Here is a 143,426-nt window from a genome sequence, read left to right as displayed (position 1 = left end):
GGCAAAGACAGAGCCAGGGAAAGGGATAGACAGATAGAAATAAAAAGATATGGTGTGGGCATATTTTGTTGGAAGGTTTTGGGTCAGCCGTGGCTCAGTGGTCGCACTCACGCCCGAGTCAGGAGATTGTGAGTTCAAATCCCACTGCAGAGACTTGAGCACATAATCCAGGCTGACACGCCCCAGTACAGCACTGAGGGAGCGCTGCACTGTCGGAGGTGACGTTAAATCGAGGCGCTGTCTGCCCTCTCAGGTGCACGGAAAAGATCCAGGGCCACTATTTCAAAGAACAGCAGGGGAGTTCTCCCCTATGCCCTGGCCAATAGTCATCCCCTCAACCAACATCACTAAAACACGGTTTATCTGATCATTTATCTCATTGCTGTTTGTGGGATCTTGCTGTGCGCAAATTGGCTGCCGCGTTTCCTACATCACAACAGCGATCACAGTTCAAAAGTGCTTCATTGGCTGTAAAGCGCTTTAGGACGTCCTGAGGTTGTGAAAGCCGCTGTAGAAATGCAAGTTCTTTCTTTCTTTATCTCTCGCACTGCTCAACTTTCCCCCCTCCCAAAATACACACGCGTCACGCTCGCACCTGAATATACTGCGTGATGGGGTTCGAAGATGCTTGACCTGTAATCATTCCCGACTGAGCGGGCTTCGTCTGAACCAGAGAGACCATTTACCCAGGCTGGAGATCTGGATGAGCAAAGAACGGGAGGGAGGGAGAAGCAGGAGGAGAAAAAACACACACAAGGGACGTTATAAAAAGGACATCGGAGAACAACAACTTGCATTTATATAGCGCCTTTAAGAGGAGTAAACGTCCCAAGGCGCTTCACAGGAGCGCAAATCAGACAAAAATTGACACCATTAAGGAGATGTTAGGACAGGTGGCCAAGAGCTTGGTCAAAGAGGGAGGTTTTAAGGAGGGTCTTAAAGGAGGAGAGAGAGAGGCGGAGAGGTTTAGGGAGGAAATTCCAGAGTTTGGGGCCGAGGCGGCTGAAGGCACGGCCGCCAATGGCGGAGCGATTAAAATCAAGGATGCGCAAGAGGCCAGAATTGGAGGAGCGCAGAGATCTCGGAGGGTTGTAGGGCTGCAGGAGGTTACGGAGGTAGGACGGGATGAGGGCCATGGAGGGATTTGAAAACGAGGTTGAGAGTTTTAAAATCGAGGCGTTGCCGGACTGGAAGTCGGTGAGCACAGGGGGTGATGGGTGAACAGCACTTGGTACACTGGGTTCCACACCTCAGTCAAGAAAGTGCCCTCACGAAGAACTCACTAAAACTTCAGCAGTGGGCATGTGATGAACTGTGACCAAGCAGTACAATTCTAGTATACAGCACAGAAACAGGCCATTCGGCCCAACTAGTCTATGCCGGTGTTTATGCTCCACACAAATCTCCTCCCACCCTGCCAGCATATCCTTCTATTCCTTTCTCCCTCATGTGTTTATCCAGCTTCCCCTTAAATGCATCTGTGTTATTCACCTCCTCAACCACTCCCTGTGGGAGCGAGTTCCACATTCTCACCACTCTCTAGGTAAAGAAGTTTCTCCTGAATTCCCTATTGGATTTATTGGTGACTATCTTATATTTAAGGCCTGTAGTTTAGGTCTCCCCCACAAGTGGAGACATCTTCTCTACGTCTCCCCTATCGAACCCCTTCATAATTTTAAATGCCTCGATCGGGCCACCCCCTCAGCCTCCTCTTTTCTAGAGAAAATAACTCCCAAAAAAAAGGGTCTTTTATGTGGGGGGGGAAAAAAAAATCTCAAACCTTGACAGAAGTAATCTCTAACTGGTAAGATGCTCGATGGAGTGGAGGAACAGAGAGACCTTGGGATGCGGAAAGTGGGACTCTTCCAAAATTGGCTTGTGCCTGGAGAGTGCGTTTTGAACTAGGGGCGGGGTGGAGGGAGTTACTCGTGTTGGCAGCGATGGGATGGATTAATATCAAGAAACACAGACACCAAGTCGGCTGGTGGAACTCTCCTCAGTTGTGATGAAAAGCACATATCTGAAACGTCTTAACCCGCCTTGCCTCTTTATCGATGCTGACAGACTTGCCCTGCATTTGAAGTTTGGCAGAAAAGACTCGAGGAGGCCTGAATGGCCTACTCCTGGTCCCGTGTCCCTTTTTTTTTTAAAGATAGCACTCTCACCTCAGGCTCAGAAGGTCGAGGGTTCGAGCCCCACTCCCGGCCACGAGCACACTCCCAGTGCCAGTACTGCGCGAGTGCTGCACGGTCGGAGGTGCCGCCTTCGGGATGAGATGTTAACCGAGGCCCCGTCTGCCTTCTCAGGCGGACATAAAAGATCCCACGGTCACTATTTCGAAGAAGAGCAGGGGAGTTCTCCCCGGTGTCCCGTCCAATTTTTATTCTTCAACCGCACCGCCAAAATAAAAAAAAAACTGGTCAACTGCCGATGTTTCAACAGTCACTCCAATTCGAAGCAATTCGTTGCATGTGAAGTGCTACAGGACGCTTATGAGAGACATGACTTGTACATGTCTTAATAACAAATCACTCACCCGACCAATACCAAAACAGAAGAGAGAGAGAGAGAGAGAAGAAACAAGATGGTGAAAGTTACCAGTGCGCTCCCACCAGCCATGGAGACGGGGCTTTTCACCAGCGTGATGGTTTTAGTCACCCCTCCCACCACCGTGGTCACCACCTGCGCCTGTTGTGCAACAGTCACCGTGCCGGACTTGTGAACAGTGATGATGGGCCGCATGGGTGTTCCCGGCGTGCTGGAGGTCCCTACCTGAGCCGCTGCCGTCTTCAGCATGCGTGTGGCTGGATTGCTCACCTGGGGAAGGGAACAGACGGCGGTGAGATAGGGAAATACAGGCAGGCAGACAGAGCAAGACACAGACGGGCGGGCGTACACATACATAGACCGGAACACACACAGGCACACGCATGGCTGCCGAGACCCGCGGGCACACACACGCCGCCCGAGAGGCACGCACACCACCAGAGAGAGAGAGAGAGAGACACACGCACGCCGCCAGAGAGAGAGAGACAGAGAGACACACACGCCGCCAGAGAGAGAGACAGACAGAGAGACACACACGCCGCCAGAGAGAGAGACAGACAGAGAGACACACACGCCGCCAGAGAGAGAGAGAGAGAGAGACAGACAGACAGACAGATGCACGCCGCCCGAGAGGCACGTACACCACCAGAGAGAGAGAGAGAGAGAGACACACGCCGCCAGAGAGAGAGAGAGAGAGAGATGCACGCCGCCCGAGAGACACACACGCCCGCCGCCCGGGAGAGAGAGAGAGAGAGAGAGAGACACACACGCCCGCCGCCCGAGAGAGACACACACAAGCCCGCCGCCCGAGAGAGACACACACGCCCGCCGCCCGAGAGAGACACACACGCCCGCCGCCCGAGAGAGAGAGAGAGAGAGACACACACGCACGCCGCCAGAGAGAGACACACACACACCCGCCGCCCGAGAGAGAGAGAGACACACACACGCCCACCGCCCGAGAGAGAGAGACACACGCCCGCCGCCCGAGAGAGAGACACACGCACGCCGCCCGAGAGAGAGAGACAGAGACACACACACGCCGCCAGAGAGAGAGAGAGACAGACAGACAGACAGACAGACACACGCCGCCCGAGACACACACACGCACGCCGCCCGGGAGAGAGAGAGAGAGACAGACAGACAGACAGACGCACGCCGTCCGAGACACACACACGCACGCCGCCCGGGAGAGAGAGAGACACGCACATGCACGCCGCCCGAGAGAGAGACACACACACCCGCCGCCCGAGAGAGAGAGAGACACGCACGCCGCCCGAGAGACGGAGAGAGACACACACGCACGCCGCCTGAGAGACGGAGAGAGACACGCACGCCGCCCGAGAGAGAGAGACACACACGCACGCCGCCCGAGAGAGAGAGAGAGAGAGAGAGAGAGAGACGGGCACACGCACGCCGCCCGAGAGAGAGAGACGGGCACACGCACGCCGCCCGAGAGAGAGAGACGGGCACACGCACGCCGCCCGAGAGAGAGAGACGGGCACACGCACGCCGCCCGAGAGAGACGGGCACACGCACGCCGCCCGAGAGAGACGGGCACACGCACGCCGCCCGAGAGAGACGGGCACACGCACGCCGCCCGAGAGAGACGGGCACACGCACGCCGCCCGAGAGAGACGGGCACACGCACGCCGCCCGAGAGAGACGGGCACACGCACGCCGCCCGAGAGAGACGGGCACACGCACGCCGCCCGAGAGAGAGGGGCACACGCACGCCGCCCGAGAGAGAGGGGCACACGCACGCCGCCCGAGAGAGAGGGGCACACGCACGCCGCCCGAGAGAGAGGGGCACACGCACGCCGCCCGAGAGAGAGGGGCACACGCACGCCGCCCGAGAGAGAGGGGCACACGCACGCCGCCCGAGAGAGAGGGGCACACGCACGCCGCCCGAGAGAGACGGGCACACGCACGCCGCCCGAGAGAGACGGGCACACGCACGCCGCCCGAGAGAGACGGGCACACGCACGCCGCCCGAGAGAGACGGGCACACGCACGCCGCCCGAGAGAGACGGGCACACGCACGCCGCCCGAGAGAGACGGGCACACGCACGCCGCCCGAGAGAGACGGGCACACGCACGCCGCCCGAGAGAGACGGGCACACGCACGCCGCCCGAGAGAGACGGGCACACGCACGCCGCCCGAGAGAGACGGGCACACGCACGCCGCCCGAGAGAGACGGGCACACGCACGCCGCCCGAGAGAGACGGGCACACGCACGCCGCCCGAGAGAGACGGGCACACGCAGACAGGCAAGGTCCACCTACCATTATGGGAGAGGAGGTCACTTTGACGGTGGCAGGCAGGGTGGATCCAGGGGTGACGGCCACGGTTTTGATCATGGTGGATCCCGGGACACCGAGCACGGTGGAGATGGTGGTCGGTGAGATCTTCTGCGTGGCGGCTGCTGCTGCTGCCAGCGCTGCCATGCCGCTCATCTGCGTGTTGCTGCCAATCGCCTGCAAGGGGTTCAAAAAAAAAACAAATGATTAATACCGCTTGAGCTAAGGCCGGCGAGAGAGGGGGGAGGTCAACACCCGCAAACGTGTTCATGAAGACTGTATGGAACATACATCCCACGCCTGAAACGCGGACTCCGCCGGTCACCCTCCTTCACGCGCCAGTTTGGACAGCGAGTGTTGGGAGGACATTCAACCGTAGGAGGAATCACAGGGTGAAGCCCAATCCCTTCCCTGACCCAAAATTCACACATCAAGGGTCACCAGGTAGCGATCAGGAGCAGAAACCCTGGCTGATTGCTCTCCCCCCCACCCCCTCCACCATTTAGCCTGGGGCGCTGAGGCCAACTATAGCATCTCTTGCTGATGCCCCAGCTGACTCTCGCCGGGGCGGGGTGATGTCTGACACCCGGGACCCACCTGAGATTGGACCACAAAATCCAGGCTGACACACCCAGTGCGGCGTCCGAGGGTCGGCGCCGAGGGGGCTCTGCACTGGGTGGGGCGGAGGTGGAGAAGAGATCTCCCCCGTGACCTATTTATCCCTCAACCAACATCACTAAAACAGATGATCTGGTCATTATCATACTGCTGTTTGTGGGATCTTGCTGTGCACAAATTGGCTGCCGCGTTTCCCTACATTACTCAGTGACTACACTTAAAAGAAAAAAGTACTTCATTGGCTGTAAAGCGCTTTGGGACGTCCTGAGGCGGTGAAAGGCGCTGGAGAAATGCAAGTCACGGCAACACTGCCTGAGTGCCAGACGCACAGCAAGAACTTACCATGCCTTGGGCGCTCTGTGCTGGCATCACCATGCGGACCCCGGTGGGCAGTGGGGCCACAGTAGCCGGCACCTTCCCCTGCTGCCCCGGTTGCCGCACGGAGAGGAGGGACGTCCCGGTCGGCAACACTGTGGGCGCCTGAGGCGACGTCACCCGCAGGACGGCCGCGGTGCCTGCAACGCAAAAAAACAAAAGGGGACAAGTGAGGGGCCCGCTCACTCCGGGGGGGGGGGGGGGGGGGGGGAGGAGGAGTAGGCGGAGCTGGGGGGGGGGAGGGAGGAGTAGGCGGAGCTGGGGGGGGGAGGGAGGAGTAGGCGGAGCTGGGGGGGGGGGAGGAGTAGGCGGAGCTGGGGGGGGGGGGAGGAGGGGAGGAGGAGGCGGAGCTGGGGGAGGAGGAGGCGGTGGGGGGGGAGGAGGCGGCGGAGGGGGGGGGGAGGAGGCGGTGGGGGGGAGGAGGAGGCGGTGGGGGGGGAGGAGGAGGCGGTGGGGGGGGAGGAGGAGGCGGTGGGGGGGGGAGGAGGAGGCGGTGGGGGGGGGAGGAGGAGGCGGTGGGGGGGGAGGAGGCGGCGGAGGGGGGGGGAGGAGGCGGCGGAGGGGGGGGAGGAGGCGGCGGAGGGGGGGGAGGAGGCGGCGGAGGGGGGGAGGAGGCGGCGGAGGGGGGGAGGAGGCGGCGGAGGGGGGGAGGAGGCGGCGGAGGGGGGGAGGAGGCGGCGGAGGGGGGGAGGAGGCGGCGGAGGGGGGGAGGAGGCGGCGGAGGGGGGGAGGAGGCGGCGGAGGGGGGGAGGAGGCGGCGGAGGGGGGGAGGAGGCGGCGGAGGGGGGGAGGAGGCGGCGGAGGGGGGGGAGGAGGCGGCGGAGGGGGGGAGGAGGCGGCGGAGGGGGGGAGGAGGCGGCGGAGGGGGGGAGGAGGCGGCGGAGGGGGGGAGGAGGCGGCGGAGGGGGGGAGGAGGCGGCGGAGGGGGGGAGGAGGCGGCGGAGGGGGGGAGGAGGCGGCGGAGGGGGGGAGGAGGCGGCGGAGGTGGGGAGGAGGCGGCGGAGGGGGGGAGGAGGCGGCGGAGGGGGGGAGGAGGCGGCGGAGGGGGGGAGGAGGCGGCGGAGGGGGGGAGGAGGCGGCGGAGGGGGGGAGGAGGCGGCGGAGGGGGGGAGGAGGCGGCGGAGGGGGGGAGGAGGCGGCGGAGGGGGGGAGGAGGCGGCGGAGGGGGGGAGGAGGCGGCGGAGGGGGGGAGGAGGCGGCGGAGGGGGGGGGGGGGGAGGAGGCGGAGGTGGGGGGGGAGGAGGAGGCGGAGGGGGGGAGGAGGAGGCGGAGGGGGGGAGGAGGAGGCGGAGGGGGGGAGGAGGAGGCGGAGGGGGGGAGGAGGCGGCGGAGGTGGGGGGGGGGGAGGAGACTATACAACAGTAATGACGGCTGATTTACATTACACCCCCGTACCCTGGATTACCGGTCCATTACATCCCCGTACCCTGGATTACCGGTCCATTACGCCCCCGTACCCTGGATTACCGGTCCATTACATCCCCGTACCCTGGATTACCGGTCCATTACGCCCCCGTACCCTGGATTACCGGTCCATTACACCCCCGTACCCTGGATTACCGGTCCATTACACCCCCGTACCCTGGATTACCGGTCCATTACACCCCCGTACCCTGGATTACCGGTCCATTACACCCCCGTACCCTGGATTACCGGTCCATTACACCCCCGTACCCTGGATTACCGGTCCATTACACCCCCGTACCCTGGATTACCGGTCCATTACATCCCTGTACCCTGGATTACCGGTCCATTACATCCCCGTACCCTGGATTACCAATCCATTACATCCCCGTACCCTGGATTACCGGTCCATTACATCCCCGTACCCTGGATTACCAATCCATTACATCCCAGTACCCTGGATTACCGGTCCATTACATCCCCGTACCCTGGATTACCAATCCATTACATCCTCGTACCCTGGATTACCGGTCCATTACATCCCCGTACCCTGGATTACCGGTCCATTACACCCCCGTACCCTGGATTACCGGTCCATTACACCCCCGTACCCTGGATTACCGGTCCATTACACCCCCGTACTCTGGATTACCGGTCCATTACACCCCCGTACCCTGGATTACCGGTCCATTACACCCCCGTACCCTGGATTACCGGTCCATTACACCCCCCTACCCTGGATTACCGGTCCATTACACCCGTTACCGGTCCATTACACCCCCGTACCCTGGATTACCGGTCCATTACACCCCCGTACCCTGGATTACCGATCCATTACACCCCCGTACCCTGGATTACCGTTCCATTACACCCCCGTACCCTGGATTACTGGTCCATTACGCCCCCGTACCCTGGATTACCGGTCCATTACACCCCCGTACCCTGGATTACCGGTCCATTACACCCCCGTACCCTGGATTACCGGTCCATTACACCCCCGTACCCTGGATTACCGGTCCATTACACCCCCGCGCCCTTAGATGGCAAGAGGAAGTGGACACTCACCTGGGCCTCGGGCTCCCGTGGCGCTGCCCAGCAGGGACTGCGGAGACGCCAGCGCCGCCGCGACGGGGGAGGAGCAGGAGGAGACGGCCGTGCCGGCGGCGGAGCCCGCCTGCGGCAGGGTGGGGGCGCCGACCTGCTGGGGGGAGGGCGCGGCCGAGGCCGGGCTCGGGCTCTTGGGCTGGCCGGTGGGCAGCGGGTTACCGGCGGGCGAGGTGGCGGCGGGGATGTCGTACTTCTGCAGCTGGAGGAGGTAGGAGTCGGCGGTGGGCACGGCGCCCCAGCTCACCTCCAGCGAGTTGGTGTTGGCTCGAACCAGCTGCACCCTCGAAGGAGCCGGCGGCCTCTCTGCAAAGGGTGGGAAAGAACGGATTAGGCTGGCCGGCAACAGGGGTTTGCCGGCAAATCACCGGCGGCGAACCTTGCCAAGGTTTTGGTCGCTTGCCACTTTAATTCTCTATCCCACTCCCACCCCTCGGCCTCCTGTGCTGTTCCAAATGAAGTTCAAGGCAAGCTCGAGGAACAGCGCACCAAATCTTAGGAACAGGAGGAGGCCATTCAGCCCCCTCGAGCCTGTTACATTAGGAACAGGAGGAGGCCATTCAGCCCCCTCGAGCCTGTTACATTAGGAACAGGAGGAGGCCATTCAGCCCCCTCGAGCCTGTTACATTAGGAACAGGAGGAGGCCATTCAGCCCCCTCGAGCCTGTTACATTAGGAACAGGAGGAGGCCATTCAGCCCCCTCGAGCCTGTTACATTAGGAACAGGAGGAGGCCATTCAGCCCCTCAAGCCTGTTACATTTAGAACAGGAGGAGGCCATTCAGCCCATCGAACCTGTTCCGCCATTCAATTAGATCACGGCCATCTGTATATTAACTCCGTATCCCTTGGAACCCATACCCGACAAAAACCTATCGATCTTAGTCTTGAAAGATCCAACTGACCCCAATCGTACAGCCTTTTTTTTTGGGGGGGGGGGGGGGGGGGGGGGGGAGGGAAAGAAAGAGTTCCAGATTTTTGTGTGAAGAAATGCTTTCTGATTGTGTTAATTGTATCCATGTGATTTATATCAATTAGAATTGATTGAATTCAGGGGGTGCGTATCAATTGGGGACTCTCTTGCATCCATTTATAAGAGAGCTGATCTAGGGTGTGGGGTGGGTGTAATGTGGAGCTCTGTGAATAAAGGCTGGGAAGCAACTGAAGACCAGGGTCTAGGATTCCATCCTTCCCCACCGGGCTATCCAGCTTGTAACACTGACTGCGCTCCTGAACGGTCTAACTGTAATTTTAACCTTATGCCCCTTTGCTCTGGACTCCGCCACCAGAGAAAATAGTTCCCATCTACCCTTTAAGCATCTTAAACACCTCAATTGTGACAACACTTCAAAAGTACTTCATTGGCTGTAAAGCGCTTTGGGACGTCCCGAGGTCATGAAAGGCGCTGTAGAAATGCGAGTCTTTCTTTCTTTAACCCTGGGTGGGATCGGCTGACTTCGGCACAGACTGGGCCTCAGAATCTGACCAGGCAGTGCATTTACCCAGATACAAGAGACAATTGGCCTTCCACTTGTTTTTGCGCTCGCCTCCAGTGTGGGGTACTGCCACCCTCTGGACGGCTCTAACCCTCCCCCAGGCTCCTTGCAATACCGAGGGGAGGTGATACAACTAAACACATAAGGTACAAATACGAACACAACGATCCCACCCACCGCTCCTCCCCGGCTTGTGCTGAGTTAACTGATCTCACCCTGGCGTGAGACCGAGCCCCCACGCACACGCAGGAGAGGAGCCTGCCACCCGCACCTGGTCTGGCCTGCGCGGGACTCCAGTCACGCACCGAGTGCTTGAACTGGTGATGCCCTCTGACGGGCCCAGGTTCCAGCCCGTGGTCTGTGCGGAATCAGCTGTAGGTCACCAGCAAAGGGGGGGGGGTGGAGGGGAAAAAAAAGGGTAGAATAAAAATCAGCCACGATTTCCTCTCCTGATCACCAGCCAGCATGTCCACCCACCCCCCACCCCAAGAGGACGGAATCGGCGATGCCTCCCAAAGTCGAATTGCAAAAACGTACCATCCAAGGCTCACAAACTGCCCACTCTGGGCCGGGTACCAGGCCCTGGAACCACAACTTGGCCAGAGCTGACATGCCCACGAGGTGGGTGGGGGGTGGGAAAGAGGGAGAACTTTTCTCTTTAGAGAGCAAGAACGAGCAGAAACGGACACTGCTCCTGCCTACCTGTTTCCAGGTACCAGAGGTCCTTGCAGCACACCTGATTATTCCAGGCTTTGCGGTATCCGTCCCGCCCGCTCCAGATGTAGAGCCTGGAGTTCACAGCGACCGAACAGTGGCCCGCTCGAGCCCTGGGGATGTTGTCCTCTTGTGCCTCCATGACGATGGGCTCCCAGGTCATCGTGTCTGTCGAGGAAAGCACAACGTTTTATATATTTATTTATTTTAAATTCCCGGATGCAGTCGCACTCCAGAGATCGTGGGCTCAAGCCCCACTTCAGAGACTTGAGCACAAAATCTAGGCTGACACTCCCCATTGCGGCACTGAGGGAGGGCCGCGCCGTGCAGTCGGAGGAGCGGCACCGAGGGAGGGCCGCACTGTGCCGTCGGAGGAGCGGCACCGAGGGAGGGCCGCACTGTGCCGTCGGAGGAGCGGCACCGAGGGAGGGCCGCGCCGTGCAGTCGGAGGAGCGGCACCGAGGGAGGGCCGCACTGTGCCGTCGGAGGAGCGGCACCGAGGGAGGGCCGCACTGTGCTGTCGGAGGAGCGGCACTGAGGGAGGGCCGCGCCGCACCGTCGGAGGGGCGGCACCGAGGGAGGGCCGCACTGTGCCGTCGGAGGGGCGGCACTGAGGGAGGGCCGCACTGTGCTGTCGGAGGAGCGGCACTGAGGGAGGGCCGCGCCGCACCGTCGGAGGAGCGGCACTGAGGGAGGGCCGCACTGTGCTGTCGGAGGAGCGGCACCGAGGGAGGGCCGCACTGTGCTGTCGGAGGAGCGGCACCGAGGGAGGGCCGCACTGTGCTGTCGGAGGAGCGGCACTGAGGGAGGGCCGCACTGTGCTGTCGGAGGAGCGGCACTGAGGGAGGGCCGCACCGTGCTGTCGGAGGAGCGGCACTGAGGGAGGGCCGCACTGTGCTGTCGGAGGAGCGGCACTGAGGGAGCGCCGCACTGTGCTGTCGGAGGAGCGGCACTGAGGGAGGGCCGCGCCGCACCGTCGGAGGAGCGGCACTGAGGGAGCGCCGCACTGTGCTGTCGGAGGAGCGGCACTGAGGGAGGGCCGCACTGTGCTGTCGGAGGAGCGGCACTGAGGGAGCGCCGCACTGTGCTGTCGGAGGAGCGGCACTATCCGAACGATGGCACCTCCGACGGTGCGGCGCTCCCTCAGGCCAATATTTATCCCTCAAACAACATCACTAAAAAACAGATTATCTGGTCATTTATCACATTGCTGTTTGTGGGATCTTGCTGTGCGCAAATTGGCTGCTGCGTTTCCTACATTACAACACTTCAGGGAAAAAAAAAAGTGCTTCATTGGCTGTGACTTCAGGCGGTCGCTAACGAAAGGCAATTTCTTTCTATTTCTTTTAAATCCACAGCCCAACAAAAAGCTGCTGGGGGAAGGAACGGTGGGAATTAATAGGGAGAGAGGGGCAGCCCTACATACCCAGGTTGAGACTGGCCAGCGTGTTGGTGCACTTCCACTCCTTCTCGTGCGTTGCCACCTTAACGTCATCCATGACCAGCGGGACCCAGCCACCAAAAACGTACATTCTGGGAGAGAGAAACGAGGGTGACATCGAACGTACAGCACAGAAACAGGCCATTCGGCCCAACTGGTCTATCCCGGCGTTTACGCTCCGCACGAGCCTCCTCCCTCCCGACTTCACCTCACCCTATCACCAATATCCTTCTGTTCCTTTCTCCCTCGTGTGTTTATCGAGCTTCCCCTTAAAGGCAGCTACACTATTCGCCTCAGCCGCTCCCTGTGGTGGTGAGTTCCACATTCCCACCGCTCTGCGGGTAAAGAAGTTTCCCCTCAGTCACTCCGAGTATTGATGGGAATCCCGCTGATCGGAAAGAGATCTCCTTTGCTTGTGGGGCAGTTTATCGTCATACAATCTTGCAGCACCGGAAGGAGGCCATTCGGCCCATCGTACCTGTGCCGGCTCTTTGAAAGAGTCACCCAATTAGTCGCACTCCCCCGTAGCTCTGCAAACTCTTCCTTTTCAAGTATTTCTCCAATTCCCCTTTTGAAAGTTATTACTGAATCTGCTTCCACCGCCCTTTCAGGCAGCGCATTCCAGATCGTCATAACTCACTGCTTAAAATTTTCTCCTCAGCTCCGCCCTGGTTTATTTTTAATCTGTGTGCTCTGGTTACCGACCCTCCTGCCAGTGGAAACAGTTTCTCCTTATCTACTCGATCGAAACCCTTCACGCTTAAACCTCCCCTTAACCTTCTCAGTCTAATTTTGGGAATTCCGGGAGAGAGAGAGAAAGGCCAGGACACCGCGGGATCCAAAATAGGCCACAGAGGGGGCGGCGTGGAGAGACAGGGTGGGGGGGGGACACTCACTGCTTGGAAAATACCCCCCCCCCCGCGCCGGCCCTTTCCTCCCTACAGCTTGGGTTGGTCTAATCGAGCAAGTCTAGCGGCGAGTCACTGGTCACCGCCGACTCCTGGAGGTGGCTTCGCTGCCCTCGGGAGATCGGAGCACAATTTCCCAGAGGGCGGTCGCAAACTTCTTTCTGCCCTCCCCACGAGTAGGCACGACCAGGCGGGCGTACAAGGGCGCCCTGTCGAAGCGCGGGGGCCCGCACGGCAGACCGAAACGAGGCAGCGGCCCAGCTTCCCTGCGCGAAGAGGGGAGAGCGACCGGTTGGCAAACTACCACGTGGCAGTCGGTTCTTACGCTACCCACCACCCGTCGACCAGTTCGGAAAACGACATCTGGGAACGGGCTTGCATGCCCGTCCAGCACCGAAGAAGAGGGCGGCCACTGGGACTGGGGGAGGCTGGGGACGGAGCAACGAAAAGAGACAGGGTGAAAAAAAAAAAGGACGACAGACACACAGACACTCACTCTAAAACCAAAGCTCTTCGCTTCTAGACATGTGTGGGCAGTCGGTCGGTCGGTCACTTACTTGTTGCCGACGGTCGTGGCTGAATGCAGACTGCGTGGGAGCGGGGAGACGCCATTCACGTTAGGCTTGTTCCACGTGAGCGTATCTGCAAGACGGAAATTACATCGTTCCGTTTGTGGCTGCCATCCTGCAATGTTTCTCAGCCCCCCCCCCCCCCACCCCCCACCATCAGGCTAATTTCCCTGCACTCACGAACGTGTCGCCTCCTTGACGGAGCATCACCCTCGTTACGGAACTGTACGGCACAGGAGGTGGCTATTCGGCCCATCGTGCCCCGTGCCGGCTCTTTGAAAAGAGCTGTCCAATTAGTCGCTCACCCGCTCTTTCCCCGTAGTCTGCAATTCTTTCCTCGTTTCGAGTATTTACCCAATTCCCCTTTCAGGCAGCGAATTCCAGATCAGAACAACTCGCTGCGTAAAAAAAATTCTCATCTCCCCCTCTGGTTTTTTGCCAATAACCTTAAATCTGTGAACTCCGGTTGCCGACCCTACTGCCAGTGGAAACAGTTTTTCCTTATTTACTCTCCACAAAACAGAAGAGCCTCATCCTTGATGCCATTCTGGTCAATCTCCCTTTAAACTTCTCCGCTCCGAGCAGAACCCCAACTTCTCCAGTCTCTCCACATAACTGAAGTCCCTCGTCGTTATAGGCTGCAGGTGGAACACTTGTCCTCCTCTGGGAGTTTTCTTTCAGAAATAAGCTGCTTTTTTGTCATGCAAATTTTGTGCTCAAGGCAATGGGAGGTCAGTGAGGGAAACAAAATAACGTTGGCATCCTACTGTCTGTGTGAGGCAGTCCCAGGGCAGGTACAGCCCGGGTTAGATACAGAGTGAAGCTCCCTCTACACTGTCCCATCAAACACTCCCAGGGCAGGTACAGGGTTCGATACAGAGTAAAGCTCCCTCTGCACTCTCCCATCAAACACTCCCAGGGCAGGTACAGGGTTAGATACAGAGTAAAGCTCCCTCTACACTGTCCCATCAAACACTCCCAGGGCAGGTACAGGGTTAGATACAGAGTAAAGCTCCCTCTACACTGTCCCATCAAACACTCCCAGGGCAGGTACAGGGTTAGATACAGAGTAAAGCTCCCTCTACACTGTCCCCGTCAAACACTCCCAGGGCAGGTACAGGGTTAGATACAGAGTAAAGCTCCCTCTACACTGTCCCATCAAACACTCCCAGGGCAGGTACAGGGTTAGATACAGAGTAAAGCTCCCTCTACACTGTCCCATCAAACACTCCCAGGGCAGGTACAGGGTTAGATACAGAGTAAAGCTCCCTCTACACTGTCCCATCAAACACTCCCAGGGCAGGTACAGGATTAGATACAGAGTAAAGCTCCCTCTACACTGTCCCATCAAACACTCCCAGGGCAGGTACAGGGTGAGATACAGAGTAAAGCTCCCTCTACACTGTCCCATCAAACACTCCCAGGGCAGGTACAGGGTGAGATACAGAGTAAAGCTCCCTCTACACTGTCGCGTCAAACACTCCCAGGGCAGGTACAGGGTTAGATACAGAGTAAAGCTCCCTCTACACTGTCCCATCAAACACTCCCAGGGCAGGTACAGGGTTAGATACAGAGTAAAGCTCCCTCTACACTGTCCCATCAAACACTCCCAGGGCAGGTACAGGGTTAGATACAGAGTAAAGCTCCCTCTACACTGTCCCAAGCGAAAAAGTAATGAAAGCAACAACTTCCGAACTGAACTGCTCCTCGTGCATGACATAGCTGAGGATTACTTACACTGATGCAGCTGAACACAGGATTAAATCCCCTTCTCCTTACCGATGTCCAACGTCCAGAGGTCCCCGAGGCGGCAGCCACTCATCCCTCCGTAGATGACCAGCTTAGATTTCTTGCTGTCCTTGTCAGTGTAGATGACGGCAGTGTGGGATTCCCGCGGAGGGGGCAGCACCCCGTACGTTATGGGATTGTCCCAGCTCAGCACCCCCGAACCCGGCCTCAGTTCTAAAATGTAAATATCATTCAAATACCTGGAGGAGAGGAGAGGGGAATGAGAGAGAGAGAGAGAGAGAGCGAGAGAGAGACACACACACACGCACGCACACGCAAACAATTCTGCAATGTCTGGGAATAGATCAAATATACAAACCTCGGCCAGAAAACAGACACTGTAAAGTCAGTAGGACCCCATGAAGTAAATTCAAATGATTCCCAAGAAGACAGGAAGGTCTCAGGTCCCAGCCCTGCTCAGTGCGGGCTCAATTGTTAACGCCACTCCTTAGACTATACCAATGCTCTTCTGGCCACTCCCATCCATCACCCTCTGTAAACCTCAGCACATCTAAAACTCTGCTGCCCCATATCCTAACTCACACCAAGTTCACCCATCATCCCACCCTGTGCTCGCTGACCTACACTGGCTCCCAGTCTGGCAACGTCTCAATTTAAAAATTCTCATCCTCGTGTTCAAATCGCTCCATGGCCTTGCACCCCCCCACCCCCCCCTATTCCTGCAACGTCCTCCAGCTCTACAACCCTCCGAGATCTCTGCGCTCCTCCAATTCTGGCCTCCTGCACATCCCCCGATTTCCATCGCTCCACCATTGGCGGCCGTGCCTTCAGCCGCCTCGGCCCAAAGCTCTGGAATTCCCTCCCTAAACCTCTCCCCCTCTCTCTCTCCTCCTTTAAGACGCTCCTTAAAACCTACCGTTTTCACCCAGCTTTTGGTCACCAGTCCTAGTATCTCTGTATGTGGCTTGGTGTCAGGTTTTTTTTGTTTGATAGCGCTCCTGTGAAGGGTCTCGGGGACGTTTTTACTACGTTAAAGGCGTATAAAAATGCAAATTGTTGGACAGTCCCTGCACATTCAGCCACCTCCTCGCACGTCCCCCCGTTCCGACTTCACGCTCCTTACCGTGGAATGTTGTTCTTGGGATCCTCGCTGTCGTTGGCCAGGCCCCCAAATAGGTAGCACTTGTTTCCGACCAGGGAAAAGCTGTGCCCCAGACGTGGGCACGGCAACGACCCGTTCTTGGGCGGTTTGGGTTTCAGTTTCTTCCACTCCCACCGGCTCGCCTGTGCAACGAAGAGGGGAAATCGGTTACTCCCAAGCCGGGCCGCTCACGCCATTGCGATTTCCTCCCTGGCCGTTTGTGTGCGCGCGGGTCTGTCCGTTTTATCTCTATTTTATCTCCATCTCACAGCTGTTGGTAACCAGAACGATTACATCTTTTTAACCATCAACAAACCACAGCTAATGCTGATCAGAGCCGCTGTTTGCTACGGAATCTTTCCAAACGCGATTCATTAGCTATTTAAAAGAACTCAAATTCGGGTGAGGAAAGACACCACCAGTCTCTCTCTCTCTCCCACCCTGACTTGCTTCCAGAACTTTAAGGAGCAACTTTTACTTAAATGTTTAGTTGAAAACCAATTTAAATGTAAGATCCAGTTTGGTCCAAATCATTTTCAAAAACACACAAACTGAAATACGGTTATGAACAGAGACATGCCTCTAAGGGGAAGCAAGATAAGTATTTGAAGGCGAAAGGAATTGAAGGCCATGCTGATAGGGTGGGATGAAGTAGGAAGGGAGGAGGCTCGTGTGGAGCGTAAACACCGACACGGACCAGTAGGGCTGAATGGCCTGTTTCTGTGCTGTAAAATTCTATGTAATAACTTGACTTTTCCACTGAGTAAAATAAAGAGTTAATAATTCCAATATAAACAAAAGCTGCGACAGGTGTGTGATTAGTCCAGTGTCCTGTCCGAAGTGCATCTGGTTTCTTCTCACACACTTCCACAGACTCGGATTATATTAAAAAAAAAACTCCACGTAAACTTTACCCGCATAAAGCTTTTGACATTTTGTCCTCTAACTTTTCTTCCGCTAATTCTGAAAAGCAACCGAGCTGGTACTGGAGGCTGAGGGGGACACTGACGCACACCGGGAAAGTGCGTAGGCCGCACGTGCTCAGACTGCAGCCTCAGCCTTCAGCTAACAAGAGCATAAAAGGTACTGGGCAAAAAAGGTATTGAGGCCAGGCTTCAGCGAGAGGCCCGAGGCCTCAAAAGACAGAAAAAAAAACTCAAGCGGTAATTTTAAGCACATTTACCCACGTGTCGATAGGGGTAGCCAGCCAGCGGGGTGGTCTTTGCCCCTGGGGTCTACCCATCTTTCTCCGGCACATTCCCGGGCCACAGGAGCTTCAGCCCCTCGCCAGCGTTTCCCTGCTTCCCTCACCCTCTGCTATAACCATTAACGCCCCCCTCCGGACCTATCTTTTGTTCCTTTACTTGTCCCGTTATCACCTCCCCTTTTGCCTTGCACCATCGTCCCTTTTGTCATTTAATCTCTCCTGCCCTCCATCCCCCCCCTCACAGACTGTTCCCTTTGGTTACTAACTTCCCCCACCTTTCCCCTGGCTCTGCACTTGCTTAAAAACAGTTACATAAGAACATAAGAAATAGGAGCAGGAGTAGGCCAATCGGCCCCTCGAGCCTGCTCCGCCATTCAATAAGATCATGGCTGATCTGATCCTAACCTCAAATCTAAATTCATGTCCAATTTCCTGCCCGCTCCCCGTAACCCCTAATTCCCTTTACTTCTAGGAAACTGTCTATTTCTGTTTTAAATTTATTTAATGATGTAGCTTCCACAGCTTCCTGGGGCAGCAAATTCCACAGACCTACTACCCTCTGAGTGAAGAAGTTTCTCCTCATCTCAGTTTTGAAAGAGCAGCCCCTTATTCTAAGATTATGCCCCCTAGTTCTAGTTTCACCCATCTTTGGGAACATCCTTACCGCATCCACCCGATCAAGACCCTTCACAATCTTATATGTTCAATCTCTAACTTCGTCCAGTTCTATTAAGGTCATTGGCCTGAAACGTTAACTCTGTTTCTCTCTCTCTCTCTACAGATGCTGCCTGACCTGCTTTTTCCAGCATTTTCTGTTTTTATTTTTGAAATGTGCAATATTTTGATTTTAAGCTTTAATTTGAATATTACAAATTTCAGATACTTAAAAGAAATGGCATTTAAAATGTTTTCAAAACATTTTTTTTTATTTTTTTGAGTAATTCGATTAATCCATTTCTTCTGACCCACCAATCAGTTTTGTTTTCTATTTTACTGGCAGGTTATCCAGGATTGGCTGTTTTCACAAGTCCTAATAGTTTTCTAATGGCAGTTTTCCAGCCACCTTCCTCACTTTTGCTGTGGGACACAGACAATCAATAAAATGTGATGGTGAAAATCTTACAGGAAAAGAGGGACGAGCGACGGGGCGCGCACGAGGGACGAGCGACGGGGCGCGCACGAGGGACGAGCGACGGGGCGCGCACGAGGGACGAGCGACGGGGCGCGCACGAGGGACGAGCGACGGGGCGCGCACGAGGGACGAGCGACGGGGCGCGCACGAGGGACGAGCGACGGGGCGCGCACGAGGGACGAGCGACGGGGCGCGCACGAGGGAAGAGCGACGGGGCGCGCACGAGGGAAGAGCGACGGGGCGCGCACGAGGGAAGAGCGACGGGGCGCGCACGAGGGAAGAGCGACGGGGCGCGCACGAGGGAAGAGCGACGGGGCGCGCACGAGGGAAGAGCGACGGAGCGCGCACGCGCGGAAAAGAGAGAGAGATAAAAAGAGGGAGAGGGAGAGATGCCCAAACGAGTCAATTAACCGTACCTGCAGTTCGTATAGGTCGTTGCTGTACTTGCCGTATTCCACCATTCCCCCGAAGACCAGCAAGCGGGTACCGTCACAGACAAAGCCGTAGGCAGCACATCCAGGTGGGATGTCCCCTCGCACCGCTGGGATAAACCACTGGTTCGTGGCTGTGTATAAATAAAAAGGAAGAGGGTTACATTAAATTTACACTCATTCAGAGAAGGTGTCAGCCGTGGCTCGGCGGGCAGCACTCTCACCTCTGGGTCAGAAGGTCGTGGGTTCGAGCCCCCACTCCAGAGCCTCGAGCACATAATCCAGGCCGACGCTCCCCAGTGCAGTACTGATGGAGCGCTGCACTGTCGGAGGTGCCGTCTTTCGGATGAGACGTTAAACCATCTGCCCTCTCAGGTGGACGTAAAAGATCCCACGGCCACTATTAAAAGAAAAGCAGGGGAGTTCTCTCTGATGGCCCGGCCAATATTTATCCCTCAACCAACATCACTAAAAAAAAAACAGATTATCTGGTCATTTATCCGATTACTGTTTGTGGGATCTTGCGCAAATTGGCTGCCGCGTTTCTTACTTTACAACAGTGGCTACACTTCAAAAAAATTCAACTTAAAATTATCACCGTGATCTCACCCCATCCTATCTCTGTAACTTCCTACAACCCTCCGAGAACTGTGCGTTCCTCCAATTCTCTCCTCTTGTGCATCCCCCCGATTTCCTTCGCTCCACCATTGGCGGACATGTCTTCGGCTGCCTCGGCCCTAAGCTCCGGAATTCCCTCCCTATAAACCTCTCCGCCTCGCTCTCCTTTGTAGACGCTGTTTAAAACCTCCCTCTTTGACCGAGCTTTCGGTCACCTGTCCTACTATCTCCAAACGTGGCTCAGTGTTAAATTTTGTCTGATCTACGCTCCTGGGAAGCGCTGTAAAAGGCGCTCTGGGACGTCCCTAGGAGTCGTGAAAGGTGCTATATAAATGCAAATCTTCCCGTTTTCTCTTTCCATTACCCCACTTGAGCCATCAAGGGTTTGCAGGCAGCGGTAATTCTGAATGCTGTCCCAATTTGTTGGCACCCGGTCCCAGTGTAAGTATCTGCACAACATTGATTCACGGAAGCCAAAGTGGCTGAGCCCGAGAGGAGGTGCCTCTGTTTGAATGCACTGCTGCTCACAACACTCAGAACCTCCTTCCGATGGTGTGAATGCCGATCTCTGCCCAGACCTTCCCCCTCCCCTGCTGTCCTGTATTTATAGACACTGCACTAGAACAGGCAGAGTCACCCCTCGCAGCTTCCACTGTGTGCAAGACACCGAAACACACAGCCTCGATTTAGACAGACGGAGGTATCGTCAGGGGGTAACACATTCCTCCAGATCTCAGACTGCTCTGAACTTCAGCCAATTCTTTACTCATTACTTTAAAAAGAAACATCCCCAATTATCTCCACAAGGTTAACGCTTCACACTAGCGTTCTACCCCGCCCTGGCACTCCTCCTTCACAAGTGAGGCTGTGTAGAGTCCAATCCTATCCTCGAACACCCAAGACAATAACAACTTGCATTTACACAGCACCTTTATCATGGTAACGCTTCGCAGGGGCGCAAATCAGACAAAATTTGACACCGAGTCACATTTGGAGGTATTAAGACAGGCGACCAAAAGCTCGGTCACAGAGGGAGGTTTTAAGCGGCGTCTTAAAAGGAGAGAAAGGTTTATAGGGAGGGAATTCCGGAGCTTAGGGCCGAGGCAGCTGAAGGCACGGCCGCCAATGGTGGGGTGAAGGAAATCGGGGATGCGCAAGAGGAGTGAATTGGAGGAACGCACAGTTCTCGGAGGGTTGTAGGTGGTTTCAGAGATTGGGTGGGGCGAGACCACGGCGAGAATTTTAAAATCGAGGCATTGCCGGACTGGGTAAACGGGGACGCTGCATTTTCCAGCACCCCCGTTCCAACCAAGCTCAAGCAGCTCAGCAGAAACCAGGGATCCAATGCAGGACCTTCCTGGCCCACAAGGCTCAACTCACCCATCGGGGAGAGCTGCAGTTAAGAGCTTGAGCGTATAATCCAGGCTGACACTCCGAACGCAGTGCAGGGGGAGTGCTGCACTGTCACAGAAACCACCTTTTGGATGAGCCGTTAAACCTCTTCAGTTGGGTGTTAAAGATCCCACGGCCACTATTGGAAGGACAGGGAATTCTCCCGTGTCCTGGGCCATCACCACACACACACACACAAAAAAACAGATCAACGAGCCATTCACCTCATGGCTGTTTACGGGATCCTGCTGTGCCCTCAATATAAAATTTTAAAAATTTAAAGTCAGCCTGACAATTCAATAAAATGAAGCCGACTTAAAGCAAAAGCCCACACGCGAGATACAGAGAATGAACACAGTTTACACTCCAGAACCATCATTGCTATCACATTCCACTACGTTATCTTCACAGCCTCTGTAACGTGGGACGACAGCAGTAACCAGGTAATCTTATTCGCTGTGTGTGGGGTCCTTGCTGTGCCCAAATTGGCTGCCACGTTTCCCTACGTTACAGGCACTGCGCTTCAAAGTTAATTCATTGGTTTTACACAGCTTCCTCCCTGTCTCTGCAACCTGCTCCAGCCCATCGACCCTCCCAGATCTCTGAGCTCCTCCGATTCCGGCCTCCCCGACTTCCATCGCTCCGCCAGCGGCGGCCGTGCCTTCAGCTCTGGAATTCCCCCCCCTAAACCTCTCCGCCTCTCTCTCCTCCTTAAAATCTCCCTCTTTGACCAAGCTTTTGGTCACCCGTCCCTAATATCTTCTATGTGACTTGGTGTCAAATTTTGTCTGATAACACTCCTGTGAAGTACCTCGGGCACTGATAAAAGGCACTGTACAAATGCAGGTTGCTGTTGAATCATAGAAGTTTACAACATGGAAACAGGCCCTTCGGCCCAACATGTCCATGTCGCCCAGTTTATACCACTAAGCTTCGAGATATTCCACAGGCGTGAATGGAGGTATAGAAAGGCCAATTCTTTCCATTCTGCGAAGTTATATAACCACGTACACATTAGGGAGCCCGAATTTAGCTCGCCCTTCCATGGATCTAACTGGTCCAGGGTTGTTCTTGTTTTTGCTTCCACTCCCTAATCCAAAGTGTAGTCCAGGTACTGATCACTATCTCAAGAAGTGCCTTCTGACATGGCTGCATATAGTGACACCACTATTCCCAGCCAGAATGGAGATGATTGGGTAATTCCCCCGTCAATCACTGCCTGGGGACCGCGCTGTATTATGTAACTATCCTCCACTCACTGCATTTTGCTGGAGGAATCACCCTGCTTTTATCGGGAGAAGCTGCTGTAGTTCAGAGACTTTTTTTTAAAAAATAGGCTCTGTAGACTGTTGGATGTAGTGCGGTGTTTAAACAGACTCTGTTTGCTTAGTAAATAGACGTTGTTTGCTGTAAAATAGACCGTTTGCTGTGAGTCCTGCTGTAAGTCCCGCCCTGCCTTCAATTCGTTGACTGACACAGTGGTGTCGATAGACACCCTGTTCTGACATCAGTCCTGAACTCGCCTTTAACCAGACTGTGTCAGCGTCCCCTTTTCAAAGTTTAGCTTGAAATAGTGACTCAACCTTTTCTATTCCACTTCGTATAGAATACTCTAGGACCCCTCTCAAGGCTGAGGGGTCTGGGTTTTTATTACCTCATAACTGAGGCCTCTCTCCAGAGGGATCGGCCTCCTAGACCTTAAATCAATACACGCTGTACACAATACATAACCCAGCACAGAAACCAAAAATCCACCGAGGCTTTGCAAATAAGCTTAAGTTTTTAATCTTATTTAGAACAAAAAAAAGACCCTGGGAAACAGCATAAAGCACCGATCTCTTTCACGTTACGGAAAGCAATGCTTGCGAAGAATGTAAGGGATGGGAAACCACCAGTAACAACCAACAAAGCTCTAGGTATATCTTGGGGCATATTTTAAGAGGAAAAATATTAACGCTACACCTGAATCCTGCAGCTTTCAAGCAATCAGGAGCTGCAACAAGGAAGAACTTGCATTTCTACCGTGCCTTTCACAACCTCAGGACACCCCAAAACGCTTTACAGCCAATTAAGTACTTTTGAAGTGCAGTCACTGTTGTCGGAAACACGGCAGCCAATTTGCGCACAGCAAGATCCCACAAACAGTAATGTGATCATGACCAGATAATCTGTTTTTCAGTGATGTTGGTTGAGGGATAAATATTGGCCCCAGGACACCGGGGAGAACTCCCCCCCCCTGCTCTTCTTCCAATAGCGGCCGTGGGATCTTTTACATCCACCTGAGAGGGGGAGACGGGGCCTCGGTTTAACGTCTCACCCGAAAGACGGCCAGGGCAGAAACACAAAAGGATTTTAAACAAGTGCAAAGCTGTCCTGAAGACATAGATCAAATTTAAAACTACATCTGTTTTATTTCAACAAAACATTGTTTCGATCCAACAAAAGTGGCAACATTTATTTAAAAGAGGTTACAGTAAGATCTGACAGGGGCATTCAAAATTACACAGGGGGTTTTGAGTGGAGAAGAAACTATTTCCCCCAGTCAGCAACTAGAAAGCACCCGTTTAAGATCATCACCAAAAGAACAAAGGGAGAGAATAGGAGATTATTTTAAAGAAAACAGGAGGAGGTTGTTAGGATGTGGAATATCCGACCAGAAACAGTGGTGGAAGCCGAATCAACAACAGCTTTTTAATATATATTTGAAAAAGAAAAAAGCTCTGAGGAAAAGGAGAGCTCATTCAGTGAGCCGGGCACAGGCGCGACAGACTGAACGGGGAAAGGGGATTAATAGACATCTTTTATCGGAGCGCCACAATGACTCAAATCCCACCCACCCCCCTTTCTGTACTGTAAAATCCTATGCAAAAACAAAACCCAGCAACCATGGGAACCTTTGCATGAATCCAACCAACAAAAATCACCAACACTCAATAAACATTGAATGCAATTAATTTGAATTCAACTGAATTTTAACTGCAGTTTAAAAAATGCAATTTGCAAACCGAAAATTGCAATTTTTAATTTGCAATTAAAACAACACCACCACAAATTAGGGTTTTTTTTAAAAAAAAGCGCAGAACACAAAACACACACAGAGAGAGAGAGAGAGGACTGCACTTTGGCGCCAGAGCCGCTCTGTGGCGGCCGCCATCTTGTCTCCCATGACGTCACCGCCCTCCCCTCCCCCAACTCGCAGGCATCCCGCCGCCATGTTCAAAAAAAATAATTAATAAATTAAGGCACCAGCCGCCCGCTTTCCTCCTCCTCCTCCTCCCCCGTCGGATGCGTTTGTTGTGGTATTTTTTGTAAATGTGTGTGTGTGTGTATGTATTTATTTAGATTTATATATATTTTTTTTTTATTTTCTTTTTTTTTACCCGTGTTGTAAACGTGCAGCTCGTCGACGATGCCCTCGTTGCCGCCGCCGAACACCACCATCAGCTCTTTGATGGCCACGGCCCGGTGTCCGTGCCGGGGCCGCGGCACCGGACCGCTCGAGCCCGAGACGCGCTTCCACTTCAGCATGGAAGCCGCCATCTTTCGGCGCGCGCAACGGCCGGAGGAAAAAAAAAGCAGGGGGGGGGGGGGGGGGGGGGGGAGGGAGGAGGAACGATCGCGCGCGCCGCCGACGCGGCCACGCCCCCCCTCCCCACCGCGCGCCGCCGATGCCACGCCCCCCTCTCCCACTGCCGCCACGCCCACTCTTTCTCTCTACGCCGCCACGCCCCCTTCCCACCGCCACGCCCGCCCTCCCTCCCTCCGCTCGCCGATCCCCCCCCCAAACCACCGCGCGCCGCCGCCACGCCCCCTTCCCACCGCCACGCCCTCTCCCTCCCTCCCTCCGCTCGCCGATCCCCCCCCCCAAACCACCGCGCGCCGCCGCCACGCCCCCTTCCCACCGCCACGCCCTCTCCCTCCCTCCCTCCCTCCGCTCGCCGATCCCCCCCCTCAACCTCCGCGCGCCGCCGCCACGCCGCTTCCCACCGCCACGCCCACTCTCTCTCTCTCTCTACGCCGCCACGCCCCCTTCCCACCGCCACGCCCTCTCCCTCCGCTCGCCGACCCCCCCCAAAACCTCAGCGCGCCGCCGCCACGCCCCCTTCCCCACTGCCACGCCCTCTCCCTCCCTCCCTCCGCTCGCCGATCCCCCCCAAGCTCCGCGCGCCGCCGCCACGCCCCCTTCCCCACCGCTCACCTCCGCCACGCCCCCCTCCTCCCTCCGCGCGCCGTCGCCACGCCCCCTCCCTCCCACCGCGCGCCGTCGCCACGCCCCCTCCCTCCCACCGCGCGCCGTCGCCACGCCCCCTCCCTCCCACCGCGCGCTGTCGCCACGCCCACAGCCCCCCCCCTCCCTCCAACCCAGGTGGACGCCTGCGTCGGGCAGCAACCATAGAACGCGGGCGACCATGGCAACCCTTCTTTCCTCCCCAGCATTTTGAGAGAGAGAGAAAAAAAATTAAACATTTAACATTTTATTTTTGAAAATAGTAAATAAGATTTTTTTCTTTAAACACACGTTTCTGGTCTCTTGTTAAAAGAATCCATTCGCCAGGATCTTTTTTTTAAAAAAAATTGTTGACATCGAGGGCCGGATGTTACGTCGCCGCAGAGGCGCGCGGATGGTTAGGGAGCATAACCCGGACCGTTCTCCATGGCAACTGACTTCCCCCCCCCCCCCCCCCCTACACCCAAGGAACAAACATTTTAAAAATTATCTCCCCCCGCACCAAACCCGAAAAAAAAAATGACAGGTTCAAATGTGTAAATTGAACATGGTTGAGTTATTGCAATTGGCGTTGATTTTTTTTTTGTTATCCGGCGGGTTGCTCGAGACCAACTGTCAGTTCAGAAACCGGAAGTCCTGCCCATTCTCCCGCCCTGCGTCGCGATTTTTTTAAAAAATAAATGAGATTAAACATCTCCGAATGAACGTTGCAAATATATAATAATAACTTTTAAAAAACGGGGAGCAAACAAAATCAGAGGCCCCGAGGATGTAAATGAGGAAAGAAAGCAAATTAAATAAACGGATGTACGTCCCGCCCACCCTTCGCGCCGGTTGGTCAATTTGCCTAAGGGGGGCCGTTCCGATTGGTCTGTCGTCACGTCAATCACAAGCCTCAGGCCCCGCCCTTCCGGTGCACAGGGACAAAGCGGCCATTGTCAATCAGAGATGGGGAAACCAACCTTAAAGCGTCCAAATTGGTTAAAAAATATATTACTCCGATCAAACTAAATCTTTCCGACGCAACATTAAAAGCACCGCAAAACAAAAAAATTAGTAAATGCAGCGCGAAATGTTAAAATTAAACCTCGGCCGTTGATTCCGCACCCCGCGGGTCCCCACGCCCTAGCAACCGGGCCCATCCCCATAGCAACCGACGGATCTCCATGGCAATGGGTGGTAACCATTCTGTTCCCAGGCTCTCACTTCCTGAATCCTCAGGCACACCCACCATCACCTCAATGGCCAGATGCAAAATAGATTACATGTCATTATATACTAGCTCAATTTAAATCTGAGAGAGAGAGCTTTTTGGCAACCAAAGGTATTAAGGGATATGGGCCAAAGGGATCTGGGGGTCCTAGTGCAAGAAAATCAAAAAGTTAGTATGCAGGTGATCAAGAAGGCCAAAGGAATGTTGGCTTTTATTGCTAGGGGGATAGAATATAAAAACAGGGAGGTATTGCTGCAGTTATATAAGGTATTGGTGAGACCGCACCTGGAATACTGCATACAGTTTTGGTCTCCATGCTTAAGAAAAGACATACTTGCTCTCGAGGTAGTACAAAGAAGGTTCACTCGGTTAATCCCGGGGATGAGGGGGTGGACATACGAGGAGAGGTTGAGTAGATTGGGACTCTACTCATTGGAGTTCAGAAGAATGAGAGGCGATCTTATTGAAACATATAAGATTGTGAAGGGTCTTGATCGGGTGGATGCGGTGAGGATGTTCCCAAGGATGGGTGAAACTAGAACTAGGGGGCATAATCTTAGAATAAGGGGCTGCTCTTTCAAAACTGGGATGAGGAGAAGCTTCTTCACTGAGAGGGTGGTAGGTCTGTGGAATTTGCTGCCCCAGGAAGCTACATCATTAAATAAATTTAAAACAGAAATAGACAGTTTCCTAGAAGTAAAGGGAATTAGGGGTTACGGGGAGCGGGCAGGAAATTGGACATGAATTTAGACTTGAGGTTACGATCAGATCAGCCATGATCTTATCAAATGGCGGAGCAGGCTCGAGGGGCTGAATGACCTACTCCTGTTTCTATGTTCCTATGCGTTAATAAATACTTTAAAGGTGGAGAAAGAGGGGCACAGGTCGGGGAACAAAACGACTTGCATTTAGCACTTCACACAAAGACTCACTCTGAAGTGCCCTCACTTTTGCGACGCGGGCAAAAAGGCCGCAGCCGTTTTGCACACAGCAAGATCCCGCAAGCAGCACAAAGGAGGCCCTTTGGTCCGCCCGATGCCAGCTGAAGGAGCTGTCCGCGACCGGGTGCGGCCGACTGGCGTGCTCCCAAGGTCCAGGAGCGCGTGCCACGGGACGCACTGAAGCCAGGTGCGGCTTACGCGAAAGCTCTATGGGGAAAGGCCACCCCACCTTGTACAGAATGTATTACAAGATTTGTACTGTGTTTTAAAATCGTAATAATGAGATCATAGTGTACATGGCCTCCTTCTGTGCCGTAAATTGTCTATATTTCCACCTGCACTGTATTGCTTTGAACTGCCTTGCTTGAAATTGTGTCTTTTTACTTGAACTCTATGTGAACTTGTGTGTATCTTTAAATTTTATGAAATAAAGTATATTTTGAAATTTTAAAAAAGGCACTCTAAAAGGGAATCAAGGGATATGGGGATAGGTCGGGAAAATGGAGTTGAGGTGGAAGATCAGCCATGATCTGATTGAAGGGCGGAGCAGGCTCGAGGGGCCGTATGGCCTCCTCCTGCTCCTATTTCTTGTGGTTTCTACAACCAGTTAATCTGTATTTTGGTGATTGAGGGAGGAATGTTGGTCAGGACGCTGGGAGAAATCCCTACTCTTCTTCCAATCCAGCCACAGGATCTTTAGTGCCCAATTTACCCGCTTAACCCAAAAAGGAAATGTAAAAGGGAATAGAAAGATTAATCCTCACTCTTAGGGTTTAATTTTTCCCAGTCCAGAGTCAGAAAGGCGGCAGAAAAGAGCTGGGGTGGAATCACGGACTCAAAGTTCTGATTAGTTTGTTGGCGCTGAAAACTAATCAAAAGCTCTAAAGAATCTCATCATAAGACAATTTTTCCATGTGCATGAAAACAACACAAAACTACATGGGAACATAGGAACAGGAGGAGGCCATTCAGCCCCTCAAGCCTGTTCCACCATTCAATCGGATCATCTGTATCTTAACTCCATTTACCCACCTTGGTTCCGTATCCCTTAAAATTAGTTAAGCCCAGGGCCAAGAAGCTTCCCCCCACCCCCCTCCGCTGGTTAAATAAAGTCAGTCCCCTCAGCAACTCAGGACGAGTGCGCAGACAGTCCAGCTCGAGAAAAAATCGCCTACTCCCCTGGACTGAAAGAAGGAGAAATTCTCGGAAATTTGGTTCCCATTTCTGGCCCCACTGCCAACAGTTGATTCATCAAAGCACACATCAAGATCCTGGAAGGCACTCCAGCCTCGTCCGGGTACAGAGCGGCTGTCGAGTGGCATAACCAACACCCGCCGGGGCACTGACTGCTGGTGAGCCTAGCCGTATCACACACTAGTGCCAATGGCACATACTAGCTTCGGTCCCAGGGTGGTGCAACACCCCAGCTGCTCAGTAAAGCTCACTTGTTACTACAAGGGTGCCACACCACTCACTACATCTTGTGCGGTGCATACTATACAAAGAAGGTTCACTCGGTTAATCCCGGGGATGAGGGGGTGGACATATGAGGAGAGGTTGAGTAGATTGGGACTCTACTCATTGGAGTTCAGAAGAATGAGAGGCGATCTTATTGAAACATATAAGATTGTGAAGGGGCTTGATCGGGTGGATGCGGTGAGGATGTTCCCAAGGATGGGTGAAACTAGAACTAGGGGGCATAATCTTAGAATAAGGGGCTGCTCTTTCAAAACTGAGATGAGGAGAAACTTCTTCACTCAGAGGGTAGTAGGTCTGTGGAATTTGCTGCCCCAGGAAGCTGTGGAAGCTACATCATTAAATAAATTTAAAACAGAAAGAGACAGTTTCCTAGAAGTAAAGGGAATTAGGGGTTACGGGGAGCGGGCAGGAAATTGGACGTGAATTTAGATTTGAGGTTAGGATCAGATCAGCCATGATCTTATTGAATGGCGGAGCAGGCTCGAGGGGCCGATTGGCCTACTCCTGCTCCTATTTCTTATGTATACTATGAATGGAATATATGTCAATATGTTTTAAACAAAGAGAAGTTACACCAAAAGGAAAAAAAACAAACTTTACAAAGGAACAGTATTGTTCAGTAACACATACTCATGATTTACAAACATTTTTTTAAAATTTAAATAAAAAAAAAGCTGCAGTTAGCCGTCAGACAGTACACAGGATTAGGTAGGAGCATTTTAGGAGAAAAAGACCAATTCACAACTGGGGATCCTCCCTCCTGTTACACAGTCATGATGTGGAGATGCCGGTGATGGTACCTGAGGAAGGAGGAAGTCTCCGAAAGCTTGTGAATTTAAAATAAAATTGCTGGACTATAACTTGGTGTTGTAAAATTGTTTACAACTGTTACACAGTGACAGGAGTGAGATGTTTCATGTTTGGGGGGAGGGGGGGGGCGGAGAAAGAGGAAAAGCAGATCGATCCTCTCACCACTGTCCCCTCCCTTACTCAGAATTTTATTTTCAGCCAGCGGCCCGCTTGCAGCTGTCGGTGTAAAGCACTGGCTAGGAGCACAGCTGGATTGTTTCGCCACCCTCTCGCTGTCAGGCGGGGTGGAGTTCAGCCTGTGTGTGCTCAACCTGTTCAGTGACACAAAGTAGTTTAAAACCTAGATTTAAAAAAAAAATTCATTCCTCGGACATGGGTGTCGCTGGCGAGGCCGGCATTTATTGCCCGTCCCTAATTGCCCCTTGAGAAGGTGGTGGTGAGCCGCCTTCTTGAACCGCTGCAGTCCGTCTGGTGAAGACATTGCTCCCGCAGTGCTGTTAGGGAGGGAGTTCCAGGATTTGGACCCAGCGACGATGGAGGAACGGCCGATACGGCCTGCTCCTGCTCCTATTTCTTATGATATATGGCCAAGTCGGGATGGTGTGTGATTTGGAGGTGATGGTGTTTCGTGTGTCCTCGTCCTTCTGGGCGATGTGGGTTTGGGAGGTGCACAGGAAATGGAAAAATAAAGTTGAGGGAGCTGGCGGGGCCTCCCCACCCACAACCCCCCCCTCCTCCTCCTCCTCCTCCTCCTTCCTTCCTTCCTTCCCCACCCTCCCCCAAAGGTGCTGACCGACAAAGGTACCGCCACTCCTCCAGTATCTCACGTTACGTAGATGTTACAACACAGAACAGGCCATTCGGCCCAACCAGCCCGTGTTGGTCTTCCACACGAGCAGTAGTCCTACACTCATCAGCCCGGTCTGTTCCCATTCCCCTTTCAACCACCCATCTAACCTATTGAAAGTTGACATGGTCTCTGCTTGAAATCACGAACTCCAATATTACATTCCAGTCTCACGGCTCACTTTGTAAAAAGAGTTTTCTTCAGCTCCCAGTCCTCAATCTCTTACATGTAATCTTGTATCCAGGACACTGATTCCAGACCTCCCAATTACTGGGGAGGCAAATGTTTCTATTTACTTGGTGAGAGGGCGGAGGAGATTGACCAGAATGGTACCAGGGATGAGGGACTGGAGAAGCTGGCAAAAGAACCAGAGGGCGGGGGGAGATGAGGAGACATTTATTTACGGAGCCGCCCGGGCTCGTTATAGAAATCTCCCGATCCGCAATGCCAGGCTTGTGCCTGGGCCGCAAATTCAAAATTTACCCCCTCACAACAGGAGTTCACAACAGGGGCGGGGGCGGGGGTGGAAGAGAAGTGGGGAGTCAGAGAAAGGGGAAAAGGAGAGCGGGCAGAGAGAAGAGATGGGGAGAGAGCGTGAGAGGGAAGGGACAGAAACAGAGGTGGGGTGAGGGGGGGGGAGAAAGAGAAAGGGGAAAAGGAGAGCGGGTAGAGAGAAAAGATGGAGAGAGTGTGAGAGAGAAGGGACAGAAATAGAGGTGGGGTGAGGGGGGGGGGAGAAAGAGAAAGGGAAAAAGGAGAGCGGGCAGAGAGAAGAGATGGGGAGAGAGCGTGAGAGAGAAGGGACAGAAATAGAGGTGGGGTGAGGGGGAGAAAGAGAAAGGGGAAAAGGAGAGCGGGTAGAGAGAAAAGATGGAGAGAGTGTGAGAGAGAAGGGACAGAAATAGAGGTGGGGTGAGGGGGGAGAAAGAGAAAGGGGAAAAGGAGAGCGGGTAGAAAGGAAAGATGGAGAGAGTGTGAGAGAGAAGGGACAGAAATAGAGGTGGGGTGAGGGGGGAGAAAGAGAAAGGGGAAAAGGAGAGCGGGCAGAAAGGAAAGATGGAGAGAGTGTGAGAGAGAAGGGACAGAAATAGAGGTGGGGTGAGGGGGGAGAAAGAGAAAGGGGAAAAGGAGAGCGGGTGGAAAGGAAAGATGGAGAGAGCGTGAGAGAGAAGGGACAGAAATAGAGTGGGGTGAGGGGGGAGAAAGAGAAAGGGGAAAAGGAGAGCGGGCAGAGAGAAGGGACAGAAATAGAGTGGGGTGAGGGGGGAGAAAGAGAAAGGGGAAAAGGAGAGCGTGAGAGAGAAGGGACAGAAATAGAGTGGGGTGAGGGGGGAGAAAGAGAAAGGGGAAAAGGAGAGCGTGAGAGAGAAGGGACAGAAATAGAGTGGGGTGAGGGGGGAGAAAGAGAAAGGGGAAAAGGAGAGCGGGCAGAGAGAAGAGATGGGGAGAGAGCGTGAGAGAGAAGGGACAGAAATAGAGTGGGGAGAGGAGAAAACGAAAAGGGGAAAACAAGGCAGGATAGGGAAAAGATGGGGAGAGTGTGGGAGAAGGGAGGGGGAAGAGAGAAAGCAAAAAAAGCGGGAGTGAGCAAGGGAAAGAGAGAAGGGAGGGTGAGGACTCGCAGCAATAAAGCCCTTTATCAAAGACCGTCACACATTGAATCACTGAGTGATTCGTTGCTGGGTCAGTATCGTGGATTTCCCCACCTGACGCCATCACCACACGGAACTGCAGCGGTTCAAGGAGAAAGCCCACCGCCACCTTCCCGGGGCAACGGGTAATAAATGCCGGCCTTGCCAGCACTGCCAACATCCCCAAGAACAATTTTTTAAAAAATAAATAAATAAATAAAAGGGGGACTGAATCTGGAGGACATCGTTCTTTGTCCTTGACCTCCACGGAAAAGTGTGTCCGCGTGGGACGCAAGACGAGGCTCCGTGCGATGCCCGTCTGCGATCGCACATTAAGAGGGGGCGAAGTAAGGGAGGGCGGCCGACACCCGTAGAGCCCTCTCCCCCACCGAGGGCCAGCCCCCTTCAGGGGAGGGGAAGAAAACTGAAAATACAATTTTTTTTTAAATGAAGCATGGAAACACTGTATTTACATACAGCACAGAGCAGGCCATTCGGCCCAACTGGTCCATGCTCCACACGAGCCTCCTCCCTCCTTACTCCATCTCGCCCTATCAACATATCCTTCTATTCCTTTCCCCCCTCATGTGTTTATCCGGCTTCCTCCTTAAATCCATCTCTGCTATTCGCCTCAACCACTCCCTGTGGGAGCGAGCTCCACATTCTCACCGCTCTCTGGGTAAAGAAGTTTCTCCTGAATTCCCCGATTGGATTTATTGGAAACGTAGACAATTTACGGCACAGAAGGAGGCCATTCGGCCCATCGTGTCCGTGCCGGCCGATAATGAGCCACCTAGCCTAATCCCACTTTCCAGCACTTGGTCTGTAGCCCTGTAGGATACGGCACTTCAGGTGCACATCCAGGTATTTTTTAAATGAGTTGAGGGTTTCTGCCTCTACCACCCTTTCAGGCAGTGAGTTCCAGACCCCCACCACCCTCTGGGCGAAAAACATTCTCCTCAGCTCCCCTCTAATCCTTCTACCAATTACTTTAAATCTGTGCCCCCTGGTTATTGACCTCTCTGCTAAGGGAAATAGGTCCTTCCTAACCATTCTATCGAGGCCCCTCATAATTTTATACACCTCAATCAAATCTCCCCTCAGCCTCCTTTGTTCCAAAGAAAACAACCCCAGATTATCCGATCTTCCCTCATAGCTACAATTCTCCAGTCCTGGCAACACCCTCGTAAATCTCCTCTGTACCCTTTCTAGTGCAATCACATCCTTCCTGTAAAGTGGTGAACAGAACTGTACGCAGCACTCAAGCTGTGGCCTAACTAGTGTTTTATACAGTTCTAGCATAACCTCCCTGCTCTTATATTCTATGCTGCAGCTAATAAAGGAAAGTATTCCGTATGCCTTCTTAACCACCTTATCTACCTGTCCTGCTATCTTTAGGGATCTATGGACATGCACTCCAAGGTCCCTCACTCCCTCTACACCTCTCACTATCCTCCCATTTATTGTGTACTCCCTTGGCTTGTTTGCCCTCCCCAAATGCATTACCTCACACTTCTTCGGATTGAAATCCATTTGCCACTTTTCTGCCCACCTGACCAGTCCATTGATATCTTCCTGCAGTCTACAGCTTCCCTCCTCACTATGAACCAGACAGCCAATTTTTGTATCACCTGCAAACTTCTTAGTCTAAATCATTGATGTATATATCACAAAAAGCAAGGGACCTAGTACTGAGCCCTGCGGAACCCCACTGGAAACAGCCTTCCAGTCACAAAAACACCCGTCGACCATTACCCTTTGCTTCCTGCCACTGAGCCAATTCTGGATTTGCCAGTTTGTCACTCAGCGACTATCTCGTATCTATGGCCCCTAGATTTTGGTCTGCCCCACAAGTGGAAGCATCTTCTCTACGTCCACCCTGTCGAACCCCTGCGTAATTTTCTTTTTATTATTATTCCTTCATGGGATGTGGGTATCGCTGGCGAGGCCGGCATTTATTGCCCATCCCTAATTGCCCTCGAGAAGGTGGCGGTGGTGAGCTGCCTTCTTGAACCGCTAAAGACCTCCCTCCGCTGAAAGGGAAAAAAAAAATCTGCAGGGGATACATTGAATCGCAGCAGGACCTAACCTACGGGGGGGTTGACGCCGAGGGTCGACCCCCCGTGGGTCGACGCCGAGGGTCGACCCCCCGTGGGTTGACGCTGAGGGAGGACCCCCGTGGATTGACGCTGAGGGTCGACCCCCCGTAGGTTGACGCTGAGGGACGACCCCCAGTAGATTGACGCTGAGGGTCGACCCCCCGTAGGTTGACGCTGAGGGTCGACCCCCAGTAGGTTGACGCTGAGGGACGACCCCCAGTAGGTTGACGCTGAGGGACGACCCCCCGTAGGTTGACGCTGAGGGCTGACCCCCCCCCCGTAGATTGACGCTGAGGGTCGACCCCCAGTAGATTGAGGCTGAGGGACGACCCCCCGTAGATTGACGCTGAGGGTCGACCCCCCGTAGATTGACGCTGAGGGTCGACCCCCCAGTAGATTGACGCTGAGGGTCGACCCCCAGTAGGTTGACGCTGAGGGTCGACCCCCAGTAGGTTGACGCTGAGGGTCGACCCCCAGTAGATTGACGCCGAGGGACGACCCCCCCAGTAGGTTGGGGAGGGGAGGTGGGGGGGGGAAGCGGGAATGGCCGGACCGCCCTTGCACGGACTCGATGGGCCCAACGGCCATCAGGTCAGCCCCCTGCCTCCTCTTTTCTACGATGTGGAGATGGACAAACGTACGGACTCGTACAACACCAGGTTATAGTCCAACAGCTGTATTTGAAAATCACAAGCTTCCGGAGGCTTCCCCCTTCGTCCTTTCTCACCCCACGAAGGGGGAAAGCCTCCGAAAGCTTGAGATTTTCAAATAAAACTGTTGGACTATAACCTGGATTCCTTACATTTGTCCTCTTTTCTACACATATATATATATATATATAAAAATATAAATAAAGGAGCTTCAGTCTTTCCTTGAATGGTTTATAGCCTCTCAGGTCGGGGGGGGGGGGGGGGGAGCCCTCCTGCTCTAGGTGAGGGGAGGGTGGGCTTGGTGATTCAGGGCAGGTCGGTGCTGCTTTAAAGGCCGGCGGAGGAGGAGGGAGGTAATTTGAACCCCGGCCCCGGCCCCGGCCCCTCAAACCACTCCCCGCCCGCCATGTCGGAGTCCAAGCGGGCCTTCCTGCACGTCCTCCTGCTCTACGGCCTGTGCATCGCCGTGATCGCCACCGGCCTGCTGGACGGGGTCCCCACCGAGCTGGGCTACGAGCACTACGCCGAGCGGCCGGTGCCCTGGCTGCCGCGCTGCCTCGCCATGCCGTGCAACTCGCTCGTCAACCTGGGCTACCTGGCGGCCGGGGCCTACTGGCTGCGGCGGCGGCCGGCCGCCTACCACAAGGACGCCTTCGCCTGGATGGCCGTCGGCTACGGCCCGGTGCAGTGGGTCAGGCTGGCCACCCAGGCCCAGCGGCCGGCCGCCCTCGACCAGTGGGTCACGCTGCCCATCTTCGCCTGGGTGCCCGTGTGGGCCGCCCACCTGCTCGGGGACGAGGGGGGCCGCGCGGGCCGCGTCGCCCTGGCCGCGGAGGCCGCCTCGCTGGCCAGCTTCGCCCTGGGCTTCGAGCTGGCGCTGGGCTGCCACGTGCTGGCCGCCGTGCTGGCGGGGCTGCGGGCCCAGGCCGGGCTGGGGGACCGGACCTCGCGGCGGCACCTGGCGCTGGCCGTCGCCTGCTGCGCCGGCTTCGTCGGCCTCAAGCTGCTGGACCTCCGGCTGGCCGGGTGGGGCCTCCCCTGCCCGCGGCTGACGGGCCACTTCTGGTCCAAGGTCTGCGACGTCCTGCAGTTCCACCACAGCTGCCGCTTCCTGCAGCGCCTGGAGCTGCGGAAACGCCGGAGGCGCGCGGACGGCGAGCGGGCGCGCCCCGACGGCCGGCCGGCCGGCGACGTGTCGGCGGAGGGGGAGGAGGAGGAGGAGGAAAAGGACCTGTGAAAAAAGCCGCAGGATCTCGACGCGGGCGCCGGAGGAGGCCGTTCGGCCCGTCATGCCCCCCCGTGCCGGCTCTTTTTGGAAGACCAGAAACTTAACCGGACCAGCCCCGTAAACACTGAGGCTACAAGAGCAGGTCGGAGGCTGGGCGTTCTGCGGCGAGTGACTCCCCAACGCCTCGCCACCATCCACACCAAGGGTATCTGCTTCGTTCGAACCAGCCGACCAGAAAATACAATCATTTGTAAAAATAGCGCGAGGCACAAGTCAGGAGTGTGATGGAATACTCTCCACTTGCCTGGATGAGTGCAGCTCCAACAACACTCAAGAAGCTCGTCACCATCCAGGACAAAGCAGCCCGCTTGATTGGCACCCCATCCACCACCCTAAACATTCACTCCCTTCACCACCGGCGCACCGTGGCTGCAGTGTGTACCATCCACAGGATGCACTGCAGCAACTCGCCAAGGCTTCTTCGACAGCACCTCCCAAACCCGCGACCTCTACCACCTAGAAGGACAAGGGCAGCAGGCACACGGGAACAACACCACCTGGACGTTCTCCTCCAAGTCACACACCATCCCAACTTGGAAATATATCATCGTTCCTTCATCGTCGCTGGGTCAAAATCCTGGAACTCTCTCCCTAACAGCACCGTGGGAGAACCTTCACCACACGGACTGCAGCGGTTCAAGAAGGCGGCTCACCACCACCTTCTCAAGGGACGGGCAATAAATGCCGGCCTCGCCAGCGACGCCCACATCCCACGAATGAAAAAAAATCCAATTATAGTCCCACAGCCCTGCAATTTTTTTCCCCTTCAAGTATTTATCCAATTCCTTTTTAAAAGTTATTATTGAATCTGCTTCCACCGCCCTTTCAGGCAGCGCATTCCAGATTGTAACTTGCTGCGTAATATTTTTTTTCCTCGTGTCGCCTCTGGTTCTTTTGCCAATTATCTTAAACCGTGTTCTCTGGTTACTGACCCGCCTGCTAGTGGAAATACTTTCTCTACTCTATCAAAACCCTTCATGATTTTGAACACCTCTATTAAATCTCCCCTTAACCTTCTCTGCTGTAAGGAGAATACAGCGCCTTTCATGATTTCAAGGGTGGGGCTGCACGAGGAGCAAACCTCTTGGAATAATCAACCACCCCCAAGCTTTGCACAGGCTGAAAGGGCGGTGGAAGCAGATTCAATATTAGCTTTCAAAAGGGAATTGGATAAATACTTGAAGGGGAAAAATTTACAGGGAAACAGCAGGAGCGAGAGGTAGGACCAAATGGGACAGCTTTTACAACGAGCTGGTGCAGGCACGATGGAACCCATACCCCAGCGAGAGTCGGTGTCTGTGGGACCCGTACCCCAGCGAGAGTCAGTGTCTGTGGGACCCGTACCCCAGCGAGAGTCGGTGTCTGTGGAACCCGTATCCCAGTGAGAGTCGGTGTCTGTGGAACCCGTACCCCAGTGAGTCAGTGTCTGTGGGACCCGTGCCCCAGCGAGAGTCAGTGTCTGTGGAACCCGTACCCCAGTGAGAGTCAGTGTCTGTGGAACCCGTACCCCAGTGAGAGTCAGTGTCTGTGGGACCTGTACCCCAGTGAGGGTCAGTGCCTGTGGGACCTGTACCCCAGTGAGGGTCAGTGCCTGTGGGACCTGTACCCCAGTGAGGGTCAGTGCCTGTGGGACCTGTACCCCAGTGAGGGTCAGTGTCTGTGGAACCCGTACCCAAGCAAGAGTCAGTGTCTGTGGGACCCGTGCCCTGACAAGAGTCAATGTCTGGAACCCGTACCCCAGTGAGAGTCGGTGTCTGTGGGACCCGTACCCCAGTGAGAGTCGGTGTCTGTGGGACCCGTACCCCAGTGAGAGTCGGTGTCTGTGGGACCCGTACCCCAGTGAGAGTCGGTGTCTGTGGGACCCGTACCCCAGTGAGAGTCGGTGTCTGTGGGACCCGTACCCCAGTGAGAGTCGGTGTCTGTGGGACCCGTACCCCAGTGAGAGTCGGTGTCTGTGGGACCCGTACCCCAGTGAGAGTCGGTGTCTGTGGGACCCGTACCCCAGTGAGAGTCAGTGTCTGTGGGACCCGTACCCCAGTGAGAGTCGGCACTTGCAGGAGAGGCAGTGCAGAGCATTGAAGGATTAATATCAATCGCCCGTTTCTGTTTGGTTACAGCTCTTCAATGTGCTACACACCCCATTCTAACTGTGTAATCCGTCATTAAGTCATGTGGATAACCACTAACTTTTGATAAAGAAAAGCATTTATTCTGTTTGTTAACTCTAACCTGAGATGAAATTATAAACATTTTTTCCCGAATATGACGGCCTGATTGATCCTTCAGGGGCCACCCTTGAATTTATACGCACACTGACCCCTGCATTGGAGGCCAGTATTTATCTAAATATGGCGCCGTCACAGGACGCTGCGGGGAGCTGAGCAGAAGTCCGCCTCTCCAGACAGAGAGGGATGCCAGCGAGCCCGAGGGAGGGGAGGGGAATTGGATAGAGAGACAGAGGGACATAGAGACACACAATGGTAGAGAGACATATGCACCACACTCCATCTTGCAGTGACCATGAGTTATACTGGCCGGGAATGGCCCAGGTTCAAACCCCAAGCTGTCTGTAGGACCCGTAACCCGGTGAGAGTCGGTGTGTGTGGGACCCGTACCCCGGTGAGAGTCGGTGTGTGTGGGACCCGTACCCCGGCGAGAGTCGGTGTGTGTGGGACCCGTACCCCGGCGAGAGTCGGTGTCCGAGGGACCCGTACCCCGGCGAGAGTCGGTGTGTGTGGGACCCGTACCCCAGGGAGAGTCTGTGTCTGTGGGACCCGTACCCCGGTGAGAGTCGGTGTGTGTGGGACCCGTACCCCGGCGAGAGTCGGTGTGTGTGGGACCCGTACCCCGGCGAGAGTCGGTGTCCGAGGGACCCGTACCCCAGGGAGAGTCGGTGTGTGTGGGACCCGTACCCCGGCGAGAGTCGGTGTGTGTGGGACCCGTACCCCGGCGAGAGTCGGTGTGTGTGGGACCCGTACCCCGGCGAGAGTCGGTGTCCGAGGGACCCGTACCCCGGCGAGAGTCGGTGTCCGAGGGACCCGTACCCCGGCGAGAGTCGGTGTCCGAGGGACCCGTACCCCGGCGAGAGTCGGTGTCCGAGGGACCCGTACCCCGGCGAGAGTCGGTGTCCGAGGGACCCGTACCCCGGCGAGAGTCGGTGTCCGAGGGACCCGTACCCCGGCGAGAGTCGGTGTCCGAGGGACCCGTACCCCGGCGAGAGTCGGTGTCCGAGGGACCCGTACCCCGGCGAGAGTCGGTGTCCGAGGGACCCGTACCCCGGCGAGAGTCGGTGTCCGAGGGACCCGTACCCCGGCGAGAGTCGGTGTCCGAGGGACCCGTACCCCGGCGAGAGTCGGTGTCCGAGGGACCCGTACCCCGGCGAGAGTCGGTGTCCGAGGGACCCGTACCCCGGCGAGAGTCGGTGTCCGAGGGACCCGTACCCCGGCGAGAGTCGGTGTCCGAGGGACCCGTACCCCGGCGAGACTCGGTGTCCGAGGGACCCGTACCCCGGCGAGAGTCGGTGTCCGAGGGACCCGTACCCCGGCGAGAGTCGGTGTCCGAGGGACCCGTACCCCGGCGAGACTCGGTGTCCGAGGGACCCGTACCCCGGCGAGACTCGGTGTCCGAGGGACCCGTACCCCGGCGAGACTCGGTGTCCGAGGGACCCGTACCCCGGCGAGACTCGGTGTCCGAGGGACCCGTACCCCGGCGAGACTCGGTGTCCGAGGGACCCGTACCCCGGCGAGACTCGGTGTCCGAGGGACCCGTACCCCGGCGAGACTCGGTGTCCGAGGGACCCGTACCCCGGCGAGACTCGGTGTCCGAGGGACCCGTACCCCGGCGAGACTCGGTGTCCGAGGGACCCGTACCCCGGCGAGACTCGGTGTCCGAGGGACCCGTACCCCGGCGAGACTCGGTGTCCGAGGGACCCGTACCCCGGCGAGACTCGGTGTCCGAGGGACCCGTACCCCGGCGAGACTCGGTGTCCGAGGGACCCGTACCCCGGCGAGACTCGGTGTCCGAGGGACCCGTACCCCGGCGAGACTCGGTGTCCGAGGGACCCGTACCCCGGCGAGACTCGGTGTCCGAGGGACCCGTACCCCGGCGAGACTCGGTGTCCGAGGGACCCGTACCCCGGCGAGACTCGGTGTCCGAGGGACCCGTACCCCGGCGAGACTCGGTGTCCGAGGGACCCGTACCCCGGCGAGACTCGGTGTCCGAGGGACCCGTACCCCGGCGAGACTCGGTGTCCGAGGGACCCGTACCCCGGCGAGACTCGGTGTCCGAGGGACCCGTACCCCGGCGAGACTCGGTGTCCGAGGGACCCGTACCCCGGTGAGAGTCGGTGTCTGTGGGACCCGTACCCCGGTGAGAGTCCGTGTCTGTGGGACCCGTACCACTCTCCATCTTGCAGTGACCATGAGTTATGCTGGCCAGGAATGGCCCAGGTTCAAACTCCAAGCTGTGCTGCCTTCAGCCAGGGTACTACAATTGCCCCCCATGGTGTGGCACAGCGGAGGACGTGGCACAGGTCACCAACCTGTGACCTCTCGGCAGGGCAAGGCTCCGGCTGAAGTTGAGGGAGCCCCCCCAAGACCTCCGAAGGAGATGGAAAACTATAAAAAGTTTCTAAGGAACTACCTGGTGTGGCAGGTCAGATCCCGGGCCTTTCACCTCTGGAGACCTGCGTTCACATCCGGCCAGGCTGACGGGACAGAAACTTTGCTGGCTGCTAGATCTGAGTTAAGTGAGTTAGGGGCAGTCTCAATTAACTTCCCACTGTGCACAAATCTGCAAGGACACAACTGCCACCAATTTAACAACCATCGCAGGCAACAACTTGCATTTATACAGCACCTTTAGCGTAGAAAAACGTCCAAAAGGTGCTTCGCAGGGGCGTTAATCAGACAAAAAATTGACTCCGAGCCACATAAGGAGATATGAGGCGGGGCGACCAGAAGGTTGGGTTTTTTGGAGCGGTTGTAGGGAGGGGATTCAAGAGCGCGAGGCCTTGGCCGCTGAAAGTACGGCCGCCAATGGAAGCGAGGGAGAATGCACAAGAGGCCAGGGTGAACTTGGGACGTTTGTAGGGCTAGAGGAGGTTTACAGAGATAGGGAGGGGGGGGTGGGGGGGGCGAGGCCATGGAGGGATTTAAACACGAGGATGGGAATTTTAAATCTGAGCTGTTGTCGGGGCGGGAGGAGGGACAGTGTAGTCAGCGAGCACAGGGGGTGAACGGGACTTGTTGCCAGTTAGGATACGGGGGCAGCAGAGTTTTGGATGAGCTCAGGTTTACGGAGGGTGGAAGATGGGAGGCCGGCCGGGAGAGCATTGGAATAGTCGAGTCTGGAGGTAACATGCACGGTTGAGGGTTTCAACAGCAGATGAGCTGAGACGGGTGCGGACGGGCGATGTTACGGAGGTGGAAGTAGGCGGTCTTGGTGGTGGAGAAGATATGGGTTCAGAAACTCAGCTCGGGGGGGGGGGTCGAACAGGGTGCCGAGATTGCCAACAGTGGTCGAGCCTGAGATGGCGGCCAGGGAGAGGGATGGAATCACGGCGAGGGAGAAGTCACAAAGGGCGCAAATTGCCCATCAGGGCACAAGTGTTTTCTTACATTCTGTCCAGGAGTGTGAGAGGGGGGTCGAGAAGGAGCCTCCCCTGTTAGGAGGGCAGGATTCAAGTGCGGGACGGAGATGGGCTTCACGGAGAATTAGCAGCGTCTATGGATATTTGATCGTGTTGGTGGGACAGTCCGTACAGGCCGGGAGAGCACTGGAATAGTCGAGTCTGGAGGTAACAAGGGCACGGACGGGGGTTTCAGCGGCAGATGAGCTGAGGCACGGTGTCAGAGCAGCTAGCTAGAGCTGGCCACACACTGGAGAGCTGGCATAAGGCCCGGGCACTAGTCCCCCATTCACATCCTCTCCACTGGGGATGGTGTGTGGAGTCCAAGCGGGAGAATGAAAATCTTCCTACATGAGCTTGTCAGATTGTGGCTGCCCGTAAACGTCTGAGTTTGTGAATGCACTGCCCCCCCTCCCCCCCGAGTGGTACTGGCACCTACGTACCACGAAGGTTTTATCACTGACGATCTCAGCCAAGGGAGGGGCACTATAACTGACCTCAGTATACCTGGGAACAACAAAAATCAGCCAAGGTTCCTGCTCCCGAATGACTCCTGCTGGAAAAGTGTGCATCTCTGGGTGTCGGGCGAGAACAGGATCGGGACTCGGAGATGACGCCTCCCCCGTGGTTGAATAGCCTGCTGACGCTCAACGTCTGGGGTCGCGCGTGATGAATGGGCGAGGGCAGGCGGCAGCGGTGGAATCCACGCCGTCAGCGAGAGCGTGCGCCTTCGAAAGAGATGGGGGGGGGGGAGGGAGGGTGCAGGTTCCCAATCCCATTCACCTGCAGGACGTGGCCGGGACAACGAGGAGGAGAACGAAAGGCTCGCATTTCTCCAGCGCCTTTCACCACCTCGGGACGTCCCAAAGCGCTTCACAGGCAATGAAGTACCTTTGAAGTGCGGTCAATGTAGGAAACGCGGCAGCCAATTTGGGCACAGCAAGATCCCACAAACAGATAATGACCAGATTATCTGTTTTTTTTTAGTGATGTTGGTTGATGGATAAATATTGGCCCCAGGACACCGGGGAGAACTCCCCCTGCTCTTCTTCCAATAGCGGCCGTGGGATCTTTTACGTCTACCTAAGAGGGCGGACGGGACCTCGGTTTAACATCTCATCCGAAAGACGGCACCTCCGACAGTGCAGCTCTCCCTCAGTACTGCACTGGGGTGTGTCAGCCTGGATTATGGGGCTCAAGTCTCTGGAGTGGGGGCTCAAACCCACCTCCTTCTGACTCGGAGGGGAGAGTGACGCCCACTGAGCCACGGCTAGCCCCCACAGGAGGAGGAGGAGTGTTGCGTAAAGGCAAAATTCAGAGTCCCAGTCGACGTGGGGCTCACGCTCACACATGCTCCGGGCAACGAACGTACTAAAAAAAAATCGATCAGGCCCGCAACAAGAGGTGGCTTTCTCACCCCCGGGGAGGAGAAGAGACGGGAGCAGCAAAAAGCAGAGTTTAACGTTGAAATGTGGGAGAGGGGGGAGAGACGTGGAGAAGCTGGGATTGTTCTCCTTGCAGCTGGGAAGGTTAAGAGAAGAGGTGTTCAAAATTATGAGGGGTTTTGACAGAGCGAGTAGGGAGAAACTGTTTCCAGTGGCAGGAGGGTCGGTAACCAGAGGACACACAGTTTTAAGGTGATCGGCAAAAGAACGAGGGGGGAGATGAGAATGTTTTTTTTACGCAGCGAGTTGTTATGATCCGGAATGCGCTGCCTGAAAGGGCGGTGGAAGCAGATTCAATAATAACTTTCAAAAGGGGAATTGGTAAATGCTTGGAGAGGGAGAAAATTGCAGCGTTACGGAGAAAGTGTGTGTGGGGGGGGGGGAACATAGCTCTTTCAAAGAGCCGGCACAGGCACGATGGGCCAAACGGCCTCCTTCTGCGCTGTGAGATTCCACAACAAGTATCCGCACAAATCAAACAAAGTTGAAATGCGATTGGAAAATTGAGCCTTTTCCCCGTCCCACCGGCTCACACTACAGGCAGGCCCCAGCTCCGGGTCTGGCAGGGGCTCGACGGGCCAAATGGCCTCCTTCAGCGCTGTAATCATGGTGGTAGGGGTTGGGGGTGACAATTGGCCTCAGCGCACCTGGGCTAGCACGGGGGCGGGCAGGCGGGAAATCAAACAGGTCACGCGTCAAGCCAGGGGGGTCCCGCTCCCGCCGGAAAGTTCCGCCTACGTCGGCACGCCCCGAGGCGACAATCGCGGCCAAGGCTCCCACGGGGACGTCCACTCACTCGGGCGTCCTTCTCCCCACTTCCCCCTTGAAAACTACCCCGGCGAGAGTCAACAGCTTGAGGAGGAGGAGGAAATAAAATGAAAGCACTCTGCATTTCTACAGCTCCTTCCACCACCTCAGGACGTCCCAGAGCTCATCCCAGCCCATGAAGTACTATTGTGACGCGTGGTCACTGTTGTAATGCAAGGGAAACACAGCAGCCAATCTGCGCACAGCAAGATCCCACAAACAGCAATACGATGGCGACCAGATACTCTTGTGTTTTTTTTTCGGTGCTGTTGGTTGAGGGATAAATATCGGGAGAGAAAGAATAAATGGAAGGGACGGTCCACTTCAACCTTTCACCGACCCCAGTTAGTGGAACGTGACCTCAGGAAGAGCTCCGTGAACAGGGAGAAATAGGCACAGAGGTGACTTTTTAAAAAAATGAACTTTGCAGTATCAAAGGAGATCGCCTCAGAGGCGTGAGTTCTTACTGTCTGGGTGAGGGCTCTGGGATGTTTTTCTCTCCTCCTCTCTCTGGTGCAGTCCCGGGAAGCCGGCTCTCCAGTGCTGTCAAGGTTGCTGCTGGACATGTTCGTTCGTCTGTCTGTCTGTCTGTCTGGGAGGCAGCCACACAACTTGCTTGCTCGCTCCACGTGTGTCCTTCATCAGCTGAGTGAAACTGACAGGAAACATGCAAAATCCCGCGAGATCTCCCTGCTCCACCTGCCCCCCCCACCCCCCTTCCTTCCTTTCCCCATACTTAAAGCAACAATGCACCACCACAATTAGAGATGCAGTAAAAACCCATTTAATATTGATCCCTAGACAGAAATTCAAGACTTTCCGTTACAATATTTTTCCCTGGGATTCGCCCTCTAATGCCTCACCCAGGTGCCCATTCTTCATGTGTGGGGCTGGGCAGGGAGTTAATTGGATAGAATCACATAGCACAGAAGGAGGCCATTCGGCCCATCGTGCCTGTGCCAGCTCTTTGAAAGAGCTATCCAATTAGTCCCACTCCCCTGCTTTTTCCCCACAGCTCTGCAACTTTTTCAAGTATTTATCCAATTCCCTTTTGAAAGTTACTATTAAATCTGCTTCCACCCACCCCCCCCCTTTCAGGCAGCGCATTCCAGATCAGAACAACTCGCTGCAGAAAAAAATATTCTCATCTCCACCCCCCCCCCCCCGCCCCCGGTTCTTTTACCAATTATCTTAAACCTGCGTCCTCTGGTTACCGACCCTCCTGCCAGTGGAAACAGTTTCTGAGTACAATCCCAGCTCCTCTAGTCTCTCCACAAAACTGAAGTCCCTCGTCCCTCGTCCAGAGAGTGGTGAGAATGTGGAACTCACTACCAACCAGGAGTAATCGAGTCGATTAGCGCAGATGCATTTAAGGGGAAGCTGGATAAGAACATGAGGGAGAAAGGAATAGAAGGATATGGTGATCGGGTGAGATGGAGTAGGGAGGAAGGAGACTCGTGTGGAGCATAAACACCAGCATAAACCAGTTGGGCCGAATGCCCTGTTTCAACTGTAAATTCTATATAAATATCACATTGCTGTTTATGGGATCTCATTGTGTGCCATGTTTTATACATTACAGCAGTGACTACACTTCAAAAAGTACTTGGTTAGCCGTAAAGCGATTTGGGACGTGCAGCGGTTGTGAAAGGTGCTATTGGTGCACCCCAGTCCTCTATGGCACCGTGCAAAGTTTTAACACTATTTGGTTTCGCTCCCCCCCCTCCCCATGTTCTTTTGGTAAAGTAATCAAATCATCGACGTACGCAGACCAGGATGGTTCCACGCACCATTCCTGCTCTGCGCTGAGTTAGCTGATCTCAGCCGCGGGTGGGTTAGGGGCATCAGTTGGAATCAACAACACCCCCCCACCGTCCCCCCCGGGTTAGAGAGGGGAAATCAACCAGGTTTCACATCCCTGATCACCATCCAGTCATTTCCCCGGAACGGTGCAAGTGCACGGGCCTCAGGTGAGGGCGGGGTCAGGCTGAGCGGCGATGCCTCACACGGTACGAGATCCTGCCGACACTCGCTACCCGGGCACGTGCTCGAGGAAAGAACGATCGCGCGTGCGGGGTGTCGGGGTGTGACCGCCTCTCGTCTCCAGTGAGGCGGCAATGCCTTTCGGGGAGGGGGAGCGGAACCTCGGGAGGTCGAGCAAAGAAGCAAATTCACACACGCGCAACCTAGGTATCCGCACACCCCATCAGTGAACACCTCCTCTCCAGTCAGCACACATTCCACATCCTCCTGCTTCCTCCTACACTGCACCGGGAGAAATAACAGTGACATATTTTACCATCCAGGAAACGCAGGTCAAGCAAACAGCTTGCTGGACGCCAATTGCCCACCTGTCGGAGAATCTGCAAACATGGCACCTGAAGACCAACGACCCTCCTGGTCCTCCTCTCCCACTCCCCTCTCATAGGGACAAGAGGAGGCCATTCAGCCCCTCGAGCCCGTTCCGCCATTCAATTAGATCATGGCTCACCTGTTATCTTAACTCCACCTACCCGCCTTGGTTCCGTAACCCTGTATACCCTTGCCTAACAGAAATCTAGCAATCTCAGTTTTGACATTTTCAACTGACCCCCGGCCCCTACATGAACAAACACCCAGCAATCAGCGCCTTGGGATCAGTTGCTGAGTACAGTCGCTATGTCAAACCTTAAATGCAAACCGTTCGCAAATTCCTTTCGTTTTATGTACAGAAGCTCAATTAGCCGATAAGATTAGTCCCGCCCCTTCCCCTCGCGAGGGGTACAAATAGCGGACGGTGCTCCATTTCAGATAAATTTCTGAGTCTTCTTTACCTGAAGCACACCGCAGGACAGACAGGTAAAGCTCAGATTTACTTGTAGAATAACGGATACCCGGGAGTGATTTACAGGCTGGAATCTAATCGAGGGGTTCGGGGGGTTTATATATAGAATAACAGATACCCAGGAGTGAGTTACAGGCTGGAATCTAATCGAGGGGTTCGGGGGGTTTATATATAGAATAACAGATACCCGGGAGTGAGTTACAGACTGGAATCTAATCGAGGGGTTCGGGGGGGGGTTTATATGTAGAATAACAGATACCCGGGAGTGAGTTACAGACTGGAATCTAATTGAGGGGTTCGGGGGGTTTATATATAGAACAACAGATACCCAGGAGTGAGTTACAGGCTGGAATCTAATCGAGGGGTTCGGGGGGTTTATATATAGAATAACAGATACCCGGGAGTGAGTTACAGGCTGGAATCTAATTGAGGGGTTCGGGGGGGTTTATATATAGAATTATGGATACCCAGGAGTGAGTTACAGGCTGAAATCTAATTGAGGGGTTCGGGGGGTTTATATATAGAACAACAGATACCCGGGAGTGAGTTACAGGCTGGAATCCTGTACTTCATTGGCTGTAAAGCGCTTTGGGACGTCCTGAGGTCGTGAATGGCGCTGTAGAAATGCAAGTCTTTTTTTCTTGTATGTTGCTGTTTATGCACGGGGAGGGCGGGTGTTGTAGGCAGCAGGAGCAGGCCCTCTGACTAATCCTTCATGCTCCACCTCCCAGATCTCGCAATGAAGAGTAAGCCACTGCTCCTGGCTCTGGTCGCCGTGATGCTCCTCGTTTCGCTCGCTGCTCAGGCCGAGGCCGGCGTGAGTTTCCACCCGAGGCCCAAGGAGAAGAACAACAGTCGCGGCAGCAACACGAGGGTGAGCACTGGGCGCGCGCAAGGGCGCACTCCTTCCGACCTTTTAACGCACTGGCATCAGGTGGGGGGAGGTGGAAATCAGACCAGGCAGCACTGGCCAAACCACACCAGCAGAGGCAGCAAATCACAGCTGGATTGAAAAAGGTGGGGAGCCAGTGGGTTGGGGCACTGCCCTGTCACCTCCGGGCTTGAATTCCAGCCCAGAGTGACGGGATGAAAGACTCCTCCCTCTGCTGGCTGTAAGGGTCCGATGTGAGGTGCATCTGGGGTGGTCTCAGTCGAGATTCCAGTGTGCTCTGCGGCAGTACTCAACCAACGTCGCTAGAACAGATTATCTGGTCATTTATCTCATTGCTGTTTGTGGGATCTTGCTGTGTGCAAATTGGCTGCCCCGTTACAACAGTAACTATTGGCTGTGAAGTGCTTTGGGACGTCCTGAGGTCATGAAAGGCGCTGTAGAAATGCACGTTCTTTCTGTCTTCTCTGATTCTCCCTGCCTCACCCTTTCTTTTGTCCCGCCACTGGTGATTGTGGTTTCAGCTCTCCAGCTCCCTCCTCCTCACTACCTCTCTCTCCTCCTTTAAGACCCACTCCTTTGACCACGCTTTTGGTCACCCCTCCGAATATCTCCTGTGTCTCGGTGTCCGTTTACGGCTCTGTGAAGCCCCTTGGAACGCTTGTCTGCGTAGAGGGCGCCACGTAAATGCAAGTTATCGTTGGATCCGATTATATTAAATTGGTGCCCTTCAGTCACTGTCTCGACGAGCGGCTGGAACAATCTCCATTTACCCTTTGTTATCTGCTCAGGCTACCCCTCAACGCTCTCCCCTCAGTTGGTCAACCAACTTCTACAAAATCGCAAGGGGCACGCCGGGATAAGATCTAACGCAGTCCGTTTCCTTCCACCGCAGACACCAAGCACCAAGCGCGAGGTCTACGATGATGTCATGCTACAGATGGAGGAGGGGCGCAGCGACTCCGCAGTTGCACAGGTGAGTTGATCCATCCCTGCGCATAAAAATGCATCGATCCGCCTGTACATTACCCGTGTGATCCATCGGTAAAGTACCCTGACCTGTACGGTCCATCGGTAAATACCCCAACCCGTACCGTCCATCGGTAAATACCCCAACCCGTACCGTCCATCGGTAAATACCCCAACGCATACCGTCCATCGGTAAATACCCCAACCCGTACGGTCCATCGGTAAATACCCCAACCCGTACGGTCCATCGGTAAATACCCCAACCCGTACGGTCCATCGGTAAATACCCCAACCCGTACCGTCCATCGGTAAATACCCCAACCCGTACCGTCCATCGGTAAATACCCCAACCCGTACCGTCCATCGGTAAATACCCCAACGCATACCGTCCATCGGTAAATACCCCAACCCGTACGGTCCATCGGTAAATACCCCAACCCGTACGGTCCATCGGTAAATACCCCAACCCGTACCGTCCATCGGTAAATACCCCAACCCGTACCGTCCATCGGTAAATACCCCAACCCGTACCGTCCATCGGTAAATACCCCAACCCGTACCGTCCATCGGTAAATACCCCAACGCGTACCGTCCATCGGTAAATACCCCAACCCGTACCGTCCATCGGTAAATACCCCAACCCGTACCGTCCATCGGTAAATACCCCAACCCGTACCGTCCATCGGTAAATACCCCAACCCGTACCGTCCATCGGTAAATACCCCAACCCGTACCGTCCATCGGTAAATACCCCAACGCATACCGTCCATCGGTAAATACCCCAACCCGTACCGTCCATCAGTAAATACCCCAACCCGTACCATCCATCAGTAAATACCCCAACGCATACCGTCCATCGGTAAATACCCCAACCCGTACCGTCCATCAGTAAATACCCCAACCCGTACCATCCATCCGTAAATACCCCAACCCGTACCATCCATCAGTAAATACCCCAACCCGTACCATCCATCAGTAAATACCCCAACGCATACCGTCCATCGGTAAATACCCCAACGCGTACCGTCCATCAGTAAATACCCCAACCGGTACCATCCATCAGTAAATACCCCAACCCGTACCTTCCCTCGGTAAATACCCCAACGCATACCGTCCATCGGTAAATACCCCAACACATACCGTCCATCAGTAAATACCCCAACCGGTACCATCCATCAGTAAATACCCCAACCCGTACCTTCCCTCGGTAAATACCCCAACGCATACCGTCCATCGGTAAATACCCCAACACATACCGTCCATCGGTAAATACCCCAACGCATACCGTCCATCAGTAAATACCCCAACCCGTACCATCCATCAGTAAATACCCCAACCCGTACCATCCATCGGTAAATACCCCAATGCATACCGTCCATCGGTAAATACCCCAATGCATACCGTCCATCAGTAAATACCCCAATGCATACCGTCCATCGGTAAATACCCCAATGCATACCATCCATCAGTAAATACCCCAACGCATACCATCCATCAGTAAATACCCCAATGCATACCGTCCATCAGTAAATATCCCAACCCGTACCATCCATCGGTAAATACCCCAATGTACATGATACATCAATGATGTGATCATTGGTTGCCTCAGAATGCTGAGTAGCTAAGAGGGTTATTTTTTTTAAGAAAACCACAAACCAGTGGTTACTCAGAGCGCATTCTCCTTCACGACTGTAGGGGACAGGCTCGATGGACCCATTGGTCTTTTTCTGGCCGTCATTTCTCGTATCTTCATTACTGCTAATAACGGAATGTATTCCAGGTGGAAATGCCTTCCCGGCTGGGACTCAGGATGAGCGAGGCTCAAGAGAAGCAGTATGGGGAGCTGCTAGTGTGGATGTTAAACGACCTCCTGAGTTCAGACGGTGAGTCCAGCTGTGAATCCTTTCCCCACCCCACCCCACCCCCGCCTGCAGCCTCCCGGTATCTTGCCCATTGAACTTTTGCGTGTGAGCCGGAATGGTGAGCGTCAGCGGGCTACTCGACCACGGGAGCCGGCCTTTTAGAATCTTCCTCCTTGTCTCCTCAGATAGCATGCCTTACAATCCCCAAAACAATGGTTAAAATAAAACAAACTTCTAGTATAAGCTGGAATTTGACTCACTGGACCACAAGCTCACAGAGTCTCAAGGGAAGCAGGACTCGTCTGGCTCTCGTATCTCTTTCCATTGTCGGATGTACACATTATCTCATCTATCTCCAGTTTTGCTTTTAAGCAATTTACAGTCAATTCCACGATACTTCCTCTTGCGTGCCTGCTGACTTACATTGGGTCCTGGACCACCAACACCTCGATTTTAAAATTCTCACCCTCGTGTACAAATCCCCCCCATGGCCCTCGCCCCCCCTCCCTCCCTCTCTCTGCAACCTCCTCCAGCCCCTACAACCCTCCAAGAACTCTACGTTCCTTCAACTCTGGCCTCACGTGCGCCCCCCCACTCTGTTCGCCCCACCATCGGCGGCCGTGCCTTCAGCCACATCGGCCCTAAGCTCTGGAATTCCCTCCCTAAACCTCCCCACCTCTCTCCTCTCCTTTAAGACCCTCCTTAAAACCTACCTCTTCAACAAAGCTTTTAGTTACCAGTCCTAACATCTCCTTATGTGGCTTGGAGTCAATTTTTGTCTGATTACGCTCCCGTGGTTAAAGGCAGTGAATAAATGCAAGTTCTTGTGGGGTTTTTTTTTTGCTCCATCTCCCCTTTGTTCCGATTCTATTAAAAACCTTGTTCATCTTTCATTTTTCCAAATGTAAGGAATCTTACAACGCCAGGTTATAGTCCAACAGCTTTATTTGAAAATCACAAGCTTCCGGAGGCTTTCTCCTTCGTCAGGTGAGTGTCGAGATTCTTTGAAAATTACCGCATATATAGTATATACATAGGACGGCCTCAACCAGGATCTTGGGTTCATGTTGCGCTACACGTAACCCCACCAAGGGAAAAAAAAAGTTATCTGTTTTTAATACAACTGGTCATTCTCTCTCTTTCTCTTCCTTTCGGATGTTTCTCTCTCTCTCCCTCTCTTTCTTTCTTTGGTTCTGGCCGTTTGTATATTCAGTTGTCTGGGGTATCTAAGGTTTCTCTGTCTGAACACTATTCAATTAATTTGATGGCCTTGATAACGGGCAGTTGGAAAGATTATCTGTAATCACCAGGCATTGTTCTATGACTATATATGTGGTAATTTTCAATGGATCTCGACACTCACCTGACGAAGGAGAAAGCCTCCGAAAGCTTGTGATTTTCAAATAAAACTGTTGGGACTATAACCTGGTGTTGTAAGATTCCTTACATTTGTACACCCCAGTCCATCACCGGCATCTCGACTTCATTTTTCCAGTTCCGATGAAGGGTTGTACGCAGCTGAAACGTTAACCGGACCTCTCTCTCTCTCTCTCTCTCTCGCTGCAGACGCTGACTGACCTGCTGAGTGTTTACAGCATTTTTGTTTCAGATTTCCAGATTTTGCAGGTTTTTTTTGCTTTGACATTCAAGGTGTGTTGAGGTGTTCAAAATTATATGGGGTTTCGATAGAGTAATTAGGGAGAAACTGTTTCCAGTGGCAGGAGGATTGGTAACCAGAGGACACAGATTTAAGGTAATTGGCAAAAGAACCAGAGGGGAAAATGAGCAGATATTTTTTTAAACACAGCGAGTTATTACGATTTGGAGTGTGCTGCCTGAAAGGGCGGTGGAAGCAGATTCAATTGTAACTTTCAAAAGGGAACTGGATAAATACTTGAAGTGGAAAATTTCAGGGCTGCGGGGGAAAACAGGTGAGTGGGGCTGATAGCTCTTTCAAAAAGCCGGCACAGGCAAGATGGGCCGAATAGCCTCCTTCCGTAATTTACGCCTCTGTGGTTCCCGCTCTCTTGTGCGTTTACTCACGTTTGTTCTCCTCCCCCCTCCCCCCCCCCCCTCCAGGCCGGGAAAACTAAATTCCTTCTGCTCCTGAAAATCCCCAGTACCTGCTGCATCGTCCGAACACTACAGGATGAGCTGAAGCTGGAACTTTAACCGGATGTATTTTGTTCACTTCTGTGCTGATCACTAATAAATAAAACAGAATCTGTCAATGGATCTTCACAACAGTTTCCTGGAGATTTAAACAATTGCAAAAGCAGCTACCTTTTTTTTTTGATCAACACTCCCCATTCTCTGGGCATCCAAAGTACTGATTAAAATTTTAAAGAAACATACTCTTACTAAAAACTAGAATTTGACTCATTTGGTCACAGGCTCACGGAGCCCCAAGGGAAGTAGCAATTACTGCCTGTCCCTAATGAATGGGTTGGCCCCGACTCATGGTGTCTCCTCCTCCTCCTCCTCCTCTCCATCACCACCAGGCTGCCACGTGCCACAATCCCGCAGAAAGCAGTTTCCAATTCCCGCACGTTAAAAAAAAAATTCAATATAAAAATACCATGGTTGAAAATACAACTCAGACGAGAGGCCACAGACGTGACAAAAACCTGTACAATTAAGAATTATGCCGTGTCCTCCACTTTTACCACGGTGGCTCTTTGGTCCAGTTGCATGGGTTGGTTGGTATCCGGCGGTCAGTCCACGAGCAGGTCAGCAGCCGGCACGTCATCGCGGAGAGACACCCACAGAGTTGACGCAGACCTCTCTCCATTTAGACTTTAATCACTTGAGGAACGGTTGGTTGCTGCGGTCGGGTGGAAGACTGGGGTGGGGGGAGGGGGGTGGTCGAGTCTCCACTGGTTACATCAGCGCAGTCGGCGGTGGAATCGGCCGAGCCAGCGCAAGAGATCGGGGAGTTTTAAACGCGAGTGAGTTCCGCCCAAAACGCTCGCGTTTTCCGCGATCTTTTCCGCCGGTTCAAGGTTCAATTTGCCCGAATCGGGCCCCGGCCACAAAGCTGGCCACGCCCTCACGTCGACACCGCGAGATTCCACCGACTGCGCTGGTTCGGGAAGGCTCTTCAAACTGCACTTTTTTTTTTTAGGTGCACTAGCACTACGTTTATTCAGATCAAAAAATATTTAACTTACTAAGAAACTGACAATGAACACCAATAAAACAATTAAATGGTTCAGTATGGTTTTTTTTATATAAAAGTAATTTTAAATCAGGTTACTCACAGGTGGAGGACTGGCCATCCTTATTAAAAATACGCTTATTTTTGATGATAAACCCATTTTCAGCAGCAATAATAAAACGGCACCAGGTTACCACTCTTAAATACATCAAGGAATACTTTTTAAACGGACAAAAAAAACGATTGCATTGTATTACGCTGGTTCATGGAAGATTTTAAGTTTGTGATAATGCAGAATTTTAGCAGAAGTTTGAAGCATGATCTAACCAGCATAATTTCAAGCTCATTTTGGGCAGAAACTCTATCCCGAGGTCTTTCCTCCCCTTCCCTGGCTTGATAAGGTGGGATAGCCTGATTAACTTTGCGCGTGCAAGTCTATCTTGTGTGCTTCCCGTCAGCCGAGTGGGAGCTTCCTGTGGCATGAGGTGTGCTCCATCACATCCCTGCTCCCCTTCCCCCTCAAGACATGTCTTACGAAGAGTTAGTAGGGGGTGGATGAGGCACATCTGTTCCGACTGCAACGTTCAACCAGCAACCATCGCACTGACGGGACTTTAGGCTGGAGCACCTCTACCAGGCCTGAGACAGGGCCTGCCGCCTCCCTCGCCAGCTCTCCTTCACTCTTCCCTTTACCTGTTAACAACGACCCTCCGCCACATCTCTCCTTGCCAACCTACCAACCGCGGCCCTCCCCCACCAGTGCATCAAAAGGAAGTACCCCAACCCCAAAGGCTGCAGTAAGAGTTCTACAAATACCAGCAGCTCGACAGTACCTCATCCAAATGTCCATCTTTCACGCACGTGCCAAGAGGGTGAGTGACGGCCAGACATTCGACCGTGGGGGGACATCATGGATGAGATCGGCTAACTGGGCACAGAGCGGCGATATAACCTCAGGGTCTCCGTGCTGCGTGTGATTCAGCTACACGCAGGCATTTAGCGGAGACACAGGCTCAAGTCCCAGCACAAAGACACACTCCAACTCAACAAACCCTACGATCGATTCGTCGATTTATTGGATAAAAAACACGAGGGTGAAAACGGAACAGAAACCCAAAGTTAAATAAATCACTTTCACTGGTCGAAATATGACTTCGAATAAACCCGACTCCCCACAACCCTGCCAAAAAATCCAAAACCAACGTGGAACTGGGGTCCAGTGTGTTTCTCAACGCAGGTCCTGTCCTGTCCTTGCTCCTCAGTCCGTTATTTTTCTTCCATTGGCAGTGACAAGTGTCCGTAAGCGTTCCCGACTTGTCAAAGGCACACGGGCACAGAGACATTCCCGTTTACGGCAGCGTCGGCATTCACGGAATTTTGTGCGTGTGGGTGTGTGGGGCGGGGGGCAAGATTCTTCAGAGAGAAGTGGCTCTGTGTCAAGAGTTAGGGGTCAGCGGGAGGAATGGCTGGACTTTGTTGAGTGCTGCCTCCCAACGGCGATGGCCCAGCTTCTCTCGCCCGTGCTGGGCACATTGGCACTTTGTGCCATCAAATGGGGATATTTCATCCAGTTTCTCCACCCGTCCTTTTTAAACCAAGTCCCATCCTCACACTAAAATTGACCTCTGGCCAAAAGGGCTAGCGTCTTCCTTTCGACCGACTTTCTCCAGAACCGGGGGGTCACAGTCTCAGGATACGGGGCATGCCATTCAGAACCGAGATGAGGAGAAATGTCTTCACTCGGAGGGTGGTGAACCTGTGGAATTCTCTACCGCAGAAGGCAGTGGAGGCCAAGTCATTAGATGTATTCAAGAAGGAGATGGATATATTTCTTAATGCTAAAGGGGTCAAGGGACATGGGGAAAAAGCGGGAACAGGGTTAGACGATCAGCCTTGATCTTTTTGAATGGTGGGGCAGGCCCGAAGGGTCGAACGGCCTACTCTTGCTCCTATTTTCTATGTTTCTCTCCTCTTCTCCTGAAAGAGCTGACCCCTTGCTGGGGCATGGTTCCACAGAGCTGCCCTCCTACTCTCTCACCCATTCCTCACTGTTTCGAGGTCGAACGGCGAGTGGCGACAGGCTATATTCCACCGTGGGGGCCATCACAACTGAGCACTGCTCCAACCTCACTCGGCGTCCACACACGTGGCAACAATCAGGATTCCCCCTCCACCAGCTCAGGACATGGAGAACAACTGTAGCACTCCCAACAAAGATTAGCTAACACAGTACGGATTGGGTCTAGGACCTTTGCCTATACAGCTTAGTATTCCACCAGCGGGGAGGCGTGGTGGGGGGCGGGGGGGGGAGTGGAATTACCCCACCCACTAGGCCAAGCTTTCTGCCTTTGTGTCTGCATCCCACAGAGCCTCGGAGGACAGGTACAAAGATTTAAAATCCACCTTCCCATTAAGTTGAATCTACCCCAGACAGATCGCAATGTCGTGATTTAGGGTTTATCCAACAGCAAGCCCAGAAGGTTTCAAAAAAAAAACACACACACAGAGCACCTCTCCAAATCTCCAGGCCCAAGAAATTCAAACAGGGAAAACCAGCCAGTGAGAAATACAAGGGCAGACCAGAGTCGCCTGGACTTTGGATTTTCCTGCACTAGACAATGGGGTGGGGGTGGAGATAGAAACAAAAGCCAAAATCTACACACACACGGCAGGGGGCAGAGAGTGGGAAGTACTTAGTGCTCTGGAATTCCCTCCCTAAACCTCTCCGCCTCATTCTCCTCCTTTAAGACGCTCCTTAAAACCTCCCTCTTTGACCAAGCTTTTGCTCACCTGTCCTAACATCTTATGAGGCTAGGTGTCAAAATCTAAGAACATAAGAAATAGGAGCAGGAGTAGGCCAATCGGCCCCTCGAGCCTGCTCCGCCATTCAATAAGATCATGGCTGATCTGATCCTAACCTCAAATCTAAATTCATGTCCAATTTCCTGCCCGCTCCCCGTAACCCCTAATTCCCTTTACTTCTAGGAAACTGTCTATTTCTGTTTTAAATTTATTTAATGATGTAGCTTCCACAGCTTCCTGGGGCAGCAAATTCCACAGACCTACTACCCTCTGAGTGAAGAAGTTTCTCCTCATCTCAGTTTTGAAAGAGCAGCCCCTTATTCTGTCTGCTTTACGCTCCTGTGAAGGACATTGGGTCGTTTTACTACGTTAAAGTCGCTGTATAAATGCAAGTTGTTGTTACACTGTCTACTCTTGTCAGCCATTCGAGTCAAGCCAAGGTAACTTTATTTTTTGTTGGCAGTTTAACCCTGAATTCTCCTGTTGTAGAATCTTCCACAGCTTTCCCCCATGGGTGGGGATGGGGAGCAGGGAGGGTGGTCCACTCTTGGTTCTATATAACGTCTGTGCCAATGCAAACCTGGTTTCCACTAATCAGCAGCTACGCTGTCGTCGACGCTCCCACGATGTGTCGGGCGCCACACATTTATGTGGAGGGCGAGCCGGCAGATTCACCGGGGCAGAAGGAGCCCGACCTCGGCAGGAGTCGGCACCATCTGAAGGACTGCGGTTTACCAAATTGGAAAGCGGAGAGAGAAAAAAAAAGGGGGTGAAAATGGCCCCCCTGACCTCCTCTCCCAGTCGCTTTGTAAACCTCCCTCTCACTCTGGAACTAATTGATTTTCAGTTTAAAATTATGTATCAAATCAGATGTCTGCACAAAACAATAGCTGCAACTTTTCTTTTTAAAAAAAAGTTTTTTTTTTAAACAGAACTTGTGGGTCAGCTCGACACAGAATGGAGTGCCGGACACATCAATCTTAAAATTCTCAGTCTGGTGTTCAAATCCCTCCGTGGCCTCGTCCCTCCCGACCTCCGTAACCTCCTCCAGCCCGACAACCCTCCACTATTTCTGCGCTCCTCCAACTCTTGTGCATTCCCCCCACTCCCTTCGCCCCACCGTTGGCGGCCGTGCCTTTAGCCGTCGCGGGCCCCAAGCTCTGGAGCTCCCTCCATAAACTTCTCCGCATCTCCACCTCTCCGTCTCTCTCTCTCCTCCTTATAACCTACCTCTTGGACCAAGCTTTCGGTCACCTGTCCTAATGTCTCCTTTCTTGCCTCGGTGTCAAATTTCTGTCTGATTACGCTCCTGCGAACTGCCTTGGTGTGTTTGCCTACGTTAAAGGCGCTCTATAAATGCAAGCTGTCGGTGTGGGAGGACAGGAGCAGGGTCGGGTGGGCGACAAGGCCATTGTTTTAGGTGCCACTGGATTGCTGAGTAGGTCCTGTGCCCCTGTTCCGTGATCGGGGACCATGCAGCACACCACGTGCAATGGGTACCCAGCGGGTCAGTCAGCATCAGCTATGCCATGAGATGTCCCTTTGCCGTGCGTTTTGAGTAGAGGTGTTGTTGATGACTCGAGGGTGCACGGTGCCTCATGCACAGTCGGCAGGGAGGGAAGCAGGAACCCGTTACGTTCTTTCAGTCAAATTCATCGCTCTCCTCCGGTGCTCGGCCCTCAACCCTCGACCAGCGCTCTGAGAAGGAAACAAAAAAAAAAAAAGAAAATCTTTGCAGACTCGGTCGCTAAGCGGTGCAAGCTCACCTCACGTTTACAGCGAGAGTTGGTGGCGTTCCCTCCCCTCCAAGTCAGCAGGCTGTAGGTTCGAGCCTCGCTCCAGGGCTTGTGCCCATAAACTGGGCTGACTCTCCAGGGCAACACTGAGGGAGCGCTCCACTGCCTTTCAGAGGAGATGTTAAACCGAGGCCCCGTCTGGACATTAGGTATCCCGTGGCACTTTTTGGAAGAAGAGCTGAGAGTTTTCCTGCTGTTCCGGGCCAACAGCCCCAAAAAAAGAACAACAGATCAGCTAGAAATTTGCTGTTCGTGAGATCTTACTGTGCACAAAATGGCTCCCGTGTTTGCTTACATAACAACAGTCACTGCTCTTCTTAGTAATTCGATTTATTACCTAGGAACAGAATAGGCATCAAGACAGATTGATTGTCATTCACCCCGTCGCTGATTGTGGGATGTTGCTTTGCGCAAATTGGCTGCGGCGTTTGCCTACATAACAGTGAGTGCACTTCAAAAACTGGCTGTCAAGCGCTTTGGGATGTCCTGAAGAGGTGACAGGCACCTTTCACGATCTCAGGACGTCCTACAGTGCTTTACAGCGAATAAAGCACTGTTGAAGTGTAGTCACTGTTGTAATGTAGGAAACGCGGCAGCCAGTTTGCGCACAGTAAGATCCCACAAACAGCAATGAGATATATGACCAGATAATCTGTTTTAGCGATGTTGGTTGAGGGATAAATATTGGCCAGGACACCGGGGAGAACTCCCCATTGCTTCTTCGAAATAGCGGCCGTGGGATCTTTTACCTCCACCTGAGAGGGCAGACGGGGACCTCGGTTTAACGTCTCAACCGAAAGACGGCACCTCTGACAGTGCAGCGCTCCCTCAGCACTGCACTGAAACGTCAGCAATGGATCATGTGCTCAAGTCTTTGGAGTGGGGCTCGGACCCATGACCTTCCAACTCAGAGGCGACAGTGATAAACACTGATCCAAGGCTGACACCTATAATATGTATGTATGTATTATAGCGACAGATATAGATATATAATCTATAAAGAAAACACTGGAGATACACAGCAGATCCATCAGCGTCTGAGGCTAACATTTTGTGGGGAGTCTCCCTCGGCACTGACAAAGGGTCGCTAGCCTGAAAAGTTAACCCGCCCGTTGCACTTTTTAAATGCCGACAGGCCTGCTGTGTGAGATCACCGGCGCTTTCTGTACCCGTACCTTGCCTCGGTGTGGAGGAGAGCAGCTCACTGCTGTCGATCTGCCCCGCATTATAAAGTGCAAACTGCTTCAGTATTTTCTGCTTCGCCGAGTTCATGACGATCTGGTGACTGGGTAAAGACGAATCTGCGTTGAAGAAAAGAAGAAAAAACAAGGAGTTCAGAAACTGGTCTCTGCGGCACAAGATGTAAAGAAGCTGCACCTGGCCAGGAATCAATGGCTATCAAACGACTGAGATGATTTTTAACTGCTCGGATGAAGTTAAGGTGGGGGGGGGGGGGGGGGGGGGCATGCGGGGGAGCTCTCTCCCCCACCTTCATGAGTTCTTGAGCCTCACAGACCAGACCAGGAAGGTCCAAGGTCTCCTCTCTGGTCCGTGCTGAGTTATCAGATCTCAACTGGGCTGATAGTGGGCGCACTCCAATTGCTATCCAATGACCCCGCTGGGTGGGGAAGGGAAAGAGAGAGCGAGGCAAGAGACGGGCGAGAGGAGAGCCAGGCGAGAGGAGATATAGACGAGAGCCCTCCTGTACCTTATTCAACCATTATTCACGCTACTCGACTACAGGGGCATCACAGCCAAGCCCAATCCTGTCCTCAGCCGAAGTCTGCGTGCCAGCATTTTCCAGCAGGTGTTGCTGGAGCGAGCACCCTGGCTAATTTTTTCACCCCTCCCCCCAACTCGGGGCACCTTCTAACTGATCTGCACAATTACAGCCAATCACCATTTATTGAACACAAAAAAAAAGCAAAATACCGCAGATGCTGGAAAACCGAAATAAAACCAGAAAATGCTGGAAACTCTCAGCAGGTCAGGCAGCATCTGTCGAGAGAAAAACACGGGGTTAAGGTTCTGGGTCGATGGCCTTTCATCAGAACTGGTGAATGGTCATCGACCGGAAGCGTTAACCCTGTGCCTCCCTCTCACTCTCCACTGACGCTGCCTGAGTGTTTCCAGCGTTTTCTGTTCTTATTTCAGATTCCCAGCATCCGCAGTATTTTGCTTTTGTTCATTTATATTTGGCGCAGCGCTGAGTTTCAGCCACCAGATGGCAGGTGAGGTACAGCAACAGTAAAGCCTAGTTGTTTGAACCTGGAGGGAGGGGAAGTCTGTGCCGAGGGCTCCTGTACTCAGCACCACACTTCCCTTTCTCAATGTTTCTCCCCCCCTCCTCTCTCGATGGGGGATACAGTTCCATGGCTGCCGTATCTCCCTGCCCCCCACTGCCGGAACCTCAGGCAAGTAGCCACATGCTGGCTTATGGGCGACGAACATTGTCGGGTTATTTGACTCTAGGGCATTGCAGCAAAGACCAATCCTGTTCCCTCCCTCCCTCCCTCGTTCCCTCCCTCCCTCGTTCCCTCCCTCCCTCGTTCCCTCCCTATAGCTTCAGGCACTCACACGAGGGATTGTGAAGAGGGTGGGGGAAACAGGAGGGTGGTTCGGTCAGCACCCATAGGAACTGTACCCCAACCGGAGCATTCAGGAGAGGAAGGAACAGAATTGATGGGTGATCTGATCGAGGTGTTTAAGGTAATTAAAAGGATCTGATAGGGTAGGGAGAGAGAGAAACTATTTCCTCTGGTGGGAAAGTCCAGAACAGGGGGAGGGAGCATAACCTTAAAATTAGAGCCAGGCCGTTCAGGGGTGATATCAGGAAGCACTTCTTCACACAAAAGAGAGTGGAAATCTGGAACTCTCTCCCCCAAAAAGCTGTTGAGGCTGGGGGTCAATTGAAAATTTCAAAACTGAGACTGATAGATTTTTTTTTGGGTAAGGGGATTAAGGGTTACGGAACCAAGGCGGGTAGATGGAGTTAAGATACAGATCAGCCATGATCTAATTGAATGAAGGAACAGGCTCAAGGGTCTGAATGGCCTCCTCCTGTTCCTATGAGAGGAGGGGGAAAGAGCAGCACGTCAATACTACAGTGACGCAGACGGTCAAAAGAGGGTCAGTCCTGGAGACAGCTTGAATGCCTGCTCCCCCAGTGGCAGGAAGTGCGTTACCCAGCGAGACTTGTACAGGAATAGGGGGAGGGGAAGAATTCCCATCAACGCAGATGCAGTCGGCAAATACCGATTCAGACACCCGTGGACAGACGTAGTGGAGGCGGTTCGTCAGGCGAGAGGGGCCGACACCTAGAATTCTGCGCGCACGGGGAGTCGGCTTCGCTGTCGGCGACGGCTCGGGCCCCGGGCGAGCAGGGATGGAGCTGAGCAGCGGGGCCATGCTCCGCATCGTGGCGGTGGGAATACCACAAGAAGCGCCGCCAGGGCTGCAGAGGGGTTCCCAGGTGAGCTCAGAGCCAGGAGTGCGAGAGAGAGGCCTAGAGGGAGGTTAGAGGGAGTGTCGGAGGTTTACGATGTGCATATTGGGAGGAACGAGTTCCGGAAAAGTTCTCTTATGAAAAAATGTACGTTCTGGTCTGTTAATAGTCAACGTCTCAGGCTTGGTGCCCGAGAACAAAAAGGAGTTTAACATGCTAATGTCGACCAAATGCAGGGTCGTCGGTGTCAAATCGAGTCTCACTCACCAGCTGGACAATATTTTATTTAACAGACGTCGCAGGTCATACAAAGCGGACCGGACAAACATTCTAGGTGAGTAATATCCTGCCAGGGGGTAAGTGGGGGTTCCCGGGCCAGTGGTTTTGATCAGCAGCTGTTTAGGGGTAGGGGGCCAGTGATTCTTTGCAGTGGCAGGGGTGGGGGATGATGTGTCCGCCGTGGCTCAGTGGGTAGCACACTCGCCTCTGAGTCAGAAGGCTGTGCGTTCGAGCCCCCCCCCCCACTCCAGAGACTTGAGCCCCATAATCTAGGCTGACACGCTCGGTGCAGTACTGAGGGAGCGCTGCACTGTCGGGGGTGGAGTCTTTCTGATGAGGCGTTAAACAGAGGCTCCGATGGCCCTCTCTGGTGGACATAAAAGGTCACATGGCTACTACTGGAAGAAGTTTTTCACATCGTTCACCTGAGGAAGGAGGAAGCCTCCGAAAGCTTGTGAATTTAAAATATAATTGCTGGACTATAATTTGGTGTTGTAAAATTGTTTACAACTGGAAGAAGAGCAGGGGAGCTCTTCCGGGTGTCCTGGCTAATATTTGTCCCTCAACCAACATCATTAAAAACAGATGATCTAGTCATTACCTCGTAGAACTACATAGAATGTACAGCAAAAAATGAGGCCATTCAGCCCAACTGGTCAATGCCGGTGTTCATGCTCCACACGAGCCTCCTCCCTCCCTACTTCATCTCACCCTATCACCATATCCTTCTATTCCTTTCTCCCTCATGTGTTTATCCGGCTTCCCCTTAAATGCATCTCTGCTATTCGCATCAACCACTCCATGTGGTAGCACTCTCTCTGGGTAAAGAGAGTGGTTAAGAACATAAGAACATAAGGAATAGGAGCAGGAGTAGGCCAATCGGCCCCTCGAGCCTGCTCCGCCATTCAATAAGAACATGGCTGATCTGATCCTAACCTCAAATCTAAAGAACACAAGAAGTAGGAGCAGGACCCAGCCACTCAGCCCCTGGGCCCGCTCCGCCACCCACAGGGCCTTGACCGATCCGAACTCAGCTTCATGTCCAATTTCCTGCCCGCTCCCCGTAACCCCTAATTCCCTTTACTTCTAGGAAACTGTCTATTTCTGTTTTAAATTTATTTAATGAATGTGGAACATTGCTGTCTGTGGGATCTTGCCGTGCACAAATCAGCTGCCACGTTCCCAACATTACAACAGTGACTACACATCAAAAAAATGCTTCAATGGCCGAAAAGCGCTTTGGGACGTCCTGAGGTGGTGAAAGGCACGGTAGAAAGGCAAGCCTCTCTTTATTTACATCATTCAATTTCAATACAAATCACACTGTTCATTATTTTGGCCCAAAGAAGGTTTGAAAACTTTTTTTATATTTGCACGTACCTTGAGTGTCGTCCAATAGAGACAAGGGCTTTGCTGCACAAGAATCTCTGAGAGCTTGCGGTCCGGGTAACCCGGGGAGGCTGCTCAGCGCCTGGTGCGGGGAGTCTGTGTGTGGGGGCAGGCGGGCGCAGGCTAGTCGCGGTGACCGACGGGGAGATTCCAGGACGGGTGACTTGCGTGGAGAGCAGTCGCCGAGACCCCGCCGAGAGGACAGGCTGCCGCCGCCGCCGCCGTCGTCCATCGAGCTCTCGTCGCTTTCCACCGGCTGGCACAGGCTGCTGAAGGGAACGGAGCCCGTCCCGCTGGCGAGATTAGTCCGGCCTTTGTCCCACGAGGAAGAGGCGTAGGTGGCTTCGTGTCCGTGCTTGGTCTGCGGGAATTGCGAGACGTACAGAGACGGGCTCGCTGCTCGCCGCTCCTCCATCTCCAGCGCCTTGTGCCGGGAGTAGCCCTGCGGGTCGGCGGATCCGGGCGGAGTCGGGGAGTCCGAGTAGCCGGAAGACGAGTCCAAATAGCTTGATTCCTCCTGCAGCGGGTATCTCAGTCTGGGGTCGGTCCGTAAGTAGGCGGACTCTCCGCTGGCCGGTGACTGAGAGGCAAACCTGTAAGTGTTTTCCACCGGGCTGAGTGAACTGCGCTGCAATCTGTTCGTTAGTGCGTCCACCGGCTCCGCCACGGAAGAAGGGTCCGACCTGCGACTCACTGAGAAGCCAGAAAGCGACTGTTGTCCCTGGGAGGCTGAGTCCTGCAGAAGCTTCCTCAACTCTTCCAGTTTCTCGTAAACCTGTGGGGAGAGAAAGCAAGGTGAGTGCTTGCTCACAGCAACTTCAAGCACTTTGGGACATCCGAGCGATAGATGTACAACGAATTACAGTCCTCACCGCTTAAACCATCCATGCTTAGCACGGGCTGTCGCCTCTATCGGGCAAAACGGCACTAAGCATTTCCCATTACCATAGGAGTTAATTACAAAGGTGCCACTTATAACGTATTAAGTGTGCCTGGGAAGTCCTTACCCATTTAAAAGGCTGTGCTGATTTCAGCCAAAGTCGGGTCTTCGAGCAGGCTTCAATCAGCCGTTCGCTCCTCGTTAAAGTGCGATTACCTTCGTGATGAGATGCTGGATGCAACGGCTAACAAGTAGAACAGCCAGTGGCTAAATGGAGATAACGTTGGTCACTTACCTTTTGCTCTTACCGTTCCCTGCGTATTGCGAGCAAACCACGTTAACGCCAACTCGCCCGCTACGAATGGTGGGGGCTGTACTTTGAAGTGCACCGACTGTTAAACGGTGCAGATGCTCAGCGCCTGAACCACTGGAACAGGCAGACGGGTCCTCAGGTTAACGTCTCACCTCAGATACTGCGGCACACCCTCAGAGTTTTTTTTCTCGTCCTCCTCCATTCTCAGCCGCTCCCCCGCCTCTTCTCCAGAGCGCCCTTACTGGGGGGTACGGGTTCCCAAAGTGCCCGTCCGTCTCCTCCATCTCGTCCCAAGTGGCTATTCTTCACCTGCGAGCCTCGGCGACGACAGTCGGCGGGCTATTCGACCATAGGTGACATCAGAGCGAGCCCCCAATCCTATCCTCAGATGTGGAGTCATTGGATTAAAAAAAAACCCTCTAATTTCTATGACTATTTTCATGGCCTCAGGACGTCCCAAAGTTTTTACAGCCGGTCAAGTAATTTTGAAGTGTAGTCACTGTTGTAACGCAGGATAGTGATCACATGCAGGAAGCCGGGCTGATCGACGGCCTCTCCAGCCATGGGGCCCTGACGCCAATTGTAGCACGCCTACCGCCACCGCCAGCGGGGAACAGCCAACTCAATACAGGTGGGGATGGAACCCAGTAAGGAGTCAAGAGGAGGACGAGGAAAAGAAATGCCGAGGGAGTGATGCGTTGTCGGAGGTGCCGGCCTTCAGCTGAGATGTTAAACCCAGGGGCTGACTGCCTGTTCCAGTGGCTCAGGTGCTGAACGGCTGCCCCGTTTACCTACAAATCGGTCACTGCACTTCAAAGTAATTTGCTGCACGTCGAGCGCCTTGCGATATCTGCAGGGATCGGTGTTGGGGCCGTTGCTCTTCAACAATCTTTATCAACGGCCGTAAAAGCGTTGGGGAACCAGACAGTTCACAAGTGATACGACGGTTTGTGGAGCGTTAGGACCTCAGATGAGAAAGAGAGATTCCCAGCAGGTCGAAATGTAATGGGGGGGTGGGGGGGAGGTCGCGGGTTTGGGAGGTACCGTCGAAGAAGCCTTGGCGAGTTGCTGCAGTGCATCCTGTGGATGGTACACACTGCAGCCACAGTGCGCCGGTGGTGAAGGGAGTGAATGTTTAGGGTGGTGGATGGGGTGCCAATCAAGCGGGCTGCTTTATCTTGGATGGTGTCGAGCTTCTTGAGTGTCGTTGGAGCTGCACTCATCCAGGCAAGTGGAGAGTATTCCATCACACTCCTGACTTGTGCCTTGTGGAAAGGCTTTGGGGAGTCAGGAGGTGAGTCACTCGCCGCAGAATACCCAGCCTCTGACCTGCTCTTGTAGCCACAGTATTTGTGTGGCTGGTCCAGTTAAGTTTCTGGTCAATGGTGACCCCCAGGATGTTGATGGCGGGGGATTCGTCGATGGTAATGTCGTTGAATGTCAAGGGGAGGTGGTTAGACTCTCTCAATGTTGCAGATGGTCATTGCCTGGCACTTGTCTGGCACGAATGTTACTTGCCACTTATGAGCCCAAGCCTGGATGTTGTCCAGGTCTTGCTGCATGCGGGCTCGGACTGCTTCATTATCTGAGGGGTTGCGAATGGAACTGAACACTGTGCAATCATCAGCGAACATCCCCATTTCTGACCTTATAATGGAGGGAAGGTCATTGATGAAGCAGCTGAAGATGGTTGGGCCTAGGACACTGCCCTGAGGAACTCCTGCAGCAATGCCCTGGGGCCGAGATGATTGGCCTCTAACAATCACTACCATCTTCCTTTGAGCTAGGTATGACTCCAGCCACTGGGGATTTTTCCCCCTGATTCCCACTGACTTCAATTTTACTAGGGCTCCTTGGTGCCACACTCGGTCAAATGCTGCCTTGATGTCAAGGGCAGTCACTCTCACCTGACCTGCATTGCTGGAACCACCCAGTACAAAACTAAAAACACAATACAGTCCTTGTATAACATCTTGGTTAGGCCTGGTCTAGAATGCTGTATCCAGTTTAGGTCCCCTGACATGGTGGGTAAGAGAGGCGCCCTGGAGGGTCTGAGGATACCCAGTTTAAAGGCCCTTAGTTGCTACGATAGGCTGAGAGCACAGGGGCTTTTTTTTTTAAAACTCTAGAAAAGTGTAGACTTCAAGGAGACTTGATTGAGGTCTTTAATTGAAGATTAATTGAAGATTCAAATTGCCACTTATGAGCCCAAGCCTGGATGTTGTCCAGGTCTTGCTGCATGCGGGCTCAGACTGCTTCATTATCTGAGGGGTCTTTGAATTAGATAGGTTGGAGAGGACCAGGAGACAGGTCTACAATTGATAGGAACATGGAACCAGGTTAGATGCCAGGGGGTTTTTCCTTCTCACAGAGTGTTATCGACCTTTGGAACAACTTGCCGGATCGTGCGGTGTTCAAACGAGGCCAACAGATCGATAAATGTAGCGTTATGCAAGACCAGTCGTTAGCTGCGGTTGCTATCACATCATACAAAAGGTAGGTGGGGTATTGTGCAACGTGTCGCCTGGAATTTGTTGGATTGCCTTCAGGGTTTTGGAGAGGAATTTCCCAGATTCCTCCCTTCCCTAACCTAGGGTTTTATTTATCCCTCTGGTTTTGTTTCGCTTCTCTAAGGAGTGTGTGTGGCTGGCTGGTGGGGGTGGGGAGGGAGTCATGGTGTTCAGGTTGCACCACGACAGTATGGGACAGGCTTGATGGAGCAGCTGGTCTTTTCCCTGTCCAGCGTTTTTCGTTTGGTCGTACGAATCCAGGATCTGCTTCGTCTGTGTGGATTCACTGTGTTGCAACTGAGGCATCAGGAAAGCCCGGTTTTATTTACATAGAACTTACAGCACAGAAACAGGCCATTCAACCCAACTGGTCTATGCCAGTGTTTATGCTCCACATGAGCCTCCTCACATCCTACTTCATCTAACCCTATCAGCATTTCCTTCTATTCCTTTCTCCCTCATGTGTTTATCGAGCTTCCCCTTAAATGCATCTATGTTATTCCCCTCAACTACTCCTTGTGGGAGCGAGTTCCACATTCTCACCACTCCCTGGGTAAAGAAATTTCTCCTGAATTCCCTAGTGGATTTATTAGTGACTATCTTATATTTATGACCTCCAGTTTTGGTCTCCCCCACAACTGGAAACATCTTCTCTACGTCTACCCTATCGAACCCCTTCATAATTTTAAAGACCGCGATCGGGTCACCCTTCAGCCTTCTCTTTTCCAGGGAAAAGCGCCCCAGCCTGTTCAATCTTTCCTGATAGATATAACCTCTGATCTGGTGTCAGCTTTGTAAACATTTAAAAAGTAATGGTATTTCGATTTTTTTTAAAAAGTGTAATATCGATAGTTACCTTTGTCATTTTCGGTCTCTTCTTCCTCTTATGGTTGAGGCACTCGCAGGCCAGCATGCAGAGTTGCACCGGGACATGCGCTGTGCAGCCACCAGCCTTCCTGTCCAAGTGTTTTTGGCAGATTCTACCAGCAATGCACTGATTTCGCAGGACGCCCGACGCCGACCGCCTCTCGCTCTCGTCATCTTCATCATCTTCCTCCACAATGACGTCTTTCTGTTTGCGACGACAAGAACCACAGTGTTGGTTTACATCACTAAGGTGCATCACAAGAGACAGATTACAAATCTTGCAGGGGCACAGGGTCATTCTTCAAACTATATGCATCCTCCGCGCACCGTAAGGAATACGGTGCAGCTCGAAAGCTCCTGAGGGGGCCCTCGCCCGTAAGTGTAAACATTGTCACAAGGTTGCAGGTAACTGGTGCTGCACGTGATCTCCTAGTGTCACATCATACGCTACTCCAGAACCCGCCCAATTGCATCAAATCTGAAGCTAAGCTGAAACTAACCACTTATGTGAATTAGCAGTCACTTGGACAAGTGTGGATTGATTAGGGAAAGCCAGCACGGAGTTGTTAAAGGCAAATCGTGTTTAACCAGCTTGATTGAGTCTTTTTGATGAGGTAACAGAGAGGGTGTAGATGAGGGCAATACGATGGATGTGGTGTATATGGACTTTCAAAAGGAGTTTGATAAAGTGCCGCTTAATTGACTTGTCATCAAGATTGAAGCCCGTGGAACAAAAGGGGCAGTAGCAGCATGGATACAGAATTGGCTAAGTAACAGGAAACAGAGAGAAGTGGTGAACGGTTGTTTTTCGGACTGGAGGGAGGTTTACAGTGGTGTTCCCCAGGGGTCGGTACTGGGACCATTGCTTTTCTTGTTATATATTAATGACTTGAACTTGGGTGTACAGGGCACAATTTCCAAATTTGCAGATGACGCAAAACTCGGAAGTGCAGTGAACAGTGAGGAGGATAGCGATAGGCTTCAAGAGGATATAGACAGGCTGGTGGAATGGGCGGACACGTAGCAGATGAAATTTAACAAAGAAAAATGTGAGGTGATACATTTCGGTTGAAAGAATGAGGAGAGGCAATACAAACTGAAGGGCACAATTCTAAAAGGGGTACAGGAACAGAGCGATCTGGGGGTATATGTGCACAAATCGTTCAAGGTGGCAGGGCAGGTTGAGAAAGGGGTTAAAAAAGCATACGGGATCCTGGGCTTTATAAATAGAGGCACAGAGTACAAAAGCAAGGAAGTCATGAAGAACTTTTATAAAACACTGGTTCGGCCACAACTGGAGTATTGTGTCCAGTTCTGGGCACCGCACTTTAGGAAGGTTGTGAAGGCCTTAGAGAGGGTGCAGAAGAGATTTACTAGAATGGTTCCAGGGATGAGGGCCTTTAGTTACATGGACAGACTGGAGAAGCTGGGGTTGTTCTCCTTGGAACAGAGACGGTTGCGAGGAGATTTGATAGAGGTGTTCAAAATCACGATCAAGATCACGGCTGATCTTCTACCTCAACTCCACCTTCCCACAGCAATTGTGCTCATCAAGGTGAAGGATGTTGTTACTGAGGAATGGGACATTTTCTTTTTCAGGCAGCCACTCATAGATCAACCACTCCCAGGTGAGGTATGGCATAGCCAGTTGCAGGGTAGTAGGTCTGTGGAATTTGCTGCCCCAGGAAGCTGTGGAAGCTACATCATTAAATAAATTTAAAACAGAAATAGACAGTTTCCTAGAAGTAAAGGGAATTAGGGGTTACGGGGAGCGGGCTGGAAATTGGACATGAATTTAAATTTGAGGTTAGGATCAGATCAGCCATGATCTTATTGAATGGCGGAGTAGGCTCGAGGGGCCGATTGGCCTACTCCTGCTCCTATTTCTTATGTTCTTAAAAAGTGTCCCCCCTCTCCCATTCTGCCCCAACAACATGTTTCAACCCCAACTTCAAAACAGCAGCCCCTGTGTGACCCTCCCCCCAACATTTCTCACAACAACCCCCTGCTCATACCAGTCTTGAGCGACGCTGCCAATTAGGGCCAGTGTTGTACTGCAGGCCTATGCCCACTAGAAACGGAGACTGCCCGGAGGGCAGCTGTTCATAGACCATAGGTGAATGGCCAGTGTCTAACCCACTGGGCCAGCCAGCTCCCCCAATTAATTGGTTTTTAAAAAAAAAATATATAACCTCCCCAACGTCATACCCAGTTGCAGCAGCACGCAACAACTGGATGGTGATGTGAACGGACAGCAGTCCAGCCACCCATTCGCCCCTTTCCAACTCAGGAGGGGGGAGGAGGCCGGGAGAATCGGCTTATACCAGAAAGGAACCTCACCAGGTATTTGGACCTTGCTGACCCTTCATTTTCCAGGGCTTTCCTTCCAGTTAGGATCTCCAACAAAACCTGAAATTAGAAGAGAAAGAAAAATGTTTAATTGAAAGGAGTTAAACGCACTGGAATACCACTGTTAAAGACTTGCATTTATACAGCGCCTTTTATGACCTCAGGACATCCCAAAGTGCTTTACAGCCAGTGAAGTACTTGTAATGTAGGGAAACGTGGCACAGCAAGCTCCCACAAACAGCAATAAGATAATGACCGGGTATTCTGTTTTGGTGATTTGGCTGAAGGATAAATACTGGCCAGGACACTGTGGAGAACTCCCCTGTTCTTCTTTGAAATAACGGCCATGGGATATTCTACATCCACCTCAGAAGACAGACGGGGCCTCGGTTTAACATCTCATCCGAAGGACGGCACCTCTGACAGTGCGGCGCTCCCTTAGTACTGCACTGGGAGTGTCGGCTTGGATTATGGGGCTCACGTCTCTGGAGGGGGACTTGAACCCACAGCCTTCTACTCCGAGTCGAGCGCACTACCACTGAGCCACAGCTGACACCTGTTGTCGTGCTGTTTATGTTAAACTCCGTATTATCCCCAGCCATCACGGCTATCACAACTCTTCTTGCCTCACTCTATTTTATCGATACTGTGGTCAGTGCTCCTTGGAACTCTCCTTACTTGTGCCTCCTAAACTTAAAATATTCTATCCACACACTCCTCATCCTTCTAGTATCCTCACAGTATTGAAACAAAGACCCGTGCACATCTCCAGTCTAAATCTGAACTTCTTGCCTTCACAAGCCTCAAGTGTGAACCATGAAGCCTCGCAGGTCACATCCAAAGTTTAAATCCACATTTACATTTACTTGAAAGTATCTCAGGCTACCAACATCAAACAGTCCCAGGGCAGGTACAGCACGGGTTAGATACAGAGTAAAGCTCCCTCTACACTGTCCCATCAAACACTCCCAGGGCAGGTACAGGGTTAGATACAGAGTAAAGCTCCCTCTACACTGTCCCATCAAACACTCCCAGGGCAGGTACAGCACAGGTTAGATACAGAGTAAAGCTCCCTCTACACTGTCCCGTCAAACACTCCCAGGGCAGGTACAGCACGGGTTAGATACAGAGTAAAGCTCCCTCTGCACTGTCCCATCAAACACTCCCAGGGCAGGTACAGGGTTAGATACAGAGTAAAGCTCCCTCTACACTGTCCCATCAAACACTCCCAGGGCAGGTACAGGGTTAGATACAGAGTAAAGCTCCCTCTACACTGTCCCATCAAACACTCCCAGGGCAGGTACAGGGTTAGATACAGAGTAAAGCTCCCTCTGCACTGTCCCATCAAACACTCCCAGGGCAGGTACAGGGTTAGATACAGAGTAAAGCTCCCTCTACACTGTCCCATCAAACACTCCCAGGGCAGGTACAGGGTTAGATACAGAGTAAAGCTCCCTCTACACTGTCCCATCAAACACTCCCAGGGCAGGTACAGCACAGGTTAGATACAGAGTAAAGCTCCCTCTACACTGTCCCATCAAACACTCCCAGGGCAGGTACAGCGGTAGAAAGACCTGCACTCACCACCCCGAAGCTGTAGGTGTCCAGTTCCACAGCCAGCTGCCCGCTCATGATGTACTCGTCGGGAAGGTATGCCAGCGTTCCCTGCAGCGTCTGTGTCCGAGCCACGGTGCAGCTTTTACCGGAGTTGTTCGAGTACCGGCTGAAACGCGCCAATCCGAAATCCCCCAACTTCGGAACAAAATTCTCATCCAGGAGGATGTTGGAACTAGAACGTAGAGGAAAGGGAACATTTAGAATGAGTCAAGTGAGGGCCAGTAATGAAGGAGATCGAACTCTCTCAACAATACTTGTTACTGGGCACATGCAGAAGCCCTCTTATTATTTTGACGCATTCATAAACCTGTTTGCTTAAACAAAAGGTTTAAAATAGTGCACAGTGAGATTTTATCAAAACTCAGTATTGCATTCAGTACGGCCATCACAGAGTGTAATTTCATCCCAGTAAGTCTAATCTTTTTTTTAAATGCATTCTCGGGATGTGGGTGTCGCTGACAAGGCCGGCATTTATTGACCATCCATAGCTGCCCTTGAGAAGGAAGTGGTGAGCTGCCTTCTTGAACCACTGCAGTCCGTGTGGTGAAGGTTCTCCCACAGTGCTGTTAGATAGGGAGTTCAGGTTTTGACCCAGTGACGATGAAGGAACGGCCGATATATGTCCGAGTCTGGATGTTGTGTAACGTGGAGGGGAACTTGGAGGTGATGGTGTTCCCACGCGCCTGCTGTCCTTGTCCTTCTAGGCGGTGGAGGTCGCTGGTTTGGGAAGTGCTGTTAAAGGGGCCTTGACGAGTTGCTGCAGTGCATCTTGTAGATGGTATACACTGCAGCCATGGTGCGCCGGTTGGTGGAGGGAGTGGATGTTCAAGGTGACCAAAAGCTTAGTTAAACAGGTAGGTTTTAAGGAGGGTCTTAAAGGAGGAGAGAGAGGTGGAGTGGCAAAGAGGTTCAGGGAGGGAATTCCAGAGCTTAGACAGCTGAAAGCATAGCCGCCAATGGTGGGGTGAAGGGAGTTGGGGGTGGACAAGAGGCCAGAGTTGGAGGAAAGCAGAGTTCTGAGAGAATTGGCGGGCTGGAGAACGTTACAGAGATAGGGAGGGGTGAGTCCACGGAGGGATCTGAACACGAGGATGAGAATTTTAAATCTGTGGCGTTCAACATCCACAAGCACCTGCACTCTCCAGCAGGATCGACTGGATTGCGATAAGGAGCCGGGACTCTGCTGATTCTTCCCCCTCCCCAAACTAGGGTGGACTGCGGCCAATTGTATCACCGCCCTGGCCGGCATCAACTCACTCGGCCCAGGCTGGAGGTTTAACCTGGGGGGGGATCTTTCTGGTCTGTGTGGCTCAGTACCACACCAGCCGGAAATGGAGATGAAAATCGGGCGGATTTCTTAACAGGTGATAAGGTGAAAATCTGCTCCCACAGCTCTCCAGGTGTATTCGCCATCCTAACAAACCACAGATTCGAAAGCAAAAAAAAAACACCACGCAGAAAAACCTGGGACAGCAGGTCAGCCAGCATCTAAAATGGAGAAAGGCAGGTTAATGCTTCGGGATGTGATCCGACTCCGCCAGAGCTCGCACGGCCTATTACCTCTTCACGTCTCCGTGTATTAAGCTGGGGTTGCTGGAATGCAGGAAACTTATCGCGCGGGCAGCTCCCAGCGCCACGTTGAGACGCCTCAGCCACGAAAGCGGGGGGGTGCTGTTCTGCAAGATGGAAGGAAGAGAAGGGGAAACAAAAAAGGCAGTGAGGAATCGTAATTCTTTTCTTCAACAACCCGCAAGCTTAACGTACAAAAACGTTCCAAGGTGCATAATGGAGGGGTGTGGCAGGGGGGGGGGGGGGGGGAAACGCAGGAATTGGAGAGCAGAGATAAGGGAGGGGGTGACCAAAGGGGTAGTCGGTGAAGTAGGTTTTGAAGGTGTGGCAGAGATAGAAGCAAGGCAGAAGAGTTTAGAGACTCCTAAAAAGTAGTCTCAGCGTCTGAGCTGCACAGACCAGTCAGGATTACTGGACAGCCACTGGCAGCTTTTCCTCTCCCTATTCCAGGAGTGCTGCTTCCAACTGCAGGAAGTCTAGCACTGCCACAACTGAGCATCCTCTGAAAATCAGATACAATGGATCAGTGACGTGGACTCCACTAGACTGCTCTGTAGTTTTGAACCGTCTAAAAGGAGGCATCTCCGGACTTGACCTCAATCCGCGTGAACAAAGTTGTATGCTTTTTTTTAAAAAAAATAAAAAACTTTTCTCTCGCCAACTTCCTCCCTTCCGCTCCTGAAGGTATCGATTCCTTGCTGGGGTACAAATGCAAGGGCATCAGGTGCCCTCCAACCCCGTGCCCAAGTGATGGTTAAGAGGGCGTCCCCCCAGGTCACTCGACTGCAGAGGACATCGTAACCGAGCCCCGATGCTGTCCTTACAGGACGCCCACAGATCTGACCGCTTCCCAGCGGGGATCAGTCAGGAGCAGAAATCCTGGATGATTCGCCCCTCTACACCAGTGGGGGGGGGGGGGGGGGAGCAAGTCCAACAGCTGCAAGCCTATCGCTGCCACCACGCAGATCAGCCGGCTTGGCACAGATTGGGGACTGAACTAGGACCTTCCTCTCTGTACAGCTTCAATGCAGACACTTTACCACTGCAGGGGAGCTCGGTTTTAAAGCGAGGGGTGTTCATGCTGGGCATCCCTGCTCCCCCCCGATTGCTATCCAGTGGAAAGGTTGTGGGTGTCTGGGTGAGGACAATGTTGAGCTCGGCCGTGACGCCTCCATAGTCAAACAGCCCGCTAAACTTCACTGTCTGGCTCACATATGGAAGATGGGACTTGAAGCAACTACGGGCGGGGACACCCCTCCCCTCCGTTACCTCATCACTTTTCTCCCCTCCTCTGCTGACTCATCACTGTGGCAAAATTGCACAAGGGTCCAGCAGCTCTCCGCCCCCTGGCCCAAGCAGCCATTCTTCACTGATGAGCCCAGGCAGTGAGTGCTGGCAATGCAATTCGACCAAGGAAAGCATCGCAACCAAATCTGATCCTGTCGCCGCCGCCCGCCAATCCACACACGCGGACTTTCCAGCTGGGGTAACCGGACGATGATCAGCAGCAGGGACCCTAGCTTACCTTCTCCCTAACCAAATGGGTGCCGAGGCCAATTGGAGGTGCCCCAATTCCCACCTCCACCCCGGCTGAGAACAGCCAACTCTACCACTACACACCGGATAAACTCACCAGCCGTCAAGGCAACACTTTCAACATAAAGTACACCTCAAGCAGGAATCAACATTAGGAGGGGTGGGGGAGAATTATTGCACCCTGCACACAAGGAAACTGGAGAATTTGCACACTAGGTACCTGACACTGTAGCCGGTCCTCCAGGGAGCCGTTTGGCATGTACATGTACACCAGACAGTGTACACCGTCCTCCACACAACAACCAGCCAAATCCACGATGTTCGGGTGTCGGTACCTCAACAACAGAGAAAGCAAGAGGGTCAACCCCGGAAACCAGCGTCCAGGTTTAAGCAACACAAGAGAAAAAAATAAAACAGCAGAAGAGCACTTTGCAAATTATCACTCACTGGTAAAGCTTCTCCAGCTCAGTGTGAAAACTCCCCCTCACGGTCTTCCAGTCCAAATCAGAATCCTATTTAGAGGGGAGAAGAGAGAAAAAAATACTTCAGCTAGCACTAGACTTCCACGGTGCAATGGATATGGGCCAGATAGGCCCAATTAACACAGCAACCTATAGCCCCACTGTTATCGCACTCCCAACGGTAAGAATGATCTCAACATTTTCACTTGGGTTTGCTGAACACTTATGCTGCTAACAGGTGCACAGAACTAGTCTCCTTGACAAATAGTTTGGTTTTCAAGCACACGTACAGCAAGGATAAAATAAACATTATTGAAATAACAAAGATCCTCAAATCTCAGAGTTGCTTTATTATTGTATTAAATCTTAGAACAAAATATATACTATTTTAACAACCATTTTAAACAATTATTCAGCTTGCCCGGTCACAACTTCGCTGCTTGTTCCCCTTCATCTCAGTCCAATTTTTATTTTCTCTCTGGTTTATTTTTCTACCTAATCTAACCTTTCCTATCTTTGGTCTTTTATTACTAGTAGATCTCCTGCCACATTGATCACGTGGCTCAGAGAATACAGTGGTACGGGGAACTACAAAGCCACCCAATGGCCACAGTCTACAACTACAGCATGACCAGAACCTGTTTACATAAGGAATTCCCATTATAACTGATTACATAGAAATTTTCAATGTTGACTGAAAAACCACAACCAAAAATTGTAACAAGCGATATCTGGGGGGGGGGGGGGGGGGGGGGGGAGGGGAAACATCACCCAGTGGCCATAGCCTACAACTACAGCGTGACCAAAACCTGTTTACATAGGGAATTCCCAGTATAACTGATTGTCAACATTGAAAATTCCTATATAAAGAGCAACCCAACAAAATTCACCCGCAACAGAAAAATCGGTAAACAGCAAATAGTTGCTTACCTCTTTCAGCCTTTTAACAGCATACTTCGTGTGACGCATCAACGCACGGTAAACACAGCCAAAACCCCCTTCGCCAATCTTCTGCTTCTCTGCGAAATTGCCCGTGCCCTTTTTGAGTTCTTGCAGTGGCCAGTAAAACAGGTACTTCTCCATGGACGCCGAGGACACTGGACAGGGTATAGCGGGAGCCTGAGAGAGAAAAAAAAATAAAAAAGGAAATGTACATATTATATACATGTCCTAGCAAATCTCTCCAGACAAGGGTCAAGGCAACTCAGAGGATGTGCTGTTTAATACGGACAGGAACATGCCACATAACACACAATGCATTATTCTGCTGCACGAAGTGTAGGGATGTGGCCCTTTAAGGCTACACGGTATGATTTCTGTTAAGTAAACACTGGGTGAGTTCATACAGAAGACAATTAGGAGGCAGCAGATATTCTGACTCGGGTATTTAGTGTTCCTAGAGAGTGTCTTCGATTCTTTATACACAGAAAGTTGACTGCTGCAGGGAAACCTGACAGCCAGGAAGTGCGCCCTAGATTTTTTTTTAAAAAGTGATGGATGGATACTAATTAATACAGATTGACGAACGAATGGATGGATAGATTTCAAATTAAAATGTTAAAAGTAGAAGTTGGCAGCTCCTTGCTGCAGGGCTTATATAGGAACATAGGAACACAGGAGTAGGCCATTCAGCCCCTCGTGCCTGCTCCGCCATTTGATAAGATCATGGCTGATCTGTGATCTAACTCCATATACCTGCCTTTGGCCCATATCCCTTAATACCTTTGGTTGGCAAAAAGCTATCAATCTCAGATTTAAATTTAGCAATTGAGCTAGTATCAATTGCTGTTTGCGGAAGGGAGTTCCAAACTTCTACCACCCTTTGTGTGTAGAAATGTTTTCTAATCTCGCTCCTGAAAGATCTAGCTCTAATTTTTAGACTGTGCCCCCTACTCCTAGAATCCCCAACCAGCGGAAATAGTTTCTCTCTATCCACCCTATCCGTTCCCCTTAATATCTTATAAACTTCGATCAGATCACCCCTTAACCTTCTAAACTCTAGAGAATACAACCCCAATTTGTGTAATCTCTCCTCGTAACTTAACCCTTGAAGTCTGGGTATCATTCTAGTAAACCTACGCTGCACTCCCTCCAAGGCCAATATGTCCTTCCGAAGGTGCGCTGCCCAGAACTGCTCACAGTACTCCAGGTGCGTTCTAACCAGGGTTTAGACATGGGTCGGCCCTTCACACAGGAGAGCTATTTAAACACTTTCTCACTGCCAGTGTGCTTCTATACCTTCCAACACATTCCCCATCTCTTCTGAAGGCACTGATGCCCTGTAGGACCTCACTCAATTGACCATTCTACAGAGCCCATGCTGGCGGGCTATTCAATCATGGGGGCATCACAGTCGAGCTCAATCCTGTCCTCGCCAGGAGTCCACGCGCACGTGGATCGCTGAATAGTGATCGGGAAAGGGAGGGCTCCCCCAACGCCGCAGCCAATCGTAGCCCCCCCCCCCCCAACCCTGGCTGAGATCAGGGATGGGACCAGGGTCCTTCCTGGTTGGCACAGCTCAGTTGCACAATGTGCAGTGCATCTTCCCAATGAGCCATCGAGGGGAGGCACAGAAGATGTAGAAGACAAAATATTTGCTGTATGAAGGTATATCATTCTCCAGAGACTTTTTTTTTCTTTAAAGTAAAAAAGTTATAATTACCTTGCTTAAACTGGCCACGCTACTGGAGCTCAACTTTATTGCCGAGTTGCCATGATCTGTAAACATGCTGTCTGGAGGAGTGGGCGGGCGTGGTAACATAATTTGAGGCTCTGAAGTCGAGGAAAGAAAGGGAAGGAAATAAAAAGATAGTTATGAAAAGGTCAGTTGTGCAGTATTTTCATCTCCATATTGCTTAGCCCTCCATGACTTGCTGCAACCACCCTTCCCTAAATACACAAGTACCACTCCCCTGGTAAAAAGCAGGCAGAGGCCCTATTTGGAGGTGGGAGGGAGAAATTAATCAGTCATCCACCTCTCCATGGCACAGCTCATTGGTCATGAAGGTGCTTGCTCGTGCTGGGTACTAGTTCCACATGGGCCACTCAGCCCAAGTACCTTGCCCAAATGTTCAAGTGTGAACCTAGTGGATAGTGATCAGGAGAAGCACTCCAGGCTAATTTTCCCCTCTTCAGCACAAGGTTGCTAAGTCCATATCATGGTGCCCTCCCCGCTACCACCATCACCGAGATCAGGGATAAAACCCAGGACCTTCCTGGTCTGTTTGGCTCAGTAGCACACCGTGCGGTGAGTTTACCGACGGAGCCTTCAGGAAAGCACATCTTTTGTTTTTAAAAACACAATCGCCGCGCATGTTTTCCTTCATGTTCTCTGCTTACGTGGAGAGTCAACGGCCACCGTTTCCTGCTCGCTTGGCTTGCCGTTGCTGCTTTTCCCAGAGTTTGACCAGGTGAACGACGGGCTGGGTGCTGGCAAGGGCACCGCAGGTTGCGAGTAAATGTATGGATTCATCCTGAAAGGCGCCATGTTGGGTGGCGGAGCATAGACTGGAGGCCTCCCTGGAGCACAGTGTACAGAAAGCACACACATTATTTAAGCAAGCACAGCCACATTTAGTCATAGTCTATTTTCATTCCCCTCAGTGCGGGGCAGCAGGGGAGCCAGACACCCTGTAATACTGCCCACATGGGTCGCTCCCTTCCTATACCTCCCTCGAGAGGCTAAGTACAGGTTCTGCAGCAGGACGATTCATTTAGTGAGTGAATCCCATTGTGCCCAGCAGATTAAACCTTATTATGAGCAGCGCAACGCAATGTGCTGATCCTGGCACCTGTTGTCTGCGTAGCGATGGCTCAAATCCATGCTCGACTGTCTGATGACAATCTAGAGGTCACCCACCTGGCTGGGGAGGGAGAGGGAAGAAAAGAAAAAAAAATACAAGCATTTTCATAGTGCCTCAGTACAGCCCAAAGCGCTTTAAGGCCAATGAAGTACATTTTGGAGTGTAGTCACTGTTGTAATGTAGGAAACGCGGCAGCTAATTTGCGCACAGCAAGATCCCACAAATAACAATATGATAAATAACCAGATCATCTGTTTTAGTGAAGTTGATTGAGGGATTAGTATTGGCCAGAACACTGTGGAGAACTCCCTTGCTCCTCTTCCGATAGTGGCTGTGGGGTCTTCCACATCCACCTGAGAGGGCAGACAGGGCCTCGGTTTAATGTATCATCTGAAGGATGGCACCTCAGACAGTGCAGCATTCCCTCAGTACTGCAATGGAGTGTCAGCTTGGATTTGGTGCTCAAGTCTCTGGTGCGATGCCCTCAACCTTCTGACTACAAGGCGACAGTGCTACCACTGAGCCACGGCAAATATTGAGCCACAGAAGAGGGGAAAATATGGTAAATGAAGTCTCCAAGATGGAAAAGGCTCCAAAGATGACACGCTTGGGATATTTGAACAGTCGTTTCTTCACGGCAGACCTGGTGATCGAATATCTGAACCAGGCCAGACCTCAATTCCAGGACAGCAGACAATTGACCAGCCAGACTACCTCACTGAAGTGACGCACAGGGGCAGACTGGGATTCTTCCCACTCGGCTCCCGTTAACTCTGCACATCACTGAACTAACAACTTGTTTTGTCCTAGATGTAAAATTGGGAAACAGTTCTTTTCCCTTCCTCCCAAGCCAGTTCTTCTCACCTCCACCCCTGCCCCTCCCCACCGCCCCCCCCCCCACCTCAATCAAATTCTGGCCTTGGGACATTTTACTACGTTAAAGGCACTATATAAATGCAAGTTGTCGTTGTCTCCTGTCACTGGAGTCCACTGAATCAACTTTGCAGCAGTGAGGCTCTGTGAATATCCGACTCCTGCTGGAAAATGCACGTCTGCGCTGGATCGGGCTCAGTTGTGACAACCCCCACAGTCAAATAGCCTGCCAACAGTAACTGTCGAGACTCACTCATGAAGATTGGCGAGATATCTGAAGGTGATTGTGAAACTCCACACCAAGGGCCAATGCTTTCAGGTCAACGGAGAAAAGGAAGGGGGGGGGGGGGGGGGGGACAGGGGGGGTGCTAGTTAAACCCTCCAGCCCACCAATCGTTTATGGGCAGCAGACTTCTATAGACTAGCTATGGGCTGGAGTAACAGAACTTGCTCCCAACCTCCCTCTCCCTTCCTACTCAGGATGGCCCAGGAAAGGAAAATTATGTGTTTCTTCCTCCCTCACCCCGCCCTCCTCCCAAAGAACAGGTTAGTGTTTTCAATCCCTGATTTCTGAGACGGTCTGCAACTTGAGGAGCTGCAGGCTGCAGAGTTTGGACGTATGCATTTCACGACGGGGGAGAGAAGTTCCACAAGCTGCCCCCGGCTAGAATCACGGCTTCTAAATATAGGCTTTTTGTGTTGGGTTCTGCATGGATGGCAGAGCTCTCTTGCAATTCTGAGTGGGAGAGGGACTACCCCTAGTTCACACAAGCATGGTTTCTTTTTAAATAAATGTTCTGCAGCGTGCACTAAAATAGAATGTTATTAGTAAAAACCAGCATGACACAATCTTGGAAATTTCTGCATTAACTCTCTCCGTGCCATTTCAACCAGTACGACATTTATCGAAACAGAAGTACAGACACGGACGGCCATTTGACCCATGCTAGCTCACCCTTGAGAAAGAAGCTACAGGTCCCCCCCCACTCCAAGCACCACCGATTCCAGATGTTTTTGCCTCTGCTATCCTAGCCAAAAGTCCTGATCACCTGCTGCCCACAAGATAATTACGGGATGAGGTCCATCTTAATTCATCCATCCAGAGACACCCCACAGTCCCCCTTCTCCCACCCCCACCCACCTACGGCAGCACCCAATGATCCCTGGACTTTCTCCACTGAGCGAAGCAGCTCTGATAGGTCCAACGACCACTTCTACAAAATGGCGGGAATTCAAACATCCTGCAGTGTGTTTAGATTGCCCCAAGATGCACCTCCTCTGGCTAGGCGAGGCTGCATCTGTGGCGCCCGTGCTTGTTTTCTTAGGCAGCTGCAGGCACCCACCGGGTAAAGCAGTGTCTTCTGACGTTACTCTGCCGCAGTTTGCTACCAGTCCAGATAGATCCTTGCCTAAACAGATATCTGCACGGATCTGCCATTTCAAATCAAAGTGTTCTGAACACCCCATGATATGTCCCCAAATTGCTGGGTCGAGGTGAGTGCGGCAGTTAGAGAGAGGGGGGATGTACACGGGCATTAAACTCCGAAGAGGCGGGGCTCAGCAAAAAAGTTTGGGAACCTCTGCTCTGTGAAGAACTTCCGATATCAATCCTAAATTTGTGTTTCATTACTTCGAATCTGTGCCCCCTTGTTCTACTCTCTCAATTTAATTTCAAGTAATATTCCTGATTTTCCTTTTCCATACGATTTACCACCTCTCCTTTCCATACTGAAAAGCACAAGTTTCTCCAGCCTTTCCTCAGAATTCAGACCCCGGGCACCAGGGATGAGCCTCTTGGCTCTTCTCCGCACTGCCTCCAGAGCTTGAACGCCTCCCTTGCGTCTCACCTCAAGTTCCCCTTTCTCCATTTTGACCCTGTGCCCCTTTGAGCAACAGTCACCGTTTAGTTTGAAGCAGTGCTCCAGATTTACGCTTTCACACGCCATTTATTGCCCGTTAGGCCTCCCTTCGCAGTTGCCTCCTTTGAAGGCTCAACAGCCCTAGTTACATTACAGCACTCCCCCTGCACCTCCTCCCAGGAAGCAGCCTTGACTCTGGTGGCCGTTCTGCATTGTAACCAATATGTCGCTAGCACCTCTGCTGGTCGAGGGGCACCAACTCGAGGCAGTTTTAGCCCCAGGCCGCGAGAGGCAAAGCATCGCCCACCAGCAAACAACCAATTCCAGCAGTAGACACGGCAAACATCAACACACTCCCACAGCTCACGTGTATTTGCTGTTCCTTGTCCATGGCATTTTCAACATGCGTTCGTTCCAAGCAACAAAGCACGCCTTGCTCTCAAAAAGCTGCCCAACCGAGCGGAGACTGGGAACGAAACAACGTGTTACGATGCGATGCAATTGACAACTTGGTATCCCCTGGTGATATTGCTAAAGAGCCGGCCGTGTCTACATAAGAAATAGGAGCAGGAGCAGGCCAAACGGTCCCTCGAGCCTGCTCCGCCACCCAACAAGATCATGGCTGATCTGATCCTAACCTCAAATCTAAATTCATGTCCAATTTCCTGCCCGCTCCCCGTAATCCCTAATTCCCTTTACTTCTAGGAAACTGTCGATTTCCGTTTTAAATTTATTTAATGATATAGCTTCCACAGCTACCTGGGGCTCACTATGCTCACCATTAGCTTCCGCTCGAGTTCCCTGCAAACAGAACACTGATCATGTTGTGACCTTGGGAACCCAGCTTGGAAGCTTTGGACTATCAAGCCTGGGCTCAGGGGTCGCACTCTCACCTCAGAGTCAGAAGGTTGTGGGTACAAGTCACACTCCAGAGGCGCAAGCGTATGATCTAGGCCGACTGAAGGAGTGCTGCGCTGTCGAAGATGCTGTCTTTTCTATAAGATATTCTGCCCTCTCAAGTGGACATGAGATATCATGGCACTATTTGTAACAAAGGTAGCGTGTTCTTCCGATGCCCTGACCAACATTTACCCCTCAACCAACCACCACCAAAGCAGATTAACTAGACATTTATCTTATTGCTCTTTGTAGGATCTTGCTGTGCACAAATTGAAAACCGCATTTGCCTACCTAGCAGTGACTTCACTTCTAAAGTAACCCATCAACTGTGAAATGCTTTATGGCATTCCAAGGATGTAAAAAGCACTATATAAATGCAGGTTCTTGCTTCCTGAAATCAGCAAGGGTTAAATGGGATTAAAAAAAGTGATGATTTCTCTGTGCTCCAAGCTGAAACTGCTGCAGTCAAGAGACATTTCACTTGCAATTCCAACAGTGGCCTGCAAATGGCAACAGACTATCAGAACAGTGTCACTGGGACATGTGTATGTCCACAGGGGAAAGCAAAAGTTGCTGTGGAAAGAAAGGAAACTGCATGTGACGCAGTTTAATCAGGAGAAAGGCTACTCATCGCAACGGCTGCTTTTACAACCACAAAGTATAAATAGATGATGGAAAAGTTTATACAGAAGGGCTCAACCTAAGCCAGCTATTGCCCTGACATTTTGACCACAGAAAGTAACGGCAGGGGAAATTTACCTAACATTGAAACATTAACCATTATCTATGTAATAAAATGCTTGTGTCTAGTGATCTAATATTATAGAGTCCATTGGAGCAATCAGATCACTCTGGATTCCTTCATATGACCATTGCACAACTAAGCACTGCCCATCACTTCAGCCCTTCCCCCATCCCCTCCTCCGCGACGAATACTGACAGTCACACAGACTTCCCGTTCATCTCCTTCACACACCCCTCCCACTTCAAACCAGCATATTCCCCAGCTCAACCTGACCCACGTCATTGGGGCCCTACCAGTGAGGTAGTGCAGCTCACGGGCAACAACCTGCTGCACAGTGGTCTGAGACAGTCCACATCGGAGGAGCCCCAATCCTCTCAGTAACTGCAGCTACCAAGACTAAACGCGTCTCTCCCAAAACTTTGGTTAGACCACCATCTCCCAACACTTTTGACTTGTGTTCACAACAGAAAGACTGTTTCTGTAAGTGGACCAAGGATTAGATTGTCAACACCGCCCAGGCGCTGCGCACCAGCTACCCATTATAGGATCTGCCCGATTTTCATTTCAATGGAATCGAAATTGAAAATCAGGCAGCTTCCATAACAAGCATCCGGACACTGAGTTGCAGTACACTTCCATATAACCATAGATGTTTACAGCACAGAAGGAGGCCAGTCAGCCCATTGCATCTGTGCCGGATCTTTGCTAGAGCAGTCCAAAACTAATCACACTGCCCCACGCTCTCCCTCTAGCACCGAATCTACCTCTGCTTCAAATGTTTATCCACTTTTTCCTTAAAGGATGCAACAGTCTCTGCCTCAACTGCTCCCTATGGAAAACCATTCCATGCTCCCAAGAAATTTCTCTTAACTTCCCTCCTCACTCTCAACAACAATATCAAACGGACGATCCCTCATCAATGACTCGCCAAACAGAGGGACTAGACTAACTATTCGTTCCATCAGAAACCTTTAATGGTGGTCTAACCAAAGTTCTGTATAAAATTATTATTTCTTTACTCTTGTATTCTTTGCTACCATTTATAAAACCCATGCTTCCACAGTGGATGAAGGTGATCTTTCCCTGCCCTGCCAATAATTGTTTACATGAGCCCCTATGGTGAAGCCAGCAGGTTATTTGACAATGGACAGCATCGCTGCAGAGCACAATCCTGTCCTCCCCCAACATGCCCGCTGGGGTCACTAGATGGCAAACAGAAACAGGGCCTCTATCTCACTTCTTCCTTGTTAACCCAATTATTGTGCCTCTACTGCTGCCCAGTCAAGCCAGGACATTCGCTCCGAATCACAATCCAGCAGCACCTGCGAGAAAATGTACGTGTAGACAAGTGGTGAGGGCAGGATCAGCATTGGCTGCGATGGTCCCATGGTCAAATAGCTTTTCTACATTCAGTGTTAGTCATAAGTTTAGGTGTCGGAGGGTTGACGACATTGTTGGGCAAACTAGTCTGCAGGGGTTCTTTCAGAGCAGGGCAACTTGAGGAAGTTGAATTAAAAATCATGCTTGGTTAAAATTAAGCAACCTGGGTCGATGATGACTGTGCCTCCACTTCTGTTAACTTCCCTTCAGCTCTACCGCAGCCCACAAAGTCATTAACCCAAGCTGGTTAGCAGTTGTGTCATTTCAACATTGCGTGCGTGGATTCACATAATCAGGAATAGCAATTCCGCCTGTCCCAACCCCCACCCTCTACCCATTATGCCGTCAAAGCTTGCTGGTTTTATACCCCTCACCATGTGTTTTCCTACTCCCCTGAATGTGATGACTCATGCTGGGTACAGCTTCACAGTCAACGAGCCCCTTCTATGAAAGGAAGGCAGACTTGCGTTTATATAGCACCTTTCACATCCCAAGGACAACGCAAAGTGCTTCAAAGCCAGTGAAGTGTGGTCACTTATGCGGCAGTCAATCTGTGCACAGCAAGTGACCATTCGTCATGCATTACCTTAGGCAATGTGTGTCAGCATGTAATGCATTACAGCAGAGTGCTGTCCCAGACACACTTTTCCACCAGGATTCAGTGGATATTGGTCAGGAACAGGAAACTCTAGCTGATTTCCCCCTCCTCCGTAGCCCAGGGCCTCTAAGACCCATTGTACCTCTTCTACTACCTAACCCCTAACCCCCAGTAGAGATCAACACTGTCCGGGCAACCAGTCTCATACTTTGCTGGTCTGGATGGCTCGGCTGATCGCCAAATAAGCTCACTAATCTACCTGCGAAGCCTCTCGTTGCAAAGAAAAAGAACCAAAATTATATCACTATTCAAATGTAGAGCTGGCAACGCCCCCCTCTTTAATCTAATCCTGTTTTGTCTCCTCCAAGAAACTGAATGCAAGTAGATTTATAGAACTGGCACTAAATTCTCTTGCGTGTGTCCCCCCCACTCCCCCATTAGAATTGGTGTGTCTCTGATCGACAATCTCTTCCCTCCCAAGCCAAAATTATTCACCAAAAATTCATCATGAGAATGCATACACATGACCACGGTCTGGTATAACTTTCAACCTACCAACACTTTTTTTAAAAAAAACTTTATTAAGGTGCCATCAACGAGCGCTGATTCACACCCAGTTCTGTGCTGAAACCCAGCCAAGGCGAGAAAACCCAACTTTAAAAAGGAAGAGGAGCCAGGTCTCATAATCTTGAATGAAACAGATGTCTTTTTAATGATTCTGCAGGGAGTCCAAAATGCAAATGCGAACAGAATGAGCTTAGCACGAAAGCTACGACATGGAAGGAGCAGTATCTCTGCGTGGAATACATACCGAGTTCACAGGAAGAGGGCGACGCTGGTGAGGACACATTTATTGCTCGCCCCTAGTTGCCCAGAGATGGTGGTGGCGGGGGGAATTCCCCTTGAACTGCTGCAGTCCTTGTGGCGGTGGCGATTCTACAGTAGCCTTGGGTCAGGGATTCCCCAGGATGCTAACCCAGTGACAATGAAGGAATGGCGGTTTACCCGAGTCGGGGTGGTGTGCGATTTGGAAGGAGACGTGGAGATGATGCTCCTATAACCTTGCTGCTCTTGTCCTTTGCAATGGTGATCGCAGGGCTGTTGCAGTAAACTCGGTGAGTTGGTGCTGTGTACCAACGGTGGAGAGGGTTGATACATGCCACTGGGGGTCTCCATAAGTTTTTTTTTAAAACAATGGTTGCCACATTTTTGCTTTTAGAAGACTAACTTGCCCAATCCCCAATGGCTTGCTTACTAAAAACAATGAACATTGTGGAACAGAAACTGACAGACCAGAAAGGCCTCAGGTTCAGTCCCTAGTCGGGAGTGTGGTACAGGTATTACAATCGGCCACCTGGTTTGCAAGGGGGGGGGTGCGCCGAAGAAAATAAAAGTCACTGTTTCCGCTCCGATCAGAGTCAGATGCCTGTGGGACTCAAGCCTCTCGCCTAGGGTAAGGCTCCAGTGCAGAACTGAGGGACAGCTGCATTGTCAGAGTGCTGACCTTCACGAGTCGTTAAACCGAGGCCCCATCTGCCAGTTCAGGCGAATGTTAAAGATCCCACGTTACTATTGGTGGAAGAGCAATAGGTTCTTCCGGTGTCCTGGCCAAACATTCCTCCCTTAACCATGTTTGGCTATTTAACAGTGGTTTAACAAAAGTAACTGCACTTTCAAAGCAATTCATTCACGTGAAGTGCTTTGAGAGGTGAAAGGGCACCCTGCTGGGAAGGACACTGATGTGGAGGTTTGTGGAGAGGATTGAGATGCAATGTGATGCTCCCCAAGGTCAAATAACCTGCCACCTGCGTTCACAAATGAGGAGTGACCATTTGGGCAAGGTTCTGTCAGATAGTCAATGCTCTGGAAACGGTACTAAAGTGTGAGTTAGTGTCTTCAGGAGAGGACAGAACTGAGGATAACTCTCCTTCCAGTGTCCTGCTCAGTGCCTGATCCCTTTTGTGAAATGTCCCGAAGCAATTCAGTGCACTGAAGGCGACACACAAGTGCAAGTTGCTATGTTTCCGTCATTTAAGGGATTCTTCAGCCCTGATGTCCCAACATTTTTGTTTTTGAAAAGGGAACCACAGCTTTGCTTCAAATCAGTGGTAAAACAAAACACATGGCTTTCATTTGTGTTTTTTAAAAAAAGACACAAACAGGGTCATAAACCTATTTGAATTGCCCAAGGCTTTTCTTTATTCTTTGTATCCCAACCGCTATGGTCGTCACCAGGAGGTGATGGCTGGACGTGCGTACGCAGTTGGGACGGATCACTCAACTGGTCGTCAGCTGAGTAGCTGAGCCACACAGGCTAGGAAGGTCCCAAGTTCGGTCCTTGCTCTGTGCTGAGCTAACGTAAGGACTTGCACAACACCAGGTTATAGTCCAACAGCTTTATTTGAAATCACAAGCTTTCGGAGCTTTGCTCCTTCGTCAGGTGAGCTAGGAGAGGGAGGAGCAGGAGGAAGAAATCAGCCAGGGTTCCCACTCCCGATCGTCATCCCATGATTTGCGTTGAAAAGCACACGGGTGCAGATATGGAGTGAGAACAGGATCAAGCTCAGCCTTCTGACCCGCAGGAGTGTGCAACCAACCGACTGGTTCTCTCCCAACTTCTTAGCTCGTGTCCATAGCCAAAAGGCAGTTTCCACAACCCACCCCGTTCTCTAATAAACTAAAGCAAGAGTCTTGTGTGCGACATAAACTGGATAGCACATCACAGGACCAACAACTACCCTTTTACCTCGGTGGCTTGCACATTGAGACTGTGCACATTGCCCACTCTGAAAGGTGCAAAATACCAAACTCTGACCATGATGTTCAGGCTAAAACTAATGGTCAAATTTATTTACAAGGAATATCATTAGGCTGGGGTTGTTTTCTTTGGAACCAAGGAGGCTGAGGGGAGATTTAATTGAGGTGTATAAAATTATGAGGGGCCTAGATAGAGTGGAAAGGAAGGACCTATTTCCCTTAGCAGAGAGGTCAATAACCAGGGGGCATAGATTTAAAGTAATTGGTAAAAGGATTAGAGGGGAGCTGAGGAGAAATGTTTTCACCCAGAGGGTGGTGGGGGTCTGGAACTCACTGCCTGAACGGGTGGTAGAGGCAGAAACCCTCATCACGTTTAAAAAGTACTTGGATATGCACTTGAAGTGCTGTGACCTGCAAGGCTACAGATCAAGCGCTGGAAAGTGGGATTAGGCTGGGTGGCTCATTTTCTGCCGGCGCGGACATGACGATGGGCCGAATGGCTTTTTGTGCTGTAAATTTTCTATGTTTCTACTATACAGAAGCACAAGAATAGCACAAGCAGTTAGCAATACAGTGCTTGACTTACACATATTTAATATTTTTCGGAACAGTTTAGAGTCTAAAATCTTAGCCCTGTCAAGCATCTTTTTCCAGGGTCATTGCTGATAGGTTACTTATCAGGAGCCTCTCCTCACCTCAATGTGGAAACAGGAGACTGGCATTATAGGGAAACCCCCTCCACCTATTATACTATTCTCCTGGGTCTTCAAAGACAATTTTCAACACTAGATCCGAGGACATTAGTTAGCAGACAGATACTCGCATATGAATTCTAACACTCAAAGAAACAAGGCTTGAACAGAACACCTGGGGCTGTTTGATGAGTCGATTGTGCATGGCACTTAGCTAAGACCTAAAACAATGCATATTTGAATTCTGGCTAATGTGAAACCCTCTTGTTGGCTGATAAAAGATAACTAGGTTCATTTTTTCCAGTTGTCAACCTTGCAGACTAACATTTCAAGGACGAGATAAGTTAAAATTGCATTGGAAATTACGACTACAGATAGTAATGCCCCTCTAGGGAGATGCGGATACATCCAGACAGATTTGCGTATTTGTCTTTCTCCCCACAAAGCAGGAGAACTCTTTAAGAATACAGCTAACAGAAGTCAACTTTAAAACACATATCATTTAAAAGATACCACAAATTTTACCATCCAAGGAATGACTGAGCTACTTAAGTGAGCCAAGCACAAAAGGTGATTGGCAAAAGAACCAAAGGCGACATGAGAGAATTTTTTTTAAAAACACAGCGAGTGGTTGTGATCTGGACTGCACTGCCTGAGGGGGTGGTAGAGGCAGATTCAATTGTGGCTTTCAAAAGGGAATTGGATAAGTACTTGAAGGGAAAGCATTTGCAGGGTTACGGTAATAGGGCGGGGGAGCAGATCTGGATTGCTAAATGGAATGCTCTTGCAGAGAGCCAGAACGGACTCAACGGGCCGAATAACCTCCTTCCGTGCTGTAACCACCCTATGATTCTATAATAAAAGTACCCTCCGAATTTATTTTACATTGCAGCTGTTTATACACAACGAGGGTTGGATACTCCTGAAAGAAGGCGTGAGTTTGTTTTTTTAAAAAAAAGATTAAACGTTTACGTAGCTACCAGCCAAAATACTCTGCTTTTAAGCACAGTAAGCACCTGCTATAGAGCAAGGGTGTCTGGGACGTAGCCCACAGGTACCACAGCCTTAACTCTTTAAGCTTCCCAGCCCTAGAGGATTAGAAAAGACTACTCCCCAAGTGTTGGCTTTAGAGCAACAAGAGAACAGCCTTTATCATCCAGGGCCAGAAAAGTTAAAGAGGTTTCCAAGCATTCAAACTTTGTGGTGAACACAGGAAGGGAGCGGGGCAGAGGAAAAGTGGGAAGCGGGCAACTGTCAGGGCAGACGATGGTGATAGACTAGACCAGATCAAGCAGTCAAAGTGGGCAGTAGATGGTGGCAGACCAGACCAGGTCAAGCAGTCGAAGAGGGCAGGGCAGCAAACCAGATTAGTCCAGGAAGCGAAGAGCAAAAATGGTAAGTGAGGTACAGGCAGACGGCCAATTTATTGCAGGGAAGGCTCGGTTTTTCCTCCATTAAGGGAGAGGGATTGGATTTTGTGTAATATGGGGGGAGTGGGTGGGAAAAGAGGAGTTTTTAAGAAAAACGTGTGAGCTTTTGCATAGAGTTTGGGACCTCGCTCCAAAGTGTTTTAATCATATACAGCCCATTCACAGCTCATGGCACATGAACCTGGCTCCTTGCCATAGAGTTTGGAATTGCACTGGCATGGCTAAACAACAACTGCTGTTATGCAAGTTACCATGTAATTAACAAATGTTAGTATCAAGCTTCTGCCACATGGAAAAAGAAACAGTCCACCACATGGTTCAGCAAGCAAAACACTTCTCTTTCCTGCTGTTTTTTACGATCTTGATAAACTGGCCTCACCCCAAGGGCTAAACTGAGGTTTACAGGCAGCCACCAGTCTAAAGAAGCTTCCTTCAGCAATTAGCCTCTGATGAACTTCAGAAAGTGTCTATTTAGATCACTTCCCCCAGGTACCTGAACAGTGGCTTGAAGCAGACGGAAAACATGGGTCCACCTTAGCAGCAAATTCCAGTAGCGCCTCGCGAGTGGGGGAGGGGGAAGAGAGAGAGTGGGAGAATAAAATCAGCGTGCATCCGTACTCCTGTTCGCTATTCAAGGACCCCTGCTGGAAAGTGTCCAGCAAGAGGGTCAGCAACTTCAGATCGGAAGAAATAAAAGAAACGAAAATCTAAGAGCAAGAAGGGTTAGGAGAAATTTATGCCGAGAGTTGTTGGAGCACTTCCCCTCCTCTATCCTCCCCCAGGCCTACATTCCTGCTTATTCGTTCTGCTCTTCCTAGATTCTGCCCTTCGTCTGTCCTATTTAGCATGGCGGTAGTGCCACTCTACACAATGTGGGATGTCCTCATGGTGGAGATGAGACTTTGTTTTCACAAGGGCTGTGCAGTGGTCATTTCTACCAATGTTATCGCGGACAGACGTATCTGGTTGGTGAGGTTGAGGTCAAGGAGGTTACTTCTTCGCATTGGATTCCTCACCACCTGGCACAGGCCCAGTCTGGCAGCCATGTCCTTCAAGAGTCGGTCAATGGTGGTACTACCGAGCAACTAGTGGTGACGGACAATGAAGTGCCCCACCCAGAGTTCATTCTGCGCTTTTTCTTATTCGTTCATGGGATGTGGGCGTCGCTGGTGAGGCCGGCATTTATTGCCCATCCCTAATTGCCCTCGAGAAGGTGGTGGTGAGTCGCCTTCTTGAACCGCTGCAGTCCGTGTGGTGAAGGTTCTCCCACGGTGCTGTTAGGGAGAGAGTTCCAGGATTTTGACCCAGCGACGATGAAGGAACGGTGATATATTTCCCATGTGCCTGCTGCCCTTGTCCTTCTAGGTGGTAGAGGTCACGGGTTTGGGAGGTGCTGTCGAAGAAGCCTTGGCGAGTTGCTGCAGTGCATCCTGTGGATGGTACACACTGCGGCCACTGTGCGCCGGTGGTGAAGGGAGTGAATGTTTAGGGTGGTGGATGGGGTGCCAATCAAGCGGGCTGCTTTGTCCTGGATGGTGTCGAGCTTCTTGTGTGTTGTTGGAGCTGCACTCATCCAGGCAAGTGGAGAGTATTCCATCACACTCCTGACTTGTGCCTTGTAGATGGTGGAAAGGCTTTGGGGAGTCAGGAGGTGAGTCACTCGCCGCAGAATACCCAGCCTCTGACCTGCTCTTGTAGCCACAGTATTTATATGGCTGGTCCAGTTAAGTTTCTGGTCAATGGTGACCCCCAGGATGTTGATGGTGGGGGATTCGGCGATGGTAATGCCGTTGAATGTCAAGGGGAGGTGGTTAGACTCTCTCTTGTTGGAGATAGTCATTGCCTGGCACTTATCTGGCACGAATGTTACTTGCCACTTATGAGCCCAAGCCTGGATGTTGTCCAGGTCTTGCTGCATGCGGGCTCGGACTGCTTCATTATTTGAGGGGTTGTGAATGGAACTGAACACTGTGCAATCATCAGCAAACATCCCCATTTCTGACCTTATGCTGGAGGGAAGGTCATTGATGAAGCAGCTGAAGATGGTTGGGCCTAGGACACTGCCCTGAGAAACTCCTGCAGCAATGTCCTGGGGCTGAGATAATTGGCCTCCAACAACCACTACCATCTTCCTTTGTGCTAGGTATGACTCCAGCCACTGGAGAGTTTTCCCTCTGATTCCCACTGACTTCAATTTTACTAGGGCTCCTTGGTGCCACACTCAGTCAAATGCTGCCTTGATGTCAAGGGCAGTCACTCTCACCTCACCTCTGAAATTCAGCTCTTTTGTCAATGTTTGGACCAATGCTGTAATGAGGTCTGGAGCCGAGTGGTCCTGGCGGAACCCAAACTGAGCATCGGTGAGCAGGTTATTGGTGAGTAAGTGCCGCTTGATAGCACTGTCGACGGCACCTTCCATCACTTTGCTGATGATTGAGAGTAGACTGTTGGGGCGGTAATTGGCCGGATTGGATTTGTCCTGCTTTTTGTGGACAGGACATACCTGGGCAATTTTCCACATTATTTTGCTTCCCTCAAAGCTTCCTCCAATACTTTCAATTTCCATCCCACTCCCCCAACCCATTAGCAGAGGTCTTGGAGCAGATAGCCTGTCTCCTTTGGCCAGGGAGTATTCGAAGGGCTAATGGCACGTGAAGTGCCTCAGAGTCAGAAACCCAGCGACTGGAACAGCTGTGCTGGCAAGACATCCATCCTGGTAACATTACATCATTTCCTGTGGGCAATGACATTTTTTTCATTTCTCCATGTCTTTTATGCTGATTTTGTTGTTGCAAATTATAGTTTTGTTTCAAGTGACCCGAGCTGGGACACATATTACTCACAATCAAGTGCAAGAATATTTCGCAACACTGTCCTGAACTTTAACATGGAAACATTCCATTTAAAGCCTGCCCACACAGCTAGTATTCCACTTATCTTTCGGAACCATTTTCAACAGACATGGTTCAGAATTTAACCCTGGCCCCATTTATACGTAGAATTTACAGCACAGAAACAGGCCATTTGGCCCATGCCAGTGTTTATGCTCCACGCGAGCTTCTTCCCAACCCTCTTCATCCAATCCAATCAGCATAACCTTCTATTCCTTTCTTCCTCACGTGTTTATCTAGCTTCCCCTTAAAAGGTATCTATGCTATTCGCCTCAACCACTCCTTGTGATTGCATGCTCCACATTCTAACCATTCTCTGAGTAAAGAAGTTACCGGTGAGCACAGGGAGTTAATATAGGTCAGCAAAGTGATGGATGGGTAAGCAGGACTTGGTACAGGATAGGATACGGGCAGCAGAATTCCAGATGAGAGTAGAGAAGAGAGTATATTAAAAAAAAGGCAAATCTGGAACACTGCCTAAAGTTAAACCTTGACAGCAGGACAAAGGGCACAGAGTGAAACAGCTGAAAGGCCAATTTAGGACTGACCTCGGGAAGTTCTTCACTTAGTGAGCGGTCGTCCAGGTACAGTAGTCGAGGAAAAAGCCTCGGAATCACAAGACGGTTGGATGCTGTAATTTGGAGAGGCTCTCGTGCTGGGAATTTTTCTGGGGTGAGAGGGGAGCGTTCTCCCAATCAGGGTGCCGTAACTTCTCGCCTCTGTTCACGGTTTCCGCCGAAGTTACGGCGACCGATTGGGAGAACCCCGTGAGGAAATTCCCTTTTTTTCCTCCTGAATAGATGAACTAGGGTGAGCTGAATAGGCCACTCTCACGTGCATCAATCTTGTGATTCCAATGTTCCGGCAATGGACCCTTCCCAAAGGAAGGCTTGCCACTGGCCAACAAGACTAGAAATTTTTTTTTTTTTTTTTTTTAAATCGCTGGCCTGTACCAGCCAGGCCGAGAGCGCACCCGCAGCCAGAAGAAAACAGCACCAGTGAAAACTGTTTCACAGCCAGTGCTTTGTCCCCAGAGGAAAGCAGCTATGCCACCTCACAAGGTGGAGTCCCTAATCCCAGTAGGAACTAGGCGGTCTCACATGTAAAGCGTTCTTGACCTAAATCGAGGTATTAGTCCCCAACCACAAAGACATCAGATGCGTTCTATTTATGAAGGGGCATTCCTCGGCCCCCACACCTAGAAAAAAAACAGCCACTGCAACATTTTGAGGACAGCCCAACACCAGCTTCCTGTTCTGCCAGCTCATCTTTACCAGGCTTAATTTAGTTGTTCTAATCACAGCTGAAAAGTCTCAGCGCAGAACTTCTCACTCTCGCTATGACTCATATTAATGAAACATGTACAAGTACATAAGAACATAAGAAATAGGAGCAGGAGTAGGCCAATCGGCCCCTCGAGCCTGCTCCGCCATTCAATAAGATCATGGCTGATCTGATCCTAACCTCAAATTTAAATTCATGTCCAATTTCCTGCCCGCTCCCCGTAACCCCTAATTCCCTTTACTTCTAGGAAACTGTCTTTCTGTTTTAAATTTATTTAATGATGTAGCTTCCACAGCTTCCTGGGGCAGCAAATTCCACAGACCTATTACCCTCTGAGTGAAGAAGCTTTTCCTCATCTCAGTTTTGAAAGAGCAGCCCCTTATTCTAAGATTATGCCCCCTAGTTCTAGTTTCACCCATCCTTGGGAACATCCTTACCGCATCCACCCGATCAAGCCCCTTCACAATCTTATATGTTTCAATAAGATCGCCTCTCATTCTTCTGAACTCCAATGAGTAGAGTCCCAATCTACTCAACCTCTCCTCATATGTCCGCCCCCTCATCCCCGGGATTAACCGAGTGAACCTTCTTTGTACTGCCTCGAGAGCAAGTATGTCTTTTCTTAAGTATGGACACCAAAACTGTATGCAGTATTCCAGGTGCGGTCTCACCAATACCTTATATAACTGCAGCAATACCTCCCTGTTTTTATATTCTATCCCCCGAGCAATAAAAGCCAACATTCCGTTGGCCTTCTTGATCCCCTGCTGCACCTGCATACTAACTTTTTGATTTTCTTGCACTAGGACCCCTAGATCCCTTTGTACTGCAGTACTTTCCAGTTTCTCGCCATTAAGATAATAACTTGCTCTCTGATTTTTCCTGCCAAAGTGCATAACCTCACAAGTAGAAAAGAAATGCAGAATATTTTTTAAAAGGTGAGAGACTAAGAAATGTTGGTAGTCAGAGGGATTTGGTGTCCTTGTACATGAATCACTGAAAGTTAACATGCAGGTACAGCAAGCAATTAGGAAGGCAAATGGTATGTTAGCCTTTATTACAAGGGGGTTGGAGTGCAAGAGTAAGGAGGTCTTGCTGCAATTATATAGGGCTCCGGTGAGGACTCACCTGGAGTAATGTGTACAATTTTGGTCTCCTTACCTAAGAGGGGGTGCAATGAAGGTTCACTAGATTGATTCCTGGGATGACAGCATTGCCCTATAACGAGAGATTGAGTAGAATGGACCTATATTCTTTGGAGTTTAGAAGAGTGAGGGGTGATCTCATTGAAACACATAAAATTCTTAAGAGGCCTTGACAGGGTAGATGCTGAGAGGCTGTTTCCCCTGGCTGGAGAGTCTAGAACTAAGGGACATAGTCTCAAGATAACGGGTCAGCCATTTAGGACCGAGACAAGGAAGAGTTTCATCACTCAGACGGCTGTAAATCTTTTGGAATTCTCTAACCCAGAGGGCTGTGGATGCTCAGTCGTTGAGTATATTCAAGACTGAGATCGATAGATTTTTGCAGCCGCAACCATCCAGGCAAGTGTTGAGTGTTATATCACACTCAAGAAACTCAACACCATCCAGGACAGTGCAGTCCGCTCGATCGGTGCCCCTGCAATTAGACTATCCACCCCAATCACCAGCAAGACACCGTGACAGCAGAATGTACAATCCATAGGATGCACTGCAGCAACTCACCAAAGTTACATCAACAGTACCTTCCCTGCCCTCTGAGGACAAGAACAGTAATGTTGTGGGAACGCCATCAGCTCCAATTTCCCCTCCAAATCACACACCAACCAGACTTGGATATATGCTGCCGCTCCTTCATTGTCGCTGGGTCAATATCCTGCAATTCCCTACCTAACACCATCAGCACAAGGACTGCAGCAGTTCTAGAAGGCCCACCACCACCACCTTCTCAGGACAACTAAGGATAAGAATTAAATGCGACCTTGCCAGCCTTACCCACACCCCAAGAACAATTTTTTTTTTAAAAAAGTATTTTGATTTAGGATTTGTGCTTCAATGAGGCAACAGCTCTAAGAAGAACCCATCCCAAACATCCGGCCCATGTAATTCAAATAGGACAGAGAGCGAGAGTGAGGGAGAGATGTCTTCCCTTCCCCAGAGAGGCATATCGGATATGATCACCTTCACAGAGGTGTCACAGCTCTGTAACCCAGAAAGTACATACCTCAAGAAGACACTCCATTCCTGTCAGTGGACAATCTATTTTTTTTAAAACTACACACACGAATTGTCCCAATATCAAAAAACAACCATCCTCTTTTGTTCTCCCTCCAACTCATGTATCGCAGTCAGACACCGAGAAGCTCAGCAGTCACACAACAGCTACAAATATGGCAACAGTGCATCATCACAGCACCAGAACGTGGTGGGATTTGGGCTGGTGCCTGCAATCACCACTCCCAACTCCTACCACTCCTGCTGGCTCCTCACCCCCACATACATTGCCGGGACCCTGAGCTCAGCAATATCATGTCACCAAATAAAGGCAAGCTCGGTTCCTATTGGGGATGGGGGGGGGGGGGCGGTGAGGAGAGTGGGTATAAAATGGAGTAAGGAACAGTGATATACGGCTGCACTTGCACATCTCCTAGCAGCTTGGCTGCACAGAGATTGGTACGTGGACTACTGTGTACAGTTCTGGTCACCGTGGTATTAAAAGGGATGTTTTTGGGAACGCAAAGAAGAGCATTTGGAATGATTCCATATTTGAGGGAGATGAGCTATAAGGCTAAAAAAAGTCAGTCTCCATGTAAGGAAGGAGGCATTCACTGAAGTACAGAAAATGTTAAACAGCTTAGATAAAGCAGCCCCACTTTGAAATATATCGGGATAGTCAGACAAGACTAGTACAAAATGAATCTGTATCAGATTCCAGAAAGAAGCAAAGAACAAGAATGATATAATTTCTATAAGGTGGGAATGACATCTGCCAGACAGGGCTGGAGATTTCAGGGTCATACAAAGCACAGCTGGATACGAGGCCGGATGGGGCCGAATGGTCCCTTCACAACCTTGACATTTTTCATGTTTACGTGTCATTCATCCATCCACCCACCCACAGTTGGTGAGTGGTCCCGCGTGGCTGTAGGGGTGAGGAGGGCAGGTAAAATAGTTGTGTGGAAAGAAAGTTTGAAAATGAGCAGTATTGGCCTCCTTCGTAGTGGGAACAAACTCCAAAGCAGAGAACTCCCCTCAATCACTGCTTGCGCGTGTGCGTGGTGTGGAAAGAATAAGGTCAGGGACGGGTGGGATGGCCCTTACCCCAAAGACAAATGGCACTGAGTGCCTAGGTTCATACAAAGAATAGGTCCTCGGATGAGGTACCAGAAGGTGGTACTAGTGGAATGTAGCCTGTGGAGAGGATGAGGCCTTCCTCATCTTATGAGTGGCCAACGATGACAACATAATTGTACTCATCATGTGATTAATAAGCCATAGAGTGCTTTACCAATCCTCAACTGTGAGCAGCAGACCAGCTTCCAACAGACAAACAACAAGAATCATATTGAACTATCACCACAACGGTCATAATGAATGTCGCTTTCCATCCACCCCTTCCATTTCAGACAATAGTGATTAGTGCTTCCTTCTCCCTGCTGAATAAACAGGGACTCTGTACGGGAACCCTTACCCTAAATAAACAGGGACTCTGTACAGTAATCCTTTCCCTGAATAAACAGGGACCCCGTACAGTAACCCTTACCCTGAATAAACAGGGACTCTGTACGGGAACCCTTACCCTAAATAAACAGGGACTCTGTACAGTAATCCTTTCCCTGAATAAACAGGGACCCTGTTCAGTAACCCTTACCCTAGATAAACAGGGACCCCGTACAGTAACCCATACCCTTAATAAACAAGGATCCTGTACGGTAACCCTTTCCCTGAATAAACAGGGACTGTATATAGTTGCAGCAGCTGTGCTGGCAGTTTCATACATTTATTTGTTTTAATAAAGGATTTTTAAGGGTTTTTGCAAAGCTTGACAGGTTCTAAGTTGTGTGATTAATTACTATATACTGGCTTAATTAGTATTAAAGGAAGAAATGTGTTCCTATAGGATAGAAGAAGGTACATGTCCCAAATACATGTTGCACGAGTCAAGGTACAGATGTGATTACAGCCATACATTGATTAACAATCATCAGGTACATGTTTGAAGGCGAATTGCCCAAACTACATGTTCAAAACAGATTCAACAGGTGACAGTATAATCTTACACTTACCCTGAATAAACCCCATTCAGTAACCCGTACCCTGCTGAATAAACAGAAACTCTCTACACTTAATAAATACCGTGACTGAAATGTTAGTCCTGACCCTGCTGAAATGACCTCCACCACAAATACAACGATGAGCACTTATGAATAGTGGTTGGATCGGGGTAGGAATGTAACTCACATGACAGAATGATGTCCCTGGCTCTGCATAGATTTAGGCTGGTGAGGATGTCCAGCAACCCTCCCACAGTCCCATTGCGGTTTATCCAGTACCATATGACGTTTTGCGTCCGACCAGGGTTTCCTTTGTTCTCCAGCAATCGAAGATCAGTCACATCAGTGACAATGTAGGAAGCTGAAAGGTCACACAAAAAAAAAATTAAATCCCCTTTTAGATCTTAACTGCATAATATACAGTTCCCCACCCAGCGGGTGGCCAAGTGACCAACTGAGCCTGCTCTGTAGCCAGACACAGAGATTCATCCGTAGGACTGGCATCACTTTTACTTGTTATGCAGAAGGTTTTATGGACACGGAATGCCCAACCAGAAACAGTGGCGGGTGAAGAATCGTTAAACAGCTTTTAGAAGGGAAGTGGAATATATATTTGAAAAAAAAAACGTTTTTGAAAGGGTGCGGGGAAAGGAACTAAGTGTATAGCTCTTCCAGAGAGCCGGCACAGGCATGCTGGGCTGATGGGGAAAGGGGAGGTCCATGGGACTAGGTGTTTAGCTCTTTCAGAGAGACGGCACAGGCGCGATGGGTTGAATGGCCTCCTTCTATGCTGTAAAATTTTCTGATCCTATGAGAAATAACAGTGGCGAGCCGTGGCACATAGTTTCAACTTTGGTGGTGTTCTGCACTAATACGAGTAAAGAGGGGGTAAATCAAGAGGGAGTCTTTGGGTGATACCAAGTTTGAGTCTTAAACGCTCTGTAGATTGCAGGAGGAAGATAACACTGAGGGAGGTGAGGAGTTCCACATTTTTGAAGACCTGGGAAAGAATGAGCTGGAGTGGGAGATATGTGGAAATCATGAGAGAGATAGAGATAGAGATAGAAAGAGAGAAACAGATAGACAGCGACAGATGGATCTACTTTCTGTTAAAATACCTCTTCTCTTTCAGATTCGCCTGAGCTGTACACAAATAGATCTCCTGTGGGATTGCTCAAGATTATGCAACAAATACGCTTCTCAATAATAGTGACGTTATGCCATGTAACTCGCAACGTATTACTGGAGCCACTGAGTTACGGAAACTGAACAAGTGAAATTCTGTTCTGTCAAATCAAAGAATGTGTGACGGGAATGTCTTACAGGAAGTGAGTGGGTCCCTATATGCAAGACTTTTAATATATGTAGTTAGATGTAATGAAACAGATTATCTGGTCATTTATCTCGTTGCTGTTTGTGGGAGCTTGCTGTGGGCAAATTGGCTGCCGAGTTTTCCTACACTTCAAAAGTACTTCCTTGGGACGTCCTGAGGTTGTGAAAGGCGCTATATAAATGCAAGATTTTTTGTTCGTTCGTATTACGTTATTTTAAGCCACTTGATGCAGAACTTGTAGCAGCAACCAAAAGCGGCAGCATTAACAGTTTCACAAAGGAGGACCAGGGATTTCCTGCTCTCAGGATTCTGCATCCGTTGCAGGGTCTGAGTAGTGCACTGATACTGCAGAGTTGTAACCAACAAACTATATAAAAAAACAAACACACTTAAGCTAACATGCTGCAGTGTTGTGCTAATATGTTTCTCCTGAAATAGTTTTTAAAAGCTGCTCTTGTGCATCTTGGGAGAGGCAACTGGCTGCGTCACTCCGCCACATTTACTTTTGTAAAATTAAAACAGAAAATGGTGGAAATACTCAGCAAGTCAGGCAGCATCTGTGGAGAAAGAAACCGAGTTAACGTTTCAGGTCGAAGATCTTTCTTCAGATCTTTACTTTTGTAAAGGTGTATCCCATCGTCCTGTAAACCAGCTGCTTTTTGGGGTTGCCCCTAGCACCACCCACTGTTCTGTGCACCCCCAGACTGGCCATGATATGTCTGTGCGGAGCCGTGGCGCTGCATCATAATGTCACTACAGACAGCGGATAGCGGCATACGTGATTATATCATAATGGTGCATCATGGCATCACCACCAAAGTGCCGACCCAGAGAATGAGGAAGACCCAGTCTCAAGAAATCCAGTAAGGTTATTTTTTGAGACCCAAGCGGCCAAGGGCCAGCATAAAAGCAGCTTTAATTCATCCCCACACTGCGACCACCAGTCCCAGTACTTCACCCTCGTGTTATACAGCCCAAGGGCAATATCTGTCACTGCACTGCAAGATGCTTTCTCACAGAAGGGAAAAAAATAATCACCTCCTAATTTAATTTCCTAATGACAAAACTGGTTCAAATTTATAAAAGGCAACAGATAAGGCACAGAAGAAAGCGACAGCTCAATGATTAAAAACCCCTCAGGGAAGAACACACCCACACATCGTAACACACAGCCATTACTCAGCTAATACTACAAGCAGCCAAAATAAACAAATCAGCCACGTCAGGACAGGCAAGCTACTGACTCAGTGGATCGATGTGCCAACAGTCTCTTTCTTCTGCTTGCCTTGAGTTTTGATACAGCACATTCATCACATTTAAGTTGCTTCACAGCTTGTAATCCCTGACACGAGCAGGTGATTCATTAGTGGGCCAATATGATCTGATTCTGGGGGCAAGGTATCACACAATAACTTGTACCCCTCTCTTTCTCTCCTTCATGCCTCGGAAGGTGCCAGCACACCCAGAACGATACACCAACATGAGTCCCTGAAGACATTAAAGCTCAGGATGTGGAGATGCCGGTGATGGACTGGGGTTGACAATTGTAAACAATTTTACAACACCAAGTTATAGTCCAGCAATTTTATTTTAAATTCACAAGCTTTCGGAGGCTTCCCCCTTCGTCAGGTCGTTCACCTGACGAAGGGGGAAGCCTCCGAAAGCTTGTGAATTTAAAATAAAATTGCTGGACTATAACTTGGTGTTGTAAAATTGTTTACAATTAAAGCTCAGAACCAGGAGGAATCTGTGGACCCCGATACCCAAGTCAGCCGAGTTGGATCGTTCCCTCCTGCGATGCACTCCACAATGACAGCCAGAAAGTGCAGCCTTGTAAAGGGAAACAGTGGCGAATGTAGTTTTCTGCGAGTGGGAGGATTTGTCACCGTGGAGTGAGCTAAGCAAACATTCCTTTGGCCTCACATTATCACTGAGTTACCGTCTCATTACAGAGCGGAACTTGGTCAGCTGGTTTCAGCTTAGCAAAGCTTTATACGAGTTTCCAAGCAGCCACTTACACAGCACCTTTACTCTGCGGCTCCAGTTTTGGTCGGGGGGGGGGGCGCGGAAGTAGGGGAAAGGCACTATCCCGGCCTCCCAGTGCTTTTTTTTAACCAGTTTCCTTGCACATCGCAGCCAGATGCCAACCAGAAGCAACGTCGAGAAAATGGAGAGAGAATTGGTGTTACCAGGCTTACAGCCGGCATGTCAGGGAACAAGAACAGGTACTGTTTGCACAGGTTTTGATAACCAACGGTGTGCAGTCTGAGTGCCCCATTCAATTCACAGTTGAGCTTCAAAGCTCAAGGCCTACTGTTCACCAAGACTGCCTACTTCCAGCTCCACTCTTGCTTAACCCACACTACCGCTGAAACCCATACCCTATCTTTCCATCACCTCCACTGGTCAGGGTGCAAGCTGCACCCCACACGCAAACTCCAACTCGAGCAACCCCGCCACCATCTGAATCCCCTCCCGTATTAAGTCCTGCTTGCCCATCACCTCTGCCCTCCCTAACCACCACCCAATGCATTGAATTCAAAATCTTGATCTATAAATCCCTCCATGGCCTCACTCCAACCCAGCCTAGCACTGCAACCTCCTCCAACTCTCACTCTCCAGACTCTGGCGTCATACATTCCCCGCTCCCCCTTTCCTCTATCCCCACTATACCGCAGTGGAGATGCCTTCAGTCATCCCACCCCTGCACTCTGAAACTCTCTCCTTGAACCCCTCTATTGCATTGCTTCTCTCCCCACCTTCAAAAGCCTCCTCAAAAAGGTATTTCTTCAACTGTAATTGGCCCGCAATTCTATCTATCAGTTAGTGTCCATCCTATGAAGTGCCTTGGGACATTAATTACATTAGAGGCACCGCACAAATGCAAGTTGTCGTTGGTCTAGAACAATTGCATCAGCCTGTCCATATTTATGGTTAATTCTAAATACAAAAGCAGAGAGATTCCAAGGATATTTGTATAAATCACGGTACACATGTCCTGCCCAACCAGTACAAACCTGGGAGTAGGTCACCTGGCTGAAACAAGGTATGAAATCCACACATAATCCAAACTGGGAGCCAAACAAAAAAAGGATGAGCACCAGAGAAGAGTTTTCATCCACGCCAGGATGTCTTTTTTTTTTGAAGTGCACATATTCACACCTTGCTCATCAAACAGGGAGCAACAGCAAAACTTCAACACCTGATGTGAAACAGACAATCTGAAAAAAAGTGCAGCTTTCACAGAACCAACCCACTCCCAAAATGACCTCCGTGCACATCACTTCCCCTTTTCCCTGCAACACTCCCAGAGAGGACAAAGAGAAACTGGTGGTGAGGGGGAGGGGCGGAGAAAAATCACTTTATTGTGAATCGAGGCTAATGGAAACACAGCAAATGTTTCTGCTTTACATTCCCCCAAATAATCGACACCTTTATTAAAAATGCGTGCACACTCCCTGTCTACAAAACCATACTTCCAGGTGTTATATTTTGTGTACAGATTTATAATGGAAACTGTCTATGTAAACATGTCACACGTAATTAAACCTTTCCTCCAGTGGTGGCACTGCGGTGCCTCAGTTTTACGTCTCCCCAACAACTGAACCCGTACTGCAGAGAAATATCTTACTGAAAATCTTCGTCTGCTCGTCCTGGTCCAGTTATACCCGGCCCACTTATACCCGGCCCACTAACCCTACTTCACCCGAAGACTGCACCTGGGCTAGACTCCTTGTATAAAACACCTAAGGAAATTAATTATAAATCGTAGAATAATCCAGCACAGAAGGAGGCCATTTGGCCCATAGTGCCTGTGCTGGCTCTTTGGAAGAGCTATCCAATTAGTCCCACACACCTGCTCTTTCCCCATAGCCCTGCAAAAAATTTCCCCTTCAAGTATTTATCCAATTTCCTTTTGAAAGTTATTATTGAATCTGCTTCCAACGCCCTTTCAGGCAGCGTATTCCAGATCATAACAATTCGCTGTGTAAAAAATGATTCCCTCATGTCGCCTCTGCTTCTTTTGCTTACTTTATAAACTTTGATCACATTTCCATTTGCAAAGTAATAGGAAGCAGTAATGGCACGAAGGACAATTAGCATATTACCACGATGCTATAAAATTATTCGGGGCTGGGATTCTTTCCACTGAGCTCCAGGTAGCCTTGCACACCAATGCTCTAACTGGAAGGGTAGGCTGGACAAGCAGCGGGAAGCTTGTACCTAGAAGCTGCACGTTTTTAGCTGGTTAAACTCCAGCAGTAAAACCAGCAGAAACAAGACTGGACTCTTCCAACCTATGGGGAGAGTGTGTGCACTCCATAGGTCAGGCAGAGAGAAAGTCTACAGGTGTAGAATCCTACATAATGTAGTACAGAGACTCTTATTGAACATGGTGATGGGTTACAGCACATGTTGGATAGCCCGCTGACTAAAGAACGATAAAACTGCACTTACAATACCGCTCAATGTTGCACAATGTATTTCTTATACCACAATCTTAATGCATCACCTCAGAACGTTCCCACTAACAGACCCTAGTTCATTCCATCATATACCTCCGAAAGGGGGTTTTCATTAATACTAGGTCATGCATTAAATCAGCTTGATGAGTTCAGTGGAACAGAAGCAGAGCAGCTTCGTGAAAATTAGGTCTCCACCACAGCCAGAATAGCCTGGCCCAGGTCAAGTGATTTATGAGTGTAGTCGATGGCAAGGGAACTGCACCTTTGCTGTTAACTGTAAAAAAGTGACGGTAGATACTGCCAAGTCCCTGAGACGTTCTAATGTTCAGACCATTTTATTTTAAACTGTCTCTCTCCTTCTCCCCCTATCTAATCCCTTTATTTCACAACCACTCTATCTTCCCTCCTTCCACCCATCACTAAAAACAGAATTTCAGAATCTCAAGTAAAGCGAGGCGATGGGAATTCCACACATGATGCCTGCTCTCAGCCCGTCTCTATCCAGCATTTTCAAGGCTGTTGTGAAAAGCAAGGCACAGATCATAAAAAAGAAAAATGGGACTCTGGATTTTATACAGAGCGGTATTGAATATAAAATAAAGCAATATTGAATGTGTACATTTGGACTGTTGCATGCCATTTTAGGCACCCTATTATAGGGGGAAGCTTACAGCCGAGGCTCAAAACAATTGCGGCCTTTTTTCAATGAAATAGAGAAAGTCAAGGAGTCTAACAGAAGTTTTTAAAATCATGAAAAGTTTTGAGAGGTTAAATAGTGAAAGATTGAGCCCATTGTTTGGTAAGTCTGTAACCAGGGGGCACAGACCGAGGATTATCACTACAAGAACGAAAAGGGGAAAGCTAGAAGAAATTGTTTTTAACATAGAAGGTTTATTAGAACATGGAACGTTTGACGACAGGGGGCTACCGAGGCAGGGATTATAGCATGATTTAAAAGGGAATGGGATAAGTATTTGAAAAGGAAGAATGTAAAAGGGTATGTGGAAAGAGCAGTGAAATGGGATTACACTGCATTCTTCCAACTCTGGCCTCCTACGCACATCCCACCCCTTTCGCCCCATCATTGGCGGCCGTGCCTTTAGCCATCTAGGCCCTAGACTCTGGAAGTCCCTCCCTAAACCTCTCTATCTCTCCACCTTAAAACCTACCTCTTTAACCAAGCAATCAGTCACCCATCCTACTTTGGCTCTATGTCAATTTTTGTCTGATAACACTCCTGCAAAGCGTCGCGAGACGTTTTCCAATGTTAAAGGCACTATATAAATGCAGGATGTTGTTGTAAATAGCTCCAGTTGCACCAGCACAGGCCAAATGGGCTCCCACGTTTTACGCTTCTATAATAACAAACCTTTCCAAATCTCCAGGCCCATAAAATTCAAACAGCACAATGAGAAGTAGAAACACAAATAGGACCGAGTTGTCAGCTTCAGGGGCTAGACTAGCAGGGCTCAGCAGTCAGAGTTTTGGACACCCCTGCTTCAACTCACCTAGTTTAGCATCCAGCTGTATCCTGAGCTCTCCAATATGTCTAACTTCCCCATCAGATTATTCCAAATATTTATCGTCCTTCCAGTAAGGAAATACTAGTGCATTTCCCGTGATGTTGCTTAAACAGTACATCCTCAGACTTATCTTATCAAGAACAGATGTATTGTACAGTGTAACACACTATGTATTATGCTGCTGCTAAAGCATAACTGTAAGCAACTCAATGTGTCCCTTTAAGGCTGCTGTATCTTGTTCAGGTCAATTAGCAGCTAATTGGTCTTGGCAGATACTACTTTTTTTTTAAGTGTCACATCTGATGTGCACTGGAAAGACAGGAGAGTGAGAAAGAGAGCCACAGCGAGAGAGCAGTATCTTTTAAAATTACTTTTCATTCATTTAAATTCATGTTCCTTGATCCTGACAGCCAGACTAACATTGATGTAATATTTAGGTTTATCTTACTTGTACTATTTAATATTTTATATCCCTTGATGAGGATTCCCAACCTCCAACTCTCTAGACTGTAGAGCTTCGGTACCTTGTTCCTCACGGCTCATTCCCTTTACACTTGTTTTTTGCACCCTGTCCACGGCACGTACGTTCTTTTTGTGGTAACCAAAACAGTGATGAAGTCCAAGCAGTGCACCAAAAAGCCCAAGATAATCTCTATAGACTTATACACTACTGTTCTGGCTTTATATCCCAATGATCTATTGGCTTTTTTTTTTAATTGCTTCACCACACACACAAAGTCCACTGTTGCTTCTAGGCCTTTTGGTTAGTCTCCCCTGTTATTTCTACTCCATTTCCATCTTTGAATATGTACATTGTGCTTTTTATCCCCCCACCAAAATGCACAGTAGTTTACTTTTGCCAGTAATAATTTTGTTTGTCCAGCTGAAATGATCTAACAACCATCAGCAAATCATTAACTTCATCCTCTGCCTCTATTACCAAATTTGCAAACAACTGTTACATAAGGTTAAATCTCACGGGATCCAAGGTGAGGTAGCCAATTGGATACAAAATTGGCTTGACGACAGAAGACAGAGGGTGGTTGTAGAGGGTTGTTTTTCAAACTGGAGGCCTGTGTCCAGCGGTGTGCCTCAGGGATCGGTGCTGGGTCCGCTGTTATTTGTTATTTATATTAATGATTTGGATGAGAATTTAGGAGGCATGGTTAGTAAGTTTGCAGATGACACCAAGATTGGTGGCATTGTGGACAGTGAAGAAGGTTATCTAGGATTGCAACGGGATCTTGATAAATTGGGCCAGTGGGCCGATGAATGGCAGATGGAGTTTAATTTAGATAAATGTGAGGTGATGCATTTTGGTAGATCGAATCAGGCCAGGACCTACTCCGTTAATGGTAGGGCGTTGGGGAGAGTTATAGAACAAAGAGATCTAGGAGTACAGATTCATAGCTCCTTGAAAGTGGAGTCACAGGTGGATAGGGTGGTGAAGAAGGCATTCGGCATGCTTGGTTTCATTGGTCAGAACATTGAATACAGGAGTTGGGATGTCTTGTTGAAGTTGTACAAGACATTAGTAAGGCCACACTTGGAATACTGTGTACAGTTCTGGTCACCCTATTATAGAAAGGATATTATTAAACTAGAAAGAGTGCAGAAAAGATTTACTAGGATGCTACCAGGACTTGATGGTTTGACTTATAGGGAGAGGTTAGACAGACTGGGACTTTATTCCCTGGAGAGTAGGAGGTTAAGGGGTGATCTTATAGAAGTCTATAAAATAATGAGGGGCATAGATAAGGTAGATAGTCAAAATCTTTTCCCAAAGGTAGGGGAGTCTATAACGAGGGGACATAGATTTAAGGTGAGAGGGGAGAGATACAAACGGGTCCAGAGGGGCAATTTTTTCACTCAAAGGGTGGTGAGTGTCTGGAACGAGCTGCCAGAGGCAGTAGTAGAGGCGGGTACAATTTTGTCTTTTAAAAAGCATTTGGACAGTTACATGGGTAAGATGGGTATAGAGGGATATGGGCCAAGTGCAGGCAATTGGGACTAGCTTAGTGGTATAAACTGGGCGACATGGACATGTTGGGCCGAAGGGCCTGTTTCCATGTTGTAACTTCTATGATTCTATGAACTTTAACTTTGCAATTGTTTTCGGTATCCAGGTCATTTGGTTGACCAATTACTTTCACAATCAACATTTCGAATTGCAACAACCCATGGAATGGAAGTCACGCTCACATGGTACAGTGCTCAGGTGAGTACTACGTCCAGTTGTGGTCACAAAGACACAAGGAAGATATTCAGGCGTTGAAGTGAATACAGAGAACAGCCATGAGACTGATCCCCAGTGATAGGAAAAACTCTTGCTGTTTCCCACTGACAAGAAGTAACGTGTCAGTGGGAAGTTGCTGAGAATGCTGAGAAACAATTCTAACCTTTTCCAGTCCCCACCTAGAAACACCTTGGCTTCTCCCAAACCCGGGAGGAAAACAACCAAAGAGGTTAACTCCTTGATAAGGTACTCTCTGTTGCTCAGTCCAAGAAGCCATGACTCATGTTTAAGCCTTGACAGCAAGTGCTGGCCAGCTATTGGAATGCGAACGGCCTCACAGTCAAGCAGCTCAATTTACATACAAGCACACTCCACCAGAAGCCCCGGATGATGATCACTGAAACGAGAATCCTATCTGATTGTCCCACTCCCTGACCCGGGGCAAGCTCCAAAACCAACTACAGCATTCCTACCTAACTCAGCCAATTGGAAAATCTCAGCTCAGCTACTCACTGGATAAACATGTTGAGTTCTCAGATGTGGGACACTATGAGACAGCCACTATTAGTCGTATGCGTTTTCAATGAATGGCTCTTTGTTAAAGTTAGGGCAGAAAGTGTTGTGATGAAACTCAAATTCTTACTACGCTTCAAAGTTTACATCTGCATTAAACCTTGCCACACTTCCCCTGAATGTACAGTGTCAAAGTGGGGCACAGTTCCTCAGGCCCCACAGGTCCTGCTGACTCACCCCGATTGTCCATTCTTCGTGAGAGCCTGGACAGTGAGTGTCAGTGGGCTGTTCGACTGCAGGGACATCGCAACCCAGCCCAATCCCGTCTCAACCTAATGCACCATCACATGCACACTTTCTAACTGGGGTCACTGGATAGTGATCAGGAGCCCTGGTTTACCACTTGCCTCGAGTGTGTATCCATACCACTTTGGAGCATCCCCCTCCTTACCCCTGCTGTTGGTAACTCCTGGAAGGTTGTCTCAACAGTGTCACGGATATTTCAGTAATGTGTACTGTATGAAACTCTACGTCCAGTTCATGGTATGGTTTCCAAGTCTCTAGCACCTCAACCAGGTGACCATTCAACAGTTGAATAACGCAACTTTAACAGGTCAAGCAGGAGAGTCTCATGCCAGCTTCCAGATAACACAAGTTTTAAAAACTTAGATCCAGACAACCGCTGCACTAGGATGTAGTACTGGTGAATGCAGACCGCTCACTGGGGGAAGAAACAATTTGAGGGAATGAATTGAGACATCACACAAGTGCCACGCATAAAGCATATATTGGCGTGTAAACAAACCTAGTGATAAGACATATCTTTTTATCCTTTACAAACTAACCTAACTCTGAAAACCAAATAACTCCACCACACTATACAAGACCATAGTCTCTTTTCAAACCTCTGACAGTCTGGTCAAACTCCATTGGCTCCCTGTTCCCCAATGAATTGATCCCAAGCTCAGTGCCCTAGTTTTCAGATCCCCTCCCTGGCCTCACTCCACCCTACCTGACCAACCTCCTCCAAATATATATCCCTGCCTTCAAAAGCCTAATAAAGAGGCCGTCCTCTTCGACTGTGCTATCAGCTCCACCGCCTTACTTCTCTTTCTGTCTTTATTTCCTTCCTCCTGCTCTATGAAGCAGCTTTCTATATGTGAGGAGCACAACAGAAATGCAGTTTAATGTTGTTGAAAAAGTGAATTTTTCTTGTTATTGGATATTCGAAATAATCTGATACCACAGTGCAAATGACGTACTTTCACACACTGAATAGCAATCAGGGAGCAGACAATGCCTCCTCCCTAGCTTAGAGGCATTGTCTCAGCCAAGATCAATTAACTCAGCACAGACCGGGGAATCAAATGTAGTACATGTGCAATGGAGTGGCAAAAACCGCAAATGGAATGCTAAACCATGTTACTAGCTCAGTAGGGTATAAGTGGAAGAATGTCAGGCTGAAACTACACAGTGCTGTGGTCAGACCACACCTTGAGGATTAAGCTCAGTTCTGGTTAGCAAGACATGATGGAAACATTCAAGCCCATTGAGGAGGTGTAGATAAGACCCACAAAACTGATCAGTGATGTCAGAGGAATGAGTTTTGAGATAAAACTGGAGAAATGACTTGAAGGTAGGCCCAAAGAGTAGGAGGGCATTGGGCTGAAACCGGCAGCTGGCCAGTTAATAGCAGGCATAGGTCAGACAGCTTGGAGGTCACCCCCCACCCAGCAAAAAAGAACTTGCATTTCTATAGTGCTGTTCACAACCTCAGGACATCCCAAAGCACTTTACAGCCAAGGAAGTACTTTTGAAGTGTAGTCGCTGTTGCCATGTAGGAAACACAGCAGCCAATTTGTGCACAGCAAGATCCCACAAACAGCAATGTGATAATGACCAGATAATCTGTTTCAGTGACGTTGATAGAGGGTGAAAGATTGGACAGGACTCCAGGGAGAATTCCCCTGCTCTTCTTCCAATAGTGGCCGTGGGATCTTTTACATCCACCTGAGAGCGCAGATGGGGCCTCGGTTTATCGTCTCACCTGATTGACGGCACCTCCACCAGTGGAGCACTCCCTCAGTACTGCTCTGGAGTGCCAGCCTAGATTTTTGCGCTCAAGTCTCTGGAGTGGGACTTGAACCCACAACCTTTGGGGTTTGCAGGGTCTTGCAGGTGGAAAGGGGGGTGGGGGGAAGCCCGGGTCAGCAGAGCCCCAGACTTTCCTTGTGGGGATGAGGAGTTCTCCTATTCCTCTGGGCCCCACTTACTTTACAGGGCCTCTTCTTCCTGCAGACCAGGTGTCACTGAGCGGAAATCACAGGACCCAGATTTGCCCGGTTAAGATGGCCGGGGGTGGGAATCAACACGAGAACGAGACTTGTTTTTAGAGACGATTTCAACCGTATGGCCACCACCGTTCCCGCCAGGTGGGGTGGGTTAAAATCCCACCCCAATTTAAGAGGGATGTCAAGAGAAGCTTCTCCATGCAGAGAGATCGACAGTTGGAGTGATCTTCCGAGCAGGGCAATGGAGGTGAAAACCTTACATTCATTCAATATTCAGTTAACGAGTCATACAACACCAGGTTATAGTCCAACAGTTTTATTTGAAGTCACAAGCTTTCGGAGCTTTCCTCCTTCATCAGGTGATGAAGGGGGAAAGCTCCGAAAGCTTGTGATTTCAAATAAAACTGTTGGACTATAACCTGGTGTTGTAAGACTCCTTACATTTGTCCACCCCAGTCCATCACCGGCATCTCCACATCATCAATATTCAGTTAGGTGGTGCGATGGGGTGGGAGGGCCATTAGCTTCCACCAAAGTGGGCACAGGCTAGCAGAGATTTGTTAAAAAATTGATTAATAGTTTTTAATATGTGAAAAGATAGATGAACTTGTCATTCATTCATTCGCTGTTGTGGTTGCTGGGTATAAATTGGCTGCTGCATTTGGCTGCAGTGACTGCACTTCAATATTCCCATCAATTTATAAAGCACTTTGGTATGCCCCAAGGACGTGATAAGGTGCTATTTAAATGCAGCTCCACTGGGACCAGTGAAATGGGACTATAATGGCCCCACACTTTCCTATGTTTCAATTTTTTTTTAAACCATTACCTTTCCACATCTCTGCTGGTCTGGGTACAAACTTTCAGAACTTTTTAATACATATCTTGTTGTAAAATGTATCAACTGTTTTGCATAATAATTTATAGGAGTTATTTTCTGTCAACAGGTGAAACTGTCTCAAGCTAACATGCAAAATGAATTATTAGAATGTGGAACTCGCTACCACAAGAAGTATTTGAGGCAAATAGCATAGATGCATTTAAAAGAAAGCCAAACCCCAAAGGAATAGAAAGTTATGCTGATAGGGTAAGATGAAGAGGGGTGGGAGAAGGCTTGTGTGGAACATAAACACCAGCACAGACAAGTTGGGCCGAATGGCCTGTTTTTGTGCTATAAATTCCACGTAATGCTGGTGTTATTAGGTTTTTGCAGAAAAAACAGCCATGGACAACTACAGAGGTAAGGGACAGTATGAGACATAAGGAAAGGGCATACAAAAACGCAAAAAATGGCACAGATCCTGGTGAATGGGAAGGATACAAAGATCAACAAAGGTCACAAAACAGATAGTCAGAGCTACAAAAAGAGAGTATGAAAAGAAACTTGCAAGGGATATCAAAACCAATACGAAGAACTTTTATAGTTATATTAGGAAAAAAAAGAGGGTGGTCAGAAGCAGTGTTGGCCCCTTAAAAACTGAAAGTGGGGATATTGTCATAGATAATGGGGAAATGGCAGACATGTTGAATAATTACTTTGAGTCAGTATTTACAGTAGAAAAAGAGGATAGCATGCCAGAAATCCCAAGAAAACTATTACTGAATCGGGGTTAGGGACTCAATAAAATTAACATAAGTAAAACAACAGTAATGAAGAAAATAATAGCACTAAAGAGTGACAAATCCCCAGGACCAGATGGTTTCCATCTCAGGGTTTTAAAGGAAGTAGGTGAGCACATTGCCGATGCCCGAACTATAATCTTTCAAAGTTCTCTAGATTCAGGAACTGTCCCTCTAGATTGGAAAATTGCACACGTCACTCTGCTTTTTAAGAAAGGAGAGAGAGGGAAACCAGGGAATTATAGACCAGTTAGCCTAACATCTGTTGTGGGGAAAATGCTGGAGTCTATAATTAAGGATAGGGTGACTGAACACCTCGAGAATTTTCAGTTAATCAGAGAGAGCCAGCATGGATTTGCGAAAGGTAGGTCATGCCTGACAGACCTGATTGAATTTTTTGAAGAGGTGACTAAAGTAAAGTAGTGGACAGGGGAATGTCAATGGATGTTATTTATATGGACTTCCAGAAGGCATTTGATAAAAGTCCCACATAAGAGACTGTTAGCTAAGATAGAAGCCCATGGAATCGAGGGAAAAGTATAGACTTAGTTAGGAAGTTGGCTGAGCGAAAGGCGTCAGAGAGTAGGAATAATGGGTAGGTACTCACATTGGCAGGATGTGACTAGTGGAGTCCCACAGGGATCTGCCTTGGGGCCTCAATTATTCACAGTATTTATTAACGACTTAGATGAAGGCATAGAACGTCTCATATCTAAGTTTGCCGATGACACAAAGATTGGTGGCATTGTAAGCCGTGTAGATGAAAACATAAAATTACAAAGGGATATTGATAGATTAGGTGAATGAATTGCATTTGCCACAGTTTTGCTCAATGTAGGCAAATGTGAAGTCATCCACTTTGGATCAAAAAAGGATAGAACAGGGTACTTTCTAAATGGTAAAAAGTTAAAAACAGTGGCTGTTCAAAGAGACCTTGGGGTTCAGGTCCATAGATCATTGAAGTGTTATCAACAGGTGCAGAAAATAATCACTAAGACTAATGGAATGCTGGCCTTTATATCTAGAGGACTAAAGTACAAGGGGGCAGAAGTTATGCTGCAGCTATACAAAACCCTGGTTAGACCGTACCTGGAGTACTGTGAGCAGTTCTGGGCATCGCACCTTCGGAAGGACATATTGGCCTTGGAGGGAGTGCAGCGTAGGTTTACTAGAATGGTACCCGGATTTCAAGAGTTAAGTTACGAGGAGAGATTACACAAATTGGGGTTGTATTCCCTAGAGTTTCGAAGGTTAAGGGGTGAGCTGATCAAAGTTTATAATTTATTAAGGAGAACAGATAGGGTGGATAAAGAGAAACTATTTCTGCTGGTTGGGGATTCTAGGAGTAGGGGGCACAGTCTAAAGATTAGAGCCAGACCTTTCAGGAGTGAGATTAGAAAACATTTCTACACACAAAGGGTGGTAGAAGTTTGGAACTCTCTTCCGCAAACGGCAATTGATACTAGCTCATTGCTAAATTTAAATCTGAGATTGATAGCTTTTTGCCAACCAAACGTATTAAGGGATATGGGCCAAAGGCAGGTATGTGGAGTTAGATCACAGATCAGCCACGATCTTATCAAATGGCGGAGCAGGCACGAGGGGTTGAATGGCCTCCTCCTGTTCCTATTCGGGATTGGTTTGTAAAGCGCATTAAAGTTTGTTATTTAGATATTTAACATTTACTTTTGTTATCCACTCACTGGAATTCCCTTCCCACACCCCTCCACCTGTCCTGTCCTCTTCTCCTCTCTTCTCCTTTAAGACCGTCCCAATAACCCACCTCTGACTAAGCTTTCGGTCACCTCTCCTAATCATTCCTTCACCTCTCCTTTCACTCAGCGTTCCTTTTCGCTCATGATTTGGTGAAACAACTTCAGGAGGTTTGCCTACCTTAAAGGCACTATAGTAAATGATAAAAGTTGTCATATTTATATTAAATGATAAAAAGTAATTTTAAAAATTGGGTTTATCAATGTTAAATTCCTGCAAAATTTAAGAACCTTGGATTTTTATTACATTAGAAATTACAAATTTTAAGAATCAAATATATTCTTACTCTACAAACTATTAACAGGTGCAAAATTTTAAAACCCTTATAATCAATTAAATATCCCCAATACATAAAAATATTTTTTAAACTTCATAAACGAAGTAACGATTGGCAACACACCCATTTTAATGGGTGAAGTATTTATCAATACTTTTAAAATTATATATATATATTGCACTATATATAATTTTAAAGATTATTTAACTATTTATATGTATGATTTTATATTACATTTTTAAAGTAATAAATAAAAATATTTTACTTCATAGATGTTTTTAATCGAGGCCAGATTTAAGAACTTTGCAATTTGTTGGATTATATATTTTTTTTAATTTGCATTGAGTTTGATTTTTGGATATATTATAAGTGGATAATAACATATAAAAGCTATGAATAAATGATGATCTTGGGGTTCTCACCGAATCGGGCCCAGTCGGCGTTGCCCAGCGAGTCCATCACCGAGCAGAATTCACACATGATGCTGGCGGGTACTTTGTAGACAAACTCCGACCCCAGGCTCCGCTCGGACATTTTCCCTGGCGCCCCGCGACCACGCAGCCCGATCGACGCCAGTCCCGAGGCCTCATGGAGGGGCCCCTTTTTCCCCACCACCCACACGCCGTCGTCCCGTTTTACCTCAGGCGAAGACCGGACGACGAGCTAACGGGTCGGCCGCGAGCCGAAGGCGCGGTTCCTATGGCAACCCAACACCTCGCGCTCCAGCCGACCTCCGAGCTCACGACAACCCGGGCGGAGCCGAGCCCGGCCTTTTGCGCCTCGCCGATTGGCCGTCCGGCGAGCCACGCGAACCCGCCTCATTCGCCGGCCGCGCCGTCAATCAATCAATCAAGCCCCGCCGCCGGACCGCGCACGTTGCCCGACAAAGTCCCGCCCACTTCTCGCTCATTGGCCGGGGCGGCTGCCAATAACGCGTGGCGTTAGCCGGATTGGGTGACAGCTCGCCTTCGGCCGCCGCTGGGTTTTTTTTCTCTTGCCGCCACGTCACCCCGACCCGCTAATTCCCATTGGCCGGCCGTTTGGCGCGGCGCCGCACTCTGATTGGTAAATCAGGCTGTCAATCCAAACCTCGTGGGACAACCTACGCTGCGGAACCCGCCCACATCGTCCCTTGGCTAAATGGTTCGGAATGGGAGTGATTTGTCATGTCGCTTGTCAATCTAATTCAGCTGACTAGCTTCTCAACAACATTTGCTAGATTCACTGGCCCTTAACTTTCTGTGGTCGTTCCTCTTTCTGAAAAGTGAAAGTGTCAACAAAATCATCAAAAGTAATTTTTGTTTTCACTGCATCAGAGTATTATACAGCACAGAAGGAGGCCATTCAGCCCATCGTGCCCATGCCGGCTCTTTTCGTAGAGCTGTCCAATTAGTCCCACTCCCCATACTTTTCCAAGTGCCAGTTAATCTTGTCCATGATTATTGTCTCTAAAAGTTTCCCCACCATCGACGTTAGGCTGACTGGCCTGTGATTGCCGAGTTTATCCCTCTCCCCTATTTTGAACAGGGGTGTAACATTTGCAATTCTCCAGTCCTCTGGCACCATCCCCATATCTAAGGTGTGGAGATGCCGGTGATGGACTGGGGTTGACAATTGTAAACAATTTTACAATTGTAAACAATGTTACCAGGGCTGGAGCGCTTCAGCTATGATGAGAGACTGGGAAGATTGGGTTTGTTTTCCTTGGAGCAGAGGAGGCTGAGGGGGGACATGATTGAGGTGTACAAAATTATGAGGGGCACAGATAGGATGGATACTAAGGAGCTTTTTCCCTTCGTTGAGGGTTCTATAACAAGGGGGCATAGATTCAAGGTAAAAGGCGGGAGGTTCAGAGGGGATTTGAGAAAGAACTTTTTCACCCAGAGGGTGGTTGGAGTCTGGAACTCACTGCCTGAAAGGGTTGTGGAGGCAGGAACCCTCACAACATTCAAGAAGCATTTGGATGAGCACTTGAAATGCCATAGCATACAAGGCTACGGACCAAATGCTGGAATATGGGATTAGATTAGACAGGGCTTGATGGCCGGCACGGACACGATGGGCCGAAGGGCCTCTATCCATGCTGTATAACTCTATGACTCTACAACACCAAGTTATAGTCCAACGATTTTATTTGAAATCTACAAGCTTTCGGAGGCTTCCTCCTTCCTCAGGTAAATGACATTTACCTGAGGAAGGAGGAAGCCTCCGAAAGCTTGTACATATCTAAGGAGGATTGGAAGATTGTGGCCAGTCTCCGTAATTTCCACCTTTACAATGGTTACATTTAAATATCTTCAAATATGATCAAGATTGAAATATATATCTTTATTTAAAAAAATAACAACCACAATTAAATAACTAATAAATCCAATGAGGAATTCAGGAGAAACCTTTTTCACCCAGAGAGTGGTTAGAATGTGGAACTCGCTACCACAAGTAGTTGAGGCAAAATAGCACAGATGCATTTAAGGGGAAGCTAGAGAAGTACATGGGGGAGAAAGGAATAGAAGGATATTCTGATATCCATGGCCTTGCCCCTCCCCATCTCTGTATATTGAGTTGAGAACGCCTCAAATTAAATTTCATACCGGATTCTCAAAGCCAAGAGAGAGAGAGAGAAAGGGGGGGACTTTAGACTTATTGTCAGACCCCCATCTGGAGATACTGCGTTCAGTTCTGGGCACCGCACCACAGCAATGGTTTATTGGCCTTGGAGGGGGTGCAGCACAGATTCACCACCACGGTATACCAGGGCTTAAAGGGTTAAATTACGAAGACCGGTTGCACGGGCTTGGTTTGGATTCCCTTGAGTTGAGAAGGTCGAGGGGTGATCTGATAGAGGTGTTTTAAAGGATTCGGTAGGGGTGGATAGAGAGAAACTGTTTCCTCTGGTGGGGGGAATCCGGAACCGGGGGGGGCGGGGACGACATAACCTGAAAATTAGAGCGAGGACGTTCAGGAGTGAAATCAGGAAGGACTTCTTCACACAGAGGGGAGTGGAAATCTGGAATTCTCTCCCCCCAAAAAAAGCTGTGGTTGCTGGGGGTCAATTGAAATCTTCAAGACTGAGATCGATAGACTTTTGTTAGGTGAGGGTATCGAGGGATATGGAGCAAAGGGTTATGCTTCATCAATGACCTTCTCTCCATCATAAGGTCAGAACTGGGACTGTTTGCTGATGATTGCACAGTGTTTAGCTCCATTTGAAATTCCTCAGATAATGAAGCAGTCCGTACCCACATACAGCAAGACCTGGACAGCATCCAGGCTTGGGCTGATAAGCGACAAGTAACATTTGCGCCATACGAGTGCCAGGCAATAACCATCTCCAACAAGGGAGAGTCCAACCTCCTCCCCTTAACATTCAACGGCATTACCATCGCCGAGTCCCCCACCAACAACATTCTCCGGGGAGGGGGGTTGCCATTGACCAGAAACTCAACCAGTCACGTAAATGTCGTGGATACTACAGCAGGTCAGAGGCTGGGTATTCTGCAGAGAGTGACTCACCTCCTGACTCCTCAAAGCCTCTCCACCGCCTACAAGGCACAAGTCAGGCATGTGATGGAATAATCTCCACTTGCCTGGATGGGGGCAACCACTGTCGTAGGAAGGGAGGGATAATCGAAGGTGTACCACCACCCTCCCAGGGATTGGGGGTGGATGGGAGGGCAGCGTTCCTGAGCAGCACTGGCTGAAGCCTGCAAGTTGGTGCCTCCATCGAGGAAGAAATTGAAAAGCAAACCATGACCACAGCAGTGCGTTTTTCCAAATGTGATTCGGAATCATCAGAGCGACGTTGAAGAAGATTCTGGAAAGGAAAGCGTGTTTGTCCCATCGAGTCCACTCTGTGCCAACGAGCCTCTGCAATTTGCACCGATTCAAATGCTCTGAAATGAGACAAATTACCTTTGATGAAAGGTCATCGACCTGAAACTTTGACTCCTTTTCCCTCTCCACAGATGCTGCCTGACCTGCTGAGTGTATTTCCAGCATTTTCTGCTACTATTTCAGATTTCCAGCATCCGCAGTGCTTTGCTTTTGTCAAATCACCAAAGCACTCTCTCTGGTGGCAAAGTGAATAACTGCACCACACAGTGTGGTGCTGAGCCATATGTCAGGGGAAGGCTCCAGGTTCCAAGCCGAGCATATGCCGGGATAGTTGATCTTAGCCAGGGCTGATTGAGAGGCCCTGCAACATCCGCGCACTGGGGAGGGAAGAAAATCAGCCAGGGCTTCCCACTCTTGTTAGGTTGTCAGCCGTGGGTCCCTCTCTCGCCTCTGAGTCAGAAGGTCGTGGGTTCGATGCTCCACTCCAGAGACTCGAGCCCCATAATCCAGGCCCGACACTCCCCCTGGCGTCTGTACTGAGGGAGCGCTGCACTGTCGGTAGGTGCCATCTTTTGAGACGAGACGTTAAACCGAGGCCCCCGTCTGCCCTCTCAGGTGGGTTAGACCGCACCTGGAGTACTGTGAGCAGTTCTGGGCACCGCACCTTCGGAGGGACATATTGGCCTTGGAGAGAGTGCAGCGTAGGTTTACTAGAATGATACCCGGACGTCAAGGGTTAAGTTACGAGGAGAGATTACACAAATTGGGGTTGTATTCTCTAGAGTTTCGAAGGTTAAGGGGTGATCTGATCGAAGTTTATAAGATATTATGTAAGCAATCTTACAACACCAGGTTATAGTCCAACAGTTTTATTTGAAAATCACAAGCTTTCGGAGGCTTTCCGAAAGCTTGTGATTTTCAAATAAAACTGTTGGACTATAACCTGGTGTTGTAAGATTGCTTACATTTGTCCACCCCAGTCCATCACCGGCATCTCCACGTTATAAGATATTAGGGGGAACAGATAGGGTGGATAGAGAGAAACTATTTTCGCTGGTTGGGGATTTTAGGAGCAGGGGGCACAGTCTAAAAATTAGAGCCAGACCTTTCAGGAGTGAGATTAGAAAACATTTCTACACACAAAGGGTGGTGGAAGTTTGGAACTCTCTTCCGCAAATGGCAATTGATACTAGCTCAATTGCTAAATTTAAATCTGAGATAGATAGCTTTTTGCCAACCAAAGGTATCAAGGGATATGGGCCAAAGGCAGGTATGTGGAGTTAGATCACAGATCAGCCACGATCTTATCAAATGGCGGAGCAGGCACGAGGGGCTGAATGGCCTACTCCTGTTCCTATGTAAAAGATCCCACGGCCACTATTTCGAAGAGCAGAGTGGGGGGTGGGGGGAGTTCTCCCTGGGGTCAACATTTATACCTCAACCAACACCTTGGTCATCTGGTCATTATCTCATTGCTGTTTGTGGGATCTTGCTGTGCGCAAATTGGCTGCCTCGTTTCCTACATTACAGCAGTGGCCACACTTCAAAAGTACTTCATTGGCTGGTTATTGAAATGCGCCGTGGAAAGGCAAGTTCTTTCCACTTTAAAATAAAAAGGCTTCAATTTGAGGTCTGAGAGAGCTCCCTGTATCGCACATGACACACTGGCAGCGGGGCTTTTAAAGTTTGGCTCGGGACAGAATAGAATGCCGAGGTTCCTCGTCACCAGACCCAGCCTGAGCAGACAGGCCGATGGTGGGGACGGGCAGGGGTGGTCACTAAGTATGGGCCAAGGACAAAACAAGACGCGGCTTCAGTCTGGTCAACGCTGGGCTGCGGGAAACTCAAGCTCATCCAGCAGGTAGTCTGATTTCACAGGCAGGCTTGCGTCATTGATTCTGTCGCTGTCTCTTTCCCAACTATCTCCCCCTTCCCCCCCCAACTACACACACCCGTCAAAGGGGACACTATTGATTTAATCATAGACTCGCTGAGCACAGGAGGCCATTTGGCCCATCATGCCTGCGCCAGCTCTTTGAAAGAGCTATCCAATTAGTCCCTCTAACCGCTGATCTTTCCCCGCAGCCCTGCAAATTTTTTCCTTTTCAAGTATTTATCCAATTCCCTTTCGAAAGTTATTATTGAATATGCTCCCACCAACCTTTCAGGCAGCGAATTCCAGATCATAGCAATTCGCTGCGTAAAAAATATTCTTCTCATCTCCCCCTCTGGTTCTTTTGCCAATTATCTTCAATCTGTGTCCTCTGGTCACCGACCCTCCTGCCACTGGAAACAGTTTCTCCTTATTTACTCTATCAAAACCCCTCATAATTTTGAACACCTCTATTAAATCTCCCCTTAACCTTCTTTGCTCGAAGGACAACAAAGCACTCTCTCGATTGCACATGGCCGTGCAGTGATTGTTGACGCATCAGGAAATCGTGCAGAGTGATTGCAATGGGAGCTGAGTTGTAGAAAGCCTTCAGAGAGGATGTAGTTGTTTCCCTGGCCACTCATTGAGGATCTGTTCACTGCCCGTAGTGAATCATGCTGAATGAATGTTGGTCCGCTGCCAAAATAGATTGTTTACTCCTGAAGCACTGATAAGGCACTCAAGAGTATTTCCTCCTCCTCCTCCTCCTCTCCCACCATCCGCTGGATCAGCTGCAGGAACAGCAAGTGATGACACACAGGGAACGGGGCCAACCTCCTCCCAGCATCTTAATCTTATTTAAAGGGGCACACCCCCTGCCCCCACCCCACGAATGGAGTGCAGCAGTCTTCTCCTGAAGCCCGCTAGCTCTGGCTGGGCTACGGGACGATCACCCACACGGCTGCTCAGTCAGCCATTCTCCAAACGTCACACTGGGCAGTGGGTGTAAGCAGGACATTTAACCATGGGGGACATCACGGTTGAGCCTGGTCCTCGTGTCACCACACACGAGTCGCCAAATGGCAATCTCGATCAGGAATCCAGGCTGATTATTCTTCTCCCTCCATAGCCCAGGTCAGTATTTTCAAATGCTTCCTTGTCTCTAATCTCCTCCAGCCCCTACAACCCTCCGAGATCTCTGGGCTCCTCCAATTCTGGCCTCATGCGCATCCCCGATTTTCATTGCTCCACCACTGGCGGCCGTGCCTTCATCTGTCTAGGCCACACACTCTGGAATTCCCTCCCTAAACCTCTCCGCCTCTCTACCTCTCTCTCCTCCTTTAAGACGCTCCTTAAAACCTACCTCTTTGACCAAGCTTTTGGTCGCCTGTCCTAATATCGCCTTATGTGGTTCGGTGTCAAATTTGTGTCTGATAATGCTCATGAAGCTTGGGATGTTCTTACTACATTAAAGGCGCCATATAAATGCAAGTTGTTGTTGTTGTGACCTTAGAGGGAAAGGTCAAGTTTAAACACAGATCCACCTTAGCAGCAGCAGAATAACACAAGGTGTGCCGCATGGTAAGAACATAAGAAATAGGAGCAGGAGTAGGCCAATCGGCCCCTCGAGCCTGCTCCGCCATTCAATAAGATCATGGCTGATCTGATCCTAACCTCAAATCTAAATTCATGTCCAATTTCCTGCCCGCTCCCCGTAACCCCTAATTCCCTTTACTTCTAGGAAACTGTCTATTTCTGTTTTAAATTTATTTAATGATGTAGCTTCCACAGCTTCCTGGGGCAGCAAATTCCACAGACCCACCACCCTCTGAGTGAAGAAGCTTCTCCTCATCTCAGTTTTGAAAGAGCAGCCCCTTATTCTAAGATTATGCCCCCTAGTTCTAGTTTCACCCATCCTTGGGAACATCCTTACCGCATCCACCCGATCAAGCCCCTTCACAATCTTATATGTTTCAATAAGTTCGCCTAACACTCCGGTCATTGTAAAGTCGACCGACTTACCGCCAACGATGTCACAAGAGTTCTGCTGGTAAATTGGAATGAGAGCTCCAGTTATTGCAAGCGTGGGATAAACTGCTAACCTGTGATCACACTGAGGGAAGGTGGTTCCACAAACCCCGTTCTCAGTTGTTTCTCTCGCCTTTGCTACGAAATCACTGCTCCGTTCATTAAAGTGTCAATTATTTCCAGAAATTACAGTCGCACTTAATTAGGACAGGCCGCAAGAGACCCATAATTTTATGCGTGTGTGCGCGTGTGCACATTATCCGTCAGTCTTCATAGTACCACAGTAGGTACAGCACAGAAGGCCATTCGGCCCATCATGCCCGTGCTGGTTCTTTGAAAGAGCTATCCAACTAGTCCCATTCCCCTGCTCTTTCCCCAAAGCCCTGTAATTTTTTTCCCCTTCAAGTATTTATCCAATTCCCTTTTGAAAGTTACTATTGAATCTGCTTCCACCACCCAGTGCATTCCAGATTATTACAACTCGCTGCGTAAAAAAATGTTTCCTCATGTCGCCCCTGGATCTTTTGCCGATCGCCTTAAATCTGTGACCTCTGGTTACCGACCCTCCTGCCACTGGAATCAGTTTCTCCTTACTTACTCTGTCAAAACTGTTCATGTAAGCAATCTTACAACACCAGGTTTAGTCCAACAGTCCAATAGTCCAACTGTTGGACTATAACCTGGTGTTGTAAGATTGCTTACATTTGTCCACCCCAGTCCATCACCGGCATCTCCACATCAAAACCATTCATGATTTTGAACACCTCTATCAAATCTCCCCTTAACCTTCTCTGCTCTAAAGAGAACAATCCCAGCTTCTCCAATCTCTCCACATAACTGAAGTCCCTCATCCCTGGGACCATTCCAGTAAATCTCTTCTACACCCTCTCTAAGGCCTTGACATCCTTCCTATAGTGTGGTGCCCAGAATTGAACACAATACTCCAGCTGAGGCCTATCCAGTGATTTATAAAGGGTTTAGCATAACTTCCTTGCTTTTGTACTCTGTGCCTCTGTTTATAAAGCCCAGGATCCCATATGCTTTTTTAACAGCCTTCTCAACTTGTCCTGCCACCTTCAAAGATTTGTGTACATACGCCCCCAGGTCTCTCTGTTCCTGCACCCCCCCTTTAAAATTGTACCATTTACTTTATATTGCTTCTCCTCATTCTTCCTACCAAAATGTATCACTTCGCACTTCTCTGCGTTAAATTTCACCTGCCATGTGTCTGCCCATTTCACCAGTCTCCTTAAGTCTGTTACTAGCCTCCACATTGTTTACTACATTTCCGAGTTTCGTGTCATCTGCAGACTTTGAAATTATACCCTCTAGGCCCAAGTCCAGGTCATTAATATCTGTCAAAAGCTGAGAGCAAATCTTCTATTTGTTCTTCTTTCCGCTCCCCCGCCCCCCCATCTCTCTCAAAGGCACCGGTTGGTGTTGGGCTACAGTTCTGGTACCTTGCCCGAATGGCCATTCTTTTTTTTTTTGCATGAGCCTGGTCTGTCAATGCCGCAAGGGGCGTAGCCCTGTCCCCCAGCACATACTCACTTTCCAGCGGGAGCTGGGAACCCCGACTGGCTTTCCAGTGCCGAGGCCCAATCGCAGGGCCCCTTAAACTGCCACCCGAACTGAGATCAGCGAACGGGAATGCAGAATCGGCAACTGCTCATTTTGGTGGCACTCTTGCTTCTGAGTCGGAAGGTCGTGGGTTCGAGCCCAAATTCCCCACCCCACCACCCCACCCCACTCCAGAGACTTCAGCTTTCATTCTCGGTCCGACATTCCCCAGTGCCAGTACTGAGGGAGCGCTGAGCTGTCGGAGGTGTCGTCTTTCGGGTGATACGTTAAACCGAGGCTCTGTCAGCCGGTTCAGGTGGATGTCAAAGGTCCCACGACGAGTTCTGGGCCAATGGTCCTCCATTATCCAACACCACCAACAAGACAGATTAACTGGCCATTCACCTCATTTTGCTGCATTGCCTGCACTTTGAAATAAGACACTGGTTATGGAGCACTTTGGCAGGTCCAAAAAGACATTATTTATGCAGTGCCTTTAAGAACATAAGAAATAGGAGTAGGAGTAGGTCAATCGGCCCCTCGAGCCTGCTCCGCCATTCAATAAAATCATGGCTGATCTGATCCTAACCTCAAATCTAAATTCATGTCCAATTCCCTTTACTTCTAGGAAACTGTCTATTTCTGTTTTAAATTTATTTAATGATGTAGCTTCCACAGCTTCCTGGGGCAGCAAATTCCACAGACCTACTACCCTCTGAGTGAAGAAGTTTCTCCTCATCTCAGTTTTGAAAGAGCAGCCCCTTATTCTAAGATTATGCCCCCTCGTTCTAGTTTCACCCATCCCTGGGAACATCCTTACCGCATCCACCCGATCAAGCCCCTTCACAATCTTATATGTTTCAATAAGATCGCCTCTCATTCTTCTGAACTCCAATGAGTAGAGTCCCAATCTACTCAACCTCTCCTCATATGTCCGCCCCCTCATCCCCGGGATTAACGAACCTTCTTTGTACTGCCTCGAGAGCAAGTATGTCTTTTCTTAAGTATGGATACCAAAACTGTATGCAGTATTCCAGGTGCGGTCTCACCAATACCTTATATAACTGCAGCAATACCTCCCTGTTTTTATATTCTATCCCCCTAACAATAAAAGCCAACATTCCGTTGGCCTTCTTGATCACCTGCTGCACCTGCATACTAACTTTTTGATTTTCTTGCACTAGGACCCCCAGATCTATGATTCTATTTGGGACTAGCTTAGTGGTATAAACTGGGCGACATGGACATGTTGGGCCTGTTTCCATGTTGTAAACTTCTATGATTCTATCCCTTTGTACTGCAGTACTTTCCAGTTTCTCGCCATTAAGATAATCAAGAAAAGAACTTGCATTTTCAAAAAGACATGATAAAGGCACTGCATAAATAAAGAACTTGCATTTACATAGCGCCTTTCACGACCGCAGGACATCCCAAAGTGCTTCACAAACAATTTTTTGAAGCACGGCAGTCAAATTGCGCACAGCAAGGTCCCAGAAACAGAAATCAGATATTGACCAGATAATCTGTTTTAGTGATGTTGGTTGAGGGATAAATATTGGCCCCAGGACACCGGGGAGAACTCCCCCCCTCCACCTCTCTTCTTCCAGTAGTGGTCGTGGGATCTTTTACATCCACCTGAGGGCAGCGGGGCCTCAGTTTAATGTCTCATCCGAAAAACAGCTCCTCCGTCAGTACAGCACTTCCCTCAGTACTGGCACTGGGAGCGTCAGCCTAGATTTTGTGCTCAAGTCTCTGGAGCGGGACTTGAACCCGTGACTTTCTGACTCGGAGACGAGAGTGTGGCCCGCCGGGCCACGGCCGGCACCTTGAGAGTCCGCAAAATTACCAAATTTATCGAATTCAATCTCACAACTTGCCATGGTGGAATCTGAGGTCAGGACCTCTGGGTTACTAGTCCAGGAACCATAACCGCTACACCCTGCACCGTGTCGTACCAACAATCTGGTCCAGGCTCACCGGGAACGGCCACTTGGGCAAGGCACTGGAGGGAGACCAGCCCACCGAGGAGTTGGAGCCTCGGTTCAACATCTCATCTGAAAGACGGCACCTCCGACAGTGCAGCCCTGGAGTGCCGGCCTGGATTTTGTGCTAAAGTCTCTAGAGTGGGGACTTGAACCCACAACTTTCTGACTCAGAGGTGAGGGTGCTACCCGCTGAGCCACAGCTGACACTTAAATGCAATTTTTTTTTTTTTTGGTTTGGATTGCACCAGTGGTACACTGACTAGGGCCAGCAGGGGAAGAAGCTCTGCTTAAACTAACCTGAACCTGAACCAATAAATTATAGCAAGCTCAACGCACAACAAACGTCAGCCCCACTGCGAGCGCAGAACTACAGGCATAGAGTCGGGTTGCCAACACTGGTTGGGTGTAATGCGGGAAGTTTCGTCACATGACCTCCTGCCTCCTCGCTCCCGTCATTGGTTGCCCGACACGTCCATCCTCGCGGTGCCCCAACTTCTCACGCTGATTGGAAAGCGAACAGACTCTTCATCGTCCGCATGGCTGATTCTTGACTGTCGATCAAAGGGACTTCCCCCCCCACCATCCCCAATGTTTTTATAACTAATAAACAAAAGTGTTCTAACGGGGATTAATAATATAGGCTATAATTATGTGTTACAAATAATGCGTGCACACGTAGCACACTCCTGAATTATGTCCACGACCCACAAAGTTCATCGTTCTTTTTGACTCAGATTTCCCAGGAAACACTCCAATACTTACTTCGTTCTCTCTGCGTCCAGCTCATGAAATTCTTTTCAATTCCCATGCGCCCTCGGCACCGCCAATCTCTCGGCTCCTCCGTGCAACACCAGTGGATTTCCCATAGCACTGCCCACCCAAAGTCAGAGAATAGCCCTGTTCCCTAACAAGCATCGCACCACGTAACACACAACGTAGTGCTCCGCTGCTAAGATACAGCCGTCCCTTTCTGCAGATCCAAATGATTGTTTTATTTTTTTATTCTTTTATTTTAATGCCAAACGTGACACAAAAAACTTGCATTAGCCAGCGGGTGATGTCTGAAGTGTGACAAATTTGTACGTATGTGTTTTTTTTTCCTTAAGTACGTTACTAGTGACCCTCCCCGTCACAGCTATAGGGTGGATTGTGTTATAACGATAGGCACTTTGTGCCACGTAAAATACAATATATTATTCTACTGCTGAAGTATAGGTGCGCATTGCTTTAAGGCTACAAATTCTGACTGATGTTAAGTGAACACTGGGTGAGTTGTTTGAAAGAACGCATTAAAAGCCAGAGATTGAAAACCTGGCTTTGCTTGTGGAAAGGTCAATTTCAGAGCTTGCAGACGATGCCACTCCTCATGCGGTTCCTAGAGTCATTCTGTGCATTGTCTTTGTTACGCTGTCCCTTTAAGACCAGTTATTAAGTAAAGCCCGAGGTCAGCGTTTAATTGCTCTTTCAGCTGCTCTTTTTAAAAAAAAATAGTAAAGACAGGCAGTGGGTTACAGGTATTCTAGCTCTTGTGGCAAGCACGGTAATTTTCAATTGCAGAGAACTTTGTTCATCCCCAAATCGACTGCAGTACTTTCCTTTGAAGCTTTTACTGCAAAAGCACGAGGCAGAATCTTCAGTGCGCCAGACAGAAAACAGGCACTAGGTGTATCTTTACTGAACTTACCCCACATCCTGTGATTTACCAGGAGATCCATTAGTACAAATGAGATAAATCATCGACTCATACAACAAAGGAGGCCATTTGGCCCATCTCGCCTGTGCCAGCTCTGTGAAAGGGCTATCCAATTAGTTCCACTGTCTGCTGTTCTTTCCCCTTAGCCTTGCAAACTTTGTCCCCTTCAAGTATTTATCCAATTCCCTTTTGAAAGTTACTAATGAATCTGCTTCCACCACCTTTTCAGACAGTGCATAAGTGAGAAGAGGCAGCCCAATGCCTTTCCCCTATTCCACTAAGCAATGAAATGTCAGCCAGTGATCAACAGCCAGATCATTTTTGATCTGGGGGAAGAGAATCATTGCTGATTTCCCACAGAAGTACATCCATCTACCTCATCACCAAGACCGCCTACTCCTGCCTGGTCTATCATCTGCTTAAACCCTCATCCATGCCTTTGTTACTTCTAGAGTTGACTATTCCAAAGCTCTCCTGGCCAGCCTCCCATCTTCCACCCTCCATAAACCTGAGCTCATCCAAAACTCTGCTGCCTGTATCCTAACTCACACAAAGTCCCCTTCACCCATCACCCCTGTGTTCGCTGACCTACATTGGCTCCAGGTCCAGCAACACCTCCAATTTAAAATTCTCATCCTTGTTTTGAAATCCTTCCATGGCCTCGCCCTTCCGTCTCTGAAACCTCCTCCTCCTCCTCCTCTAACCCCCCAAGAGATCTCTGCGCTCCTCCAATTCTGGCCTCTTGCGCCTCTCCAATTTTAAATCGCTCCACCTTTTGCGGCCGTGCCTTCAGTTGCCTGGGCCATAAGCTCTAGAATTCCCTTCTTAAACCTCTCCACCTCTCTCCTCAAGATGCTCCTTAAAACCAACCGGATGGCATGTGCATAGTTTAAGCGGCTTGGAAAATCTGTAAATTCATTCAAGAATAGAATCCATTTGACTCACCGAACTCAGCCAGTTGAAGAAAAAAAACTCTGGAACAACGACCACTGCTTTCAGAGACTAATATTCAAAGTAAGACTCTGCTTTTTAAAACTTACTGAGCTAAGTCAACACTAAAACAAGTAACTTGATTAGAATGAACTATTGTCACAACTGTTATAACGATGCATGCAAATGGACCAAGTGTTAATACATAATTAACCTTTGACCAAGGTTTTGGTTACCTGTCTTAATGTCTCATGTAAAATTTTGTTTGATAACACTCATGAAGCACCGTGGGACGTTTTACTACATTAAATGCGCTGTACAAATGCATGCTGTTGAATAAATAAGACGACAACACAGAGGCACCTCAAAAGTAATAAGGCGGCCAATTATTTTTTTTGTTTGTTTTTTAATAAATATGTCGTAGGGAATCCATGTCACTTATACGGATACACATTCAAACAAGTCAGTAACTGAAATGATACAAATTTCCTCTTTTTTTTTAAAACAAATCGCTTGGTTTCTTGCGAGCTCAGTGCTTTTCCATCGTTCTTCGGTTAATACAAAGAACCCAGTACTTCATTTAGAAAATAGAACCTTTTTTTTTTAATTTATTGATCTCACTTTAAATAAACCGAAGTCTTTCCCGCGTTAACCCTTCCGACAACTAGAACGACCTCAGAACCATATGCAAAAAAGATTTTAAAAAAACATTTCAATCTAACTGTCTAAAAAAAAAACCTTTTTAATCTGTCTGGAAAAAAAACTTTTTAATCTGTCTAAAAAAAAAATGTTTCTAACTAAAACAGAGAAAAGAAATTACAAGTGTTATGTAGTTTGGGGAAACACCACAGTCAAGGGACCAGCGAAGAGCTTAATATTAAAAATGAATGAGAACGTTAGAGAGAGAGAGGCCGGTTAAATGTGTTTCATAAACAACCAACAGGTACTTTACTGAGAAGCGCTCTGCGTACATTTAAATAACAGTCCTGGTATATTTGGTCTGACGGAGTTCACTAGGATTTAATTGTTTTAAATTGCCTTGATCTTTTCTAAAGCGAGTTGGCTAAATAGCAATTAAACGACGGAAGCGGTAAATTCCGAACGGCCCAGCAGCTAAGTAGCGGTGCTGTCACGGACCAAGAGTTTAATCCAGCGTGTCCTGTGCCCACGACATTTGCTTTTGTTTTTGGAAATGCCAGTAACACTTATTAAAATATATATATATATATATTTCATTTAAAGTAAAATTAATGATTTCGCTTTGCGAAGGAAAAGTTGTTTTTAAAAAATAAATACACAATACACCAGCACGCTATATAAAGTGGGGGGGGGGGGGGAAGCCGAGGGGTACATCTTATCTGCCACTCTACAATGGTCTCAGAACATGCAACTTAACGAGACTCGCTGCTGCTGTACATGGATTATAAAGCAGATGGGATGAATGCACCAGCACACACTGCACGGAACAAGCACCCGATACATTCATCTGGTTCTCAGACAGCAAACCCTCGGCAACAGAAGATTCACGGGCCAGGGGAAGATTTAAAAAAAATTTTTTTTTTAAGAAAGACAAACACAGATTGGGGGCGGTGAGAGGGAGAAGAGAAGATAGCTGAGGCATGGAGTGGCAGGAGTTGAGTGCAATGCCATGTTAAGGGAGGGGAGGTAAGCCACATTTGTAAACAAGAGGACCAGAAACGTTGGGAGTGTTTTGTCATGTGCATTCCCTTCTAAAGGGAAGGGCTGCCCTCACTCACTCATCCCAGGACGTTGGTTACAGTGCAGTAGTTCGTTGGAGAAGAAGAGATGCATGCCACCAGAGACAGGGACTTGAAACCCCACTCTGGGTTTTAAGCTATTCTGCAGTGAGGGAGGGGTGAAGTGGAAGGTGGATGCGTGTCTCAATGAGAGCGGGCGACGGAGGGGACAGAGAGAGAGTCAGTCAGTCAGAGAGTGAGAGAGTCAGTCAGTCAGAGAGAGAGAGAGAGAGAGAGAGAGAGAGTCAGTCAGAGAGAGAGAAAGTCAGTCAGAGAGAGAGAAAGTCAGTCAGAGAGAGAGAGAATCAGAGAGAGAGAGAGAGAGAGAGAGAGAGAGAAAGTCAGTCAGAGAGAGAGAGAATCAGAGAGAGTGTCAGAGAGAGAGAGAGAGAGTGTCAGAGAGAGAGAGAGAGAGAGAGAGAGTGTCAGAGAGAGAGAGAGAGAGTGTCAGAGAGAGAGAGAGAGAGAGTGTCAGAGAGAGAGAGAGAGAGTGTCAGAGAGAGAGAGAGAGAGTGTCAGAGAGAGAGAGAGAGAGAGAGTGTGTCAGAGAGAGAGAGAGAGAGAGAGAGAGAGAGAGAGAGAGTGTCAGAGAGAGAGAGAGAGAGAGAGAGAGAGAGAGAGAGAGAGTCAGAGAGGGAACTGTGGTCATCAGCAAAAGCAGTAGTGTTGCAGCAGGTTGCCAGCCTTGCCCTCTTTGCCAATACTGAATTGGTGACTATGAAAGCCAAGTATGGAGGAATTAATGATCAAACAATTTTTTCTGAAGAGGTGCCAAACATGGGCATACTAGCAACCCAAAACAGTGGCTTGATTGGCAACGTCAACAGCCAACCCCTCACCGCTGCAGCCAGTGAGTGACTTTTGCTTTCTCCTCAGCAATTGGTGGGACCTTTCACTTCAATACTTCATAGAAAAATCAAGGAGGGAACCGTGTGGGCTTGACTTGAGCCCCTGCCCGACACAGGCGGTGTAGGGCATTGTGAATAATTTCAAAGCCCTGCCTAACCCAATTTCTCCAATTTGTAGACTGAACTCAGCCAGCAAGACCACTGATTTCAATGGGGGAACTTCTCCTAATCCTCAGTAGTGGGCAAGTGCATCTGGAAGGTTCCACTATTCCTCAGGATGCATTTTTCTTGGCGCAGGACTATACCACGTCCACTTCACACTGATTCAGCCCGCGCCCCAGCGCGCCACAGTCAGCCCGCGCCCCAGCGCGCCACAGTCAGCCCGCGCCCCAGCGCGCCACAGTCAGCCCGCGCCCCAGCGCGCCACAGTCAGCCCGCGCCCCAGCGCGCCACAGTCAGCCCGCGCCCCAGCCAGCCCGCGCCCCAGCGCGCCACAGTCAGCCCACGCCCCAGCGCGCCACAGTCAGCCCACGCCCCAGCGCGCCACAGTCAGCCCACGCCCCAGCGCGCCACAGTCAGCCCACGCCCCAGCGCGCCAGTCAGCCCACGCCCCAGCGCGCCACAGTCAGCCCACGCCCCAGCGCGCCACAGTCAGCCCACGCCCCAGCGCGCCACAGTCAGCCCACGCCCCAGCGCGCCACAGTCAGCCCACGCCCCAGCGCGCCAGTCAGCCCACGCCCCAGCGCGCCACAGTCAGCCCACGCCCCAGCGCGCCAGTCAGCCCACGCCCCAGCGCGCCACAGTCAGCCCACGCCCCAGCGCGCCACAGTCAGCCCACGCCCCAGCGCGCCACAGTCAGCCCACGCCCCAGTCAGCCCACACCCAAGCGCGCCCCAGTCAGCCCACGCCCCAGCACGCTCCAGTCAGCCCACACCCCAGCACGCTCCAGTCAGCCCACACCCATCTGCACAAACGCAAATTGCTGCAGGTGGAAATTAGCTTCTTACGCCGGGAGAGGTGGGGAATCTGTGCTCATTGTGGCCGGGATACTGGGAATGAATGTTTGATGCCTAAATGTTTCCAATCAAGTTGGGTACAGTAAGGATTGGATGAAGCTCCGTTTCCATCGAGCACACTTAAACCTGAGCTCCTGAAGACCACCCCTCTACTGCTCCATGATATTTCTACCTTCCACATCCGCCATGCTTGTCCCCCCCCTCCCCCCCCAATCCCATTTTGATGCCGAATTACACAGTCTTGCGACGTGAATCCACCTTCACTACAAGTTGGGTGGAGGCCTTGGCAAACTTATTTAGTTGGATACAAGGCAGTAAGAGCTCATTCCATCGGTCTGCGATGGATTGGAATCTGGGTCCTACAGACAGGAGGGCAGCGGCCTAGCTGGTTAATCCACCGGCTCAACCACCTGGGAATTTCTTGATGGAGGGGGGCTGGAAGAAAGTTTCCCAGTTTGAGCTGGGCGAGGGAGGGGACCTGGCATAGAGGCTCTTCATCTGTCAACAGAAAAAGAGAGACACTAAGGGGGCCATTCTGGTATCACAGGACAGTAGACTTTAGTAAATCCAAGGACTCCAACGAAACAAAATAGTCCTCTCACCAGTAGAGAGCCCTTAGAAAGCAGGGTTATACTGGCCACATTTGGTCACTGGTATCAATGTTTGAATACCAGCCACTGCTGACTCTGGGATGCACTACGTTAACCACTTGTTTGTAGCTGGGGTCTTTTGGGGAAGATGTTTTGACAATTTCACTGACCCGTGCTCTCACCTCCACGGCACTGGGCCAACAGGCAGCCCCTGCACAATCATGTCCAATTGGAGTCTGAGCCTGGCTTCCATTAGGGTCAGGGTTTTAACCAGAACACACAGCTCAACTTTCGACTCAGTACCTGGAATGAACGAATGAATAAACGCATGCGCGCGCACACACACACACACACACACACACACACACACGAGGGGGACATAGCACAAAACTTGAGCACAGATATGAGAATTACATTGTTCAAAAGTAGGAAGAAAATAAAACTCGCCCACTAGCTCGCAAGCACACCTGGCAACTATGTGCATTGGGCCCAAGCCACACCCAACTGGTCCTCCTCTAGCAGTCTCCAGTTAACGCCGAACGTCACGCAGTACAAGGCTGCTTTATTGTTAGTCTTAAGGTGCTTTATACGTTGTTATTGCCAAAGGTACTTCTAAAAAGGCTAAGGTTCGTCTAGTGCATGTGCGTTTATAGAGCACAGGAACTGGAGCAGGCCGATATCCCATCGACTCGTGCTTCAAAACCAAGCAGTGATTTGAGATTTCCAAAGAATCTGGTCCATTCCAAAATGGCCACCTTGCATTTTAACAAATGGAACTTACATCTCTCTCCCTACCCACTCACCCCCTCCCCAACTCAGTTATCTATGGGCTGATCACATTCCCCTGAATTCCACACACTCACCAGTTAGCATTCAGGCCATTGCAGTGAAGTCAAACACACACGGAGAGGTTAACACCTGTAACGGCCGTGACTTGCGGAATTTCTGCAGCCCTGGGACCATGTCGCCAAGGACTAGAGACATTCCAACACACTGCCCAGGCTTCTAACGGCCACAAATCAAAAGCTAGGGGGTATTTTTCCTTTGGTGATGAGTTTTGACTGCCTGACAATCTTGGGTCACTAAATAGTGGTCACCTTAAAAAGGCTGAATGCCCAAGAGTAGCTTGCCTGCACTCCCGGCCAAGGAATGGTCAGTTTCTTAAAAAGAGGGGGCAGTGGGAAGAGAACAACCAATACAAACGGGATTTAGAATAGTTGACATCTGGTTTCAATAGATTGTTTTTAAAATTTCTTGCAGGCAACCCACATGGGTCATGGGAGTTTATTTTGGGTCCGTATCAGTCACCCATTCTCATGTTCAACTTCTCTCCACCACCCAAACTAAATACGACGCCAACATTCTTTTAAAACATATATATTCTCAAAACACATTATAACACCGAGCACTCCCAACTATGTGCACTCCCACCTTTAAAAGACACTCGAAGCAAATTGGACACGTTTTTATAATTAACATAGGTCTATGAATTTTACACTTAACAGGATACCATCTATCTACAGGTAGAACTGACAATGGGGTAGATGGAAACGTATCTTTCAGCCTGCTTGGGGGGCGGGGGAGGTCTCGGGAATGGGAAATGAAGTGGGTAACCATCAAACTGCACTATGGATGGCAACAATTCCCCACACAGCAGGTTCATGGTCTCAACTGTTCCATCAGAGGAGAGGTAACCCGCATGAAATCATGTGTTTCTTGGTCATGAAGGAGCAACAGGCACTGTTCAACTCTGGACTGCTCTCGTACATATCCGTACAGGGTGGTGAGGGGTCAGGTAGCTTTCTCGCTCTCTGAAAGATAGCACGTGGTGCGAACGTGATAAAGGGAGGGGAAGAAACTAGCAGTTGACATTGCCGTAACTGTTACCCACCTCAAGTGAACATCACATAACTTTCCATCACAGATCTAGTCATCCTCTGTTCCTAGTTATCGGATATTCTTATCTTTTCCACTTCTCCCCTATCGACTCCCACATTCACCACTTTATAGAGTTTACCTGCAGCCACCCCCAGTGCAAGTAGCCTTTACTCAGGATTTAGAGGCCTTTGGTTAGCTTCATGGCCTCCGCCCGTCCCATTCTGTGGTCAGCCTCCCATCAGCAGCTTGGAGACAAGCACAAGACACAGTGTCAGCATTTTGTTCTGTCCTCCTGTTTAAGAACGTCACGTTTACAGGTTAGGGCTGGGTCTTTGATTTGTGACCGCATGGGCTGGACGTTTGACGGGCAGCCACCCAAGCCACCGGCCAATGAGGTTTTAAAAAAAAGACATAACTTTATTTCACCGCCAAGTAAAACTCTTACAAGTTATTAAAATTCAGCACTTGGAAGTTTTTATTTGAGTTTTGACAGTGATGGGAGACCACATTAGTTCATCATACGTGCTGTGAGTCATGGAAGCCACATTTAAGAGTCACGTGGAAGGTTAAATGAGAGAAGACCGATCAGTATGCAGAGTCATCTTAATCCTTACCCTGCTGAATAAAACAAACCCCATACAGTTACATAGTGAGTAACCCCTTACCCTGCTGAATAAGCAAGAACTCCATACCGTTACACAGTGAATGAGCTTCACCCCCCCCCCCCCCCCCCAACCATGAACAGAAACTACATAATCACACAAGAGTAATCCTTACCCTGCTGAGCAAGAATTCGACACGGTTACACAGTGAGCATAAAGCTTTACCTCACTGAACAAACAGGAACTCCATAATTACATAGAGCAGTCCTTACCCTGCTGAATAAACAGGAACCCCACACAGTTAGCACAACAAATGCCCCAGCACTGTAGTAATTAGAGGAAGAGCTTTTAAGGATGCTCCAACCAACCACACAAAGTACAGGCCTGGTTTCATAGTCACGGTAATCCGACAAGTACAAGAGAAAAAGGAAGCACTGAGCTATAATCTATTAAGTAACTATACATATATATTCTATAGGAAACTATATGTTTATATTCTATAGGAAGCTCTATATATTCTATATATTACTAAAATGTAAAAAATATAAACCAGGTGGTCCCCCAACCGGTCAATCCTTACCGGACAAACGGATTATCTATTTAAAAAAAAAAGAAAAAAAATCGCCACGCACATTAACGGCTAGGAATTGGCCGCATTCACTGAAATACGGAAGCGCTTTGCTGAACCGCGTGGCTGCCAAATTTGCACCCAAGTGTGACATGCAAGTCCTTTTCTCAGCCCCTTTCCCCCCATTACTTTTTCTCTCTCTCTCTCTCTCTCTCCTTTCCCCTTCCGTTTGTTAAAATCACATAGATATTTCAGGTTTTAAAAAAAAAAACAGGTTTGTGGGTGAGAACGAAGGAAGCTGGATTAAAGTCATGAATCTCGACTTGCTATTTGGGCAAATGTTGACCACAGAAGAACTGGAACGATGATTTAACTTACTTAGCTTTTTTAAAATTTGTCTCACTAAAAAAACATCAGCACAACAACTGAGTTACCTACGCGATGGTAAGTGTGAACACTGTAAAAGCAACAAATATATTTTATATATATATATATATATAAAAATATATATAGATATAATTTATATTTTACTGAAACAGATTTCGGTGGAGTCACAAGCAGAACAGTTTTACAATTATGAATTTTTTTTTCCTTTTTAAAAAAAAATATAAACTTGTTTTCTCTATTTCCGTGCAAAAAAAACCAAAAGCGTTATTCTGAAGAATAAAACGAAGATAAGACCCACGGGTTAAATCTAGGTGTTATTGGCTATTGGTTCACAGGAAGAATCTCGTCACTGACAACACACACAGAAGAACACGTTAGAGGAGTGCAGACTATAAAGATTTCGGATGGCTCCTTACCCCGCTTCTGCCTTTCGGGCACTTGGCAGATGTTTGTCCAGCTATTGGATAGGGCTGTAACGCAAACCATGGTAAAGAGTGCAAGGCGCCTGATGTGGGGGTGTATGAAAACAGAGCAGGGATGCAGCTTTGTAATGGAAAGGGAGGAGAGGGAAGTGCCACTGCTCCAAGGGACTGCACCCCGGAGTGAGACAATGTTGGTTTCAGCTTGTGGCTCCCCACACAGCAAGTAACTGACCTCAAGCCACATTAAGAGGGCCAGGCAACTACAGGCAGAGAAGAGGGAGTGACATTGCGAGATGTCTAGGAGTAAACTTGCCTGTTGTCTTCATCAGGGAACAACAAGTGCTGCCAGGGAACCAGAGAGGGAAGTGAGAGATTATCTCCCGGGGCTGGGACAAAATTTATCTCCCCTCTCTCCAAAGGTTGGAGTGTAACTGGGTACCTGGATGAAACAGACATCAACAATCTTTACCACAACCTAACATCTTTTTTCCGTCTTGAGCCATTTGATTTTTATTTCTTGTTGAAATATTCATTATTTTCTTGCTTGAAACACTCGTCTTCAATTAGATTTACACTGACCCAAGTCAAATTGGCTTCCAGTGTTTTGGGAGATATCTGTCCATTTTCCCCAGAACCTTTGTTGATGGGTACACAGATATTCTTTTATAACATTTAGGATTACGATGGGGATTCAAGTCCAGCGTACTTATGTACGAAAGTTCTCTACAGGCAACCCCCCCTCCCACCAAAATGGAGAATTAATTCCCAACCAGTGAGCCCACAAAATTTTACGTCAACACAGCCCCTTACAGCTGAGACACGTCAGGAGTGTGTAAGAAGTGGGTGGATGGAATAGGTCTGAACTGCATCACAAACCCAGGGCTTCTCTCCCTACTCCTCCCCTCGATTCCAGTCAATCGCACATCTTAAAACGAGTCAAAAAATAATAATGTAAATGATAAATATTGGCATGGCTGCAGACGACCAGCATTCCAATGCAGCGCTTGAAAATGGCATGCAACAACTGGTTCACATTTTCCTCCCCGAGCCCCCATTTCAAAAAAGGTGGGGGGGGGGGGATGGGAAGGAAAAAAGGGAATTAAAATTTAGGTCACTCAAGAAATAGGGTGAAGAGCTGGATTCTCCCTTTCCTCAAAATACTGGCCACAAGTTTGATCTGATTGTTTCTCCCCCCCCCCGAAGTTCCTATCAGTGCTACGATGACAAGCAGAGAGCATCTCGTCAATGAACTAAAATTAAAAAGGTTTCCGTTCTTCGCAGACCCTCTTAGCTTTGTCACCCTTCTCAGAGGGGTACAAACTTTACTCTAGCTTTCTCCCTCCTCCATTATTGACTAGAGTGCTCTTTATACAGAAGGTGATCAACAGCTGGAATGAATTTGTTGAGGTCTGCAGAGTCAAATCTCAGTATTATATCTAAAAAACAATCAGCAAACCATTGACCCTATCCTCACCCAGTGCCTGCCTTTTCCCATTACTGTACATAGCTGGAGAAAAGGCTACATTATAGTGACATACCTGGTCAGTCAGGGAACTGCAGGACATTTTACAACCTCAGCCTCCTAACAGCAGTTCCCGCTTTCAAACTCTGTATGGGCGTGTACGATCGGGATTTGAATTATTTCTGTTACTTTGCATCACATCACATAACCTTGCTGGGTAAATCAGCCTACGTTGACACGAGTTTAGGAGGACGGTAGTTTCTCACCCCTTCTAAAATGCCAGAGAACTGGATACAGGAGGGGCTGAGATCTACTTGCAAGGGAGAAGCTGGCTGGGTCATGTTCCTAAAAACTCACGTTCTTTATTTAGTGAAGCAATCCAAAACCAGTGCTGCCTGGATAAGTACCGTACTTGATACTTATCGGTCACTTAACACCACACTTTTCCACAGCCCCCTGAATGACATGCAGTGCTGCTGTCCAGTGCAACAGTATACAAGGTACAGGCTGCTTTTCATAAAGTGGCACCAAGATTAAGAATGTTGATCATCAAGTAATAACGTCGCCAAATGACGGAAACACCCACCGTGCCATTTCCCTCCAGAAAACAGCAGGGCTCACCCTGCCTCCCGCCCCCCACAAAGACAATTGAAATGGAGGTTTTAAACTTCACAAAAGTAAAACTGTAACAAGCATTCCTGTCTGCAAGTCATTTTTTTAAAATAACAGTGGGCTTCGGCCTTCTTTAGCCTCCATGGACTGACAATTGCAAATGCAAAACCACTGGTTCTACAACCCGCAGCAGCACAACATTGAGGAAAATAAAGCCAAATGCCAGTGTGCAGCAGACTGCACAACCCATTAGCGGAGAGTAACCACTGGGTAATTACGAGTCCTCATCTCACAAGGCAGTTTTAAGTAGTTTCTCACACAGAATACACCACAAGCTTTTACAGTGGAATTGCTCTGAACTGTTTCAGTCCTGGCTAACAGAAAGAGGGAGAGTAAAATAAAACTACCAGGGGAGATAAAAGCCTGCCTGAAACCACCGTATGGCTGTGGTGCGATATCCAAATTAAAATAGCATATTCATCCGAATCGTCCTATTGTCCTGTAAGGTTACAAAGGGATAGTCAGAATGCCCCCCAGGGCCTGTATTCCTCTGTTCCTATGCTTTACAGCTGCTGGTCAGAGGCAGTCCTGGGAGCAACTATTTTACATACAGCAACTCTAAATGACATGAATAGGGGTGTTTAATCCCAATTTCCCCGTCTCTCACTTCCACAAAACAGGCCCACTCCCAAAGGCTGCCTCGAACCTTTTGGCATTGTGTGTCAATCTCGATAAACACACTCCCCTCCTCCGTGTTGGCCCCCCCCCCCCCACACTAAAGTTACAGCATGAATAAAACCAGATCTACCGAGCAAGCAAAATTCACCAAACCTTTCTGCACAGGGTTCTCCTCTGACTTAAACCTACAAATCTACTAGAAATGACCCTCGAGAAAAAGAGGTGCAGTATTTCTTTTATTGGCCTGTGACTGACGCTCTGGAGGTGTGGAGGAATTGATAAAATCCAACCGCTCAAACTTGTACTCCATTCTTTACTTGGGTCGGTGCTACAATCTGATCCCATCAGTCCCGCAAGTCCTGGCACAAGAGAGAACTAGTGTTGCTAACTGGCACCAATGGGCGCCCAAACATCATACTGAATCCAGCCTACCACACAATCAATCGTGAACAATTTCGGTGTCACAAATAACTACCAGTGCTGCTTACAGGCTCTCAGTGAAGCATAATGCCGGATTCATCAAAATTCTCGCACACCTGGAGGTCTCCCCTCTCCTCGTCCCAACCTAACCCCAAAACTAAACCAGGACTGCAGGAAAGTGCAATGGTGTGAAGATGTCATACTATGTGTAGATGGTAGCCATGATGTGGAGATGCCGGTGATGGACTGGGGTTGACAATTGTAAACAATTTTACAACACCAAGTTATAGTCCAACAAATTTATTTTAAATTCCACAAGCTTTCGGAGGCTTCCTCCTTCCTCAGGTGAACGGGTGTGGAAAAACGGTGCGGAAAAAGTTTTTCCACACCGTTCACCTGAGGAAGGAGGAAGCCTCCGAAAGGACTATAACTTGGTGTTGTAAAATTGTTTACAATACTATGTGTAATCATAGATACTGCCCGTCCAAATAGGGATTGTGTATGGAGAGTGCATTTTTGAGCTGTGCAACATTCGGGTGAGGTGCTAATGGTTACAGGTCTGTCACTGGTGGCGGGAGCAGTTTGTGGGATTCACAAAAGGGCATGGCTTAAATACGAATTCCCCCCTACAACATATCCGTACCAATACACAAAAAAACAGACGACAGTGGTGGCAATTTTGTTTCCCATTTGGAAGGGGTGCTTTTATCCATGATATAGCTACAAGTCCGAGAAACCAAACAGAGGAGGCAAATTTGTACCGTCGCCTTGTAAAATGGATTCAGGTTAATACCAAAATTAGTTATATATTGAATAAAACCGCAAATGGAAATTTTCAATAAATGTTACTTGAATTAAAAAATGTCAGCTTTTTAAAAAAAAATTGTCACCTAAATTCACCTAAGGCATCATTTTGCTTCAGCCCCCAAGATGAACGTCTAAATTGAGATGGTTAGTAGCATGTAACACACTGCAGGTCAACCTACTCATTTCAATAATTGCACAGGTCAATAAAAAAAATACTGTCTCTTTAAATTTCAGAAATTCCTTTGCGTATGTTTAAAAATAATTGTTGCGTTCTTTCCCCCTCTTCCCCCCCCCCCCCACCCCCCCACCCACCTATATAACACTTCGCTATTAATACAAACCAAGTGCTAGTCTCCGGCATTAAAACCCCCTCAAGTCCAAGGACTTCAAACTTTACTGACGACTGCAGTTAACAACTTGCTAAATTGTGGTAAACCAGAGAAAGCCGAATATGATTAAGCTGGGCAAAGCGATAGACCATCTGCCCCCAGACATCCCATTATCCCCCACGCGCTGGAAGTGAACTGGTACTGCCATGAAGGAAACAAAACCTGATCAGGCCTATGTAGATTGCGGTACAGGTGCCTACAGGGGCCACTGGCTCGACTTTTCTGGGATGGGTTGGTGAGGGGGGGGCGGGTAAAACGAGAAACAAAGCAAATATCCTTATAGATGCACACAAAGTGCACACTGTCAACACTAAACAGCACCGTAGAATTATACGCAAAGAAAAAAGCCACCCAATTCTTTGCAATAAAGTTAGATTTAACACATTGCGTTCTGCCACACGAGTATGTCGGAAAGATGGCGTACACACAGAAAATCAAACCCATATACAGGAGTACCACAATTTGGAGGGTTTTCTCATTTAAAAAAAATGTCTATAGCCACTTAGTGACAGAAACGTCAGTGTTGTGACCGAGATCCACTAAATATCGAACAAATCTGTAATGGAGAGTAGGTGAGAATAAGGGACTGAATGGTTGTACATACAGGAGCACACTCACATTTACAATAAATATAAATACTCTTTAAAAAGGTGCAATTTAGTGCATTTTAAGGCTTAAAAAAACTTAAATAAAAGTGCTTAATTGTACCTGGAGGAGGGATGAAAAATTCAGGTGACACGTTAAACCAAAGGCCTGTCTGCCTGTTTAGTTTGATGTTAAAGATCCAATGGCACTATTTAGAAGAGCAGGGGAGTTCTCCTGAGCCAACATTCCTCCCTCAACCGACATCACCAAAAAAACAGATTAGCAGGTTATTCACGCTGTGACTTTTTTTTGTGGGACACTGCTGCTGCAGAATGGCTTCTGTGTTTGCCCACATAACAGTCAAAGCAGTTCAAAAAAAAATCATTGCATGAAACACTTGAGACGTTTCATTGTGAAAGGTGCGATACAAGTTTATAAATCGCTGAGTTCTTCCCCCTGACTGAAGATCTGTCACGGGAGCGGGGAGAAAGAGAGGGAATATACAAATCCCAACTTTGCTGTAGGCACCTGAAACCTGGTTTACACAGCCTAGTATTGTCCTCACCCCTACGTACCAGCACACCCTTTTGCAAACTTGAATTATAGCACGTCAGGACTCAGTGGTTCGCTCAACATTTGTGCGTTACTGATGGCAAATAAATATATATAACTCCAAATGCACCTTGAAATTTGACTGTTTCTGTCTTAAAGCAAACAGGTTGCAGGCACATCTGCATACTCGAGCTGCATATCCCCCTCAGAGAATTAATGCACAGAGGGCACACTTAAAACAACCTGCTCCCTCCAGCAGAATACAGTTTAAATCTACAGCATGGTATATCACAGCACACTGCCAACCAGGTTAATCCAAAACAGGTCGTTTTAGCTCCGTGTTACAATGTTTGATGCTCTGACACTAAAAAGTTGTATGCATACAGTGACAGACTTTTGTTACATCTAGTCCTATACTCTGGCCCTGATTGGGGGAGGGGGGGGGTCACACATTCAGCAATTCCACTGTAATACACTTTGGCTTTTGGGGGGGGGGGGGGGGGGGGGAGGGAGAAGGTAAGAGAAGAGCCCTCACAATAATGCATTAAACCACATGACTGTATCAATGGTCTTTATTCTGTGGCACATCAATAATGCGGCCAGAGTTCACTGAGAAACACAGCATAGGTTTTCTGACTATGACCGTTGTAATCAATCAAGGAGATAGCTGGGAGGAAAACATAAGAGCATGCTGCTATTGTAGGTGCAACTTATACAATCTCGAG

At 49.9% G+C, this 143,426-nt stretch overlaps 4 protein-coding genes across 5 annotated transcripts in view; 1 reads left to right on the top strand and 3 right to left on the bottom strand.

Moving 5' to 3' along the window:
* Positions 1–24,690, bottom strand: part of LOC137306813 (host cell factor 1-like) — a 48,952-nt gene extending 24,262 nt beyond the window's left edge. Inside the window, 13 exon segments of the mRNA XM_067976203.1 lie at positions 596–681; positions 684–699; positions 2,599–2,817; positions 4,834–5,025; positions 5,809–5,981; positions 8,311–8,655; positions 10,546–10,725; positions 11,984–12,090; positions 13,464–13,548; positions 15,255–15,463; positions 16,348–16,508; positions 19,121–19,269; positions 24,526–24,690. Coding sequence (XP_067832304.1) covers positions 596–681; positions 684–699; positions 2,599–2,817; positions 4,834–5,025; positions 5,809–5,981; positions 8,311–8,655; positions 10,546–10,725; positions 11,984–12,090; positions 13,464–13,548; positions 15,255–15,463; positions 16,348–16,508; positions 19,121–19,269; positions 24,526–24,685 — 2,082 coding nt within the window. The 5' untranslated portion in view covers positions 24,686–24,690.
* Positions 24,691–35,376: 10,686 nt separating this feature from the next.
* tmem187 (transmembrane protein 187) lies at positions 35,377–38,592 on the top strand. The gene has a single exon (XM_067976208.1). The coding sequence runs from the start codon at positions 35,450–35,452 to the stop codon at positions 36,278–36,280; it is 831 nt and encodes a 276-aa protein (XP_067832309.1). The 5' UTR covers positions 35,377–35,449; the 3' UTR covers positions 36,281–38,592.
* On the bottom strand, positions 38,556–40,738 carry LOC137306837 (S-antigen protein-like). The gene is made up of 2 exons (XM_067976236.1): positions 39,739–40,738; positions 38,556–38,560 (listed from the first exon to the last, which is right to left on the bottom strand). Exons 1-2 carry the CDS (start codon positions 40,736–40,738, stop codon positions 38,556–38,558), a joined length of 1,005 nt encoding a protein of 334 aa, XP_067832337.1.
* A 13,225-nt stretch (positions 40,739–53,963) lies between these two features.
* irak1 (interleukin-1 receptor-associated kinase 1) lies at positions 53,964–119,182 on the bottom strand. 2 transcript variants are annotated; one of them, XM_067976188.1, is made up of 14 exons: positions 115,648–115,990; positions 99,381–99,554; positions 79,066–79,245; positions 78,389–78,498; positions 76,657–76,845; positions 75,713–75,777; positions 75,486–75,600; positions 73,721–73,836; positions 72,128–72,332; positions 70,535–70,603; positions 68,184–68,399; positions 63,616–64,399; positions 59,687–59,812; positions 53,964–58,413 (listed from the first exon to the last, which is right to left on the bottom strand). In XM_067976188.1, exons 1-14 carry the CDS (start codon positions 115,757–115,759, stop codon positions 58,358–58,360), a joined length of 2,517 nt encoding a protein of 838 aa, XP_067832289.1. In that variant the 5' UTR covers positions 115,760–115,990; the 3' UTR covers positions 53,964–58,357. The 2 variants fall into 2 exon arrangements, with proteins under 2 accessions (XP_067832289.1, XP_067832290.1); XM_067976189.1 differs by lacking the exons at positions 99,381–99,554; positions 115,648–115,990 and adding an exon at positions 119,138–119,182.
* Positions 119,183–143,426: the final 24,244 nt, after the last annotated feature.

Source organism: Heptranchias perlo, chromosome 45 (genome assembly GCF_035084215.1).
Source record: "Heptranchias perlo isolate sHepPer1 chromosome 45, sHepPer1.hap1, whole genome shotgun sequence".
Classification (NCBI taxonomy): domain Eukaryota; kingdom Metazoa; phylum Chordata; class Chondrichthyes; order Hexanchiformes; family Hexanchidae; genus Heptranchias; species Heptranchias perlo.
The sequence above is the reverse complement of the archived record's forward strand: the minus strand, read 5'-3'. Positions and strand labels throughout refer to the sequence as shown.

Coding starts and splice junctions, on each gene's coding strand:
- LOC137306837 (XM_067976236.1), bottom strand. CDS start 40,738: ATGGAGAGTGGTACGGGTCCCACAGACACGGACTCTCACCGGGGTACG.
- tmem187 (XM_067976208.1), top strand. CDS start 35,450: ATGTCGGAGTCCAAGCGGGCCTTCCTGCACGTCCTCCTGCTCTACGGC.
- irak1 (XM_067976188.1), bottom strand. CDS start 115,759: ATGTCCGAGCGGAGCCTGGGGTCGGAGTTTGTCTACAAAGTACCCGCC. Junction 75,601..75,712: donor GAGCTGGAGAAGCTTTACCA/GTGAGTGATAAT, acceptor TCTGTTGTTGAG/GTACCGACACCCGAACATCG. Junction 70,604..72,127: donor ACACCTACAGCTTCGGGGTG/GTGAGTGCAGGT, acceptor TTCTAATTTCAG/GTTTTGTTGGAGATCCTAAC.